This window comes from Malania oleifera, chromosome 8, assembly GCF_029873635.1.
Source record: "Malania oleifera isolate guangnan ecotype guangnan chromosome 8, ASM2987363v1, whole genome shotgun sequence".
Classification (NCBI taxonomy): Eukaryota; Viridiplantae; Streptophyta; class Magnoliopsida; order Santalales; family Ximeniaceae; genus Malania; species Malania oleifera.
Genome location: NC_080424.1, coordinates 34,404,161 through 34,536,964, shown reverse-complemented (window position 1 = coordinate 34,536,964; position 132,804 = coordinate 34,404,161). Strand labels below are relative to the sequence as shown.

Below are 132,804 nucleotides of genomic sequence, written 5' to 3'. Positions count from 1 at the left end.
ACCCAATGTCGCAAAACTCACATCTCATTTTTGGTGGGGGTTAGACCCTATTGGAACTTTACTTATATCAAAATGACACGATCACGCTAAGATCTCCGTGGGTGGTACTTGGATCGTCGGATTGACTGAATATCAACAGAAAATTAAAAAATTCTGAAAAGAGTGTCTTACCCAGGAATTGTGCTACTCCTCTCGAAAGAAAAAACATGACAAATCCGCTCTCTATAATGTCAGTGGCGGAGTTAGGATCCTACAGGCCCTTCTGTTTCCGTGCGGCTCGAATATCCCGTCGAGAAATGAGGGAAAAGAGAGATGTAGACGGAGCGGCGACAGAGATCCGCAACTCCAAATAGAAAGGAGAGTCCGCCAATTGTTTCGGGAAGCTGAAAGCTTCCTGAAGATTTTTTTTTAAACTTTTTCCTCTCCTTTTTTTTTCCTTTACTTACTTAACTTAACTACTATACTTATATTATAAATATAATCCATTTTTACTTTACTTAAGTAATTCAATTAATAATATTTAACTATTAATTACTATAAATAATGTTAATTTAATTTAATTTTTTTCTATTTCCTTATGTTTTTTAATACATTAATTTAATATGTTTAACTAGTTAATTGATTAATAAATTTTTAATTTGTTAATTTTTTTGTTATTTTTTTTTTTTTCCTGGGTTTATTACCAGACTTCGTCATGAACACGCTTGATGGGATCGTTGACGGGGACCATGTCTCATCGACAATATTACCAAGAGGCTATTTTCATCTCCATTTTTTCAACGAGGAAAATCGTTTGTCGACGAACATCCGATCCCTTCGTGGCCGTGTCGATGAAGGACGTGGCTAGTCGATGAGTTGCAGGTGTAAAGCTAAACCGTGATTTTTCCTAAAGGAATCACAGCACAGACCTCTCTCTCTCTCTCCTACTCCCCTCTCTCCTCTCTCTCTCTCCGTCTCGCTCCTCTCGCTATCTATCTCTGGTCGCTCCTTTTCGCCCTCCCATCCGGGTCTCTAGATTTTGACTGGCTCGCGGTGCCAGTTCAAACGATCTGAGCAGCCACGACACGCCTAGGAAAGGTCGCTGCAAGGCGCTGTAGGGATCGTTGGTGGGATTAACGTCGACCTCCCCTGCAAATTCCAGGAGTAAGACTTTTTATTTGTGGTAGTGTGGCTTTCCCTACCAGTTGTAGAACATGGTATGTACTTAAAAAACTGAACGTGTTTTTTCAGTGATGGATGTTGGTTTTTCAGGGTGTTGAACGAAGAACCCCAACAGTGTAGGCTGGTATTTTTAGGGCTTTCATAATCAGTTAAGGGGATAAACTAAAACAGTAATTTTTTATTGATAATTATTATATTTAAAGCAAGTTTGTGTTCAGAAAAGCATGTATTATATACAGCGTATTTGGTACAAGTTATTTGGGAAAATACTGCTGTTACCATCACGAATATATATTTTATAAGTAGAAAATGTTGAGTAAAATGTGATTTTAGAGCAAAATTCATGATTTTAATTCCGTATTGTGTGTATATATTTACTTTACCCTATGTATTATGTTAAGCCAATTTTGCAAAAACATGTTTTCAGTTTATGTTTTAGGATAACATGATAATACAGTAAACGATGATTTCAAATAATATAGTAAGACAATACATTTATCAAATAGTATGTATATTGTTGTCGGCTCAAGAACATGATGATAGATGCACAAGGCTGAGTTATGCATGTTATTGGCCGCAAAGGCCGCCGTTATAATGTATTGCGGCCACAAGGCCGTAATTTTTATGTTATTTACAACGCATTCAGAAAAATGCTATCATCATTTATGTTAACAGTATATTATCATGTACTATTATTATCACACCTAGATGATAGGTTGCATATTAGTTTACAGAGTAACGGTACCGTAGTTTAATACATTAAAGTTCAGTTTCGACTGGTGCATAACTAGCCCCCTACTTTGTGAGAGGGTTGGGAATGGATAGTTTTGGATTATGGCTTTCAGTGTAGAGTTGCTGACGTCCACACGCGTCTTGACAGTCTGTGGCAGCCAATCGTACGTTAGACATTTGTGACTCTCGGCAATGGGCGGGGAGATGAACAGAAAACGAGAAAAAGGATAGGAGAGGGAAGGGAGAGGAGGGAAACAAAGGGGGAGGAGGAGGAGGAAGCAAGTGCAAATGGGGAGAGAGGAGGAGGAGGAGGGGGGGGGAGAGGGGAAAAGGGGAAGAGAGGGGTGAAGGGAAGGGGAAGGGAGGAAAGGGGTAAGGGGAGGAGAAAGGGAGGAGGAATGGAGGAGGGGAAGGGAGATGGGGAGGGGGGGGAGGGAGGAAAAAGGGAGGGAGTAGGATGGGGGAGAGGGGGAGGGGGTGGGGGGAGGGGAAGAGAAGGGAGGTGGTCAAGAGGGGGAGGTGATGGGGGGAAGAGGTAAGGAGAGCGTCCGGAGGGGGAGGGGGGGAAGGGGAAGCCATGAGGGGGGTGGTAAAAAGGGGTTGGGTCAAGAAGTTGGGGTGAAAAACCCGTAATGGGGGGGGGGGGGGGGGTGATATATGACAGATCACTAGGCTATAAATTCCGGGTTAATTTTAGGAACCTCCTATTTAAGTAGATACATTTAATGAACATTGAATACTATGTTTCAGTAACTGATGTATGTATATTATTCAGTTTAATATCATCACGTTTTTCAGCATGTACATGTACTGTATATTTATTAGTGCATGCAATATTACTGTTTATCCAACACAATTGTATTTAGTTTGATTTTCCCTTACTAAGGTGTCTCACCTGAACTTAACCATTTCAGGGACCGGAAAACAGTGACTGAGCCCCGTGCGTTGGAGGCATTTGTACTCCCGGCTAGGAGGTGTGATCTTTTGAACTAGGTTTGTTACGTTTGCTGCAAATCCTGAATTTTTATTTTTTTGGTTGTTTTATGATTGGTATGCCTTTAGCAGTACATTGTGAAAATTGAGGCACCTCTGGTAATATCGTGTTAGATGGTTGGGTGGGATGAATTTATGTTTATTGGGCTCTTAGGTTTCCGGTGTGTATGGCAGGTGAAGGTGTGTCCCACCGGTGTCACCCACAGGTTCGGTGACCTTGTTATGTTTAGTAAATGATAACTTAATTATGGGTTGATTATTTTTGTAAATTAAGTAAATCGTGTACGTTTGGTAGAATCTACCTAGTATGCTAGGTTTGAAAATTCTAGAATGCAGCGGTACAATACCAGAGTATAGATACGTGAAGTTGAGGTTTGGTTTGTGTCTAATGCAGGACTTCCTACGTGTGGTTTATGTGTCTTTTCCTCTGTGACGATTTTAGGAAAGTCATGTGTAAACTATTGTCGGGTTGGGTGATCGAGGTTGTAGATTGAACCTTGGATTAAGATTCAGGGGTGATGAATTAGTACAGATATAATAGCTAGTTAGATGAGATGTTATGTAGTAGGTCCTAAGTTAAGTGTAATTGTCTTTTCAGATGGACCCTGGAGGTAGTAGCACCCCATGCTAGTGTATGAGATTGCTGGCACCTGAGGCGCTACTAGTGGTGATTCAGAGCAATACTGCTACAGTGGCTCACAGCCAGGGTCTGAAATTGCAAGGACTCCAGAAGCAGGGTGGTCCGTCGCGGCCCGATATTTTCATTAAAAGTTTCTTAAGATGAATCCTCCTACTTTCACATGGGAACTGTATCCTTGCAGTCGTTTGAAATAGGTGTAGGAGATTGAAAATTATTTGCAGTGCTATAGTGTACGAGGGAGCAAGGGTGTTTGTTCCTACATATTAACTAAATGGAGAGGCCGAAAGATTGGACGACAGTGAAACCCTGAGCAGCAGAGGAATTTGCCTATAGCATGCTGGAGTGTATTATAAAAGAGAATTTTCCGATAGATATTTTCCAGTCTTGTTTAGAGAAGTCAAGATAGAGGAGTTCCAGAATTTGAAGCAAGGACCGCTGACAGTGTAACAGTATGCGATGAGGTTTATTGAATTGTCTCGCTTCGCCCCGTACATTATTCCAGATGAGACGAAGAAGGAAAGACAGTTTGAAAAGGGTCTGAGGAGAGAATTATATAAGCAAGTGTCGATACTAAATTTGCAAGATTTTGCTGAGTTGGTAGACAGGATGACCTATGGCCGAAGTCAGGAATGGTTGTAGGCTGAGGAGTAAGATAGGAGGAAAGAAATCCACGCCTTCTAGTTCCCAGCACGTAGTTTTAGTCGTGGTTCAGGAACAATGTGGCTACACGGGAATCGAACAAGGCAGATCAGGAAATCGTGTGTTTCTTTACAGTATCATTCATTCCTAGTTTGTCAAAATTGTAGGAAGAGACACCTGGGGGAGTGTCGTATCGGGTATGACATCTGCTATCGATGTGAGGAGCCAGGACATATGATGAGGGATTGTTATATACATAATTGGAGCTGCGCCCTCCGCCACCTGTTTGGGGAGCTAGCAGTCGCCATTGGAGGCCAGCAGTACAGCAGAGTTTTTTGGCTTTGAGACGTCGGCGTGTATAACTGAACAGTCGGCGACGTGTGACAAGTATGGTTGTCATGTGCTCCTCCTTTCTATTTATTGTTATGAATTCAGGGATCATACCCTTCTCGTCCTGGCATGTCTAAAATATGTAATTGAATTTGTGGGTGCAAAACCAGTTATTAGACACTGAATTGTTAGTGACTACACCGACCGGGTTAGCAGTGAGGTGTAATAGGGTGCTCCGAGGCTATCTAGTTGATATTCAGGGGAAAATTTTGTCTGTTGATTTGATAGTGCTAGACATGCACGATTTTGATGTCATATTCGGCATGGATTGGCTAGCAGCTAACTTTGCCAGTATAGATTGTCTTGTGGAACGAGAGGTGATATTTCAGGAACCCTCCGGAATACCATAATTTAGGTTTCTCGTGTGAGTGCAATCCCTACCTCAGTTAGTTTTAGCCATTCAGGGAATGGTTACACACCACATACGTTGTTGCAAATGGAGAGGAGGGAAATGGCGTATGCTAGACATGAGGTTATCAACTTCAACATTGAAAGGGGGTTGTGAAGTATTCAAACTTCACCCGAGACACACCAATAAGGGTCGAAAATATTCAACTAGTTGACATAAGGGATACGAAGGGTACAAGGTTGGGAATGGCAAAATCGACACTACCCTGTTCTCACATTTTAGTTGCGTTGGTCTAGAAAATTGGGGTACAGTGGCTATATATTGGACTCTTGTTCATGGTACAAAGAGCATTATGCTACATATACGATGACTTCATCCCTCCTCCTGACAATATTCGGACAATCCAGTGAGTGCCAATTTATACGTCACCGAACGTTGCTAGGTAAATGTTCGCCTCAAAGTTTGGGACTGCAGTAACAAATGGATGTATGAAGGACGGTGGAGGATACAATTCGTTTTGCCACAAAATGATCACACATAACCGCCAATTTGGGTCTAAGGTTCTTAGAGGTAATGGACCATGCTGGACTACAGAATAACTTCAAAATATTAGCGTAATTCAGGTGTATTGTACTTGGAAATTTATGAGTTACCAGTAAGCTTTTTAGCTTTGAAAAATAGTGTGTTTGTACCGAGTGCTATTCCACAGTTCTATTTCGTTAATTATTTATTGCATGCTCATTTATAATTATAATTTGATAAAATTTTGGACACAAAAAATATAAATCCCTTTTTTGTTTAATAGGCTTTTATTATTCATTGCGCAGCATCCGAAAAAAAAAAAAGCATTAAGTATACTGCATATAAATAGCTTGGGTCACTAAGATCCCACTGGTCCTTTGGTCACTAAATCCCATGTCATGTTCTCCTTTTTCGGGGCTGCTGTGTGGGTGGTCATTCTTTGCTGTGATTGATGTTGCCTTCTGCAACGTCAAGCGTGCACTTTACCCATCATTTTACCCTTCAGATTGTTGGGGGATTTGTTCCTCCATCCGCATCAAACCTACCCCAGGCCATCACCGAAAATCAAATGGGATACTGATGAAGCTCGGGAATTGGTAGTAGTGCTGTTGTTCATGATCAATTGGGTGTTGGTTGGCTTTGTGTGACTGCAGAGCCTCCGACTGTGGTATGGGTGGTACTGTGGATCCTGTAACTGATGCTGATAACGCTACCACCCCCCACCTCCCCCCCCCATATGGCATATTGGAAGAAGAAGCCGCTGCGTGCTCAGATGGAGTTTGTGTTGGGTGAAACTTCATGTTGAACCGCTCCCCAGATTACCATTGCATCCTTGGGGATGTTGGGTGGGTATGAGACTTGGATAAGTGTCAGTCATGAAATTATAAGTAAATAGCTAAAGGCTCTCCCAAGGGGAGCTCAGCAGGTCATCGTCGACGATGCAAAATAGTTCATCGTGAGTATCCTCTTAAGCAATGCATCCCAAGGACTTGTTCTCGTCGAAGAAAGATACGAAAGGTGATTTCAGGTCGGATTACGGCGACAAGGGTAATGATTTCGTTAAGGACGTCCCTTCTTTGATCTTTGTCGACGAGGGGTTGTGGCTCGTCAACGAGGCCACGTGGACAACACTCAATAAATAGGTCCAAATCATATTTCTGGCGAACAACACGCATGCAAACTCCCTCTTTCTCTAAAAATTCACCTCCCTCACCTTCTCTCTTCAATTCCGGATTCGATTCTCACCGGTTTGACAATCGAAAGTCACCATGTTACTCCTGGGAAGATTCTTTACAATATTGTCGAATCATAATTTTGATTTGGAGCATTTGGGCACCATCCCAAAATCAGGGTAAGGTGGGTTAATTTTAAGTTTAATAGTTATTGTGTCTTGCTGAACTGAAGACAGTACTAGATAATGGAATAGTACTAGGAGTTTATGTTGGGACATGTAATTTTTAAGGGTGTTTGAACTGGGACACACCATAGGCGTAGGTTGTGGGGGGGGGATTATTGAATCATCTCCGTAATCTAAACGAATCAATATTCAAGTATTTTTAGCGTAATTAATGGGTTTAGAATATGGAGAAAATGATATCTGAATATTTTACCTAACAAAATAAATTTATTTATATATAAATATCAATGAATTGTTTGTGGCATAATGAATATTTTGAAATGTTAAATTAGTTAACCGAATTACCCTATGAAATATGTAGGGAATTGATTTCTGATACACATGAAGAATGTGAAATATGTGAATGGTGGTTTTGAGAAGACACTGAAATTTTGTGAATGGGCTAGTATAATTATATAATGTGGTGAAATGAATCAGTAACTGGAGGAATATTATTGAACGGATACAATGTGTTAGACTACTGATTGTTAGAATATATAAATATTGTAATGTTAATTCTCAATATGAAAATTTGAAAATCTGATGTAAGAGAAATGTAATATTAATGGAATATTGCACTGTTAATTCTGCAATATGAATACTAAATTGTGAGAAATGAAATGTGGAATTCTGCACGAGGAATACATACATGTGATGGATGAAACGTCAATACCACATAATGATTATTAGTATGTGGCAGTGAAAACCCTAATGGATGGATATGGAAACCCTAATGATGGGTTATGATATTGAGCGCACGGTATCGTTGCTAGTGGAGCAGTGCAACCACACGGGCTTGTGGAGCGTGTGGCGTGACAGTAGGCTGAGTCGTATAATAGAGTTGTTGTGCCCTTGAGTCCAGATTAGGGCTTTGGCCGGCCAGTCGTACTACAGACATGAAATATGTGATGATATTTGACCTAACTGGATCGGCCAGCCGCGGTTAGGTCCAGCCTTCGGGCCCCACAACCCTATTCATGGGGGGAAGCATGACGTGGAGCGAAATTAGGGCAGCCATGAGTATAGAAACGGATATATCAGTATGGTGACACTCATGAGCTAGATATGGAAATAGAAATGAAATAAGAATAAAAACGAAAATGGAAATGGAGATGGAATGAGAATGGAAATGAAAATGAAAATGGAAATGAGAATGAAAATGAGAAATGAATAGCATGTGTTAATAAATAATTAAAGCGAGATAAAACACACTGCCTGAGGGCTTACTGAGTAATGTGAGTGCTCTGATAAGTATCAGTTGCAGCTGAATCCGAGTTAATCGGGTTAGGTTACAAAAGAAATCAGGGCAGAGGGAGGCTGCTTGTATGAGCAGGTAAGTTTCCCTATACTCAGGAACTTCGCTGGTAAATTTGGGTACAATGAATGGTTTTAAAATGAAAGTAAAAGCTTTTGAAAACTTATATTGTATATCTATATGATATTAAATGCGAAATGGTATATTTGCTTAGAAGATACTGATACTAATATGCTTACATGCTATGATATAATGAATTTCATATTGTCACACACTGTAGATAATTTATTTTGTCTTACTGAGATGTGTCTCACCCAACCATTTAAATATTACAAGGAACCAAGATAGACTTGGTGATAGAGCTCCAAGATAGTGGGGAGCAAATACCCTGAGTAGTCAGGGTGAGTATTTTGAGCTAGGGAGGTTTGATTCCCCTAGAGTTTCTGTGTATTATATATATATGAATGGTAGTACTTTGGTATGTGTATTCGTTGTGGTATGTATGTTATATGTTTGAAATGACTTCCGCTATTAGGGTTGTGAATGGATATGATTGTATTCCCGGTACCCCATTTGCGGGTCGGGTTATGTATTATGGTGTCAATGGTTGACGTGGCCGATATGTGGTTCATATAAATAAAAAAAATTGGTATGAAAAATCGGGGCATCACAGGGTGGGAGCTGCCCCTCAACTCGAACACGACCCCCTTCACGGCTCCAGCGAGGTCCACCATGACCTCTTCTATGCGATGCCTGTTCAGCAACTGCAACATCATCATCCAATTTGGGGCCCTCCGCGTTGGCACAGGGAGACCTATGAATTGACCGACAAGCTTCCTCAGCCCCAAACTGCATACATACCTCTGAAATCAGTCTAGTGGGACATGTTGAGACATACTCTAATAATTGGATGCTCCCCATCATGTGCTCCTACAGCAAAATATGTTTTGAAAGTACCAATAAGTTAACGATAAAGTTGGTGTTGTTTCCTTACATGTGTTCAGTAATTTTTTCACTCACCACTGTCATGTGTAAACTGGTGGTTCTGCTCATGTAGCGAATTGTGATGGACCGGTACTAGTCATTATATTCGTTTTTCGCCAGTGGAGGTGTATGCCTAGGAAGTGGAAGCTCCCTAAGTATGAAGACGAAATTATCTCGTCTGTGTTGCCACATCGAGACGGTACGCTCGTACTTATTTTGCCAGTTGATTTGAAAATTGCCGCGTTGGTCACAGTCATGTGGATTTGAATTATGGTCATCGGGGTCGTAACTTGTCTAAGCTGGACGAGGGATCTGCTGCCTTAGCCCAAACTGCCGCATTACATGGTCCGGCAAGTGCCACTCCATGATCTGAAAGCAAATCATAGGAGCATGAACAAGCCAAACTTGTACACCTATGAGGCATATAAGGGGTAGATTCGTGTAGACATCCCCAGTGTACGACATCCGTATAAACTGCTAACAATGAATTTATGTAAGAAAATTACTATGAATAGTAAACGTTCCGAATTCATATTGAATGATTCAAATGCAATCAATACGGTATTACCTGGTCCTCACACGTCATATCAATGTCATATCGATATGACAACAGATATGTTAAGGGACGTGTGCGGCATGAAATGAAGCTCGCCATCTGACTACAAGTGGGAATAGGCCATCGTCGACATCAGCAGGAAGATGTGGCAGGCCAACTCTAATTGGAGAAAGAAAGGGCATGCGCTCCCATGACTTGCAAGAGGAATAACACGCCTTCAACTAATTGCTCCTGCACACGACCAACCTGACACATCTCTCTATACAGCCATGCAAGGGCAACGCTACCCCAGCTATACGTCGACACCCTCTCCAAGTCACTCACGAGGAACGTCAGCGATGCATAGTATTACGACTTGTTCACAAACAACAAGCCGCACATTAGACGTAGTATGTATCTTGAGCGTACCACAATACAACCTCCTCAGATGCTTCATCAGCAAGATTAGGTAAGTTGTAACACACCAAACCCTTAAACCTGGGTCCGGCGCGTTATGCCTGATAAAATCCCTAATAATCCATAATCAACATATACGCAACGGAAAACATAAATATAATCTTCATACATATAATACTATAATATCAGAGTTTACTAATTCCTATCTATAATCCATAGTAATCATCCATCACCTGCATTTCCATAAATTTACATAACTCCCAAAACATTTCAGTATTTTCACAATCATTCCTTACTCAATAGCCTTAAAACATAAAGATATAAAACATAAATATTTACTTTCTCCAAAGTATTATCAGTATATACCCTTTCTTTTAATACTTCTCAAAAAGTCTAAAAACCCTCGAGCTCTTTAAGCCTGACCTCAAGGATGTCTTGAAAAAGAAATAATCATATTCGGGTGAGACACATCTCAGTAAGGGAAGAAACAATATATTAAAACAGTGTGTGACTAACATGAGTTTATATAACAACATATTAATAACATTTGCAAAACCCTTTCATAAACACTGAAATCATTCTCTAAATCTAATTAAACACATGCAAAGGTTTAACCCACGAGATTACCTAAGGATAGAGGTGATTACCCGCCCATACAAGTAGCACCCCTTTGCTTTGATACATTAGGCAACCCAAAGGTCACAGCTAAAGCATACTAGGGCACTCACCTTACTTAGTAAGCCCTTAAGTGATTAATATCGTACTCACACAGTTCAATAATAGCTTACCGACAAAGGCCATAAGGATAGATAAATCCACCCCCCCATACAAGTGGGTTCCCTTTGCCCTAGTACGTTATGCAGCTACTGTTACATCTAAAGCCACTAGTGCACTCGCCTTTCTCAGCAAGCCCTCAGGCGAAGGGTTTGCCTTGTCTAATTGTAACATGTTCTACATACATAATTACTTCTTATAACATAATACTTTATTCCTTTTTGTCATTACTCATTCATACACATTTATTCATGTTCATAACTTAAACATTGCATTTCATTTCACTTTAAGTGACTCTTTCCCATTTACATCGTTCACATTTGTCATTTCATTCCATGATCATTCTATTGTCATTTCATTGCATAATGTTTTCATTTCATTTCTTCGTACTATAGTTGGTCTTTAGCCATCATCAGTTAGTCCATATAAAAATGCGCTAGAATATGCTAACATGACTGTCTTTCAGTTGTCTTACATTTACATTATTGCATTTAACATATACAAACAACATAGTCCATAACATATTTTATTCTCAATATTTTACTTACTTAGCCTGCATCTTATACATTTAACATATATTTGCACAAAATCTCATGCCACACAATTTAACAATAAAAATTCATACATATTCCTGTAAAATAGGCCAACCCACGTTTAACATTTATATGCTGAAAATACATTTCATTTCTTACATAATTCCTCAGAAATTACTTTTCACTTTCATCAGTTCATTTCCACATATACATAGCTAAATAAGTGGTCCTAGGTTCAGAAATCATAGTTTTACATGATTAACATTTTAATAATTCACACGAAAACATACATATAATATAACATAAATTGTTAGCTTTAATTTCATAAATTCTGATTTAATATATAACTTCCCCTTACCTGATTTCTTGAACTACGCCAACAGGGATCTCGAAAAATACCTGCGGCGCTCACTCGAACCCTGAATCAAAAATCCTAATTCTATTAAATTAATCATAAATAAAATATTATTTTAATATTTTCTAAACCCTTAAATACCTAATAAACAGTCATACCCTCAAATATAACCAATTTGCCAAATTTTTCAAATCCCTCTCGCTTTGGAATGGGGCCTAGAAAATCCCAATTAAAAAATTACTTGCCCCAAAATGACGACGATCATGACTAGGACCCCGTGGTGGTACCTGATCGTCGATTTAACAGCAGATTTAATAAGAAATTGAGAAATTAGGGGAAAATTACTTTACCCCTGTAATGGTGTCTACGCTGCTCCCACGAAAAATTCACTTTAGTAGAAATGTTGGTGGCGGAGTTAAGAATCCAACGACACCTTCCGTTTCTCGATCGACGCTCGTTAGGCCGACAAAATTGAGGAGAGAGAGAGATGGAGACGATGAGGCGAGCGACTGAGAGAGTTGCAGAGATAAAGATTAAGAGAGAGACATGGAGAGGCTGACAGAATTCAATCCAAGTTAAGCTTCCTTTTTTCTTTTTTTTTTTTCTTACTTACTTTACATATAATATAATAATAATATATTATATATATATACACACACACACACATATACTTTAATCGTTATATATATATATCATGTTATTTATTTTAATACCTCATATTTAATAATACTTAATTAATTCATTAATTCATAATATTTTTTTAAATTACTTATTTATTTAATTTAATAATGTTTAATTAATTAAAATTTTTTTAATTTTTTTTTTTAGGTTATTACATTCCCATCCGTCCATGTCATAGACAAGGACGCGCCGTTTTATCCGCTCCTGCCAGTGGGGGGGGGGGGTTGCATCCAAGTAGGCTTTGACGCAACATCTCCCAATCTTGCTGTATCGTGCACATAACAGCGTCGCCATCAACGGGTAATCCTGTGATGATTGCGACATCCTTCAATGTTATCGTCGCTTCACCGCAAGGAAAATGAAATGTGTGCATCTCGAGCTTCCAACGCTCCAACAATGCACTAATTAAATGATGGTCTAAACGAATGTACCGAATCTGGTACAGTAGATAGAACTTTGCTCGTTGAATCCACAGAATGCTTCTAGGATGGACATGCCATATAGTCTCTAATGTGCGCACACACTAACGCCCTTTAAAGGCGTCAGAATGATCCTCCTCCCATGCCCTACAAGAAGGATGTATAGTCTCCAATGTCAATATAGATGAATTAAGTGGACCAAATTCCATCAATATGTGTTAAATATAGTGGGGAGTGTATAGAGATAACAAATATTTATCAGTTTGAGGGCAGTTGGAGGATGATATGAATATATATAAACAAAAGAAATTTACATTAAATTTCGTACGCATGACTGTGCCATGCAGAATCGCCCCCTCCCTTCTCTCTCCTCTCTCCCCTCTCCTGACAACCATTAATGACCCATCCCCTCACCCCCCCTTTTCTTTTTCCGGCATGCATACATCCCCCATCCCCTCTCTCTCCTCTCTCCTGTTTTCCCACTAACGCGGTTGACGCATGCGTCAGCCTTGTTCCCCACCCCCCATTTTTTTTTTTCTTTTCATTCCACTGACAAGAGTTGACGGCTACTAAATTTTTTTTTTTACTGATGACGATGGCGACAACTGACGATTATTTTTTTTAAACCCCAACCGATTTTTGGAAAGTCGGTTGGGTATATTTTTGTAAAATTTCCCAATTTTATCAATTTTTGTGTTTTTTGTTATTTTCTAAAAAATATTTTGATAAAAAACTTCAGAAAAACACAGTCCATCTCAAATAATGGGCCAAGGCCCAACTGTGAGAATGGGTTAAGAAAATGATGTCATCAAATTATCAAATTTATCAAAAACGAATTTATGTGAACGCAATGCCTCGCGCCACTGCATGCCCTTTGCTTTTCTGCTTGTTCTGGATGTTGGCCTTGTGGCAGTGGGAGGCTGTCCGTAAGAATGGCTTCAGTCCCTTTGTTCTCCACTTGTATGAGCAGCGGCACCATCCCAAAGACAGGCAGCCTTGTCGTCAGACGGCCCGCCGCATCTCTATCGCTTTTCTGTACGTTAACGCTGTTCCTCTGTTTCTGTTAGTCCTTTGTTTGTTCCTTATGAATGTCAAATGTGGAGAGACTGTAAAAACTGGCAGCTGGACTGATCCTTGGTAGTTGTTAAAATGGGCCCTTTTGCGTTTCCTTGGTAGTTGTTAGAATTTCACGGAAACGATAAGTGGTAATGATGGAAATGGTTTATCTGTTTCTAGTTTAGAAATCTCATGATGTTGTTGTCAATTTTGAAACTTAGGTCTTTTTTTTTTGTTTTAATAATCTTTGTCTGAGAATCAGGTGTTCATATTCTTATTGACTAGAACAAAATAGACCCTTTTGGGTTCTCAAAGGAACTTCTAAAATCACAATTTGAGTTTGTTAAATTTATCCTGGTTGAAGTTATTCTAAACTAAAGCCAAATCAGAGGAGAGAAATTATTAGGTGGAGCTCTCCCTCCATGTCATTGATTTGCAGTGTACCTCAATGATCACCTGAATATTGGGTAGCTGTCGTTAAACCAAGTCAAATACTTTATGAAATGGGCGGAGTAACAGAAAATATAGCCAGAAAAGTTATTTTAATAGCGGCGTCCAAAATGCCTATACGAACTCAATTAATTATTTTGGGGTAGGGATGTGGAAGCAAAGAGAAAGAAAATAGGTATTTGGGATGGGTTTCCTTTTTGGCTGGCCAGTTCACATTCATAGAGCCTACAATCTTAAAGGCAGTTTCAAGCTGTTATGAGGAAGTTGCAAGTTAGGATAGTGTAAGTCAAGGACATTGTCTTTTGACTCGTTTCTATGCCCTTAATACTTAAACTCGTACTGTTGAATTGAAATTTACCATGTCAATATTTGAAAATAGCATGACTATGATCATCACTAGTTTCAAGACAAGTGAGAACAAGTTTCTAGTCTTTGCAATTCTATAGGTCTTAAAAATTGTACTATACTAGATTGAAATTGACTTTGTCAAAAACTACCATAAATTAAACTTTGTATGGGATTATGGAACCCATAAACGGGGATTGACTTGCTATGATCTATGTGTAACCTCCCCATTATGCCATGGATAAATGATGTGGCGGGAGCCTTCCACCTAATAATTCTCATCAGGAGGAAGTGTTGATCGTGCTATCCAAAAAGTAAGATCAGTCAATTGATAAATCCGACAATTGTTTTTGATTATATAAATTAATTGGCAAGGCAAGATTCTTACATAAACACAGCTACTCCTTTGACTTTAATGCATAAAGGTATGAATCCTACAACTTTAGCTGATTAGTGACATATTGCTTCTTGTAATCTGATATACAAGGTGCTTCTTTTGGTAGGAACTAAAAATATTATTGTGGAATGATATTCCTAGGAATCTTCCTTGGAATATTTTTGTTTGCTTTATATTGTACAATTCTCAGAAATGTACACAAGATACCTATGTTAGTGTTTGGTTCAACAAAGAATCATGATAGGCATTTCAATTATTACTATTATACCCTTAACCTGTGTATAAACAATATATAATGAATAACTGCATTTCCAAATACCAAATTAAATCTTCTCTTACAAATTTCAACCATCATAAACAAAAAAGTTCAACACATAACAATCCAATTAACCGAAATAATAGGGATCATATGGTCTCAAAAATCTTGACCATTATAAAATAATATTATTTTTAATTTTTAATTTTAATTTTATTTTTTATTAGATAGTAATGTTTTATTATACATTGTAGTAGTTTTATATTATAGGGGACATTAATGTTCAATCAGCCAAAATAGTGGTGCTAATGGGATTCCATGAAACTTATCCATTGGATCATTGGGATAAGATTCTTGTGTTTTGTGGGAATCCTTCATTCCAAGATGTCCCAAGTCGAGCTTGTTTAGGGCATTATGCTTGCGTGTGACCACTTGTCATGTGTACATGAGATGCGTAACCATTATGTAAATAGTAATACATGCTTATTCATTGAGTGTGTCAATGCCTTTGTGTAAAGTGGGAGTATGACTCCTCAGCCAGTTTTATGTTTCTCAAAGTTAGAGTTGGGATAACATAGAAGCTTGTTAGGGGAGGGTGAGTGTTCATTAGTCATAGTAAAACTACTAGCATTTGTAAATGTATTTAGCCTACTTGCCTGCCTTGCTAAACACGCAATGCCTATGGAAGTGTTTGTAATGAATTGCATTGCTTTACAATTTATTGCATGATTTTCACTTGCTTACATGATTGCTTACTACTTCCGCTTACTTTGCACTCGATGGTCGTGAATGTGTTCTTGTGGTATACTTTTTGTTGACTAGTTTCGCAAGAGCGCTTTAGCTAGTGCCATATGACCCTTCCCAAGGTGTGAAGTGTTTTATTGGTGATAGTTGGTCTTAGAGCTTGGTTAATTGCTCCACGACTTTATTGCCTTTGTATTATGGGATTGTGCGAAGCATTGGAAAGAGATTATGCCAACCTATGCCGAGAGAATTAAGGTGTCAAGTTGAGACATCCAATAATGTGGCCGTGGAGATGGTAAAATTGCTGAACATGTTGATGTGTTGGAGGGATCACAAAAATATCAACAAGGTTCTATTGTGGAAATGTCAGAGTACCTCCATGCCATGGTAGAAGCTTTACAAATCTGGATAGGGAATCTTAATGCCAAGATGAACTTGATGGTTCATGCTGTTGGGAATTCTAAATCGATTGGGGTAGAGTATGGAAGAACAAGTTTGTTAGTACCTTGGGCGTATGGGATTGCCTGTGATGTTGTGGAGTTGGAGAACTTCTTATTTAACATGGGGCAATCCTTTTGTGTGACAAGGACCGACTCAAAGTAAGTGAAAGTATCCATGGCAACTATGTCCTTGAATAATGATGCTAAGCTGTGGTGGCATACTAAATACGATGGATATCGAATGGACGGTGTGTAATTGATAGTTGGGTTGACTTGAAGAGAGAGCACAAGGTCCAATTCTTTCTTGAAAATGTTGAGCACGATGCACGACACAACTATAAGATTGTAAACACACTAGTACATGTCAGGTAGTATGTGAAACAGTCTCTACTTTGATGTTGGACATCCATGCAATGTTAGAAAAAGATACATTGTTCTATTTCTTGACGGGTTGAAACCATGGACAAGGGTAGAACTTCATCAACAATGAGTTTAAGAGTTGTCTACTACACAGGTTGCTGCGGGATGCTTGACTGACCATGTTGGAGAGAATTCCGCAGTATCCGAGGCAAGTGGCATGTTGGGTGGAAACAGTTGGAAAATCTTTCAAGAAAGACAAACCTAAAAGTAAGGGAGTCAACAAAAAGGTATCAATTTCAAAGGAAGCTTCATCGTTTTCGGTTTTTCAACACATCCAGTGGTAAGGTTAAGTTAGCATGCTTCTTATGTCTTGGCCTTCACAGAGTTGCTAATGCCCTTATAAGTCGTTGGTCAATGTCTTGCAAGCTTCCATTGCCGAGGAGGCATATGGAGATGATGAGGAAACTTCAAGGATGGGTGCAATGTGGTTAGTCAATGCATTGGACAGGTAAACAAAGAACTATTAGTCACCCAAATGAAAGGTTTAACATTTTTGGATTTGCAGATCAATGGGAAGAGCACTTATGCTATGGTGGATGCCAGAGCTACCCATAACTCTGTCTCATAGGCGGAAGTGTGTAGGAAATGTGAATTTAACAGTTGTGCGATGGATGATTTCAAAGTGATACTTGGAATGGAATTCTTGAGGGAGATTAAGGCGATATTGATGCTGTTTGTTGCTCCCCTTTGTTTAATGGGAGAATACCCTTGCATAGCCACTGCGAAGAAAGCATACGACGAGAAGTTCCTCTCAGTTATGCAACTCAAGAAGGGTTTGAGAAGGAGTGAGTAGACATATCTTGCCTCAGTGGTGGTAATTGATGAAGTAAGTCAAAAGTGGGTGCCTATTGCCATCCAAGGTATATTGGATGAATACACAGTTGTAATGTTGGACAAGTTAGCTCACAACTTGCCTCCATGACGAGGTTTGGAGCATAAGATTAAGTTGTTACCCGGGGTGAATCCTTTTGGTAAAAGGCCATCTCAGATGACTCCTCCAGAGTTAGTAGAGTTGAGGAACCAACTTGATAAGTTATTGGAAGGGGGCTATATACGTACTTCCAAAACATCATTTGCAGCACCAGTGTTGTTTTAGAGGAAACATGATGGTAGCATGCAAATGTGTGTGGACTATCGTGCGTTCAACAAGGTGACTGTACATAAATATTCCATTCCACTGATTGTTGATTTGTTTGATTAGTTAAGTTATGCCAAGGACTTCAGCAAACTTGACTTGCAGTCAAGCTACTATTAAGTGAGGAAAGCAGATGGTGATGAGCCAAAGAGTGCTTGTGTGACATAGCACAAGGCGTATAAGTTCTTGGTGATGCACTGCAGGTTGAAAAATTCATCAGGGACATTTTGCATATTGATGAACCAGGTGTTTCATGGATATATCGACAAGTTTGTTGTATACTTAGATGACATTGTTGTCCATAGTTCTATTTTGAGGAGCATGAAGCGCATTGACGAAAGGTGGAATATGAAGAGCATCTACCAAGTGTGGTTGATATGATAAAGGAAAATAACCTTTATGTGGAGAGAGAGAAGTACGCTTTCGTTTAGAGCATCAAACTCATTTGTATGTGGTTGAACAAGGTTGTATTTGGATGGATATGGAGAAGGTGAGAGCTATTCAAAATTGGAAGATCTTGGCGATAGTGAAGGACTTGTGTTCCTTTCTTGGAATTGCCTACTATTATCGCAAGTTCGTAGGGGGATACTTGAGGAAAATTGCCCTGTTGATAGAATTACTGAAGAAGGGTTATAGGTGGAATTGGATAGAGGAGTGCCAGGGTGCCTTTGACACCTTGAAGGAAGCCATGATGTGAGATACAATACTTGCTCTTTTGGACATCATGAAATCGTTTGAGGTACATATAGATGCATTAGACTATACCCTTGGTGGAGTCTTGTTACGGTTTGGGATCTTGTTGGATACGATAACTGTAAGATTAGTGAAGCAGCGAAAGTACACAACTCAAGAGAAGGATATGCTAGCGTTATGTTATCTTCGTGTGTGATGACATTACCTACTTGGGTTGAAGTTTCTGGTGAAAGCAGATCACTTGGTTTTCAATCACTTCTTTACAGCCTAATTCATCACCCAAGTAGGCTTGTTGGCAAGATTTTTTGACGAAGTTTGATTTCTCATTTGAGCACAAGGTCGAGCAAATGAACCAAGTCGTAGATGCCTTAAGCAGGAAGGCCGAGCTTGTGTCCTTATAGTTGGTAACACTCTTGACAGTAAGTAAAGTTATCATGATTACGCGGGAACACATTAAGGAGAACCTTGTCAAAGATCTAGTTGCCCAAGAACTCATGAAGTTTATAGTGACCCGAACCTATAAATAATTTTACAGCGGAAGCAAATAAAAACCTCGAATATTATATATACTAGAGTACTAATCACTTTATTACATCAATATTTCCAATATTAAAACATCCTCAAAAATTCCAAAACATTAAAAATATAACGAATTTAATATTTAATCTAAACAACTCTTTCTAATCCCACCCACACTTTCGCTGCACCACTCTGATTTGGGCACTATTCAATCCTATTTGTAATATGGAATAATGATTTGGGCCAGACGACGCTCAGTAAGTATATGCTAGATTATTATCATTGTGTGGCAAAAATGAGTTTTACGGTAAATAACATTTAATACTGTAGTTCATGTTTACATATATAACAATCTATCTTTCGGTGACCACATTTGGTACATATCCAAGCACTCACTGAAATTGAGCACTTATCCAGTACCCTACCCTGTACGATAGGCCTACTCTGTAAGTCCCCCCAATTCAGCAAGCCCTCGGACTAAAGTCCCGAGGATTGGGGCATTACTTATTGCCGTACCCCTTTGCCTTGATATCACTAAACATATCTCTTAGATACACAATAAAATACAACATCATATAATCTTACCATATCTAACATGCAGCGTAACTAAATACAAATTAGCTCATGCCACACGATTTTCGTGCTAAAAGTATGTATTTTTAACACAATATAATAATGCTGTAAATTATCCCAAGATAAATAAACTTGGAAACATTTTAATAAAAAGCTGAAACAATCAAGCCCATTTACCTTTCAATCATCTCTTCTTTGAAATTTTCTATGAAAAATGAATTAAGAATTTTCCTATTTATAGAGAATTGAAGGAAATGGCATTTTCGTAATTTCATATCTTTCTTAAGGATTAAGAAAAGAAATAAAATAAATAATTAAATAATTAAATAAAAGAGAGATAGAGGGAGAGAGATATAAAGACGAAAAGTGGGGTGGGCTGCCCATCTCAATCAAAATTAATTTCAGATTGAGATTGTTGAATCTCAATCTTTTATATATATATATATATATATATATATATAATATAATATTATATTATATTATATATTATTATGATATCTTATATAATTATATATGCATATCCTTATTAGTAGATATATATATATTATTATATTATATATTTCAATTCATTAATTAATTATTAATATATTTAATTAATTAATTAATAATTTAATTTAAAATTTTTTTTAAGGATTATTACACTAATCATGCATATATATATATGCATATATTTTGGGGTCGTTACAAAGTTGGAGGGCAAAGTATGCCCGTTTTGGTTAGAAGATAGATTCCTAATGACACATGGTAACCAAATCTTTGTACCTCGAGTTGGAGACTTGAGGAAGACATTGCTGAGAGAGTTTCATGACACCATGTGGGCAACTATCCAGGATGGCATCACCCTTCGACATTGTTGAAACAGAGGTATTACGGGGCCACACATGTGGTGAGTTGGTTGAGTGTACCCGAACTTGTCTCACCTGCCAGCAAGACAAGGTGGAGTAAAATAAGATCGCAGGGTTGTTGGAACCTCTTCAAGTACCAATGAGACCATGGGAGAGTGTCTCACTTGACTTCATCACCAACTCGTCTAGAGTTGGAGATGTAGGGTATATGCTTGTGGTTATAGATAGGTTTTTGAAGTATAGTACTTTTTTACCCGCACTAAGGTACCATGTGGCAAAGGAAACAACATAACTATTTTTTCAAGCATATCATGAAGTATTGTGGTGTTCACCAAGACATTGTCACTCTCGAGACTCGAGATTCACTAGGAACTTTTGGGCAGAACCTTTTAGAATCCTTGGTTCATAGCTTAACAACTCTTTGAGCTGCCACCCGTAGATAGATGGATAGATGAAGAGATTCAATGGGCTATTCGAGGAATACTTGTACCATTCCGTCATCGCCAACTAGAAGAATTAGGTGCAGCTACTTGATGTGGCTGGATTTTGTTTCAACTCGCAAAATAGCTCAACAACCAACAAGAGTCCTTTTGAGCTTGTTACAACTTAGCAACTATTGTTATCTCACATAATGGACGAGCTATACAGAGGAAAGAGCCTGAGAGCATACATCTTCACCAAAGAATGGAGATAGAATATGGATATTGCCTGAGCTTACCTGGAGAAAGCTTCTGAACGGATGAAAAAGTGGGCAGATCAAGGGAGAAGGCTGTCACACTTTAACATGGTTGACTTGGTGCTTGTTAAGTTCCATCTAGAATAGATCAAGACACTATGGGGTCAAGATAGGAGACTACATCAAAAATATGAAGGACCAGCCCCCATCTTGGCTAAAATGGGGAAGGAATTTTACAAGGTTGGTTCTCTAACTTGGATGAAGGTGCATCCAACATTCCACGTCAGCTGGCTCAAGCCATTTGATGCTGACATTGAAGATCCAAGTAGAGGTCAGTTAACCTAAGCACTACTGAGGATAGCACAACCTATTAGAAGAGAAGTTGAAGTCATCCTTGTAGGCAGAGAGTTCACATCATCAAGGAAGAAGCGGCATGAGTTCTTAGTGAAATAGAAAGGCCTTGGAGATGGGATGCCATGGACATCCCACTCCCAGAAACATTGAAAGATGCTATGAATCAACACCTCTAAATGTATTTTTGAGTGCTTACTGGATGTATTAAAAGGGTGGTAGATAATTTAGTTTGTTTGGGTCAGACTACTTCTATTAAAGAAGGATTACAGAAATTGTGCTTCTTTCTCCAAAGTCAAGAGCTTTTTAAGGCTATCATATGGGACACATTACTCCTAGATGTGCAATAAAAGTTGATTGAGGAAAACTTATTATAGGGTTGAATGGAAATTTATTAATTGGGATTTAATTTTCACTAATGGTTGACTGGGTTATGGTTTGTTTTAGAATCCCCTTGGTTACTGTTAATATAAATGGTTCACTTGACAGGTACTTTAAACAAGGAGGGGGTCAAGACAAGTTGATCCAATCTTCTCTTATTTCTTTGTGTTGGTTATGGAATATTGAGCTTGGAGGTGGGGACTTTTAGGGATATGAGAGAGATTCCTTTCGCTTCAGATGCAAAGGGTGAAATATTACTCATTTGTGCTTTGCTGATAATTTCTTGCTCTTTTCTGGATGTAATGTTGAATCTGTCGCTGTTGTTAAAGAGGGGCTTCTAGAATTTATGCAAAGTCTGGCCTATCTGCTAATGGGCATAGAAGTCATCTTTTTTGGTGGAGTAGATGACCCTACTAAAACTGCTAATCTAAATCAGCTTGGATTTGTTGAGAGGAATCTACCTTTTAGATATCTTGGGGTGCCTTTAATTCTACTCGACTGACTAGCATTGATTGCCAACCTCTAATTGATAAAATTATTTCAAGGATTGGTTCTTGAACTTCTAGAACTTTATCCTCTGATCGCAAGTTCTAATTGGTGCTTTCTGTTTTGTACAGTATGCTTGTCTTCTGACTAGTATTTCCATTTCATCTTGAAAGGTTATCAAGGCTGTGGAGCAGAAGTGTAGGACTTTTTTGGGGGCAGGTTTGGAAATGAATGCGAAGATTGGTCTTGTTGCTTGGGATTGTATATGTTGTGGGAAAAAGGAGGGAGGCCTGTGTATTAAGAGGAAGAAGGAGTCGAACATGGCAGCAGTACTTGAGCAACTTTGAGCTTTGTTTATCAAAATCATTCCTTGTGTGGAGTTTCTGGATGCATTCTGTTTTGATCAAAGACAGGAGTATATGGAACCTTCAATCTCTCAATGAACGCAGCAGATGTTGGAAGAAACTATTTAAGTTGAGAGATGTGGTTGGACATCATATCAAACATATAATTAGGAATGTGAGCAGTACCTTTTTTTTGTTATGACAGTTGGCTTCTATTTGGCCCTGTTGTTGATGGATATGGTTAGGATATTGTTGGGGATTCTGGTAGAATTAATCATGCTAAGGTTGCAGGGTTTATATGCATTGTTTGGTGGAAGCAGTTAATCAAGATTTAATAGAATTCTGGTTAGTCATTGAGAATTTTCTATTCAAAAATCTTGATGGTTCTGATAAGGTGGTGTGGTGTCTTGATAAGAAGAGGGAGTTTACAACAGAGGTGCATCGGAATTGTAAGTTAGCCTTTGCCTGAGGGGAAGTGGGTCATCTGTGTTGGAGAAGGATGCAGATGCCTTGGCATTAAGACATTAAATGGAGGTGTTATCAAATTCATGTGTTCTGTATTCAAACAAGCTATGCGAATGTTCATCACTTGTTTTTTGGTTGACTCTTGTGAGTTCATGGCTGAAGCTTGGAAAATGTTTTGGTTGTAGGTTTATTGCTGAAGGCTGTTCTTGCTGCCACTGTTTATTACATGTATATGGAAGGAACGGACTGGAAGGATCTTTAGGCAAAGTGATGATAATGCCAAGCAATAGGGGTCTGGGGATTTAAATAAAAGGGAATGTTCAGTTCAGGTTTTCAGCTATAGAGGGCTCAATAAGAGGACTAGAAGTCAGATATGGTGGACCAGTAGACTCTTGAAGTGTATTTCAAATGTTCAGGTTTGGTTTAGGGATTCTTTAGGTTCCATTTCTTCTAAGTCTTTCTTTACTTTTCTTTTGAGATCTGCAACCCCTAGTCTTTTTCCTTTGTATCATGTCGTTTGGAAGGCAAATGTTCTTTTTAAGGTATGGGCTTTCATTTGGACCCTAACTCTTAACAGGATTAATAAAAATGACTTGTTAATCTTTTAAGGCCCTCACTCTAGATGTGTGTATGTTGTGCCACGAGTCAATGAGACTAATCCACATCTTTTTTCTTCATTTCTGGGTGGCAATACTGCTTTGGAATGCTATTTTCTCCTGTTGTCAGGCAGGGATGACTCTGCAAAGTACATATGAATTCTTGTTAGTTAGATTTTGAGGTTTTGGGAAAAGTAGAAGGGAAGGGCTTTATGAATTTGTCCAGTGTATTGTATCTTTTGGATGCTGTGGCTTGAGAGGAACACGAGGATCTTCAAGGCTCAGACAACTCACCTTCTTTACTGTGAGATAGAGATAATTTTATTGCTTCTTTCTGGGCACATCCATTTGGGATTTTTGGGGGGATATTTTTGTCTAATCTTCAAAGGAATTGGAGGGCGGACTTATCGTATTTAGATGAATTGTGGGACATGTCTTATCATCCATCTACTATACTTTGTGCAATTTTTAATGGTTTTTTTTTTTTGGTTTTCTTGAAACAAATTTTCAAATGATTTTTTGTTCTTTTAAGTTGTAGTTGTTTATGTTCCGTGGATCATTTTTCTAGTTACAGTGTAGGTGTTGTTTTCTGCTTGCTTGGTGACTTAATCTTACTAGGAATGTTTATATATGGTTTAAGTTGGTTTGTTTTATATATTTTCCTTTTACCACCCCCCCCCACAAAAAAAAAGGGAAAAGAAAAATACTCTGTGGGTTTAATCATGGTTTGAACAGAAGTAAATGGGCTACTGGAGTTGATATGATGCAACTCTTGAGAAACTGAGCATGCTTTGCCACTGCATCGATTGTAGGTAGATGCTTTGAAATCAAATGCTTTAATGTATGGGGTTTCAAGCTAATAATTCCATTGGAAAAGGATTTTGATGAACTTGTAACTAGTGCAGGTGGTAAATGATACCTTATGTAACCATGATTACATCTTCTGTCAACCTTTTTACCAATTGGAGAGGAGCTCAAGTATTTTTTGTGACTCCTGACAATTTCACAATTACATTGATGGTAGGAGTATCAGATTGTCTAACTCTTCTGTTGAGCAGGTTCTTGGGAAAGAGGGGCATTGGTTTGTGTTTGCACTGTTTTAGCTGAAAAGAAATTCATTTTTCTATGTCAACAATATGTTGTTTATGATTTGATGGTTCCATCAGGTAATCACTTCATTAATACAAATACTATCCATTAAATGAGGAAAAATCTAAATACGTTATTTCACTGCATATCTCAAACAGCAGAATTGCAAGTTTCCATGGAAAATAATTTGAGTTGCTGTGGAACTTGATCTGTTAAATTGGTGGAATGGCAAACTGTGGTCAGAAAACTGCAAATAGGGGCAAGATTTTCTGAGGAAAAGCATTTGTAAAAGAGGAGTCTTTTATGCACCAGTCGTTTTAATCCTTTAGTGCCTTGAAGGAAATGACATTTGTTTCAGCTTAATGTGGCTGAAGTTTTTGATGATCTGAATTTTTTTTTCTTGAGACTTGGTCATTTTTTTGCCAATAATGACAAGCACACTTGTTTATATTGCTACTTTTCTGTTTTTCATCTCAGTTTTTGCAAAAACTAAAAACTAGATTTTGTGTTTCACTTGTTGTGGCAATTTGTTGTGATGACACTTAAATGCTCAGAATTGACTTTTGTGGATTAAATTATTCATTTTATTCAAAATTTTTAGTGAAAACAAAAATAAAATGATTGCTTAATTTAAAATACACAAAATAAAAATATCCATAAAATTTTTTAGAAGTTTGAAAAAGTAAAAGTCATCAAAAAGTTGTTTTTACCATTTTTCAATTGTCATGTACAATAAGATTGTCCTTGGATCACTCAAAAAATGAGTTTAAAAATATAATAACCAAATAAAATAATTATAATTAATTTTTATTTTTGTTGTTTTCTAATTTTTATTTTCTTTTGAATATTTATTATTTTAATCATATTTTTAATTGTTATTTTATTTAAGGACAAAAATGAGCATGAGTTAAATTAGGCTTTTAATTTGTTTTAGGTTTGGAAATATTGACCCACCAAGTTGCAGTTTTAGTTTCTGTTTTCTGATTTTCTGATTATTGTTTCCATAATTTTTTGATTGTGATATCAAATGGTCCTTAATAAAATGCTTTATGATATTTTCTATAAGTAAGAGTATGTGTGTTTCAAGTAAGGATTACAAGGGGGCCACCCAAGTATACTGTACACAAGGTGAAAATCTAATTACAACCTGCCAGTGGCCAAAGAAATAGGGTTTTTCAAAAGTATCAAAGTTGGTACAAAGAGTTCCATTCAACCAAAAAATATAAAACATAAAAGAAATGCCCTTGCAATCTTTCTCGAAATAATCTGAAACACAGACATAAAAGCTGGTTTGCAAAGTTACTCTAAGTAACACTAATGTTTCCATAAAGGAGCCTTGTCCATGATGGACTCATGTTAGACACTGACAATACTCTTTAACATTCATTAGACAACTCAGTTTCTTTCTAGCCACTTCATGCGTATTTAATTTCCAAAAAAATGTTTGTTACCATGGATGTTACATTCTTTGAATTACATCCCTATTTAATGCCTTATCTTCAAAGGGTGGGGTGGGGGGGACCAAAACAAAGATTCGGCTGTGTTTCATGATTTTTCCCAAATTGAAGACTTGCAAAATGATCCTTCCCCAACTTTGATTATTCAACTTGAAAACCCCAGCTTTATTACACCGGGAGAAAGTGAGTCAAGTTTTTTAGATATTGAACACTAACACTTAATGTGCGCATTGCTATAATGATGTCCATACTCGTGTGTAATAGGATAGAAATATGGTTGGGTCATTAGCATTTATATATTTCTTTAGAATTGATAATTTCTAACTTTGTTTACTCACCATGCGTTGGAGTGAGGGATTTTCTGAAAAGTGGGTATAATTGTACGTTCCACATTGACAATATAAATGTGGGTGTGTAGCGTGGGAAGTACTACATCACTCATAAACAAACACACACTCTCTCTTCTGACCAAAGATTCTTACTTCAACCCTAGGTTCAAAACTCAATTTCATATCCTGGATTTTACATTTCAATTTCAAATAAGATGTTAAAGCTTAATACATTGTTGGCCCACAACCTAACAACTTAAGTTTTTAGGTAAAGTGGTAATCTAACATGGTATCAGAGCTCGTTACCAAGAGGTCCTAGTTCTAGTCTTGTTGCCCGCATATATTGTGTGGTGTTTAAAAAATTATTGTATTCCCTGTAATGGGTGTTATCTATCTTGTGTTTGTCTCTCCACGTGTTGTCTGGCTGCAGTGCAGGGAGTGTTAAAGCTTGATACATTGTTGGCCCACAACGTAACAACTTAATCTTTTAGGTAAAGTGGTAATCTAACATAAGATATGGGTTCAAAAGTACATTTTTCAAGAAGTTTCAATGTTAATTTTGATTTAAAAAAATGATGGAAATTAATAGCAAAGCAATGGACTGTTTTTATGAAATGTTAGATACTATTAATAAACATAGTTGTTAAGGTATGATATACATCATTGTTCCACAACCTAACAGCTTCAGCTTTTAGGTGAAGTGGCCATCTAACGTGGTATCAGAGCTGTTTACTAGCAGGTCCTAGGATTTACTTTTGTTGCCCGTGTCTATTATGTGGCATTTAAAAGATTCTTGATTCCCTATAATGGGTGTTTTCTATAATGTGTTTATCTCTCCACAAGCTGTTGAGCTGCACATGCAGGGGAGTATTAAGGTTTGATATATATCATTGGCCCACAACCTAACAACTTAAGCGTTTAGGTAAAGTGGAAACTCTCAAGTGGTTATCTAACATAGGTGAGAAGTAAGGTGTACTCCCAAGAGAAGGGGGGGGGGGGGGGGGGGGGGGGGGGGGGGTGAATTGGGTTTTTAAAATTTTCTTTGCAAACTCTTTAAGTATAACCCTTCTTCAATTTAGGTTGATTATAATCACACTCTCCAATCAACAACTTAATTCTCTTATCAACCACTTTATTTATATTAACCAACAAAAGATGATGTTGCTTATACAACTTTTAGTGCTTCAATGAATAACAATTCTAGATCAGATTTATATATCAAGAACAATATTAATTTCAGAAAATTTTCTTTAAGTGTCCTTGTAATTTTATTTCAATAGGATGATTTATTAAACTCAGTTTCAACACTTTAGTATTTGAATCCAATACTTCAATACATATCCAAGTTTTAGAATCAATATATTTTCTCAGCTATGAACAATGACAACTTTGGCAAAATTCCTTTCAGCTATGATATTGAAAATTAGAACTCAATTTTGCTTTTGAATATGTCAATCCAATCAACAAGGTAAGCTTGATTTCACAATATGAAACAAAATAGAAATTTCAGCAAGCTTCCAAAATTCAGACTTTGATTTCAAATAAGTTACTTGAATTTAAGTATGTTAATGAGTTTTGATATTTATCAACATACTTCATTTAATCAAGGTTTCCACAATTCCCAATAACTATTTATTTTATAGCAATTAAGTAAACATCCACGCAATTCATATATGCAGAAAATTAAAGAGAGTAGGGAAGAGAAAAACATCGAGATTTTATGAGGTTCGGCTATACCCGCTTACGTCCTCGCCTTAGGCAAACCACCCAAGGATTTCACTATACTGCTCCCTTAACAGGTCGGAACAAACTGTTTACACACTCCTTCAAGGAGGATGGAGCCCTCCTCTCCAAGTGATACCCCACGCTCGGTAGTCCAATGATTCAACAATCCTGAACCATCAAAAACAACAAAAAGAACAAGAAGAACAAGAATAATTCTTGTGTACAAAAGCACTCTCAGCAAGAACAGATTAGTACAAGTTAAAACCAATATACTTCAATCAAAATCAATATAGAAAGATGAAGCTCAAGAAATTTATCACCGGGGTTCTTTCTTGGATTTAATGACTCAATAAAACGTGCAAAGAATCGTGAGCTTTTCTCAGCAAAATCATAGCAAGTTGATCAGCAAGAGTATTAGCATAATAGCTTTGAGAAGTAGAGAGTATATAGCTTGATTGCTGCTTGTTGGTTGTTGTTTAATTCTTGAAATCAACATGTATTTATAGAGTTAAAAGGTAATTTTTTCGCGTTGCCCAAGTTGCTTGGAGTATTTCCCAAGTTTTCTCAAAGTTTGGAGCCCAAGAAATCAAATTTGGAAAGTTTCCAACACTGTTTTAAAAGTTAGTCGACTGAACTATCGGGGTCAGTCGCTTGATCTTTTAATTCAGTGTATTTTTGAAACACAGTACAGGGTCAGTCGCCAAATCCTGAGAGGTCAGTCGCCTGACTCGGTTCTGTCTGCTTTCTTAAAAAGCTCATAAAATGTCAATTGCCTGACTTGCTGTCAGCTTCAATCATCGTTCAGTATTTTGGGTATAACTTTCACTATAAAACTCCAAATAAGATAATCTTGGTATCAAAAGAACGTTAAGAAAAAATCCTACAACTTTCATGTTGATCATTTTTGAAGATAGGGAACTATTGATAGAGAAAATTGCACATCAATGCAGATATAGAAAAAAAAAATTGAATTTGGAGAATCTTGTTTTGGTGCTTTTCATTCCAAAAATAATTTGAACCCTTTTGAGATAACTTTTAACCTTATAAAAATATTTTTCAAGTATTTTAAAAGATATCTAGGTCCAAGTAATTAACCTAAGAGCTTCATGCATCCATATTGAAATCGTTTGAAGTACTTACATGAGACTTCTTAAAAGACTAACTTTTTAAGCGCTAAGTCTTCATGTATTTGCTTTGCTCTTAGTATCTTCACGTATTTGCTTTGACTTGACTTTAAGCTTCAATAGTATTTAGCTTCATAAGATCTTGTAGCATTAAGTTCGAGCTTTTAAAAGACTTTGTCAAGCACTTTTTCTTGAACACTTGAGTCCTGAATCATCACTTAACCTAATATGTTAAGTTCCTTTGCTTTGTTATCATCAAAACAAGATTCTAAGCCTTGTGAGGCCAACAATAGGTAATGCAAAATTTAGAAATAAAATAGTAGAATAAGAATATCCTCATTTGATCTTGTAGATTGGAATATGATGAGTAGATCTAATAAGGAGGGGAGCTTGGGTCTAGCTAATTTGGTATCTAAGTGGGGAAGTGGTGTTGGCATTTTCCATTATAACCTAACTTTGTATGTAAGGTAATTCGAAGTAACTTTGGGCTCCAACAAGATGGGTGAGATATGAAAGTTGGAACTAATATTACCTAAGGTTGGAAATTTGTTTCATAGATTTGTCATTTTTTCTCCCTTAGGTTTATTATGAGGTTGGTAAATGTTTTAAAAGGCATTATTAAGGCTCAAGATGAGGCCTTGAGGCATTGCCTAAAAATACCAAACGCTTAAAAGACAAATACATCGAGGCTTATTCATTTCTACCTTGTGCATTTTAAGTCAAATTGTTTTATACCCTAGAAAAATTTTATGATATGTATGCGAAAAAGGATGAAGGAATTCTCTAATTGAGCACTAAAACTCTTGAACTTAAACCATTCCAAGACAATTGAAAGTTGCATTTTGGATCATGAACACAACTTGAACTTTTTCATGTTATGATTAGATCTTGGCTTGCCTTGAATGATTTAGGTTTGTGTGCTTAGAGTGACCAAAAAATGATTTCCATATCATTTTTTATTTTTTTCAGAAAAATTATTTGCATTTCTGTAAATTTTTTTATTTTCTTTCTTTTTCTGAATGTATATGTTATTTATTTATTTATAAAAAATAAAACTCTCAAAGGCTTACACCTTGATGCTTTGGTGCATATGCCCTGCATGATTGGGTTAAAATGCCTCACATATGCCTTTGCTTTTTAAAACATTGAGGTTGGTAGCAGGGATTGGATTGGAGAGGCTCCTTTGGCTTGACTATATCCTTCTTTTTTGATTATCAACCTTCGAGATCCTCCGATTTATTTCCTTTTCTTGTTGGAGGGTGGATAGTATTGAGATTTTCACTGTATGAGAAACCTGGACGAGAGGGAGACAAATGATCTCACCCTTTTGTTGAAGGAACTAACTCTTTTCTTCGGAGAGAGAGAAGAATTTGGTTCTTTGATTCCTTTGGCTATTTTCTTCCAATTCTTTGTTTTGTAAATTGATTCATGTTTGTAATGCTAGTCCTTTTTTCTGACATTCTTTTATTCGGAAAGCAGAAGTTTTTAAAAAATAAAAGCATTTGTTTGGGATGTGATTTTTAATAAAATCAATACTAATGACTTGTAGCTTCAGAAACAAAGATCAATAAAAGCTTCGTTGCTTAGTATTTGTCCTTTGGTTCAGGAATGGGAGTACTTGCTCTCATTTGTTTTTAACCGTCCTTTTGCATGGATTATTCGAAAGAACTTGTTTGGATTTCTGGTGAGAATTGAGTATGACCTTCATCTTTGGATGCATTCCATGATGTTATTTTTAGAGGTTTTGGTAGCGGAAGGAGTGGAAAGCTTTGTGGAGATGTATTGTTCTTGCAATTGGTTGATGTATTTGGTGGGGGAAGGAATGTTGGATTTTTAAGGGTAGTTATAATAATTTGGTTTGGATCAAAGTGGGTTTTCTTTATCACTTTTGTGTTCTGCAAATGGAGTTTTTAGAATGTTTCTTGAGAATATATTTCTTTGCCACATCAGAGTTGTATTGTAAATTTTTTTCTTCTATTTTCTTTTGTTTTATTCATTGACTTATTGGAGGATGCCTTATTCTGCATGTGGGCTTTCTTTTCTTTAGATGTAAAATTTTCTTCTTTCTAATATATTCATTTGTTTATCTTTATAAAAAATAGGATAAGTTAGTTAAATGTTAGTTATCATGTAAATATAAGTAATTTAGAGATAAAAGGTTTGATAAAATGTTGTAGCCTAGGTTCAATTTTGCATAAAATTTCAAAAATCTTAAAGCCATCATTCACATATTTTTGTAATGGTTTTTGTTTTCAATTAAAGAGATTTATTCAGACCAAATTTTCAATCTGAGTTTTGAATCTCAAATTTCAATTTTAGAAAAATTTTGTACCAGTCAAATTTTGCAACAAATTTCATTGATATTTCAAGATTTTGATAAATTTGAGATGATTTGTAGAAATTTCAATGAAATTTTGTCAGATGGAGATTGTCTACCATTTGAATTTTGGTGGAAAGCAGAAATTTCAATGGAGATTTGATAATTTTATTGAAATTTAAAACTGTTGGTTTTAGAGCCAATCCATAGGAACATATTGGATAGCCTTGAAACAGGTAGGTTCCGGCATCTTTGACAGAAGAGTGGATAACTTTGGTTTGAAGATTTTAACACATGCCTCAGTTCGTCTAACTTTTTTGGTTATTTGGCGGTATTTTCATGCTGGTTTGTTCCGTTTTTCTTATTTTTGAAAATCTGGGGTGGGCAGCTTAGGTCTCAGATCTTAAAAGTTTTTCTTTGGTATAATCCAACTCAGAAACATGTGTTTAGAGGTTAAATGGAACTACTTATTTGGCCTGGTCAAGGTCTTGCTTGTTGTGAACTCAAGCAAGTAGCTTCTGGAGTTGCCGCATAGGAGCAAGTAAGAAGTCAGCGGAGTAGGATCCTAGTTATGGTCAGTCAGTTTCAGAAAAATCTTTGAATAATGGCTTTGTTGAGTAGTTTGATTGGACTAAGCATTGGTATGGGTTTTCTACTGCTTGATGCCAAAAAATTTGGACTGGTGTGATTTGGACTTAATTTGCAGGCTGATGATGTTGTGGCTATGAACTCAGGAAAATGATATGGGAGATTCATGAAAAAGAAATGAGAGTTTCTCAGTATTATGAGAGTTGTGTTCTTTATGGCAAGAACTCTATTATTATTTGGACTTCCAGCCCAAGTGTGCTGATGATGCTGCAACATTCCAAAAGATAGATAAAGAGCATGATTTTTCTGTGAGGCTTAATCTAGAGTATGACCTGATAAATGTTCAGGTTCTTGACTGCACTCTTTCTCTCTATATGGCAGGCATATGCCTATGTCCATCAAGAGGGGAGTCAGAGAAGAGCCATTACATTCTACACAAGACCATTCTGCATTTGTTGTTACTTCTTAACAGGATACAAACTTAGGAGAAGCCAACACTTCCTAGCAGAGGGTCTTATGAGGACCAGATGAAGTGTGACTATTGTGGGAAGATTAAACATACAAAAAGAGTTCTGTTTGGAAGTTCATGGTCATCCTCCCAGGCGACATGGTTGCTGTAGTAGTAATGTGTGGGTCATATGCCCATCTTTCTGAGACTTCAGAGGCTCTCTCACGTTCCCAAAATGGAGGAGTCTGTTACTTTCTCAGGTGGAGGTGCAAACTCTTAGGCATCTAATGGCAAGACTCAATGTTTCTTCTATTAGTAATTCTTCTTCCTATGCATGGATCACTGATTTAGGAGCTGTTGATCATATGACTGGTTGTTCTATTCTCATCTATATAATTTTCTTCCGTGTCCAATTTCTCGGCTAACCTATAGTGTTGGTTGCATCACCAACTTTGAATTGCTCTTTCCTACCCATTGTGTTTTCAAGTACTGGGGACAAGGAAAACAATTGACAGTGGTAGGGCACGTGGTTGTGTACATGGTGTTGGCTATAGTTTATTTTGGTTCAGACATGTTATCAAATGGAGAAGTTCTTCAAGTTTCCAGTCAGTTTGCTTTAGAACTCACTAGCGGCATAGGTGATTGGGGCATCCTTTTTGTTAGCGCGAGACAAATTGTTTCTGCTTTATGTAGACAATGTTGCCCCATAATTTTGTTTGTGATGCTGGTAAGCTTAATATAAGTGTTTCCCACTTGTTCATTTTGATCTAGGGGGGCCTTCATGTGTTACCTTGATTTCTGGAAATCATTGTTTGTTACTTTAGTTGGCTGCGATTCTTGCGTCACTTGGGTTTATTTGCCTCACTGTAAAACTGAAGGTTTGCTTGTGAAAGCCTTCCTGAGTGGTTGCTATGCAGTTTGATGCAAAGATAAAAATTCTTCAAAGTGATGATGGGGGTGAATACATTGATGGAGCGTTTAGAGCGCTTCTGGGTTGATTCTTTAATCTGGGTTTAAATTGAAGGAGCAGATTTTATATGTTCTTTCAGATACTGCTAATATCATGGTACACTGATTTATAAACAGTTTCAACCTCCCAATTTCCTACTTTTGTGTCCTTGGAAGTCTCAGAGACCTGCACATAGGTTTGAGTCCTGAAAATGATAGAAGAATATTGGGACAACTCCTAAGCATTCCCTGCAAGGATCCAACATTATTAGGTAGTGGCCTTTGTGCCTATGTGGAAGCAGAGGTATTGAATTTTCTTAACTTCCATCTACCTGTGAATGAATTTGAACAGGCCCAATATTTGATCAAGGGAGAAAATGTGCTTCAAATCCTTGCTTGGATATTCTTTATGGGATGTGCTATAAGTCTATTACATACATTTCTCTTGGAGGAGTTGAAGCAGTATGCTAGTTCTTGGACTACAATGGAGACCATGACGCTGTGTAGTACTACTACCACTCACAATCACATGAGAAAATGCAATGCTTCGATCACTGCTGTTATCTCTCTCAATATCTTCTAAACTCTCTCAACACCAAGAAATGTTATTATCATGTCACATTACCACCACTACTTTCCTTGCCTTGCAATAACACAACCAGCTTCATTACGCCACAATCTTGTAGCACCATCTTCCCTACCATCACTGTCCTTGCCACCACCGAAAACCTAGATGGCTAGATCGACATCTACCTGATCACTGTTTAATCCCAAGCTTCTTGTTCGATTATTCTCTGCAACCTCCACATGTGCCACTACCACAGCTGTTGTGGCTACCTAGTCTTTGTTCTTCCACACAACCATGTTCTCATGCCACTATTATTTCCATTTCCTCTGCAGCCCTGAAACTGCCATCATGGGTGCGAGCCCTGCCCATTTCATGCAAACCAATGCTGTCATCAGTGCCTCAAACTTATAAATTCAGCGTAATCATGTCAATGGAATCTAATTTAACTGAATGCAAATTCCTGGGACCTTCCTCGCATCTTAAAACTACTTTGGACAGTTTAAACTTGCTTGTGAAAGTCAACTGTATGACTACATTGCATCCTAAGCAAGCCAAGAGGTCATAATCATTTTCATTTGTCTGGAAGGAACTTCAATGCTCCCATGTTTTCCCCTTTTCTGGATAGATATGTCCTTAACTTTGCTTTTGTGTCTATTTTCTATTCATATTTCTTTATTTAAGTATTCTTTTATATCATTTTTTCGGTACCCTTCTAAGTTATGTGGTATCTTTCTAATTTATGCTTTTGAGTTTGGTAAACTGAAGATTTGACTTGCTGAATGCATAACATTATGCAAAATTGGAGTTGTTTTTTTTCTTTCTTGGTCTTATTTTGGAACTTCAACTTTTGACTTTAAGGCTTCAGCTTATGTTCAGAAGATATGCAATTTAAATCCACGGCGATCTTTGTCATCATTTGCAAAGAATACTACTGCCAAAGTATCACGTACACAAATGAAAATGGAAGCTGGTATAGATGATGAGGCCTGTGAATTAGTCAATGGAGTGGAGCTTTCCATAGGGGATGGTGTCAATAGCATTAATGCTTCTCTCTTCAAAGCCGTGAAAAACAACAATGGAACTGGGGTACTGCTCTTGTCTGATGTCTTTGGATTTGAAGATTCGTCCACAAGAGACTTTGCATATCGTGTGGCCTGCAATGGTTACAAGTATGTTATATTTCTTGATGCTTCTATGTTTGTAATGACAACCTCTACTCTTGCATTTCTTGTGTGTAAGGCCCAGCACAGGTCACACGCTTGGGAACTCATGTGTGTCAATGCCCTTGTTACATATTCTTTGTGTTTCTTAGTGATGCTGTTAAGAGTCCTGAAGTTTTGTTTCTTAAAGTTCTGATGATGTTATCTTATTTTCAATTGAACAATTTGCAGTGTTCTTGTACCTGACCTCTTTCGTGGGGATCCATGGTCAAAGAAACAGCCAAAGGCTATGTTTGAGCAATGGTTAGCCAGACAAGACCCCAAGAGGGTTGCGGAAGACATTGCTTCCTCAACAAAATGGATGCTAGATGAATTTGTAGCAGCTGGAATCTCAAAGAAGCTTGGCATCATTGGGTTTTGCTTTGGAGGTGGCCGAGTGATGGATGTTTTAGCTCAAGATCAAGGTGCTTATTTTGGTGTTGGAGTCTCCTTCTATGGCACAAGGATGGACCTGTCTGTAGCTGCTCGCGTAAAAGTACCCATGTTGTTCATTTCAGGCGACAAGGATCCACTTTGTCCAATTAGTGTCCTAGAAGATATTGAGAGGAGGACTGGTCAGGGGTGCAAGGTGGTGATTTTTGAGGGGAGAGGTCATGGGTTTGCCCACAGGCCGGAATCTGCTGAAGAAGACAGAGATGCAGAACAGGCATTCTCAGTCATGAGAAACTGGCTAAATGATGGTTTGGTTGTAAAAAACTAAGTGGTTATTAGTCATTTTTTATTTTTGTTTTTTGGAATGTTTTTTTTTTTTTTAAATTTTTTTGGGAGAGTTGAACAGGGAGGAGAAAGACCAAATAGGCTGTGTTAAACATTGATCCCAGGCTTTCTCACTTCTCATTGTGTACATCGTCGCCTGCTTGGCACATTTGAAATTTTGTACATATGTTGTGATTCTTGTGATGGTTAATGTTATTCCCAGGCCTTCTCAGTTACTTCTATCGTGTAATCATTTACCAGCATGGGAAATTTATGAGAGGGAGTGGGAGAGTATAGTGCATTAGAAATTTTGCCTGCTGATACAATTTTAGTTACACTTACTGCGTTCTGCTGTTATGCGTGACAGGAATTCAATACAATTTTATTTCGTGTTTGGAAGTGAATTTTCAGATTCGAATTTGTGGATTTGGAAGAAATTCAATACAATTTTGCACTATATTTTGTCCAAATTCAAATGAATTCAAATCAAACCTCCAAAAACTGTACTCCTAGACGAAAGGTTAGAATAATGTAAAATAATATAAGGGCTGGAAGAATGGGGGACAAGGACGCAATAAGCAATGCTGGAGCTCAAAGAGTCATGATCAAGACAATCAACTACTGTTTGACATATTGTGCTGATGAGTTCTTGAAGATGGAATGCATGAGATGCAGACTATGAAAATTACTGTTTTGGAACTCATTCTGTTCAATTAAAATGGGATCCTAAATTTTTTACTTGGGTCCGTTTTTATCATTCTAAATTTATAAGAAATGATTCATGCATTTATATGAACTAGTTGGCGTACATAAACGTGAAATAATTGGTTAATGAACTAGTATACAATTTAAAAGTCATGAAGTAATTGGTCTGTTGGGCAATTTTTAGCTCTAATTTATGTGAATATATAATTTTATCGTTTGAACATATAGTTTGAAGGTTTATACCTAAAAATTCAAAAGTGGATGCAATGAATTGCAAAGGTGATAGATTAGTCAATCCATCAAAACCATAGATTGTGGACAATAATATGAATAATTTTGAATATATCTTTGTATTTGTAATGAACTAAAATGTCCAATTAAAATTGTGATACAGCTCTCCCCTCCCTCTCTCTCTCTCTCTCTCTCTCTCTCTCTCTCTCTCTCTCTCTCTCTCTCTCTCTCTCTCTCTCCAATAGTCAATGGATGCTCAAACCAGGTGACAAGTGGATTTTAAAGAGCTCACCATATTGTTTGTGTGTTCAGTTTATATTTTATGGAACCTGTTGGAATATTTTCTAAAATATTAGATTTTATAGGTTTTCAAAGTCCTCCATTTATGAATTTTCTAAAACATTCATGAGAAATATTTATTGTTATGTGGATTTTTCCCACATTAGAGAAAGTGGAAAAGGAAATCTCATTAATAAATGATAAGGTGGAATAATTTCTTAAAGTTGGTTAGCACTTACACTTAGCACTTGTATTGTTGCGAGATTGGGACCGTTGATCATGATCGGATGGTGAAAAACTAATCTTATATTTTTCTAAGATCAAGTGGTGTGACCACGCACCTGGTCGACGGTACCATCGACTTAACATGAATTCCTAAGAGTCTCGACTAGGGGCGCTACCAGGCTCGACCAACAGATGCAACCTTTTGGAAAAGGCATAATTCTGTCTATAAATAGACAAAATTAACTCCACAAAATATATAGAAAATTCATCATTCTCTCCTTCTCTTTCTTACAAAAAGCTTCCACAAATTATATTTTTTTCAAATCTGAATTCTATTTTCTGTAGATATAGAATTCCAGAAAATTTGTTCAGATTATTTTAAGGGTGTTTGTGATCAGTTTTCGTTTGTGTACAATGCAAACTGATATCAGAATATATTCTAACTTTCATTGTATCCTAAAAATGTATTTGTTAACTCAATATATATGATCTAGTAGAGACAAATGACGTTTTAAGGAAAATAACATTGTAACGTATCTTGAAGCAATTTTTTATTCTGCTGCATTTTCTCCTATTTAATTCCTACAGAACCTTCAAACACATTAGAGAAGATGATGTTGGCATCAACTTTAAATTACATTAATATACCTAACATAATGGGTGACGAATATTTTCTTGTAAATAACAAGTCTCCAGTGATGTGAATTGGATTGTGAAGTTAGCTTAATTTCCTACTTCACTCTAATTGGTAGAAATTGATTCATACGGTAGCTTAGGAAATTATTTTGCTACCCAATTGATGCATTTTATAGTATGAATTTCAGACCTTATATTTAGATTTAAATGAATTTAAATAAAGCTAAATACAATTTTATATTATATATATATTTTTTAAAAATTCAAACAAATTTAAATTTAATGTCCCTTCCAAATATATATATATATAACAACAACAACAAGCCTAGTCCCACTAGGTGGGGTCGAGTACATGAATCCTTTCAATTCACTCGATCAAAATCGTTTTACTTTATTAGATTAAGCACTATTAAATCATTTCTCACTATCCCTACCCCTTTCAAGTTAGACATAATAACTTACTTTTTCTTACATGTGCTCTACTAGACCTGCGTTTCAAATGCCCAAACTATCTAAGTCATCATTTCCTTATCTTGTTTTTAACTGATGTTATGCCTAAATTATTACCTATATGTTCATTTCTTATTTTATCTTTTAATGTTAAACCACTTATCTATCTTAATATTCGCATCTTAATAATTTTTTTTTATTTTTTTTATACATGTTATCTTTTAGTTGCCCAACGTTCTAAACAATAAAGCATAACTAACTTTATAGTCGTCTTATAAAACTTTCATTTTAATTTTAAGGGTATTTTATGATTACACAACACACCTTAGTGTATGTCATTTGCCGATGATATCGGGTTGATTGGTGATAGTAAGAGTGAAGTGGAATTTAAGTTATAACTTTGAAAAGTCACATTAGAATCTAAAAGGTTTAAAATAAGTAGAAATAAAATAAAATATATGAAATATAAATTTAATAATATAAGAAGTACCAATATAATCTTTGTCAATCACAAGTTTGGGTCATACCTGTATCAATATTGAATGTGATTCGAATATTGTAGTTAATTAGATAAGAGTCAGGAAGTGCTCCTTGTGGTATTTGTAGGATTTTTGGGAGTAGCTTATTGGTTTATTGGAGGGAGTAGATTTTTCAATAAATCATTGGTATAGAGAAGGGAACAAAGTGACAGATGCCTTGGCTCGACAAGGTGTTATGAGGAGGAATAGTTTGTTTACAAATAGTAGTCAACTCCCTAGAGTTAGCAATGATTTGTATAAATTGGAGAAGATGGGTACGACTTATATAAGGTATGTTTAGCCGATTTTCTTTTGGTTTTAGCTTATACTTTATGTTGTTTATCTTTTGTTTTGTTTTGTTGCGTGAGGTTTGTTTTGTAGGTCTTGTTTTGTTTTGTTTTGTTTGAACTTGTAATCCGATTTTTGGCTGGATGTTGGTGTTATTCTTTGGGAGGTTTTTAACGTGTTGTCTTTTGTTATCTCCCATTGATTTTCTTGTAACCACGGTATTCTTCCGCCAAAAGTGAGGGGTTATCAATAAATAAATGGAGGTGCCGCCCTTCTTTTTTTAAAAAAAAAAAAAACAAACCCATGGGCAGTGACCGGATTCTCTCGAGAGTCGAGATACTCTTTTTCGGGAAGCTTAGCACTCCCTATACGTAGATAATGATGAATGTGGCTAGCAATTCCAATGGAAAGGTAAAGCTATGTCAGCTATTGCATAAAACTATTGAAGATTATGCACATCTCGGAGCATATGATAAATAAATAAAGCCTAGCATTCTCTATTTACCAAATCAAAACTCAAGCCCATAGGTTCCTAGATTCATTTCCTTGTGTGATTTGTTGAATTAGGCCAAATAGAATTGAATTTTAAGAAGAAAATTATATTTCTGCGTTTAATTTGTGGAATCAAAGGGTGGGTGAAATTGTATTTTGACCAGAATACAATTCTTACAAATGATAGAATAGTGATTTTAGTCTAGATAGATTGGAATCAATCTTCATTCTATAAAATTAGACTCATTTTTATAATAAAAAAAATTAAAAACAATAACAAATAGTCGTAATACTAATTATTATTACTATTTTAATAAAAATAATAACTAATAATAATTACAATATTAATATTATTATAAAAATTAGGATAAACAACACTCACCTCTCATAATGTTTGGTAAAAAATAGAGACCTTCCCCAAGGTTTCAAAAATTCCATTAATCTCTACTAAGATTTCAAAAATGTCACAAACCTCCCATGAGATTTCGCGAAAAGATGCAAACCTCCCCTTAAAAGAGATGTCTTTTTGCGAAATATAACGGGAGGTTTATATCTTTGGCAAATCTTAGGGGAGATCACTTAAATTCTTAAAATCTCAGGAGATGTCCCTAAAATTTTTGAAATCTCAAGAAATGATAGTGTCATTTTACCAAACCTTATGGGAGGTCAATTTCTTTTGTCCTAAAAATAATAATAACAACAAAAACAATATTAATAATAAAAAAGCCAAAATAATAGTTATTATTATTTTAAGGATAATAATAATTATAAAAATAATAAAAAGTAACTAAACTCATGTGCCACACACTGTAAATAATTTATTCCATCTTACTGAGAGTTGTCTCACCCAAATATCTAAATATTTTAGGAAATTGTGATAGACGAGTAGATAGAGCTCTGAGATAGATGAGAGTTGGTACCCTAATAGACAGGGTGAGTGTTAAGAGTTAGGGATGTATGATTTCTTTAGAGTATTTTATTGATTTTGGGAATGTGTTTAGATAAGTATATACATATATGGATGGTTAGAACTCTGGTTATTTGTATTATGGATGATTTGTATATATAGACTTCCACTGTTAGGTTTGTGTATATGAAATTTAACGTTTATCTGTAACCCACTTCGAGTTGGGTTGTGTAGAAGTGGTATCGGAGTTGTGACGTGGCTGACGATTGAAAATTTATTATTTATAGGAAAAAATGGTATGAAAATCGAGGCATCACAGTCAAGGCCATGTCTGCTGGGTGATGTCACTTAGCGACGTGGCCTATCTTAGTTGTCTGCACTATGTTTTCTACAAACGGATGGATCACTGCCACATTAGCGATCCTTGTTTTTGGATTGGTCCAGTGGCAGAGTGCCACGTATTTGGGGTGACATGATAGGTGATGTCATCACCTTGCCACGTGCCAACTTTAAAAAGGAAGAGGTCAAAGTAGGACATGTGTCAACTTTCTAGTGGTGACACGTGGCACTATCTAGGTTACATCTGCTGGGTGACATTACCTAAAGACGCGACGTGATTTGAGCTATCCATTGTGTGTTTTCTTTGGATGGCTAGATTGCTACTATGTGATCAATCCTCACCCTATTATAGGGGCCAATCCTGTCTTGCCACGTGGTAGGTGAGGTCATCATGATGTCATTTTACATCGTGTCCATACAATTTTTTTTTGAAATCAGGTTGCTCTCCGATCGCCACATGTAACTTCTAGATGGGTGACATATGACAAGCCAGAGCATTTTCCCGCCTCCCCTCTTTTGAATTGGGTTAAGGGTCAACCCGATTTGACCTGGGTCAACTCGGTTGACCCTATTGACCTGGTCAAACCAATTGAATCAGTTTAACTTTGTTCAGTTCACCTAAACCGCTTCCCTAGTTTTTCCTTTAATTAAAATAATTTTTAAATCATTAAAATCCAAAAAAAAAAAAATGAAGAAAAGTTGCTTAAAATCACAAAAAATAAAAAAATAAAAAGAGAAAAATTCCTTGAGTATTTTTGACTTAAGGGACAAAATAAATGGAAAAAATACAAATAAATAAATAATTGGACGAAATTCCCTAAAAATATCGAAAAAATTGCAGAAAAATCTTAGAAAATTCTAGAAATTTCAAATATTTTTTAATTAAAAATTTGGGAATGATTTTGAGATCATTTCTACTTGAATTTAATGCATTTGGATGACCATTTTGCATGTTTAATATTCATATGCTGTATGTTTTGTGTGTGTGTGTGTGTGTGCGACCCGATGATAAAACAAAGGGTAAAGAGGTGTTTCAAACCTCACCTATATCAATTATAAGGGAGAGTTATCCAATAAAACCTCCTTTGGAGGTTTTATTAGACATTCATAAATCGCACTTGATTTTGTATTCTCCATAATTGCAATCCATGTTTTTCATTGAGGATATTTTCCAACTATATATTGATATTCAACATGTGCCACCATAGGTTAGAAGTTGAGCCTTTAAAATTGTTTAAAGTACAAAAAATAAAAAATAAAAATTTAGAAACAAATTTGGTAGGAAAATGATACTTTATCCTGATTTAAAAGTGTAACCCTGTGCATTAGTTTGACATTGAAAAGGAATTTGATGATTAAAATTCTAGGGAATGTTTAGAAGCTCATATAATTTTCACTCAAATGAGTTACAAAGCTATGATGAGAGTTTTGAAGTGCCTTTTATACATTTGATCTGACAGGCAAATGATTACACATTCTAGTTTGAGATGTCCCAGCGGGTATGGTCCTTGATGAGAATGAGTCACTATTGCAAGTTCTATGTTTAAAGATGAGGCTAACCATTGGTGGATATCTATTTATCATACACCCAGTTGATTGTTTTCAAAAGAAAGTAGTACTCAGAGATCCAAATGGAGTGATGGTTTCCTTCTAACCAACAAGCTCTTATATTTTACATCTTGAGAGCTTGTGAAATAATTTAGGCACATGTCTGGGGTTGTGACAGCAATGAAAGAAATACACGAGTTAACGAATTCCAAATATGAAAATTGAAGTTGTTAAGTCTTGGTGCTGAAGTAAGGTGTATTAGGAGAGGATGTATAATCCATTGATTTATATTAGTTATTAGTTTTAATAGAGTTGTTTAAAAGATTAACTCAAAACTTGTTAGGTTAACGATGAATGTTACTTGGGGCAGTATTTAACAAATTTCGAGAATGAAATTTTTGTGAGGGGAGAATGTAATAACCCAGAAAATGGAATACTCAGCCGATCGGAGAACGGAAAATGCCCCTAGGTTCCATTCTCCATCACCGACATTTTAACCGGAGTGAATTTGTCATAGGAGCATCGTAGGCACCACTCCTGGGATAAGGTAACCCCCTCTCTCTCTCTCTCTCTCTCTCTCTCTCTCTCTCTCTCTCTCTCTCTCTCTCTCTCCTCAATTTCTCTTTAAATTTCCAATCAAATTGACGATCAGACACCACCACAGGATCCTAAGTTCGATCCTCGTCACGTTAGTCGGAGTCGATTTTTTATTTGGGGGTCCTAGGCACCACTCTAAGGTTAAGGTGAGGAGCACAAATTATGTCAATTATTTTAGAAATTCAACCGGTTAAATTATAATATGGGATTATTAAATTGGAGTATTTGATTATAGCAGACTTTTAGGGAATATTTTTGGAATTAAGTTAAATTTTAGGGATTTGATTAAATTAGATTTCTAGGAATATTTTGGAATTAGATTAACTGTGGGGATTTAATCCTATTGGTATTTTTAATATGTTAGAAATTAAATTAAAATATGGGAAGCGGATCAAACTCACGTTTTTAGAATTTAAATAGTTAATGGTAGCGTGTGAGCCTAGGAAATGTCAAGAATAATTGTAATTCTAGGGTTGAGTTAATTGAATTGGGAAAAATATGAATTTCAAGGTTTTGAATTTTGAACGTCGTGAGCGTGGGATCGGGTATTTTAGCAGGCCTCTCAGTAAGCTAAGTAAGGAGAATAAATTATAACATTTATTTTTGGAAATTACTGGTTGAATAAATATGGGGAAAAAAGAATAAGATATTTTTCCTGTGATTATTATGATACAAATATCAAATTAAATTATGTGGCATATGATTTATACTGGAAATATAGTTGAAGCTGGGTTATGTGATTTGCACTGAGAATACTGAAACTATGATATGTATATACTGAAATGTTTTATGCAGAAATAAAGATAAAGGAAAACCCAGTTATGTTTATATACTGAATTATGATGATATGAGATTTGAAATAATGAAAATGATGAATTGTGACATATCATTGTGTATTTTACTGGAAAGGGTTGGAATATGATATGTATGTATAGAAATGTTTTCTATGATAAACGAGAAAATAAGAAATATTGATATGTTTTATTGAGAAATGTTGAAATACGTGAAATAAGATATATACTATTATGAGAATGAAATGTGTACCAAAATGATGAGAATGAAACAGAAAATGATGAGAATTTTACTGATGTGATGAGATGAACGAATATACTGAAATGAGAATACTGAAATGTGAATACTGAAATGCGAATACTGAACTGTGAAAATGAGTTCCTACTGATGCCGATGAAGATGTAAGAACCCAAAATATGAAAAATGGGTTTAAATATTAAAAGAGGGGCAAAATTGGAAATTGCCCGAGTCAAAGGGCTATAAAAGGAAATTCTCATTTCTTCCAAGCTAAGCAAACTTAGATTTTTATCTCTCTCTCTCTCTCTCTCTCTCTCTCTCTCTCTCTCTCTCTCTAAACCTCTCCCTACTCCTTCTCTCTAGAATTTTTTGCCAATCGTTGATGGAATCGGAAAACGGAAGCTACCACGAGGATCGTGGAAGGATTCTCTACAACTTCTACGGATCAGAATCTCGTTTTGGAGATTTTTGGGTTTCGGCGTAAAATTAAGGTAAGACTCGGTTTTCAATTCTGATCCGGTAGATTTGTAGGTAACTATCTTATGAACATATTCTGTACTGTGATTTTTAGGTTTTGGAACTCGGTTCGCTGTTTAGGGACCTTGGAGTTCGGGATTTGCTTACGGGGTTAAGGTAAGGGGAACTATGTTTATATTGGTTATTTTTGTAATCGGACTTGGTGGAATTGTGGTCCACGGTCCTGTGTGTGTTTTGATTACTCATTTAGGGGGATCTAAGAGGGAAAACTATGGGTTTTTCATTATTATAGTTTTGGGAAAAAGGGGGCGACGGGCTGAATCCCGGGTTTTGTTGAAAATCAAGTATATGTATGATTTATACTGTGATATTGGGATGGTCATGCCTTGACTTTGTTTAAACTGTTTTTTTTTGGAAAACCATGATTTAGATTACCAAATGAGTGTGGTTTGTTTGGTTATATGAGCATGCATGTGTGTGTGATATGTTGAAATGCTAGTAGGAATGCGGTTCCGAAATTGTCCCAGGTACTGAGAGTGTCCGACTCTATATCCGAGGGCGTGTTATCACCTGCCATGTAGGCAAGAGTGTCCGGCTCTATATCCGAGGGCGTGAGCCTATTCCGGCAGATCAGGCCGAAGCGTGTGGATCCATTAGTTTAGCATCGGTACGATGCCATGGGAGTCGGGGACTAGCCATGTGCCGGTGGCGCCGTATTCGCAGGTTGGCTACAGGCCAACGCCGTATGTCGCGGGCCAGCTTCTGGCCGAAGAGTGTGACGACACTGAGGATTACTGATCATGTGTATGTATTGTGACGGGGCTGCGTATAAATGGTCGTTGTATGTGTGCGTGTATGCACTGTGTAAATTAGTACTGGAATGCATTTAACTGCGTGTATGTTGTATCATGATAACACTCAAATGCCACACACTGATATAACCTGTGTTCTTCCTTACTGAGAGGTGTCTCACCCCTACTGTACGTACATTTTTACAGGTCCTTCGGGTAACCAGAACTAGCGTCCTGGTGTAGGGAGCGTAGTGACTAGTGTACTGTGTTAGTGCTTGGGTAAGTACTAGGACTGTAGTTTTGTTAGGTTGCCATTTTGAGTTGTATTTGGGCACCCAGTTTGTACGTTTTGTTAGAGCCATGTTCTGCTTTTGTATAGACTCTAGTATGGTACTGCATATGTTGATATAGAATGACTTTTTCCGCTGCGTATATGATTATGATTGGATGTGTTTAGGGTGCCTGGGAACCCCACGGGGTTGGACCCTCATTCTTTGTACTATATCTGTGATGATTTATATGATACAAGGACAGGTTAGGTTACATTCTCACCCCTGAGTCCCATTTCGGGGTTTGAGGCGTGACAACTTGGTATCAGAGCTAACCAGGTTACTAGATCTTGTAGACTTGGTTAGGCTTAGTTGTGAGTACATACCTGAGTATAGGAGTGGATATGGGTAGATTTGGTTGAGGGTTGTTCGGTTGCTAGACCGAAAATTGTTGATAGTATTCCGTGTTTTTCCTGGGATGACGATTCCAGTAAAAGCAGGGCAGATTATTGATGACTTTCATGTCGGTATGATAGGACAGACCTAGACCTGGCAGGAAGTAGTTAACACGATTAGTGTAGATCATTGTGTTAACTGTATGTGTTATAGGGATACTGATAGATTCCTATTGTGTTGCAGAATGGGGCCTAAGGATAATAACCTGGGAAGTGGCTCCAAGGAGACTGTGAGTGATGAGTCTCCTTCTGTGCCTTGGGGTTTGACGAGGCAGGTATTGCGGGAGATCGGGCGAAGTGTGAGGAGACGCGAGCGCTCTCCTACTGCTACGGGGTGCACCATTGAGAAGTTCACATGCATGCATCCTCTGACGTTCTCTGGAGGACCTAATCCGACGACAGTAGAGGACTGGATGGAAAAGACTGAGAGGATCTTGGAGGTCTTACACTGCACGGATAGGCAGTGAGTTCTTTATGTTACCTTCCAGCTGTGTGGGGAAGGGGGTCGATGGTGGACTGCAGTGAATTTTTTGGAGAAGTAGAGAGCTAGTCTTGAGAAGATGACATGGATCCGATTCAAGGAGGTGTTCTTTGACAGATACTTCCCGGATTCCGTACGAGATGCGAAGGCAGATGAGTTTTTTGCGCTGACTTAGGGGAGTTTGACGGTGCAGGGGTATGCGATTCGATACATTGAGCTGTCCCGCTTTGCACCATGTATGATCTCGACCGAGTATGAGAAGACTCGGAGGTTCGAGAAGGGTTTGAGGAAGGATATCCATAGACTAGTGGGTATGCTTCAGATCTGCGAGTTCTCGGTGTTGGTGGATAAAGCCACGGTGATCGAGATAGGTATCCAAGAGGACGAGGTGGATCAAGAATCGAGGAAGAGGACGGTACATTTTGGTTCTCAGACAGGATCTCGTTAGGGATCATGGAAGAAGAAGAGCAAGGGCTTGGGTTACCACGAGAATACCGAGCACCAGAACTCTCAGATGAGCCAGACGGGTGGTCATTGTACCAGATGTCACAGGTGGCACAAGGGAGAGTGCCGGTCATTTGGGGGTAGTTGCTATAACTGTGGCCAACCAGGCCACATGTCTCATGATTGTCGAGCACCGAGGCAAGATGTGCCTGCAGTTAGTGGGGACCGAGGGAGTAATCAGATACCTCGGGGAACCGCTCAGAAAAATACAGTTCCGGCTAAAGTATACTCTCTTACTCCGGCGGACGCTGAGCATGCAGGTAACGTGGTGACAGGTACCTTATTATTGCTTTCGAATAAAGCTTCTGTTCTGTTTGATTCAAGTGCAACCCATTCTTTTGTATCTGTAAATTTTGTGGGACGGTGTGGGATTGAGACTGGAGATATGAATGAGGTATTAGCTGTTACTACGCCATCTGAGAGTGTATCTTTCTGTAGGAAGATGTTGATAGACTGCCCAGTGGAAATTTAGGGAAAGTTGTTACTGGTGAATCTTGTGGTATACGACATGTTAGGGTTCGACGTCATTCTGGGGATGGACTGGTTATTCTCCAGTTATACCGTGATCGACTGTTGTAGAAAGGTGGTAGTTTTCAGACCTCCTGGGGAGCAGGAGTACGAGTTCGTGGGATCGTGTATGTGTTCAGCTCCACAGATTCTGTCGGCACTACAGGCGAGGAGGCTACTCTTGGATGGATGTCAGGGGTACTTAGCTTGTGTGGAGGAACCGCCGCGGGATGAGTTGAGACTCGAGGATATTTGGGTAGTTAGCGAATTCCCGGATGTGTTTCCAGATAATTTACCCGGTTTACGTCCGGATCGTAAGGTGGAGTTTGCAATAAAGTTGCTCCTTGGTAAGGCGCCGATCTCTAAAGCTCCATACCAGATGGCTCCAGCAGAACTTCGGGAGTTGAAGGAGCAGCTGCAGGAATTATAGGACTGGGGATTCATTCGACCTAGTGTTTCGCCCTGGGGAGCTCCCGTACTGTTTGTGAAGAAGAAGGACAGGTTGATGTGGATGTGCATAGATTACCGTGAGATTAACAAGGTAACTGTGAAGAATCGTTATACTTTACCTCGTATAGATTATCTCTTTGACTAGTTGTAGGGGACACAGGTCTTTTTGAAGATCGATTTGCGGTCAGGATATCATCAGGTGAGGGTTAGAGCAGAGGATGTAGCGAAGACGGCTTTCTGAACCAGATATGGCCACTACGATTTTTTAGTTATGCCTTTTGGGTTGACGAATGCTTCGGCGGTGTTCATGGATCTAATGAACAGGGTTTTCCATGAGTACCTAGATCGGTTCATGGTGGTATTCATTGATGACATTCTGGTATACTCGAGGAGTACAGAAGAACACGTGGAACATTTGAGATTAGTGTTACAGATTCTGCGAGAGAAGAAGTTGTATGCTAAGTTGAAGAAATGTGAATTCTGGTTGAGTCAGATTGCGTTCTTAGGCCATGTGGTTACTAGGGATGGAATATCAGTTGATCTTAGCAAGATTGAAGCTGTGGTCGATTGGGTAAGGCCGAAGAATGTGCAGGAGGTTCAGAGTTTTCTAGGACTGGCGGGATACTATCTTTGGTTCGTAGAGGGTTTCTCTAAACTGTCTGGACCTCTGACTCGATTGACCAGGAAGGGAGTCCAGTTTGAGTGGACCAATGATTGCGAGCAGTGCTTTCAAGAGTTGAAGCACTGGCTGGTTACTGCTCCAGTGTTGACCATTCCTTCGGGGGATGGTGGATTTGTGATTTATAGCGATGCGTCTCTGAAGGGCTTAGGATGTGTGCTTATGCAGTAGGGTAAGGTTGTGACGTATGCTTCTCAGCAACTGAAGGAGTATGAGAAGAATTACCCTACGCATGGTCTGGAGTTGGCTGCTGTTGTGTATGCACTGAAGATCTGGCGACACTATTTGTACGGGGTGCAGTGTGAGATCTTCACTGACCATAAGAGCCTCAGGTATTTCTTCACGCAGAAGGAGTTGAATATGAGGCAGAGGCGGTGGCTAGAGTTGATCAAGGACTATAATTGCACGATCAGTTATCACCCATGGAAGGCAAATGTGGTGGTAGATGCGTTGAGTCGGAAGTTAGGACCTACAGCTGTATCTGCAGTTGTAACTCAGTGTCACATCAGACGGGATTTGGAGAGCTCAAGTATAGAGTTGGTGGTTGGTGATCATCAAGCTTATTTTGCTGGTTTGGTGGTCCAACTGACCTTATTTGAGTGTATAAAAGCTGCACAGGCTGGTGATGCAGAGTTGGCAGAGGCTATGGAAAAGGTACAGCAGGGATTGGCTACAGAGTTTAACATCTCTGAAGGAGGTGTGTTAAGGTTTGGGACCAGACTGTGTGTTCCGAACGATGATGAGATTAGAAGGATGATTCTAGAGGAGGCGCATCGTTCTATGTATACAGTACATCCTGGTAGTACAAGGATGTATCGGGACTTGCGTAAGACCTTCTGGTGGTCTGGTATGAAGAGGCAGATTGCTCAATTCGTGGAGCAGTGTCTGACGTGTCAGTAGGTGAAAGCTGAATATCAGAGGCCGGCAGGGCCGTTGCAGCCTTTGCCTATTCCGGTGTGGAAATGGGAGCATATTTCCATGGATTTTGTGACTGGTTTGCCACCAGCGCTTCACGGGCAGAATGCTATTTGGGTGATTGTGGATAGATTGACGAAATTTGCTCATTTCATACCGATGAAAGTTAGCTATCCTTTGAGTAGGCTAGCAGATTTGTATGTGCATGAGATTGTGAGAATGCACGGGATACCGGTGTCCATAGTATCAGATCGGGACTCGAGGTTTACTTCCAGATTCTGGATAAGCTTACAAGAGGCATTGGGGAAGAAGCTTACTTTCAGTACAGCGTTCCACCCCCAGACTGATGGACAGTCGGAGAGGACAATACAAATATTGGAAGATATGGTGCGAGCTTGTGTGTTAGACTTCAGTGGTAGTTGGATACAGTTAATGCCACTTGTGGAGTTTGCTTATAACAACAACTTCCAATCTAGTATCGAGATGGCACCGTTGAGGCTTTGTATGGTCGGAGGTGTCGATCTCCTTTGTGTTGGGATGAGGTTGGTGAACGTCAGGTGTTAGGACCTGAACTTGTGCAGTAGGCGTTTGAGAAGGTGGGTTTGATCCGAAAGAGGATTAAATTGGCTCAGAGTCGGCAGAAGAGTTATGCAGATGTTTGCCGCCGTGAGTTAAAGTTTGAAATGGGATGTAAGGTATTTCTGCGTATTGCCCCGATGAAAGGAGTGATGAGATTCGGCAGGAAGGGTAAGCTGAGCCCGAGGTATATCGGACCATTCGAGGTGCTTGAGTGAGTGGGTCCGGTAGCCTACAAAGTTGCATTACCTCCAGCACTTTCGAGGGTCCATGATGTGTTTCACGTCTCCATATTGAGGAGGTATGTGTTGGATCCTTCACATGTGATTAGTTATGATGAGTTGGAAATTGGGGATACTTTAGCGTATGAGGAGATACCTGTTCAGGTTTTGGACCGTAAAGTTCAGAAGCTTCGTACCAGAGAGATACCGTTAGTGAAGGTATTGTGGCGAAACCACGAGGTTGAGGAAGCTTCTTGGGAACTGGAAATGGAAATACGCCGGAAGTATCCACAGTTATTTTGAGCACTTGTACATGATCCTACTGTGGGTTGGGATAGGTGGTTAGATGTCGGGAGTGTGAGTATTATGAACTCCTGAGACTGTTGTATATGTAACCATGGTATTCCTCCGCCATAAGTGAGGGTATGTATGTGTATGTGTAAGATGGGACTGCGCTATGGTGATCGCCAGTTCGCTCTTAAGTTGTGTCTATGTATTTGATTGTATATATGAATCTGGGAATAAGAGATGGCAAATTTCGAGGACGAAATTTTTGTAAGGAGGGGAGATTGTAAAAACCCGAAATATGAAAAATGGGTTTAAATATTAAGAGAGGGGCAAAATTGGAAATTGCCCGGGTCAAAGGGCTATAAAATGAAATTCTTTTTTCTTCCAAGCTAAGCAAACTTAGATTTTTATCTCTCTCTCTCTCTCTAAACCTCTCCCTACTCCTTCTCTCTAGAATTCTTCACCGATCGTTGATGGAATCGGAAAACGGAAGCTACCACAAGGATCGTGGAAGGATTCTCTACAACTTCTACGGATCAGAATCTCGTTTCGAAGATTTTCGGGTTTCGACATAAAATTGAGGTAAGGCTCGTTTTTCAATTCTGATCCGGTAGATTTTTAGGTAACTGTATTGTGAACATATTCTGTACTGTGATTTGTTGGTTTTGGAAATTGGTTCACTGTTTAGGGACCTTGGAGTTCGGGATTTGCTTACGGGGTTAAGGTAAGGGGAACTATGTTTATATTGGTTATTTTTGAAATTGGACTTGGTGGAGCTGTGGTCCACGGTCCTGTGTGTGTTTTGGTTACTCATTTGGAGGGATCTAATGGGAAAAACTATGAGTTTTTCATTATTACAATTTTGGAAAAAAGGGGGCGACGGGCTAAATCCCGGGTTTTGTTGAAAACCGAGTATATGTGTGATTTATACTGTGATATTGGGATGACCGTGCCTTGACTTTGTTTAAAATGTATTTGTTTGGAAAACCATGATTTAGATTACCAAATGAGTGTGGTTTGTTTGGTTATATGAGCATGCATGTGTGTGTGATATGTTGAAATGCTAGTAGGAATGCGGTTCCGAAATTGTCCCAGGTACTGAGAGTGTCCGACTCCATATCCGAGGGCATGTTATCACCTGCCATGTAGGAAAGAGTGTCTGGCTCTATATTCGAGGGCGTGAGCCTATTCCGGCAGATCAGGCCGAAGGGTGTGGATCCATTAGTTTAGCACCGGTACGATGCCATGGGAGTCGGGGACTAGCCATATGCCGATGGCGCCGTGTTTGCAGGTTCGCTGGGCCAACGCTGTATGTCGCGGGCCAGCTTCTGGCCGAAGAGTGTGACGACACTGAGGATTACTGATCATGTGTATGTATTGTGACGGGGCTACATATAAATGGTCGCCGTATGTGTGCATGTATGCACTGTGTAAATTAATACTGGAATGCATTTAACTGCGTGTATGTTGTATCATGATAACACTCAAATGCCACACACTGATATAACATGTGTTCTTCCTTACTGAGAGGTGTCTCACCCCTACTGTACGTACATTTTTACATGTCTTTCGGGTAACTGGAACTAGCGTCCTAGTGTAGGGAGCGTAGTGGTTGGTGTACTGCGTTAGCGCTTAGGTACGTACTAGGACTGTATTTTTGTTCGGTTGCTATTTTGAGTTGTATTTGGGCACCCAGTTTGTGCGTTTTGTTAAAGCCATGATCTGCTCTTGTATATACTCTGGTATGATACTGCATATGTTGATATAGAATGACTTTTTCTGCTGCGTATATGATTATGATTGGATGTGTTTAGGGTGCCTGGGAACCCCATGGGGTCGGACCCTCATCCTTTGTACTATATCTGTGATGATTTGTATGATACAGGGACATGTTAGGTTACATTCTCACCCCTGGGTCCCATTTCGAGGTTCGGGCGTGATAAGGGAGGTATGCTCAGTATGAAAATTGCGTATGTGTAGTTCCTACTAATGCCGATGGAGAGGTATGCTCAGTATGAAAATTGAGTATGTAGTTCCTACTGATACCAATGGGGAGGTATGCTCAGTATGGAAATTGTGTATGTATAGTTCCTACTGATGCCGATGGGGAGGTATGCTCAGTATGGAAATTGTGTTTGTGTAGTTCCTATTGATGCCGATGGGGAGGTATGCTTAGTATGGAAATTGTGTGTGTGTAGTTCCTATTGATGCCAATAAGGAGGAATGCTTAGTATGGAAATTGTGTGGGTGATGTTCCTACTTATGTTGTTGGAGGAGGTATTCTCAGTATGGAAACCATATTGTGAAGTTTCTACTGATGCCATTGGGGAGGAATGCTCAATATGGAAAGTAAGTATGTGTTGAGAGTTAAAATTAGGTGATCTTTTGTATTATGTAAAGTACATATATGTGGATTTTCGTATACATGGATATTTATTGAGCTAGAACATGTTCTTGAGAATGAAATCTATTGAAAATGCATTTGAGAAATGAAAGCTTATGAAAGCTATAGAGTATGAATATGAGAAATGAAAGAGTGTGAGTTTAATAACATAAATAACCAAGGCGAAGTAAAACTCTTCGCCTGAGGGCTTATTGAATAAGGTGAGTGCCATGATAAGTATTAGCTGTAGCTACACTCGAGTTAATTGGGCAAGGTTACAAACGATATCAGAGCAAAGGGGCGCTACCAGTATGAGTGTGTAATCTCCCCTATCCTCAAGGTGGGTTGCATGTGTATGAATTTGAGAAATGGAATAAAACCTTATAAAATATTATGTTTTATATCTATATGATAATGAGTACATATCTGTATATTTTTTTAAAAGATATAATCATTGAAATGAGTGTATTGTGATATAACTAAACTCATTTGCCACACATTGTAAATAATTTATTTCGTCTTACTGAGAGGTGCCTCACCCAAATATCTAAACATTTTAGGAAATCGTGACAGACGAGTAGATAGAGCTCCGAGATAGAAGGGAGCTGATACCCTGATAGACAGGGTGAGTGTTAAGAGTTAGGAATGTATGATTTCCCTAGAGTATTTTGTTGATTTTGGGAATGTGTTTAGATATGTATATACATATATGGATGGTTAGAACTCTGGTTATTTGTATTCTGGATGATTTGTATATATTGACTTCCGCTGTTAGGTTTGTGTATATGAAATTTAACGTTTATCCGAAACCCACTTCGGGTCAGGTTGTGTAGAAGTGGTATTGGAGTTGTGACGTGGCATACGATTGAATATTTATTATTTATGTGAAAAAATTGGTACGAAAATCGGGGCATCACAATCAAGGCCATGTCTGTTGGGTGATGTCACTTAGCAATGTGGCCTATCTTAGTTGTCTACACTGTGGTTTCTACAAACGGATGGATCATTGCCACATTAGCGATCCTCGTTTTTGGATCGGTCAAGTGGCAGAGTGCCACATATTTGGGGTGACATGGCAGGTGATGACATCACCCTGTCACGTGCCAACTTTAAAAAGGAAGAGGTCAAAGTGGGACATGTGTCAGCATTCTAGTGGTGACACATGGCACTATTTTGGTCACATCTGCAGGGTGACATCACATAAAGACGTGGCGTGATCTGGGCTATCCATTGTGTGTTTTCTTTTGACAGCCAGATTGCTACTATGTGATCAATCCTCACCCTATTATAGGGGTCAATCCTGTCTTGCCACGTGGTAGGTGATGTCATCATGATGTCATTTTGCCTCATGTCCATACAATTTTTTTTGAAATCAGGCTACTCTCTGATCGCCACGTGTCACTCCTGGATGGGTGACATATGACAAGCCGGAGCATTTTCCCGCGTCCCCTCTTTTGAACTAGGTCAAGGGTCAACCCGATTTGACCATTGAACCAAGTTAGTCAAATCGGGTTGACCCTAATGATCTGGTCAAACCAGTTGAATCAGTTTACTTGGTTCAGTTCGCCTAAACCGCTTCCCTAATTTTTCCTTTAATTAAAATAAATTTTAAATCATTAAAAATCCAAAAAAAAAAGTTGCTTAAAATCACAAAAAATTAAAAAAAAAAAGTAAAAAAATAAAAAGAGAAAAATTCCTTGAGTATTTTTGACTTAAGGGACAAAACAAATGGAAAAAATACAAAATAAATAAATAAATTGGATGAAATTCCCTAAATATATCGAAAAAATTGCAGAAAAATCTTAGAAAATTCCAAAATTTTCTAATATTTTTTATTGAAAATTTGGGAATATTTTTTAGATCATTTCTACTTGAATTTAATGCATTTGAATGACCATTTTGCATGTTTAATATTCATATGCAGTATGTTTTGTGTGTGTGCGACCCGATGATAAAATAAAGGGTAAAGAGGTGTTTCAAACCTCACATATATCAATTATAAGGGAGAGTTATCTAATAAAATCTCATTCTTTGGAGGTCTTATTAGACATTCATAAATCGCACTTGATTTTGTATTCTCTTTTGAAATTTCAATGTTCATTAGATTGTGTAGGAGTTAATTAAAGGATCATTTAATTCAATTTGAGCTAACTCATAGTTAATTAGGTACCGATTTTTTATTGTTGTTATCACTATTTTATTCTTTTTAAAATAATAATAAAAAAAAATTTTACCTTTTTTTTTTTTTATCATCATTGTTCTTGTTTTTACTGCAACATCTCGGAGAAGGGTCAGGAATAGCAAGAGGTGATAATAGTACTGATGGTTCGATGGAGTCACCACTAACTTGTTATTTTTTTAGGTGTGGTTAGTTAACCTAATTGCTACTCGTTCATTGGTCTCAAAACTAATCTTAAGGTCAATGAACTAGTAATCTCAGTCTACTCTTAACTAGAATTGGGATCAAGAAACCAGTAATTCAAGTGGAAGGTATTTGCATCTCCGACGCACCCGTTCATACCCATTCTATGAATAATAATTACCTCAATAATAACCATTATCATGAAAATAAGAATAAAAAAAATAATCATACAAAAACAACAAAAAATATTAGTACTAATGGTTATTGTTATTATTATAAAAACAATAACAACTAATAGTAATTACAACAACAATTATAACAACTAAAATGATAATATTTATTACTATCAAAATACTAATAATAATATTTATTATTATTAAAATAATAACAACAACAAGAAAAATAATAAAAAATAAAATTTATAATTATTATTTTAAGGGAAATAATTATTGTAAAAACAATAAAAATAATAATAACAACTGATGATAAGTACAATAGAAATAACATTTATTACTATATAAAAGAACAATAATAATAAAAAGGAAAAAATTATTATTTTTATTATTATGTTAAGGATAATAATTAGTATAAAAAAAATTAAAGATAAAAATTAAAAAATAATATTAACACTAATAAAAAAATACTATTATAAAATAAAAAATAATAGTACATAATAAAATAATTATTTTTTAGGGATTTTTATAAAAAAAAAATGAGTACTTTTTTATTCCGTTATAAAGAGTATGAAAATTACCAATGTTGGAAAGAAATTGAAACTAGATTCTTAAAGTCATTTCATGTTACTAATCAAATGCAGTGTTTGCATTTCAAAAGTAATTCCATGCCTACCTTGATTACATCGCTTCCTCAATTCCTTTCTTACTTTGATTTCATTCCGCAACCCAAACAGTGGGTTAAATAATCTAAACTTATATATATATTTTTAAAATAAGATAAAGCTAGGGTTGTAAATGAGTTAGCTAGCTTGCAAGTTACTTGCACTTGACTCGTTAACTCGATTTGACTCTATTTGACTTCAATCTACTCGAGTATTCGACAATGCTAGTTAGAGTTTAATAGTACTACTTGCGAGTCTGATCAAATATTTTATCTTAATCATTTTTATATTGTTTATATGATATATTCTTATAAAAAATCAAGTTTAATTGAATTAAGCTCAATAAAAATCAAAGTTAAGTCAACTTTGAGTTCAGTAATTATAAGATAGATTGAGTTTGAATTAAGTTTTGAATTTAATTTTTTTAAAATATAATTTGAGTATTTCACCATGCCAACTTAATTTCATTTTGATGCACTCGCTGATAGAGCAACTGTGTTCCATAATGCATGTTAGTAGTGTTACTAAACACAAATGTTATATTTAGAGTTATTTTATACAACTATTATTTTTAACCATTAACAATATATTGGACTTTAAAGCTTGATTGAGGGTTTAAAAGCTTGATTGAGGTTTTAACCTAGAGCATCTCTTCCTTAGTTTCTTTTCTGCAATATTAGTAGATGCTAATGCAATGTAAAATAGGTTTTCTTTTATTCCATTGGTGGTGTATTGGGCTTTTTGAGTCCCTTCTCACCCCTTTATGATTGTAGAATCAACAACCTCGGAAATCAAACTCCAATGCTCTAGTCATTAGAATGCTACTACGAACATGTCAACAATTTTTAATGAGATATGTCCCGGAAGTCGGGTTGGCCGAATGTCCTACTAATGCACAGAAGTCGTGTCCGCATCTGGACTTTACCCTGATCAGCGAGACTTGGGGGCGGAGGACATTGATCCGTAGGTTTGGTGCCGCATCAGGGGGTTCAAAGGGCTCGTTGGTGGCTAGAGTTCCTATGTAAATCAAAGAAAAAAAAAAATAAAATAAAATAAAATTTTCACCACATACAAAAAGTTTACTCTTAACACTAGTAAAATCACATAATTAACACTGTTTGGATGGAATTCTCTTTGCATTATTCATAATGGAGATGGGCATTAGTTAGGTCCATCTGGACCTTGTTGGCCCATTTCTAAGAGATCAACACTTTCGTTTCCTCCATTCTCTAATGTGGAATAACTTCCGATGTCATGCCTGCCTCTGTGCTCTCCATCTTAGGGATATGCTGAATCTCAAACTTCTAGAAATCGAAATAAAATTTCTTGGCATCTATGTATATATAGTACCCTTCATCATAGGCTGTCAGGCTTTAAAGTTTCTTAAGACCTAGTTAATGAATGAATTTATGGTAGATGTTTGCACTTTTTAATGAATGCTTTGACCCTTTACTAACAAATTGATGAAAATGATTGTAATGGGTTAGTAATATTGCAGTCAGGCGACATGGTGGAAGTGTGCATTTTATAAATATTAATATTTATATATTTATTAAATTGTTAGTATGAGTTCATATGGGTACATATTGTTTGCGGCTCTTATAGTTTGTTTTTGTAAGCAAAGAAGGAAGAGGGAAAAGCATAAAAGGGTAGCACAGCAGAGCTCATCGACGAAGGCCCTGTGTTCGTCGACGAGTGGATAGCAACGCATCGCATCGTCGACGAAGGTACTGTGATCGTCGACGAGAAAGTATCGAGAGCAGGAAAATTTCAAAGTTATGGACTCGTCGACGAAAGCCTATTCACGTTGACGAATTGTCTTCTGTGGATTGTCGACAAAGCTTTGTACTCGTCGACGAATGGTGCCTGGGCTGCGAGCAGTTTTTCTAAATTTTGAATTTTTGAACGTTAGGTGGCTGGGTAAATGGAGGGAAACCTCCGAGGAACTTCTATATATGTTATTTTGGGCATATATTGAAGAGAGAGTGCTCATTTTGAGAAGTGTGTTGTGTACATTGTGATTTCCATAGTGAAATTTGTGTGTCATTATTTCCGTGGATGTAGGCTTTGCCGAACCACGTAAATCTTTGTGTTGTTTTTGTTATGGTTGTGTGTTATTTACTTGTTGTTATTTATTCCACTGTGCATTTTCGTTATTTGATCCATATCACAACAAATTGGCATAAAAGCGATTGTTATTATGGCATCAGGATCATCTTCTACAAGATTTGACTTTGTCAAATTTGATGGAACCGGAAACTTCGGTTTATGGCAGAGGAGAGTGAAGGACATTCTTGTGCAACAAGGAATGACTAAGATTTTGCTTGATACTCAACTAGAAGGAATGGATAAGGCAACATGGGTAGATTTGAAATCAAAGACAGCGTCTATAATATGCTTGTGTTTGGCCGACGGAATTCTCTATCAGGTGATGGAGGAAGATTCTCCGGCGGCTATCTGGCGAAAGTTAGAAATTCAGTACATGTCTAAATCTCTCAATAACAAACTTTTTCTTAAGCAGCATTTATATTGGCTTAAGATGGTTGAAGGATCAAGTCTTGATCAACATATTAATGCTTTTAACCAAATCATAAGTAATTTGATGAGGGTTAATGTGAAGTTTGATGAGGATGATAGGGCTTTGAAGCTGTTAAATTCTTTGCCCTCGAATCATACTTACGAAAATCTTGTAACCACTCTTACATAGGGAAAAGAAACTCTTGATTTGGAAGAGCTAACAAGTGCCTTGAAGATATGTAATGAAGGAAAATGACTTATGGTAAAGGATAGTAATGAGCGAAGCAAAGGAAAGTTTAAGAATGGTTCTAGTTAGAAATCATCCCGAAATCATTCTAAGAAGAAGAAGGAAATCTAGTGTTATAAATGCGGTAAAAAGAGGCATGTGAAATCGGAGTGTCTGAATTAGAAGAAGGGAAATGCTGAAAAGCATGAGGGGATTTCAAAATCTTTGAATGTTGTTCAAGAAGAAGATTTAGCAGATGGTGATGTTCTATCAGTTTCAGCGAGGTTGGATAATCTAACGAACTCTTGGATACTTGACTCGACATGTTCTTATCACATGACTCCGAACAAGGAGTGGTTCAGCACTTATAGGTTAGTGAATTCTAGATCAGCTCTTATGGGTAATGATGCTTTTTGCAAGATCGTTGGCATAGGAAATGTAAAGATAAAGATGTTTGATGGTGCTGTAAGAACATTGTGTAATGTAAGACATATACCTGAGTTGAGAAAGAGTTTAATATCTCTTGGAACTTTGGTTTGCAATGGCTTCAATTACAAGTCCAAAGGTGGAGTCTTGACGGTATGGAAAAGAAATCTGACTATAATGAAAGAGCAGAAACTGGATGAGAATATTTACACGTTGTAGGGAACGGAAGGTGGAGTTGCAGTCGTGGATGCTGAATCAGATAAGACCGTCTTGTGGCATATGGGGGAACATGACATAAAGGAACTACATAAGAGGAAACTCTTGAAGGGCTTGAAATCATGTCAGTTGGAATTTTGCAGGATATGTGTTCTTGGAAAACAGAATATGGCAAAGTTTAGACCAACTATTCACAAGACAAAGGGTATTCTTGACTATGTACATTCAGAAGTTTGGGGCCCAGTTAGAGTTGCATCAAAAGGTGGACATGTGCATTATTTGAGTTTCATTGATGATTACTCACAGAAGGTTTGAGTTTACTTTATGCGTCACAAATCAAGTACGTATGCCAAGTTTAAGATTTGGAAGGCTGAATTAGAGAACTAGACGGGGAGAAGAATCAAATGTTTAAGGTCGGATAATGGGACTGACTACGGTGATTCTCAGTTTATGGAGTTTTGTGTGGAGCAGGGCATCAAGAGACATTTTATAGTTTGCCGAACACTTTAACAAAATGGTGTGGCAGAACGGATGAACCAGACTCTTGCTGATAGGGCTCGGGGTCTTAGATTGAATGCAGGACTACCGAAGAACTTTTGGGTCGAGGCAGTTAGTATGACTTGTTTTTTGGTAAATAGATCACCAAGAGCGTCACTAGAGGGTAAAGTGGCGGAAGAGGTATGGATGGGAAATGCAGTAGACTATTCTGAATTGAAAGTATTCGGGTGTCCAGCCTATGCCTACGTGTCTAGTGAGGAGAGGTCTAAGCTTGACTCAAAGTCTCTTCGTTGCATCTTTTTGGGGTATCCAATAGGTGTAAAAAGGTAGAAACTATGGGACCTAGTGGCAAACAAGGTGGCTATCAGTAGGGATGTAGTCTTTGATGAGAAGGCTATGGTGAAGCGTACTTAAGAATGTGATGAACAAAAACAAGAGCCAGAAAGTTGGGGCAGTGATGAACATATTGGGCAGGTGGAGTTGGAAGCTCAGGGTAGCGAAAATGATCATGGTCCCGTGGTTGTAGAGAGCTCTAGCTTGGAAAGCTAGCAAGTCAACTATATTCCGTTAAGAAAATCCAGACGCACTATTCGGCCTCCGCCATGGTATAGGTTTGAAGAGTTAGTGTTGTCGCGGCGTCCCGGGAGCGCGTGTGCCCCGGGCGGCGAAATTAGAAATCATTTTAATATTTTCATGGAAAAACATGGAATGTCGGAGTCGCCACTAACCTTTAATGCGGTTAGAACACATGATTACTACCCCGTTAGGGGTAGAGTCGGTCTACATTACCAGAGTTGGGGTCGGGAGTTCGGTTACGCGAGGGGAAGGTACGAGCACCCCCTACGCGCCCGTTCTTACGAACGGTACCTAATTAATTTGAAATTATCCCTAAGTTAATCTAATAATTCTTTAAACTACTCCTTTTATGAATTAATAAACACACATGAAAAATGAATAAATAAATAAATATATACATATATTCCCTCAGAGCTTAAGGTACGTGAAGTCCGAAGGCTCATACCCCCGCAATAAAATCATAGGGATAATAATTAAGAAAATACACTCCCAAAATTTTGAAATTATATATAAAATTTTTATAGGAAAATACTAGTATGGGAGGTTTTAATATATATTAATAAGATAATAAACCAAGAAATTAAATTACCATAATACATGTAATAATAATAGGGATACATATATGATATATATACTATATAATAATAAATTGTTTATAACACCTAATAACTTATCCTAATAATAAACCAACCTAATAGATAGTAATAATACACGCATAATAAGGATAATAACAATGTAACTCATATCGTGATAATACTAAACTTAGAATACTAATAACAATGATACTATATCTTACGTAATAATAATAACCATAATACTAATAATGACAATAATACACTACCATATAATAATATATTAACATCCTATAAATACAATAATAACAACCTAGAAATAATCAAAACCTTAAAGTTAATATTCAATATATACACCTATGGAAACAACTAATACCTATGGAAACAATTTGAACCCTCAAATAAATGTACAAAATGCAATAATAAATATGGAAGCAACTAATGTAATTATGGAAGCAAATCTACCCTAAAACTAATGTGCAAAAGGTAAAATAGCAAATATGGAAATAACTGACATTATGGGAACAAATCGACCTAAAAATTAACATGTTAATAAACAATAATATATATTTAAAACAATTAATGAAATTAAGGCAACAAATCAATCCTAAATAATGTATAATAATAATCGAAAACCCTATAACCGTATAATTGCCCTAATATACAATATCACTATTACAATAATGATTGCCCAAAATATACAATATCAATATGACAAAGATGAAAACCATAAAATAACTATATAATGAGATCAACTAAATATTAACATGATAATTACAACAATAATAAACAAGAATATCACAGGAATACATAATAGGCAATAATATTACGTAGATATATATACATGCAAATTAGATATACAATTTGAATATTATGGAACTACAATAATAACATGAAAATATGTAAGCTCATATGCAATAGAATGTGCATGAATATGCAAATAATAATATAAGACAATCACAAATATACAAACTATACAAAAATGTGCATTCAAAATAATTTAAATATACAAACAAACATATAAGGCAATAACAATAATATATATGCACATTAGATAATAACTAATAAATGACAACAATAATAATAGTACTCCACTAATATAATAATAATAATAAGAACATACCAACAATATACATAATAATAATACTAATAATAATAAGTCAACAATATAATAATATTACTAATAATAATACAAACAAAGTAATATTAAACAAAATAATACTAATACAAGTAGAATCAATATAATAATGTTAATACAATTAATATAATGGCAATAATAATATTCAAGCAATTTACTAATAATGATATATAAATAATAATAATAATAATAATATTACTAATAACAATATACAAGTAATAATAACAATATGATCACCATATAAAAAAAAAAAGAACCTTTAATAACAATTTTAATATATATAACAAGTATAAAATAAAGAAAAATTTAAACATTAAAATATAAAGTGTGTGTGTGCATGTGAAAGTATGTGTATGTGCGCTCACTGTGTGTGCGTGTACAGGAAAACTTACAGTGGGGGGGTACCGCAGGACTGAGACGATGCCGGAGACGACGGTGTGGCGGAGGGCGACGGCGAACGGCGAGGTTGATGAGCGATGGTAACGTTTGTCGGAGACTGTGGGGCTGTTGTGGTACTCGGCGGTTGGCCAGGTGCTGGGAGAAATCTGGAGGAATGGGGGCTGTCTGCGGGTCTCTGCTGCTGCCCACCGGAGATGGCTGCTGCGGTGGAGTTGCAGAGGGGCTGCGGCTGTGCTGGCCGTGGAGCTTTGCTGCGGAGGGGTAGTGCCGGCAACAACGATGGCGGCTGGTGTTGGAAGTGTTCGGCGGTTGGTTGTGCTGCACTGTTAAAAGGCCGTGAGGGCTGGAGGTTTCCGGAGACGAAGAAGGTGCTGCAGGTGGCTTCTCACGGCTGAGCGTGAAGGAGGGTTATGAGGAGAGAAAAGAAGATGGTGAAGAGGGAGCTGGGCTGGTGGTCGGAGACCCAGGGCTTAGGCGATGAAAACGAAGCATGAAAAGAAAATTTTTTATTTGTTTTTTCCTTGGCTGTGCTGCCGCCTCCTGTTTGCAGCGCCTCTCTTGGCTTTTTATAAAACAAAACTCCCAAAACCCTAGCTTATCAATAATAATAATAATAAGGTAATAAAAATAGTAATAATAAAAATAAATAATATAAATGATAATAATAGTAAAGTATCAACACTAATAATATATAAGATAATAGTATTAATAATAGTAATAGTAATAATAGCATAATAATAATAGTAATAGTAATAATAATAATAATAATAAAAATAATAATAAAAATACTAAAAATGATAACAAAATAATAATAACAAAAATAAATAATAATAATGATAATAATAATAGTAAACAAAATAATAATAAAACAATAATAATACTAATAATAATAAGATAAAAATACTAATAATAATAATAATAATCAAGAAAAATAAGAATAATCAAAATAATAGTAAAGAAATAATAATAAAAATAATACCATAATAATAAAATAATATCTAAAATAATGATAATGATCATAATAAAAATAATAATATCAATAATAATAATAAAAAATACTAATAATAATGATAACAATAAAAATAATAATAATAATAAAATAATAATAATAATAGTAATAACAAAGATAAATAAATAAAATAATAATAATAATAATAGTAATAATAAAGGTAAAAATACTAATAATAATAATAATTAAAAATAATGTCAATAATAATGAAAATAATAAATAATAATAATAATAATAAACAATATAAATAGAAATAAAAATAAAAGTAATAATAATAATACTAATGAAAAATAATAATAATAATAATAATAATAATAATAATAATAATAATAGTAATAAAAATACTAATAATAATGATAATAAAAATAATAATGAAAATAATAAATAATAATAATAATAAAATAGACGTAAAAAATAAAAATAAAAGTAATATTAATAATACTAATGAAAAATAATAATAATAATAAAGAAAATAATAATAATAATAATAATAATAATAATAATAATAATAATAATAATAATAATAATAATAAGAATAAATAAAATAATAATAATAATAATAATAATAATAATAGTAATACATATATTGGGTCTGGGTAAAAATGGGGTGTCTACAAGTGTCTTATACTTTTTTTACTAGTTGCAACAATCCAATTACATTTCAAGAGGCAGTGCATGGCTAAGAGAAAGATAGATGGATGAGAGCAATGATTGAGGAAATGGAGTCACTACGTAAAAATCGAACTTGGGAATTGGTGGAGTTTCCAGATGGAAAAAGGCTAATATGATGCAAATGGGTTTATAGGAAGAAGCAGGCAATATCAGAAAAGGAAGGCAAGAAATTCAAGGCACGGTTGGTGGCAAAAGGATACTCACAGAAGAAGGGGATAGATTATAATGAGATCTTTTCTCCAATGGTCCGACATACTTCTGTCAGAATTGTGTTGGGATTAGTAACTCATTATGATCTTCATTTGGAACAAATGGATGTGACGACGGCGTTTCTTCATAGTGACTTGGAGGAACAAATCTACATAATTCAGTCAAAAGCATTCATTAAACCGAGAAAAGAAAATTTTGTTTGTAGGTTGAAAAAATCTCTTTATGTGCTAAAACAGTCTCCAAGGCAATGGTATAAACGGTTTGATTCCTATATGATCAAAATTGGCTACAAAATGTGTGAGTATGACTGCTACGTATATGTGAACAAATTTGATGATGACTCACTTATTTTTTTGTTATTGTATGTCGATGATATGTTAATAGTTGCAAGAGATTTAACTGAAGTGAATCAGATAAAGGACCTATTGTATAAAGAATTTGACATGAAGGATCTTGGTTCAACCAAGGAAATACTTGGGATGGAAATTTGCCGAGACAAGACTACAGGGAGATTATGGCTATCTCAGGGTAGTTATGTGCATAAGGTGTTGGAGAGGTTTAGCATGGCTGATGTAAGACCGGTGAGTACACCTCTAACGAATCATTTTAAGTTGTCTACTGCAGATTGCCCAAGTTCGGAAGAGGAAATTCGGGACATGTCAAAGGTCCCCTATGCTAGTGATGTGGGGAGTTTGATGTATGCCATGGTGTGTACAAGGTCAGATTTGGCTTATGCGGCGAGCGTGATAAGTAAGTTTCTTTCTAATCCAGAAGGCAACATTGGGAAGTCGTCAAATGGATACTTAGATACTTACGGGGTACATCGGGATATGGCATCATGTTCGGCAAGCAACAAGGTTGTCCTTCAGTTATGGGGTTTCTTGATGTTGATTATGCTGGAAATATGGATAACGAAAGGTCTACAATGGGATATGTGTTTGCCCTTGTAGGAGGATCGATATGTTGGAGATCCATGGTATAATCTCTGGTAGCATTGTTCACGACTGAGGTGGAATATATGGAAGGTGTCGAAACTGAAAAGGAAGCCTTATGACTTACCGGTTTAGTTAGAGAGCTGAGATTACAGCAAGATGGAGTGGTGTTGCATTGTGATAGTCAGAATGTCATTTACTTGGCAAAGAATCAGGTATATCATGCTAGAACCAAGTACATTGATGTGAGGTTTCACAAGGTTCAGGAATTGATTGCTTCAGGTGAACTTGTGTTGGCGAAAGTTCACACATTTGAAAATGCAGCGGATATTCTGGCGAAATCAATTACTTCAGAGAAGTTCAAGCATTGCTTGGACTTACTCCATGTCTCCAAGTGATAGAAGGGAGACATACCCAACTAGGCGTTTTCAAGTTCAAGATGGAGTAGTTCATGTTTTTTAGGATTCTCCTAAGGGGCGTATAACCGCCAAGGTGGAGATTATTGTTTGTGGCACTTATACTTTGTTTTTGTAAGAAAAGAAGGAAAAGGGAAAAACATGAAGGGGCAGCACAGCAGAGCTCGTCGACGAATGCCCTGTGTTCGTCGACGAGTGGACAGCGACACGTCGTCAACGAAGGTACTGTGTTCATCAATGAGAAAGTACCGAGAGCAGGAAAATTTCAGAGTTTTTGACTCGTCGACGAAAGTTTGTTCTCGTCGACGAATTGTCTTTTGTGGATCGTCGATGAAGCTTTGTACTCGTCAACGAACGATGCCTAGGTTGCGAGAGTTTTTCTAAATTTTGAATTTTTGAAATTGGGTGGTTAGGTAAACAGAGAGAAACCTCCGATGAACTTCTATATATGTTATTCTGGGCATATATTAAAGAGAGAGTGATCATTTTGAGAAGTGTATTGTGTACATTGTGATTTACATAGTGAAATTTGTGTGTCATTGCTTCCGTGAATGTAGACTTTACCGAACTACGTAAATCTTTGTTTTGTTCTTGTTTTGGTTGTGTGTTATTTACTTGCTGTTATTTATTCTGTTGTGCATCTTTGTTGTTCGATCCATATCACAACAGTACATTTTCATAGTGTGGACAAATCTTAAAGAAAATAACATTACACATAGATTATAATGATGGGTGTGTATGGATATGTATATGTATATGTAAGTGTGCGCATTTATGTATATGTACATGTTTGTGTGCATATGTATTTGTCAATATATAATCTGTGTAGATTTGCTGATACATGGTTTGCTCAATTTTAGCTAAATTGATAAATATGAATTTTAACATTTTTATAATATTTTATGTTATGATACAATGATGCGCTAATGGTTATGTAATATGATGTGATGATACTTAATGGAATGATATAATAGAGGCGAAAAACTTGAAAACTAGATAACGAACAATGTATTTTTGAAATTCTATTTATAGTAATTTGAAAATAATTGGGCTACAAGGATTGTTGATTGTTTCAGACTCATGATTTGATGAGGGTTGTTGATTGTTTCACCCTTTAGCTAAGGAGTAATTGTGAAACACTAATTGATTTGGCCACCAAGCGTAAGGGGGTTTGCCAATTAGAGTGAAAATATAATCAAGATGGGGAATCTAAAGGATTTCTCGATGATTGATGATGATTGGTATGTAAGATTTTGTTAGATTACCACTTTACCTAAAAGTTTAAACTGTTAGGTTGTGAGTCAACAATGTATATCAAACTTTTAACACTCCCCGCACGTGCAGTCAGATAGCACGTGGAAAGATAAACAAATGACAAATAATGGCATAGAATAAAGGCAGGCGACAAGATTAGAACCCAAGACCTCCTGGTAATCAGAGTTCTGATACAATGTTAGATTACCACTTTATTTAAAAGTTTAAACTGTTAGATTGTGAGTCAACAATGTATATCAAGCTTTTAACATATTCTACCATCATTGATTAGTTTACAATTAGATTTAACTTGGAGGGACTTGTCCTATAGGATAAGAATGTATACTCAAGGGGTGGACTTCTTTAATGGGACTTTCATTGTTTTAGAGGCTACAGACAATAAAAGAAAAATAAAATGAATCTAGTAATATGAAATGTAAATTACAAAGTAAACTTGAAATATCAACCCTCGTTTGTGTAATTGTATAATTACTTGTGTTTGTCTTTTGATTATGTTTTATTTTAGAGCAAAGATGTAGTTACACTAATATTATGTGAAATTAGCTTCTTCTTTTTTCTTTTTTCTTTTTTCGGTTTGGGTGTTCTACTGTTAAAAATGTGTTTATACAAATATTTAATTTATATATAGCCATTCAATTATATTAAAAACCCTTATGATGTGTATTTTGTAGTACATATATATATATATATATATACCATACACGAGATATACGTATTACCTATGTTAATTGTAATACATGGGTTGAAATGTTTGTAGACATGAGCATGCCTTTGGATTTGAGTGAATTTGAATAAATTGTAATACAATTTTACCTTACATTTTATTCAAATCAAATACAAATTCAATAATAGAAGAGGTGAGTGTCTCCTATTATTTATTTTTAAATGCCCTTAATCTCGCCAAATTACGATGGATCACACTCTCCTAGTTTTTCTTCTTCTTTTCTTTCTTTCTTTTTTTTTTTTTTGAAGCATAAAGCATAAGTTTCATTAGATTTGTTATGTGGTCTTTTGACAATTTAATTTTTTAGTGTGTGGGGCTGTTGGTTAGATTGGATGGACTTGTTTGTGTCCCAATACAGTCACTAAGTTTATGCAAGCTGGTTGGCAGGGCCGACTCTTCATTAAGACCACTGAGGTGCTTGCTTAGGGTCTCAAAAATTTTGAGGCCCTCAATTTTTTTTTAATATAATAATGTTAACATTAGTTATGGAATTCACAATGTTTGGTGGATGGAGTATGGTGGATGGAGTGCACATACAGTGCAAGTAAAATTATTTAATGTACTTAGAAAATTTAATTTTAAATAAAAATAAAATTAAATAAAATATTAAGGGTCCCTGATTAAATCATTTACCTAGGGCCCATATTATGAAGAGCCGCTCTTGGTGGTTTGGATGTCCTCAAAGAAAGAAAGAGAGGGAAGGCTGAAGGTTATGCAAGCTGGTTGGATTTCCTCAAAGAAAGAGAGAGGGAAGGAAAGCAGTTGGCATGAGATGGCCTCCCAAAAGTGGGAGTGCTAAGGTCAGTTGATGTGGAAAGGAAGCTTTCGGATATCAGGCGTTGATGCAATGGTTGGATTCCTGTCACCAATAGACTTTGTTGAGGCTTTTTGCATGTATATTTTTTGAGGCTTCAGATATGACCTTCGTTGAATCTACTACTCAACTCAACACTGTTCTGTTATCTACTTCCACTGTAAAATCTATAAATTATATTTACCTCTACACTTGCAGCGGCATAGAGCGTTGTACGTTTTTGTCAGACAATTTTTCATAAAAGGGACTTTCAGTTTATTTTATAAAATCATAATCAAGAAAGAATAAAGAAAATAATTCGAGATATAACCTGTGCCATTTGCGTCGGGACAACTAAACTTTGAAACAAGTACGCCTTCTTTCCTTGTATTTACGTTGAGCAAGTCTTAAAAATGCAGAAATTACTTGATCTTCTCTCCCTTTATACAAAATTTTATCTTTAGTATAGTGATGAAAATTTTACCAAACTTGATTGAGTGATGAGAAGGAGCAAAATCCTTTCATATAGTGCTATAAGTAACTCAATCCATCAAAGAGTTATAAATGCATACATATGGCCTTTTCTTTCAATGTGAATGTACCTTAATTAAATGTGATACATTCCTTAATAATACATAAAATAAGATGATTCATAACTTTAAGCAATGTATCTTCATTTTTTCAATGTATGTTGAAAAAAATTTTCATTAACCATTAAGAATACATCACCTTGGTCATGCACTTGTATTTATGAATTAGAACATACTTAATTCTTAATTAATTATTTTTTGTAGACACAAATTCCTCTCTCACATGCACGCACAGACATACATATATATATATATATATATATATATATATATATATATATATATATATATATAATGCCAATAATTTTACTTTACAAGCAATCTTTGCAATGGTAATATGCATTATAGTCATTAAAAAAAATGGTACACAAATCAAAAGACATTTTTGGTTCTCCTTAATGAACATTTTTTTCCCAAATTTCTTAGTCATTGCCTTTATTATGGTTCTTTCAGTTTTCTATTTAAGATGGTGTAGTGATAAAGCATGAAATGCTATGTGGCTAAGCAATGTAACCCCACATAAGTTCAGAAAGCCAATGAAAATGTTTCTATTGTTTCTTTAAACAATGAAAAAACCACAAGAACTTATGTTTTCATTCATTTCCAAAACATGGTGTGCTAGTTGTTTTATTTTTTTTCAAGAAATTGCTCACAGCCCACGTGTTTTATTTTCTGCTGATCACCCTACAAGATGATCACTACTGCCCAATGTGCTCCTCCCTTAGCAAATCTCTGCCCATTTGCGGCTGGTCCCTTCGTTGTCCAAATATGGAGGATGACAATCTTGGGGGGTCCTAGTCGGTGGAATTATCTGGTTGGTGTTGAGCTCCAGTTTGCCGACTCTTCTCTTCTTCACCTCTTTCAAATTCAAGTAGGGTTCTCTCCAATAATGATCTGCGAAATGAGGCCTTTTCCCAGTCTGCCTTGCCTATGGTAGAGGCAGAGGAAGATGGGCGTTTGGGACAAGTAACTGCAAATAAGTAGGATATTTCCCCTAATATTATTTCTTTTACTTTTTTGGCTAGGTTTTCCTAATGCCAATTTAATCCAAATAACATTTTAGAACATGGATGGACTCGCAGTGGATCATGTTATTGGATTTCAAGAAACAGAGAAATTGAGAAATATATATATATATATATATATATATATATATATATAAATAAAAAAACCAAACAGGTTTTCAATTTTTGTATGTAGTTTTAATGGGAACCAAACAGGTGGATGATTTTATTTTTTATTTTTTGTTTCTAGTTATTTATTTATTTAATTTTATGTTTCTAGTTTTAGTTTTCAGAATTTTCACAGTAAAAACACATGCCCCAAGTCTTCTTTCCCAATTTTAAATCTCAAATCAACCCTCCACCTTTCAGTTTCACGTTAATTTTATTTAAATTTTTTGTCCAGACTGCAGACAGTTTAGCACGATCCCACATGAACAAAGAGTCCAGACTCCAATAAAAGCAATTATTCCTTTTTTTTTTTTTTGGGGCTCCCTCCTTTCTTTCCTATTAAGCTTCAATTGGTAATAGAATTACAAAGCAAAATGCAGTAGAACTCATGACAAATTCGAAGTACATCAAGCTGAATGTGTAAGCATCCAAAACAATTTTGGTACCCAACGGACAAAAGCCATCGCAGGGGCAGAAGGACAACAATATCCACTTGCGGAAAAAACCCCCACTGAAGCAAGGGTTATTTGAATTTCTTCAAATTTCAGTCCTGCCATCATGAAAGCCAAAAGGAGCACCTTAATGAAATCAGCTTAAATGCATCTAGACTTTTGATATCAACCAAAAACACAATAATTAAACAAAATATGGAGTTCCAATAATATATCGACCGTGTGCACTCGCTCTCGCGCATGCAATCCAAAATCCCCCAGCTGTGCAATCACTTCCCCATAGTTACAAGCTTGGAGCACAGTGATTGGATGAGAGAAGTGTAAACCGAAATGAGTAAAGCCATAATATGAAATTGGGTGGCAATGATTAAAAGACTCACAAGAAACCAAAGAAAATAAGAACGATACCCTTATTAGGAAACAGCTCATGGAGAACCAGAAACCTCAAAAACAGAAGTGTTGTACTGAAATTAAAGTGAAAATATAAGGAAATCCACTTACCCCATGTGTGGAGAGGTCTTGGATTTGGATAAAATGTAATATAAAATCGTATAGAAATATGTCCAAATCCATCCAAATTCAAATTCAAGATTCGAAATCTATGCTTCCAAACGCAGCATTAATGGGATAAAAAAATGGGACACTCACAAGTTTAATTTTCATTCAATCCCCATCTTCTCACAGATGACCGAAAGATACATATCATCTCATTTAAAATTTTTTCAAAACGAAATTTTACCACATTAACCAATAAGTGATGCAGGAGATGTAGAAACTTCAGAGGCATGCTTTTATCATCAAATGTCCCAACAGTAGAAAAGGATAAATGTATTTTTATCTTCTGAAAAATTATAAATTGAAAACGTGACGGAAACATTCTCTATATGAATCCTAAACTACACAAGCTATAAGAATCCTAAAAATTTTCCATGGAGACAAGTTTCTTAAGCACATCAACCAAGGCTCCTTGGAGTTCTCTTAAGGTCTGCCATCCAGTTTGGGGGGGGGGGGGGGGGGGATCACATGAGATACTTCCCAAAAGAGAGATGCTGAGGCCTCAGAGCCCATTACTTTAACTGGAGTCCGTATAATCTTTGGAGGTTAAAGCTGGTATATTTACCCGTAGTCATTTACTACAGTTAAAAATGAAAATGCTTGAAATCAATTTTACAAATGCAGAACTCTCAGGGGTCTTATTAAGAACATGAAAAAGCATCTTTTTTCTTTTTGGGTCCCATTCGCAAGCCTGGGGCCAGGGGCTGCACAAGGGGAGTTAGTCCCCATCCCAATACCTCCTTACCAACCTCCCAAGATTCAAACATAAAATAAACAAAAAAAAAACAAAAAAAGAAAAAAAAAAAAAAAAAAAAAAAAAAAAACAAAAAAAAAAAAAAAAAAAAAAATCAAAAATAAAACAAACAAAAAAAAAAATAAAAAAAAAAAAAAAAAAAAAAAAAAAAAAAAGAAAAAAAAAAAGAAAAAAAAAAAAAAAAAAAAAGAGAAAAAAAAAAAAAAAAAAAAAGAAAGAAAAAAGAAAAAAAAAAAAAAAGAGAAAAAAGAAAAGAAAACAACCCCAGTTTTTAGTTAATGGGATGATGTTGTCGTTGTTCCTGTTTTTTCCCTAATTAGCCATGACTAATTCGTTAGGAGGGGCCAAGAAAGAGCTTTTCCTTCGAGGGAATGTGATGCGTTTTAGAAGTGGCAAGTCTATATTCTCATAATTACAAGCATGCTTTGAGTAGGGTGCACAAAAATTACCACAAAAATTGAAAAACTAGACCACAAACCACCACCGTCTTACATTTCCTTATGGTTTTTCAGTTTGGGTGTTCAGTACGGTTTTCCAATTTAAAAAAACCGATTTTCGGTCTCAATTTCAATTATGTAGGAAAATCAAACGCAAGAAACCAAGAAAGCCGAATTAATATTTTATTTACAAAAATTACCAATTTATATTTATAACTCTTAAAAATTATTAATTTTACAATCCTCAATTTTTTTTTTTTTTTTTTGGTTTTTTTATTAAATGCATTTACGATATATAGCACACATGTTAACTAAGGTAGAAGAGATGAAGGATTTTATGCATGAGGGGTGAGGTGCTTTTGTCCCAACGAGGGGCAAGGTTCTCAAGGGGATGATGCCTTGGAGATGGGTATCTTAGGCGGTGGCTTCACCTCAAAAATCCTCATCTTCGATCGTAAGAAAGAAAAACTTTAGAAAGCTCGCTGCTGAGATCCAAAAAAGCACACTATGCTCGCCGGATCTCGATGCCTCCTTGTCCAACCCTATCACCGCCGCACCGTTGGCTCGTTGATGAGTCGCATCACATACGGCCCATAATGGCACCAGGCGGCCCTTCCATCTGCCGCTGTGTCAATCATTGAAGTATGCTGAAACAGTGATGACGGTGTTCTTCTACCACCGTCACCCAGAAACGAGTTTCAGGCAATCTCCTTCCTCTTGGTAGCACCATGGGAAGAAATCTCGTTCTCCGAGTGATCTCCTTCATCATTCTGCCATACCACCACACAGCTGTAGTGGTGGCCAAGGTCGATTCTCACATCCTTTCCCTGAGATTTGACGCCATTGATTGAGTTTTGGCAGAACTTTCAAAGAACTTGAAAACAGAGCAGAGAATTTGAGTGGGTTTTGAAATCTTTGCGGAGTGATTTAGGAATTGCAGTATCGATCTGACTTGGTTTGGGTGGAAATTGGGGGGGGGGAGGGGAGGAGAGTATATATGGGTTTTTCGAGGGAATGCAGAAACTTCCACAGGTGTTTAGAATTTAGATCATTTTCTAAGGTTCTTTTGACAATGGCTTGATGGCCACATCCTGGCATGTACTTTGGGGGAGCCTTCTCCACTTATAAAAGCAGGCCTCCTCTCCCTACTTCCTCACATCAGCTGGGCTGCAGTACAATGAACTTACTGCTTGGCCCTCTCTAATAAAGGCTCATTCAACAATTTGATATGGGCCTTGAATAGTATTATTATTGTGGTGAGATTCAGTTTCGTTAAAAACCAAAAACCTAACCAAAGAATCATTATTTTTTAAAACTGAACCATCGGTTTACAGTTTGGAAACGGTTTTCAATTATGAGAACCGATATGTTTGGGTTCAGTGTTTGGTTTTGGGTAAAACCAAACCAAAAAAATCCGAGTACACCCCTAGCTCTGAGGCTTGGTGCATTGCATCGCCTTGTCGACAAAGATCAGGTTTGCCTAGAATCTTTGGAGTCTCTTTTGCTAATTTCTTTCATGGGTTTTGAAAGGATAGAAGAGCAAAGAAGATTAATGCAGTTCATGTAGTGATAATTGTTGAGTTTTCAATTGCATCAAGACTTGCATGCAACTGGTAAGCATTAATAAATGCACTTTCTTATTATAATAACTTTGAAATTACACAGCATGCTATATTGCTACGTGCTTGTACAAAGCACCATTAGGAAACCTAAAGGTAAAAGGGGACTAGGGCTTGGTAATGTGGTACCTAAAATCATCTTTTAATTGGAAAGTGGCTAAGGAGGTTCCTTTTAGAGGTTCATTCCTTATGGCACCAGCATATTATAAGTATGGGATTGATCAAAATGGGATAGATACTAAAAAAGAAGCAGCAATGTTTCCCATGCAAGTCCTTGGAAATTTGTTTCCTAGGTCGTCTGTCTATTCTTTCCTCTTTTCCATTTACTTGTTTAAGGTGAGTAACGGTAGTAGAATTTGTTTTTCGAAGGATATTTTGGTTGGTAGGGAGGCTTTGTTGGAGCTCTTGGTACCCCACATCTTCAGAGTATCTACTTTTATCACCAATTTCAAACCTTTTCTTTGCAAAGAGGGGCTCTCTTTTGTAGGACTTACATTTCTTCATTAGTCCATGAAATAAAGTTTGATAAGCTTACTCCCTTGGGGGTGTTGTATTCTTCATGTCTACTACAAGGGGTGATGCTCAGCTTTGGATTAGGGATTCTTCTGGGTCTTTCTCTTTTAAGTCTTTCTTTACCCACCTTCTACAACCTTCAATTCCTAGCCCTTTCCCTTTGAATAAAGTTGCTTGGCACGCAAAGGTTCCTTCTACGATTTGGGCTTCCCTTTGAGCTTGAGCTCCCAGGATTAAGACAAATGACTTGCTACATATAAAGAGACCTCATAAGTGGCCCTCAACCCAGATGTTCGTGTGCTGTGCCAGGAGTCAGATAAGACTAATGGTAATCTTTCTCTCCATTGCTATATGGCGAGATGCCTTTATAATCCATTTTTTTTCCCTATTCCGGAAAAAAATGGGCAGTCCCCCTCAAGATGTGTACAATTTTTTGTTGGTGAGCTTTTGAGGATTCGGGAGGAGTAGATGAGGGAGCTTTAAGGCCTAGCATTGCATTTTGGACTCTGCTAAAAGGAATGCAAGAAATTTCAAGAGTCATAAATGGTAAAATTTCAGGGTCTTGGGAGGAGTAGAAGAGGGAGGGCTTTATGGACTACCACTGTATGCCATTTTTTGGAGTCTATGTTGAAAGGAATCAAAGAATTTTCAAGGATCAAAGGACTTTGATGATTTTACTTTGGTAGAAAGTTATTTTTTCTTGCTTCTTTCTGGGCTCTTTCTTTTGGGATTTTTCAGCGGTTATCACCATTTAATCTTCAAAGGGACTGGAAGGTATCGTTATTGTATATTTGTTTGCAGAGGATGCTTTATCCTCCATCTCTTGTACCTTTTGGACTTCAATGGAATTTTTGTTATCTAAAAAGAACTACATGATATGCTATATCTATAACTAATTAATTAATTTTATCCTTCACAAAATCATCTATTTGTATTTGCTGTTATATTGGGATAGGTGGCAGCCATTTGGTATTCCATTCGCTCAAAGAGTAGTTAGACAAAAACATATCTTGTAATTTAAGGATGTTCAATAATTATTTTTTCTTCTATATTTAAATTTTACTTTTCAAAACTTATACACCCAACTGAGATATGTTTTCTTCAATTATGCAATACAACTGTTGTTATGGCATGTGCACTCCGGAGCTTCAACAAATAGCAATCAAAGTTATTAGCCAAACCACATTTGCTTCATTCAGCATGAAAATGAGGAATAGGCTGAAATGCATAAGGTTACAAAAGCTTATTTTTGTGCATAATAACACAAGACTTAAGTTGAGGCAAACAATGAGAAGTCAACATGACGCAGAAAATGTTTTAATCCCATTAACTTGGACTACATCTTTGAAGAAGATGATCCTTTTGAGTCCACAACTAGAAGAGAGACAAACAATATTACTTTGTGGTTAGGATAATTTGAATAGCTTAGATGAAGAAGTTGGTGGTACTATTGAAGCACATGATCACCCACCAATAAATGTGCATGCATGGTCTTAAATTTCCACGAAATTGTCGAAATTTCTGTCGAAATTTCCGATTTCCGTCCCCCTTGAAATCGAAATGGCAATCGATTTCCATCTTGCATAATTTCCGTCGAAATCTCAATGAATCATCCGAAATTTATCGAAACCTCAAAATTTTAGCGAAATTTGTCGAAATTTTAACTACACAATGAAATTTCGTCAAAATTCAAACGAGAGATTCAAGAGTGAAGTGAAATTTCTCTTTTAATTTATTTTATTGAAACAAAAGGTTACCACAAGTGCTTTTGAAATTATATGAAAAAATAAACTTATAGTAATCTTTTATTTAACCATTCATGTCTAAATTATCAATATTTGTATAATAAATAATATTTAAATGAATTATGAATTTCATTTGCATTAACTGAATCTGTTTAATGTACATTATCTTACAAACATGTTTGATACAAATACTATTTTAAAAGTTTTCCACCCTATACAAAATATAGATGTATTTAATTTGTAATATATTAGTCTTAAAACTTAAATTATTATATTTGTTAACCATTTCTAAAGTTTCACAAAGAATTCCATGTTTTACTACTAGTTTCCGTTATTTTTTCAAATCGAAATCAAAATCAAAATTGACATCGAAATCGAAATTTCCGTACTTTTGGAGCTTCGAAATTTGAGTCGAAATCGAAATTTAAGACCTTGTGTGCATGATTCAAGTTCAAGTCCTAACTCTTGAAAATGTACAGAGTGGTGATCATGTGCTTCCATAGTACCACCAACTTCTTCATCTAAGCTATTCAAATTATCCTAACCACAAAGTAATATTGTTTGAAGAAGATGATCCTTTTGAGTCCACAACTAGAAGAGAGACAAACAATATTACTTTGTGGTTAGGATAATTTGAATAGCTTAGATGAAGAAGTTGGTGGTACTATGGAAGCACATGATCACCCACCAATAAATGTGCATGATTCAAGTTCAAGTCCTAACTCTTGAAAATGTACAGAGTGGTGACAATTAGGGTTTGAACCTACAAAGCAAGGATAATTATACTGCTGGGGAAGGAGTGGTAGTGGGATAGGGGGGTTGGTGGCCGTGGTGCGATGTATAATTTCAGTCCAAGGGCATATCAAAGGCTATGGGTATGACATAGGAACATCATTGTTAGGGGACACATATCATTTGATCATTATGGATTACAAAATGTGCCACAAATTTATGATTTCGGCATTCCTCCTTGGCATCAATCTTCACAACCTAGGAGAAGTGCTGCTTGTGGTGACCATAATGGGAATTGTGGAGTAGTGGCATCTTACAAGCTGCCACTGAGATTGCGACTCTTTTGAAGATTCATATGTTGTGATTCATTGTCTTAGACTTTGGATTACATGATTCATCATAGTCATGGATCTCATGATAGCAGGATCCACTACTTGAGAAATATTATGATCCACGTCTTGCATTTCCTTACCCTGGTGGGTCCAGTGACACTTCACTATTCAATGCTGGCCCTAGTCCCAACTCATTAGTTTGGATATGATCCAAGATACAATCAAAGAGGAAGATTATGCACCTCCCTTATCAGTCGGAGGTGGGGAGATGATTCTCGGGCTGAAACCCAAAGTGACACTAGAGGTGGAGAATCTGGAGACTATGAAGAGCCTTGAAGTCATTTCATATGGTGGTGACTCGTTATATGGCATTCGTTGCTCTTGCTCAAGTATGACTAACAATGTAATGAATTTCATATAGAATCATTTTTTGTATTTAATTTATTGGCTGCCAATTTCAGTTATATTTCTAAACCTTTTGGAAGTTTTTTTTTTACCACAAACAGCGCACAAAAATTAATATATAAATCATGTTTCCTGTTAAAGAGTGTTTGTAGGTTGAACAAAAGTAGCTTAAATTCATAAAAATCATGTTTTACAAGATTCCATGATTATTCTTGAATTTGTGCATGGTTGTGCGTGTAAAAATCAGGTAATGACTGCTCGTGTCCTGCAATACCTGCACGTGTTATGCAACTTTACCAGCAACCACTATTTAAAACCATAGCCCATTTAGCTGATGCAGCTTAAATGAATCTATAGTTAAATACGTTGACCTTTTTTTTTTTAAAGAAAAGAAGTTCATTAACATGGATGGGAGATAAAGACCTAAAAACAAACAAAAGCTAAATAAGATTCTAGATACCTTCCACACCAACCTAGGCATGACCAAGAGATTGAAGAGAGGTCAAGGTTGAAGCGCTACTCGCACACATGACGGAAAATTGGATCTTAGGGTGTGTTTGATAAAATTAAGCATCAAATACAGAATGCTTAATACAGTTCTGAATTCTTGAACCAAATTCAGAGTTTGTCTGAACCCCTAAATAGTGATAATTTTAGTTGTTTAACCACTGAATAAAAAATATAAAATACAAAAAATTATTTAAAACATTAAAATATATCTTGAGAAAATTGAAAACTATTCAAAACAAAAGAAAAAAATTTCTTGCAATTTTTGCAAGAACAGTTTTCATCTCATAAATTGGTAAAAAATGTTTATAGAAAAATAATAATAAATTTACATAAAAATATACATGTTCCAAAGAATTTGAGCATCATAAAGACACAAAAATGCATTCAACTAGAAATCAAGCCATCCACCCTGCCCTCCCCCACAGTGGTTTCACATTGGACAGAGGATTCGTCAATGATTTATCAAAAACATATATACTATAGATCAGGCGGGAAAAAATCATTGAAGAAAATAACCCCCAAATACATCAAGCATCACCCTTTCAACTACAATTCTGGGGAAAATATAGTGATTGCAAAGAAGAATTAGATCTGAAAAAGAGAAGGAGATTTCAGTTCCTGCAAATCAAAAACCACAGTGCTTGATATCTGTTGCAGATTTGCTGAGAATAAACTCATAATTTTGAAATAGAAAATCATAAATCTCCTGATGTTTGCCACTGATCTGGAAAACATCGTCACATACTTGGAAATGCAAGAGAAAGAGAGAGAGGAACACTAGCGTGAAGTCTCTCAGAATGGCATTAAGTAACATGTTTATTACTGACTGAATAAGAGGCATTCAAAGCCCATTCAGATATCCCACCAAACAGGTCTGGTCTCTTAATTGAAAACCCATTATGTGAACCAGCTGTATTTAAACCTATTCAGCGCAAACAAATGCCCCCTTAGTATCTCCTTAGTTTTGATAGAAACAATGGAGGAATATTAGGTGTGGGAATCCATAAAAGGTGAGTAGAAAGATTGTTTTGCCAAAGTGAAACTAGCTAATAAATATTGACAAAATGTTCAACAGTATCTCAAGAAAGGAAGCCCCATATCACTCAATGTGAGGTCATGAAGTAGAGATTGAAGGAGAAGTGCTTTCCTTCCTCCTATAGGGGTAAGTTATTAGGGAATCTCTTGAACCTTAGACAACCAATTATAAGGACCATTTAGAAGAGTTTATTCTTCATCATATTGTGGAGGATACATGTCACACAGTTACTAGGTTTGTCAATAGTTCTAAAATTGGAAATTAGAAGAGAATTTCAGCTGTATTCTTCTAAGGGAAGCCTAATTAAATGCCTACATTTACATTGTCTAGACCTATGTCATAGTCAATCCCCTTCTAAGGAAAGCACCAATCTATTGCTCATCCTATCACATCTTTCACTGATCTAGTAGTTCTTCAATTCCATGCCATTGTTGTCATACTAGAAGCAAAAGCCATAAGCTTGTGACGCTTGTCCATGTCAAATCAACAAGCTTTAGCTTTAGGGTGTAAGCCATGTAATACAGATGAGAGCGAGGATTAGGAAGCAAATGCACCTGAGGACTTTGGAGATGATTGCAACAAGATAGTTGATGGCTTAAAAATTGATGATACTGATGTTGGCCTTACGAGATAGGTTTTGTCCACTACTTTGGATAATGATGAGTGCAACAAGACCATCATCTTCCACACTTCCATTTAATGTGGTGATAGGTCTTGTAAGTTAGTTGCTGATAGGGCTAATAGTATGAAAATGTTGTGTTTGAAGCTACTTTGGCCAATTCGTTGAATTTTAAAGTGAAGTGAGACCTCCAGTCATTCAATATGGATTATAGTGTCATGATACACATTAGAGATAAATGCCATCCAAAAATTCCTTTACAAACTCCATATCCATCATTAGGAAACTAGGGCCTCATGAATATTTTCTTGATTTGCCTAAACATATGAACAGTGGTCCTTTTTTTGAAGTGGAAGGCCTCATACCATACCGAGGCATGTTTAAGCCACTTAACTTCTCTTCTCATGCACATTCTACAGTCCCTTATGCACCACTCATTTCTCAGGTTACAGCCAAGTCTATTGAGAACCTGAATGGCTTTAGATGCTATAAGGCTCATTGAGGTGCTATTTGAGAGAGTGCATTAACTCTCCAAAGAATAGTTCCTTTCAGCCAAAGAAGTATTGATGGAGGACAGTTGTCCCCCTCAGGCCACCTGCCCAGGACACAAATTTTAGACTTAGGAAGCTATGATTCATGTGTTAAATTCAAAAGCTTTGTTTTTATAGTAGTCTTTAGTTATTTAGGGGTTAGAAGTGTAATTATGTGTTTTTGATTAACTGGAGGGTGTATAAGTATGGTAGTTGTGTTACGAAAAAATCACTTTTTACAATTTGAGATTAATCCAATTATCATTCTCGTGTCTTTCTCCCCTCTCTCCAAGTACAATCCCTTTTCTTGTTCTTTCTCTTTCTTTTCCTTTTCTCCTCTTCTCCTTCCCTCTCTTCTCTCTTTCTTCTCCCCCATCTTCTGTGGTGCACAACTTCCTCTCTTTTTTTCTTTTTTCTTTTTTTTCAAAAATCCTGGAATTTTTTAAATATATCTAAAGTGGAGGACAAACACACACAAAAATAACAAACATGACATCGCAGACACCCTAAGAATAAGAACAACGCAAAAATAACTGCAAGCTAGTCTCTCACTCTAAAAAAAAAAAAAAAAAAGGAAAAAAAAAAAGGTATGGAGACGGTGCTTTAATTGGCTTCAATCCTATGAAGCAAATTAAGGTTTATAGTCCACATGAAGGCCTTAATTCCACAACAGATTTTGGTCTTCCAAATAAAAGAAATGCAATTGAAAAGGAAAAGCACTAGGAACATAGGTAAAATAAGTGAAAATGGCTCACAAGGAAAATTCCCAAAAGAATCTAAAACCCAACTACTCTAACCCCCCCTCCCCCAAGGTCGCCTCTTGCACAAAGCCATGCTCCTAGAAGGGAAAAGAAATCAGTCATTATGGACACTAGACAATCAAAGAGGTCAAACCTAATGATCCTCCCCAAAAACAAACTCTCTACTCATTGCCAATCCCATATCCCACATAGGAAATGTAGATAAATTTTGAGAGAGAAATTTCTAAGGCTTGCAAAAGGAATGCCAAGATTTTTCAAGGTTCATTTTCATTTTCTTTTCTCTTAGTGGGAGGAAAAAAAACAAAAAAAAAAAAGAAAGAAAAGGGAGCAACCTGATGCACAAATCTATCGCATATGTGGGGTCTGGGAAAGGGGTACACCACAATGAGTTTATAGTACGCAACCTTACCTTGCATTTTTTCAAGAAGTTGTTTCCATGTCTTGAACCAGTGACATCCTCGTCAAACTGAGAAAAATACTTGATTTTTTTTTTTTTTTTGCATATACAATCACTCTCAAGAGAGGGTAGTTTTTTATTTTTTATTTTTATTTTTTGATGTTGTTGAATACTTGTGCACTAGGAGCACTCAACGGGCATGTTTCACTAATTTCCATTGTGAGTGGAAATCACCTTTAGAATCATGTCTTCTTTTTCCCTTTTTGTTTTCTTTTTGTTTTGCTTTATTTGTCTTGTTCTCTTAAAAATTGAAGATGATATAATGCATAGAGTTAAATCAGGTCGGGTAAAATGGAGAAATGCTTCAAGTGTGCTATGTGATCGTAGGATACCCTTAAAATTGAAAGGGAAGTTTTATAGGACAGCTATAAGACCAGCTATGCTATATGGATCGGAATGTTGGGCGACGAAGAAACAGAATATCCAAAAAGTAAAAGTTGCCGAGATGAGAATGCTTAGATGGATGAGTGGTATAACATTGAAAGATAGATTAAAGAATGAACATATTCGTGGTAAGTTAGGTGTAGCTCCTATAGAAGATAAGATAAGGGAGGGATGACTTAGATGGTACGGACACTTGTAACGTAGGCCTTATAGTGCACCTGTGAGGAAGAGTGACTTAGTTATTGTGGGGGACAGTAGAAGGGGTAGAGGTAGACCTAAAATAACTTGGGAGGAGATAGTGAGTAAGGATTTAATATCCTTGAATCTATCAAAAGAAATGGTCCATGATCGCATAAATTGGCAAAAAAGGTTTCATATAGCCGACCCCACTTAGTGGGACTAAGGCTTGGTTTTGTTGTTGTTGTAAGAGGGTAGATCGTTTATCATGCAAGGATTGTAAAGTTATTCTAGGTGAAAGCCTAACCACACAACATAGAGTCTTAATGTTAGATATATGTATTAAAAAATGGAAGAAAAAGGATAAAATAAACCAATGTAGGAGAACTAGATGGTGAAACCTAAAAGGAGAAAATATAATAAAATTTAAAGATAAAATGATCAAAGATGGGGATTGGATCTTAGAGGATGAGATAAATACAAATACTCTTTGGAATAGATTAGCTAGCTTTATTAAAAAGATAGTAGAAGAGATTTTAGGTGAACCAAGGGGAAGATTCTCAAATAGCAAAGAGAGTTGGTGGTAGGATAAAGATGTACAAAAAATCATAAGACAAAAAGAATTTGGTATAAAATGTGGTAATAATGTAGAAACAGAGATAACTTTGAAAAACATAAGGAGGCAAAAAAAGATGCAAAAAGGGCCGTTGGTGAAGCTAAATATAGATCATTTAATAGTTTGTATGATAGATTAGGTACAAAAGATGGGAAAGAGATATATTTAAACTTGCTAAAGCTAGAGAAAGGAAGAGCAAGGGCTTAAGAAATGTAAAATGTATAAAAAGAAAGGATGATATTGTCTTGGTTAAGGACGAAGATATTAAAGAAAGATGGCGAAGTTACTTTAATAAGTTCTTTAATGAAAACCAAATAGAAGGCTTAAACTTAGAATTGTCAAATGAGGAAAAGACTAAAAATATAAGATTTATTCGCAAAATTAGAGATAACGAAGTTAAGTTTGCACTAAAAAAATGAAAAATGGGAAAGCTATAGGACCTAATAACATCTCAATTGAAATTTGGAAATGCTTGAGTGATAACGGAATTATATGGTTAACTAATTTATTTAATATAATTAAAAAAACTAAGAAAATGCCAAATAAATGGAGGAAAAACACTTTAATACCTATATACAAAAATAAAGGAGATATTCGAAATTGCAATAACTATCGTGGAATTAAACTTATGAGTCATATGATGAAACTATGGGAAAGGGTAGTTGAACAAAGATTAAGGTTAGAAACGAAGATCTCAAAAAATCAATTTGGTTTTATGCCTGGGAGATCTATCACAGAAGCTATTTATCTTTTAAGAAGATTAATGGAAAAGTTTAGGGAAAAGAAGAGGGACTTGCATATGATATTTATTGACCTTGAGAAAACATATGATAGGATACCTAGGGAAGTTCTATGGTGGGTTTTAGAAAAAAAGGGTGTATGTTGTAGGTATATAGATGTCATTAAAAATATGTACGATGGAGTAATGACTAGTGTAAGGACTATAGATGGAGAAACTAGAGAATTTCCAATTACCATAGGTGTAAATTAAGGATTTGCTTTGAGTCCTTATCTTTTTACTTTAGTGATGGATCTTTTTGCTTTAGTGATGGACCAATTGACTAAGAATATTCAAAAGGAGGTTCCATGGTGTATGTTGTTTGCAGATGATATTGCATTAATTGACGAAACTAGGGATGGAGTAGAGATTGAGTTAGAATTATGGAGAGAAGCTTTGGAATCTAGAGGCTTTAGGATAAGTAGAAATAAAACAGAATATATGAAATGTAATTTTAGTAATGTAGGAGGAATATTGGAGACAAAGTTAAACTTGATGATGAAGAAATAAATAGCACTTATAGATTTCGATACCTTGGATCTATTATGCAAGTTGAAGGAGAAATTGAAGAAGATGTAGTGCATAGAGTTAAAGCAGGTTGGGTAAAATGGAGAAGTGCTTCAAGTGTGCTATGTGATTGTAGAATACCCTTAAAATTGAAAGGGAAGTTTTATAGAACAGCTATAAGACCAGCTATGCTATATGGATCGGAATGTTGGGCGATGAAAAAACATAATATCCAAAAAGTAAAGTTGCCGAGATGAGAATGCTTAGATGGATGAGTGGTATAACATTAAAAGATAAATTAAGGAATGAACATATTCGTGGTAAGTTAAGGTGTAGCTCCTATAGAAGATAAGATAAGGGAGGAACGACTCAGATGGTATGGACACCTGCAACATAGGCCTTATAGTGCACCTGTGAGGAAGAGTGACTTAATTATTATGGGGGACAGTAAAAGAGGTAGGGGTAGACCTAAAATAACTTGGGAGGAGATAGTGAGTAAAGATTTAATATCCTTGAATCTATCAAAAGAAATGGTTCATAATTGCATAAATTGGCGGAAAAAGATTCATATAGCCGACCCCACTTAGTGGGACTAAGACTTGGTTTTGTTGTTGTTGTTGTTGTTGTTGTCTTGTTCTCTTAATGTGCTATCCCCTATGTGTATATCAATAAATTGCACAAGGGCGATATTTCATTTCTTTTATGGAAATTAATTCTTTTAAATAATAGCATAGGATCCCACCACTACATTTTCCTAATATGTATTCGTCCTAAATTCACTACACAAAATCTCCTGCTCTCCCTCCCTCTCTTTCCATCCATCCTTCCATGCTCAGACATTGAAAAGTCATTACTAAAAGTCAATAAATATTTGTATTGAAGGGCTCACACAAATGTTATTAACTCCTGCTCTGGCATCATCAAATATATTAATACAGTTCATATTTACCACCCATGCAAAAAAAAATGGCAAGAATTTTTAAAGTCACTAGGTGCAAATATATTGTAAGTAGGAATAAGACATATGAAATGCAATTTCAGTAATGTAAGGAATAGCAACAGTGAGAAGATTAAACTTAATAAGCTGAAGGTGAAACTGAATAAGATGTAGTACATAGAAATAAAACAAGTTGGGTAAAATTCATAGAAATAAAACAAGTTGGGTAAAATGGAGGAGTGCGTCAGGTGTGTTGAGTGATCATAGAATACCCTTAAAATTAAAAGCACGTTGGTTAAAATGGAGGAGTGCGTCAAGTGTGTTGTGTGATCATAGAATACTCTTAAAATTAAAAGCAAAATTTTATAAAACAGCTATAAGACCAGCTATGTTTATGGTTCAGAATGTTGGGCAACAAAAAAAGATGTACAAAAAATCAATGTTTTAAAAGGCGTAGGCGTAAGGCGAGGCATTCTAACCCTCAAAAGGCGAGGCGTAAGCCTCAAGGCGTTGGGGCGTAAGCCTTTTGAGAATTTGTTTTTTAAGATAAAAATTTGTTAAATAAATTATATATATTTAAAATAAAGTAAAAATTAAGAAAATCACAAATACAATGTAAAAACTAGATGTACTTCGCAAAATACTTGTTGGCCATTCAAAAATTGTTAACTTGAATACATGACATAAATCATGACAAGAGAAAGCTATACCATTACAAAGTTCAAACTATTTTCATGACTTAATATACAAGTCTCGTTATTTTGGAAAGGTTGAGGTTCAAGAGTTTTAGAAATAAATTCATATTATGATATTCCCTTTGCACAAACATGTAGTTAAAATTTTCTAACCAATTCTAACTCGAGAATCACACACCCAAAATGCGTACACCTCAACTAAAAAGGCGCAAAAGGCGTGCATTTTGCAAAAAAGCTAAGCCTCAGCATGTAATACGTTAGCCTTTTTGGAATTTGGTATTTTAGATTGAGCCTCAAGGCGTTTTAAGCATGCCTTGCCTTGAGGCGAGCCTCGATTGAGCCTTTTAAAACACTGCAAAAAATAAAAGTTGTTGAGATACAAATGTTAAGGTGGATGAGTGGTTTAGCATTAAAAGATAAAGAAATGAGCATATACGCAATAATTTAGGCATAGAATCGTTTGAAAACAAGATGAGGGAGGGAGGACTTAGATGGTTTGGGCATTTGAAACGCAGGCCTAGTAGAGCATCTGTGAGGAAGGGTGAATTAGTTATTGTTTCTAACATGAAAAGGAATAGGGGTAGGCCTAAACTAACTTGGAATGAGGTAGTAAGGAAGGATTTAACAACCCTTAATCTAAAATAGAAAAACACTCTTGATTTGGTGAATTGGCGAAAAAGGATTAATGTAGCCGACCCCACATAGTGGGACTTAAGGCTTGTTGTTGTTTACTAGGTGCAATTCGAATGGTTTTCAAAATGTATTGTATTTCACATTTTTCATAATATACATTTTTTTGTACCCATCCAAAATTGCTCATTGTGAAAGTTACCCCTTAATTTTCTCCCTCTTGACCCAATGAATTTTGAAACAACCATAATATTTCCAACTGCATCATTGCACCTATAACTAAACAACTCCATCTCCATGCAAACTCAAACACTACTGCAACAAACAGGTATAAGCTCTATTGAATCAATTGTGAACCTTTCTAATTATGCTTTTAATAAAAAACCACAACGATTTAACAAGTTATCATACAACTATGTGAAACATCGTCTGTCACCTCTAAAATCCCTAGTCCTAAAAATTTCTTTCTATGTAAGTGACGAGACACGTTAGAGCACTGTCCACATTTAACAACCCTTTAGGATCCCATGAATTGCACAAACATTTGTCCAACACATCAAATTTAAGACCTTACTAGATATAATTGGTGAATTGCCCAAGCACATCAACATATACCATCCCCCCCGGCCCGTGTGTACAGCATTGAATCTAAACTTAAATGCAGCCTCACCATGCCTAATTTTTTTAAAAAAATAATAATAAAAGAAGTTGTATTAAAAAAGCAAAAGAGACTATAGCCAAAAAGAGGACAAGAAATCTTCAAGAAAATAAAAAAGGAAATATTTTACAAACTAGACAAGAAAGAAAGCCCCTCTTCAAACCCTTCCCATCATAATTCACTGAACACTGCAAATTTGCTAATTTCCACCAACCCTTTTTTTCACCTTTCCTTTACCCTCGTCCAGACGAACTTTGTTACCTCCAGGACCAGATTGCCACAAGCCCATCTTGTCCAACAACTGTTGAGCTTCTAATTTCTAAGTCCCTCACATTCATCTCCGCCAGAGAAAGAATCAAAATCCCATTCTTACACTGCCGCTCTTTACCCACTCTTTACCCATTATGTTATCCCCCACAACATCAATTTGACCCTGAATATCCTCCACACCTTTCCTGGACTTTAGTCAAGTCCTCCCCCCACAACCAAGGTTGGTAGAATCAGGATTCTAAGTGGGATTGTTGGAGGGGTCTGCCGCGTGTGACCTGGAGGTCACGGGTTCGAGGCATGGAAACAGCCTCTTGCAAAAATGCAAGGTAAGCTGCATACTATAGATCCATTGTGGGTCAGCCCCTTCCCCGGACCCCGCATACGCAGGAGCTTTGGGCACCGGGCTGCCCTTTTTTATATGTGGAACTTTGTGACAAGTATTTAGACTAAAAACTTGGTTAGTAACTTAGTAAGTATACGGTAAAAAAATACAATAAAAAGTTCAAACAATAAAAAGAAGAAAAATAAGAAGAGCAAGAAAAGGAGAAGAAGGATAAAAAAGGTGCTCACCTTTGAGTCTGTTCAAGAAGCAAAAAATTTGTTTCAAACGATACCTCTGCAGCTCTGCTGGGCCAGCTGGCTTGGCTCTTTTCTTGACTGCAGCTGATCAAACAAGAACTCTGTGTTGAAGAGGACTGATGTGTTCTTGTCGAACACCAAAGAAGGAAGAGGACTGAGGATTGAGTTTTTGTCGAACCCCAGGAACTCTGGTTGTTGAACGCCAAAGAACTGTTAATCAAACAGTAGGACTGCTAGCTGCTGCTGATCAAACATCAGTCACCAGATGGAGGGCTCTCTGGTTGTCAAACAGGAGAGAAATTCAGGTGCAGGGTTGCTGAATTTTCAATGAGTAGAGGACTGAGGTGTCGAACTCCAAGGAAATCAGGTGCAGATTCTGCTGAATCTGTTCGCTGATGGAAGGCTGGGAGCCATTTTGCCCTAGTTTTAGAAGACTTTGGACCAAACATAAACCTTTTGGGGCCTTTGGGCAAATAAACCACATCATTGAAGCCCCAAAGGGGAAAAAAAATCCCAATCTAGGTAACAGAGTAGGATCTGCATGATTCTACAATTCTGATTCTACAATTCTACCGATTCTTTTACGATTTTACCACGATTCTACTTGATTCCAATTTTTGTTGCGACTTGGATCGTTTCGGTGAATCTGAAATCTGAAACGTAGAATTGTACGACCCTGCAATCCAGATCGTAATTTTAATAAGCATGCCCCCAACACCACCCAAAAGGAGAGGAAAAAAAAAAAGACCATAATTGGCTGAACTGCTGCTATCATGAGCTTGAATCTGCCCTTCAGAATGCACCTCATCATTAACCCTAATCTGCAAAGAGGATGTACTCAGCTTCTTCTTCTCCAGCTGTGAAAAATTCCTCCTGGGGCTGCAAGAATGTGCGCTTCCAAAGTGGATCTTCAACCCATGCATCGCACCCTCATTATCCTTACTATGCCTGCTCTTACGGCCCAACATTATCATAGGTAAATTAAAAGTTTACATCTGATTTAGACGCGCATTACATTCTAAAACATTTCGGGTTTAGTCCTTCCAAACACCTCAATGGCCCTTGGCCAAAATAGCTTCCATCTTGTATTTACTCTCCTTTAATCCCTGGACATTGGCAGACATTGGCCAAAGAACTGTTAATCAAACAGTAGGACTGCTAGCTGCTGCTGATTAAACATCAGTCACCAGATGGAGGGCTCTCTGGTTATCGAACAGGAGAGAAATTCAGGTGCAGGGTTGCTGAATTTTCAATGAGTAGAGGACTGAGGTGTCAAACTCCAAGGAAATCAGGTGCAGATTCTGCTGAATCTGTTCGCTGATGGAAGGCTGGGAGCCATTTTGCCCTAGTTTTAGAAGACTTTGGACCAAACATAAACCTTTTGGGGCCTTTGGGTGAATAAACTACATTATTGAAGCCCAAAAAGGGGGAAAAAATCCCAATCCAGGTAACAGAGTAGGATCAGCATGACTCTACGATTCTGATTCTACAATTCTACCGATTCTTTTACGATTTTACCACGATTCTACTTGATTCCAATTTTTGTTGAGACTTGGATCGTTTCGGTGAATCTGAAATCTGAAACGTAGAATTGTACAACCCTACAATCCAGATCGCGATTTTAATAACCATGCCCCCAACACCACCCAAAAGGAGAGGGATAAAAAGAAGACCATAATTGGCTGAACTGCTGCTATCATGAGCTTGAATCTGCCCTTCAGAATGCACCTCATCATTAACCCTAATCTGCAAAGAGGATGTACTCAGCTTCTTCTTCTCCAGCTGTGAAAAATTCCTCCTGGGGCTGCAAGAATGTGCGCTTCCAAAGTGGATCTTCAACCCATGCATCACACCCTCATTATCCTTACTATGCCAGCTCTTACGGCCCAACATTATCATAGGTAAATTAAAAGTTTACGCCTGATTTAGACGCGCGTTACATTCTAAAACATTTCGGGTTTAGTCCTTCCAAACACCTCAATGGCCCTTGGCCAAAATAGCTTCCATCTTGTATTTACTCTCCTTTAATCCCTGGACATTGGCCTCAAAACTTTCTAACTGGATGACTCTTCAGCACGCTTCAAATCAAAATTTTCAGAACTAGAGTTAGCCATTTTACTCAGTATATGACTGAAGGACACAAAACTAACACAACTGTGAAGGATCCAGGCCCGGACTGACCCATCACCAATCTTGACCTACCTACCTTATGCAGAACCCTAACTGCCTTTTCTATCCATCAATTGTGTCCCTTGGCAAACCCTCATTGTTTCTTACCGTCCACTGAAGGTACACACTTCATTGCTTCACCAAACTTGGAGCAAAGATGTTCAGAACTTGACAACTTCCTTCCATGACTGATTCTCTCTGCAATGCAGAATCAGTGCCCTTCACCATATGATAAGCTTCTTTGTTTAATATTTTCACCATCAATCAAAGTTCTTCTGTGAAATACCTCCCATCCATCGCCACAGTACCCGCTTGTTTGAAAAACTTAGCCTTCTTCATCAACCTAGTCACCATCCAATAACCAACCCTCCCAAACCAAGAATTACAAGTAAATCTCCCCAAACACCCAAACACTAAGGACAAGCATTCTCCAATCCATTTTGCTTTCACCAAAATACAACATGGTAAGCAGTAGCCATGGCCAAGCAATAATGAAAAGGGAATGAGAGCTTCAAAAGAGGAGAGACAGAGAGAGAGTGCATCATGTTGCCTTCATATAGAATTATTTTATGCACAAAAAAAAAAAAAAAGAATAAGAAGACCTAGTCATTCTTCCTAGTTCTTACCAAAAGCTATGGAGTTTTAAGAGCACAACATAATTGTTAAATGTCGTGTTCATTTATTTTATCGGGACAAGAAGATACAATAGTTTCCTCATTTTCAAGAGGGGTTTTGGATACGATAATCCCTCTTCTATACCAAAAAAAAAATTATAAGAAAGGAAGTTGGGCATTAATTGATTGACAAAACCACATCTAGGACAGAAACATGACAAGTGTCCCCTTAAACACAAGTTTGATGTCTTGAGGAACCAAAACTAGGACCTCCAAGTTGATTATTCATCCTACAGCTTGCCTTACTGTTTGGTTAATAAACAGAGAACACACAAAAGAAGACTAAGTCCTTGAGGAAAAAGCAAAACAAAAGATTAAAAAACAAATCATTTGTTGAGAAAGCTCATATTTAAAACTCCTCTATCATAATTTGCAAAGCTCTTCAAATTGTTCAATTTTCTCCACTAATTCTTCTTCAGAGCAGCTTTGAGGAAAAAATCAATTTCAATCCCATCGTGTCCACTAAATCGAATGCATCACCAGCATTGCCCACACCTTGTTCCTTGACATAAATTAGAGACTCCCACTCAAACTACAGGTAGGTAGCAAACAATCTCCTATTTAAATCCATACTCTCTTAGGGCCTATTTTACTAGCTATTTGTAAACAAAAATTTCCGTAATCTAATAAGCACCGTCTCCTTCCCCACTAACAGCTGTATCACCTTTATTTAAAACTTGTACACCCTCCAAGTCAAGTTTTGGTATCTTAGACACATGGGAAATGCCATCTAAAAGAAGAGTCCAGATTATAACTGTACGGAAGACATAAATTGTCTTACAACAATCCATCATCATGGCCAAAACACTATTATACTCACTCTCCTAGTCTAACACATCACCTTAGTTTAAACCTTCAATACCTTCACCTACCTATTGTTTTTTCACCACTCTCGGTAACTAACTGAATCTCCATTCTCCTCGACTAAAAAGCTCCCGTCAACATTCCTTTTTGAGACATTTGTTTTTGTTTTTGTTTTTATTTTACTTCTGTTTTATGTTTTATTTTTGGGCTTTTGTTGTGCGAGACTCAGTCTTACAATCTTGCTTTTCAAAAACACTTGCAGCACAATACCAAAATGAATCATCCTTCTCCAAGATTTCTCCATCCCTTAACAATCCTATTTTGGGACAATACCTGATGAATACCAACATCCGCCTCCTGATATGACATGACCCTTGGATAGATGAATATGATGGCTCACTCACCCTTGCATGTTGTTGATTGCTTTCTGCCCCTTGAGATCTTGGACCATCCTGAACTAAATTGTGACCCGGCTATAGTCTATTGTCATTTGCTGGACTTCAAGTTGCTTCTAGTAGTCTTTAGTCTTCACCAATATGCACCATTCAATCTTTATTTTTATGGCAAAAGAAATTCATTAGATAGAATAAGAATGTACAATCAGGAGAAGAGACATCTCCTTAACAAAGTCTGGGAAACCCCAGGGAAAACAAAATAGGAAAACCAAAAAGCATAAAAAACAGCCCAAGGAAATCAGCACAACCTAAGAAGTCAACAGAGAATGCCAAACCCGCTGAATATCTGAGAAGCATATCCCCTTGAAATTACCATTACCCACGCACCACAGAGAAGCCAAAAAATTAATCTTCTCCCACACAAAAGAAAATGCTATTCTTCGCTGAAAATATATGTGAGTTTCGTTCCTTCCACAAACCCCAAAATACTGCAAATAAAGCACTAATCCACACTGTTCCTGGATAAACCCAACTTTCTCCAAAATAAGTAAATAACTTGTCCCAAACCTTCCATGCAGAATTAAATGCAAGAAAAGATTTGCACCATTCAGTCTTTCATCCTTCAATCATTTGTTTAAGCCACTGGAACCAGTCTCAAATCTTGATTTGGGCTGTCCCTGCCAACAACTTGCGCTGTCCAACTCTCAAATTTGACCAGCTGGAGACTCAAACTTAGTACTTGGGCCATCCCTTATTTTAGCCCATATCTAGTAGTTAATTTACAGGTTCGAAATAAGCCTTGAGAAGAACACTTGGCCTGCCCCTTTCTAGCAACAACTAGCTGCACTGGAATATAATTGAAATTACGGCAGACCGAATTTAGCTTGTCTTGGCCCCATACTAGATACTACCCAATAGACAACTCAAATCCACATCCTTATTTTTTTTTAATGTCAAAAACAAAATGATTGTTTGGCCTTTCCGAAGAATAACAATCCCAATCCACTTATCACATAAGCCTGATCCTTTTTCACATTGCTTACCTGTTCTAAATTCACTACTTTCACTTGTTTAACATACATAATGTGTTTTAAAAGGCGAAGACGTAAGGCGAGGCGTTTTACCTTCCGTGAGGCAAGGCATTGAAGCATAAGCCTTTTGGGACTGTATTTTTTAAAATAATTAATATATAAATAATTATATATATAGTATTAAAATGAGAAAAATGTTAGAATAATGGAGAAAATCTTTTATGTATTTACTATTTCCAAACAAAATCTTTTTTTTGCCCCTTGAATCAGCTTCAGACATTTCAGCAGGTGCAGCAAGATTTAATTTAAACAATTAAAATATGAAACAAAAACCTGAGAGACGAATAAAGAACTCAGACACGTGAGACTTCGAAAGAGAAAGAGCAGATGCTGAGAGAGAGAGAGAGGCTTCGAGAGAGAGCAGAGGCTTCATCGGCTTTGTCGAGCTTCGTCCAGGCTTCGAAAGAGAGAGCAGAGGGTTCGCCGAGCTTCGTCGAGTTTTCGAAAGAGAGAGCAGAGGCTTCATCCAGGCTTCGAAGAGAGAGCGAAGGTTTCGTCAGGCTTCAGCGAAAGAAGTTGCTGGTTTTTAATTATTGTTTTTGGTTTTTGTTTTCATAATTTTTGCTGTCATAATTTTTGACAATGATACCAAAAGGCTATTAAAGTTCAAACACTTCAGTAGGCTCAAAAGAAGACAGAGGAAGCTCAAAATTTTTTCCTCTTCTTGATTGTATTTTTGGATGGCTAAGTCTCCTTCCAAGGTCAAGGCTTTCATTTAGTTGATAGTCCTATTCAACACAAACAATCTGCTGCAGAGGGGCCTCACGAGGCTTTACACTCAGCTGTTTGTATCATGTGCCTTGGTAAACTGATATTTATTCTCATCCCTTCTTGCCCTGCTCAGCAGCTTAGAATTTGTGGAATAGGTTGTTTGGGCTCTTTGGTGAGAAAGAGGGTGTCCAGAGTTGTTGGAGACTTTCTTGCTATACTTCAGAGGTTTTTCTAAGGATGTGAAGAGTAGAAAAGGAGAGCTTTGGACCCTGTGGCTTGAGTTATGCCAGAATTTCAAGGCTCAAACAACTTCTTTCCATTTGCTGTGACTTGGGGGACACAGTTGTCTTCCTTGTTTCTTTATTCGGGTACATTCTTTTAGGTTTAGGGGATTTCCTTGTCCAAACTTCAAAGGGAAGGGATTAAACCCTTATCTATTCTCAGGGATAGAGTTACTTTTTGGCTTCCTTTTGGGCTCATTCTTCGGGCTTTTTCCAAGGAATATCATAACTTGATATTCAGCAGTACTGGGAAGGGGCTCTCATGTATTGCGTCTGCTTTTTCTTTTTTGGTTCTTGTTTTTATGCGGATTACTTATCTTCCACCTCATGTATTACTATTGTTATTATTTTTTTATACAATGGACAGCTGTGGCATACCACCGCATAACTCCCCCCAACCCGCCAGGAAGAATCCTCGCAAAGGGGACTTGAACCCTAGACCTCCCCATAGGGACCAGGACACGAACCACCAGGCCAAAGCCCAGGTTCAAAGGGATTATGCTTTCCTTTCTCCTAGTGAACTTCTTTTTCTATCAACAAAAAAAACCCAAAAAAAACTTTCAAAGGGATTGGAAGGCAGTATTATCGTAGTTGTTTCAGTTGATTCCTGGAGGATGTCTTGTCCTCCATATATTGTGTTTTTGTTTCGTTTTATATAATGGAATCTTATTTTATCATCCAAAAAAGGAAGCTACCAGATTGTGACATTGTGATATTTTTGCCTTGTCTTGGGTCATATTATCGAAAAGGAATGCCTGTGTTTCTTTAATAGGTGCTCACTAAGTTTGCTGCTGCTGGCTTTGAGACAGAATTGGGTTTCTTGAGTATCTTTGGGCTTTTTCCTCTGGTTGTTTCTAAGGGACAAATTTTTCAGAATTTCAAAGGGAATAGCTGGTGTTAACAACTTGATGTTTTTTCTTCTATCTTTTTTTTCTTTTAAACTTTTTCTTTGCTATTTAGGAGGATGCTTTTTACTTTATCCTCAACTTTGTACTGCTTTCCCCATGTGTGTGCACGTGTATGCGTGTATCCCCTCTAAGTTCTAAGTTTAATGTTAATTTCTCAGGCCTAGTTAACACTGGTAAAATGTCCTACTCAAATTTTGTCCTAGCATCCAATAGGCCAGAGATTACAGCAGAGATACCACAAGATAACTTTCAAATGAAATGACCATGGCATATAAGATTTATAGAGCACTTCAACACTAATGGATTCTGTTACAAAAAATCAAAATGATGAAACTTATGTTAATAAGAACTATGGATCATACCTGAGCAGGAGACCCTGAAATCTTAGGTGATGTCATCTTTGAAGGAAATCCATCAAACCTTTGAGAACACTCAGTATATGCAGATCCAATACCCAATCCAGCACCAAAAGCTACAGAAGCCCAACGTGTCACAGGACTCCCTAAAATGACAAATTAAGCTAAATTACTTTTTTGAGACAAAACACACACACACACACCCCACACAAAAGCAGAGCTTCATAAAAATGAGGGCTGAAATGAAGGTGGACACAGAAATCAAAGACCAATGCCGAAAAGTCCATGTTGAACTTATTTGAGTAGTCATAAAAAAGCTACTTACAAAATTTCAGCAAGATCATGGAGAGTGTCCAAGAATTTAGATGGGTGGAAGGGTGCCCTTTTTTCTTTTACTCTAATTCAAGCTTGTCTTTCTAGTATTCTGTTTTATTTTAGTTTCTATTTTTAAAATTCCAATGAGAGTTGCTAGTAAGATCGAGAGAATTATGAGAGATTTTCTTTGGTCAGGGGTTATTTTACTATTTTAAAATTGTCTTCTACAATAAGATTTTTCTTGTAACATGAATTTTGAAATATAATAATTATGTAAAATAATTATAATAATTTTTATTCTTATTAGAGTAATTTTAATTTGCATTATTTTTTTATTTCTATTATTTTAATAATATTTTTTATTGTTATTTGATTCAAGGAGAAAAATGAGCATTTGTTGTATCAAGTTTTTAAATTTTTTTTTTAGAACTATTAACCATAAAAGTTGCTAGTTTTCATTTTTACTTTTTGTTTCTGGTTCTTAATTTTCATTTCTAGTTTTTGTTTTCTTAATTTTTGACAGTGATACCAGACAGCCCCCAGTTTATTATCCTTCATGGCTCAATAAGTTCTTCAAGGCTCAACAGCAAATGTTTTCTGCACCTGGTGTGTTGATATGCCAGTTTTGAAAAGCCAATCATTTCAACAATGCCTTGCATTTCCCTCATTTGGAGCACTTATAACTTGCTCAACAAGAAAATCTTCAAATAAAAAATGGGAATATTTTAATTTTCAGGAAATTTTGGAAAATGCTTTATGTGAAAATGAAAAAAAATGAAAGTTCATGTTCAAATATAATTTCTTCTGAATGGAATCCTAGAAAACTGCTTTTAGTTTTCTCACAATTTGGAAAGAGTATTCCATGAAACACTAAAAAATGAAGTTCATGTTGAAATATAATGGGTTTGTTTGGTAAAAAGAAAATTTAGAATTTTTGTGAAAATTTTGAAAAAAAAAACGTTAAAATGGAAAGGTAGAACCGTAGAAGTTCCTGTTTAAATATAATTTTTTTTCAAATTGGAAAACTAGAAAACTGATTTAATTTTCAAAGTTTATACTGGTTGCTTTCAGTTGTAGTGAACACCAATTTTCCGATTTTTAAATAATATTTTAGTAAATACTTTTCAAATTTTCATACAGTTTTAAGGGGATATCAACTGACACGAGTGTGAATTTGGGCCACTGAAGGTGACTTAATGATGCAAATATATTCAGTTCTTGAAGTTGTGGACCAACAGGTTTTTCCCAATTTTGAGCCCATTTTCACAAAGGTTATATGCATGTCAGCTATGGAATTAAAGTTGAACAACTGCTCTTTTCAGTGGATCAAATTACACAATGATTGGAGTTGTGTGCTAGAAGTTACGGTTGTTTGAATTTAGTGTGCAGTCCACCAGTTTAAGCTTCTGCGTGTCTATTTTGTATTCCCTATGTAAGAAAACCTGCTAAGCTCTTCTTTCGAGTCTTTATTTTGTCGAAGTCAATTATATTTAGCTAGAAAACGTGTAGTGGTATTTTCGTAAGCTTGGAGGGTACTCCAAGTCTATAAAAGCATCTGAGGGCATGTATTAGCAAATTAAAGAGTGATTTTGAAAGAAAATTGGAGACCTTGGTCTTTCTCTTGTTTCTCTTCAGTCCTGCATCTCCTTTATGAGTGGTCAATGGTTACTTCTAAATTCTATATCTTTGAAGTGATGAGTTATCTGTATCTTTAGAGTGGTGCATTTTCTTGCTTTCATGTCTCTTTGGCAGATTCCAATGAGTGTGTATTATCTACTGTGTGTGTGGCTTGCTAGTTCCTCATTTCTAGCAACCCAGCATGATAGAGATATTCGTGATCTTGAAAAGGATGAGACGAGAAATCAAATCTAGGTGCTCCAGAGCGGGTTGAATGTTATGAGAATCGTGGTGGTGATGAAAATGGTTCCAACAATGGTAACGGTGATGTCAATCATTTCCATCATGTTCCAGATTATGTCTCAAGTGATGACTCTTCTTCTAATCACCATAGAAGAAACAATCAAAAGTTTTCTAGAAATTCAAAGATGAAAGTGGATATTCCAGAATTTAAAGAAAGAATGCAACTTGATGATTTCATTGATTGGCTTCAAACTGTTGAAAGGGTCTTTGGTTTTAAAGAGTACTCTGATGAAGGCAAAGTGAAGTTAGTTGCAGTAAAACTCGAAAAAATATGCTTCTTTATGGTGGGAGAATCTCAAGAAGCAAAGACTTCATAAGGAAGAAGCAAGATAAAGTCATGGGAGAAAATGAAAGGGAGATAAAAGGTTAGTTGCTGTAAAACTCAAAAAATATGCTTCTTTATGATGGGAGAATATCAAGAAGCAAAGACCTCATGAAGGAAGAAGCAAGATCAAGTCATGGGAGAAAATGAAAGGGCGCTAATGAGGAGATTCTTGCCAGAACATTATAGGCAAGAAAACTTTTAAAAATTTCATAATCTGAGGCAAAAAGATCCATCTGTAGAGGAGCACATGATGGAATATGAGCAGCTAATGTTGAAGTGTGATATAGTTGAACCTGAAAAACAAACAATAGCTCGCTATTTGAGTGGGTTGAAAGAGGAGATCAGTGAAATGGTTAGTTTATAGCCTTATTGGAGTTTTAACAGTGTGAGAGAACTTGTGCTGAAAGTAGAAAAACAACAAACTAGAGTCAAAGTGGTTTCAAACATGGATAAGGGAGAACTCTTCAAATCAGGGGAGTGCATCCATGCTGAAGCCTAATATGTAACCAAGTCCTCTTCTTCTACGGCAACAGAAAGGGGTACTATTGGGGCTTGCCCCATGTTGGCTAGTTTATCAAATGCTAGCTCAACAAAATGTTTTAATTGTCAAGGGTATGGACATATTGCTTTTGGTTTTCAAATCACAAAATTTTCTCTACCATAGAGGAAGATATAGAAGATAGGGACGGCCCACCAATTTGCTCAGATAAAGAAGAAGAATTAACTTCTGCTGATCAAGGAGATTTTCTTGTCATCTAAAGGAGTTCAAGCGCTGCCCATGAAGAAGATGAAGACTAGGTTTGCTACAACATTTCTCACACCAGATGTAGCTCTAATGGGAAGGTTTGTGATGTTATTATTGATAGTGGAGGTTGTGCTAATGTTTTGTCCATAGAAATGGTAGACAAGTTGCAGCTTGAAACAATGCACATCCTCATCCTTACTAATTTGAGGTGGTTGGATAGAGGCTACAAACAAAAAGTAAACAGAAGGTGTCTTGTTTCATTTTCAATTAGTAGCAAGTACAATGATCAGATTTGGTGTCATGAACCTTGGATGCATGTCATTTATTGCTTGGCTGTCTATGGCAATATTATAGGAGAGTTTATCATGATGATTACAAAAATACTTATTCTTTTGTAAAAGATGGTGTGAAGATTGTCTAGGGACCTTCTAAACCTAAAGATCATTTCCAAACCTTTTAAAGGAGTGGAAATTAATTTCATCACTTGCTCTGAACTAGAATTTTTTTTGGGTAATTTAGAGATGGCATGTACTTGTGTTGTTTTTGAAGAAAATGCAGCAGCAAGTGAGTTGCCACCAAAAGTTCAACCTTTAGTTGATGAGTTTAATGATGTTTTTCCTGAATATATATCTCCAAGGCTTCCTCCAATGTGAGAAACTCAGCGTTGCATTGATTCCTTCCTAGTTCTATGCTTCCCAACAAGGTAGCCTACAGAATGAGTCCAAAGGAGCATAAAGACTTGCAAGGGCAAGTTTATGAGCTTATGACAAAAGGTTTGGTAAGAGAGTAAAAGTCCATCAATTGTACCAGCTCTTCTTGTTACCAAAGAGGATGGATCATGGCGAATGTGCATAGATAGCAGGACAGTGAACAAATTTCTATTGGTTATTGCTTTCCTATTCCTCACCTCAATGATTTATTAGATCAACTACACAGTGCTGCCACTTTTTTCAAAGATTGATCTCAGAAGTGGTTATTATCAAAATAGAATGAGATAGGGAGATGAATGGAAGACAACTTTTAATACAAGGGAAGCTCTTTATGAATGAATGGTTATGCCATTTGGCCTCTATAACGCTCCTAGTACTTTCATGTGATTGATGAATGATCTATTTAAACCATTTATTGACAGTTTTGTTGTTGCTTATTTTGATCACATTCTTGTGTACAACAAATGTGAGAAGGAGCATCTTGATCACTTGGGAGTTGTGTTTCAAACCTTAAGAGAGGAGGCAATTTTAGGTGGACAAATGAAGTTGAGGATTTTTTAACTCATTAAGCAGAAGGTGACCAATGCACCTTTTCTTTCTCTAGCTAATTTTAATCAAGTCTTTGAAGTTGAATGTCATACTCCCAATATGGGAATTGGTACAATCCTTAGCCAAAGAGGTAAATCTATTGCTTTTTGTAGTGAAAAGTTTAGTTATTCTCAGAGAAAATATTTTGTTTATGAGAAGGAATTTTTTATGCCATTGTTCATGCTTTAGACTGGCGGGGTCGATATTTGCGTCCTAAGCCATTTGTGCTTTATTCTAATATGATTAGCTAGTTGGTGAGGTAATGGCTTACCAAGGCAATTATCAGTAGAGTTGGTCATGAAGCATTAAAATTTCTTCATAGCGAGCAGAAACTTATTAGGCGTTATGCACCATAGATTGAATCTTCAAACTTTTAGCCTTTTTATTAAGCATAAATTTGGAGTTCAAAATGTTGTTGCCAATGCTTTGAGTCATAGGCATTTCTCCCTACTACTATGCATGTCAAAGTTACGGATTTTGACATGTTCAAAGATTTTTGCAAGCTAGATGGTGATTTCAACAAAATATGGGTAGAAGGTCCAAATGGGCTGTTCAAGAATTTTCTAGCGTTGGATGGTTGTCTTTTCAAGGAGATTCATATGTGCACACCATAAGGTTCTTTAAGAGAGGCTATTATAATTGAACTTCATAGTAGAGGTCTTGCTAGACATTTTGGCAGAGATAAGATCAAAATGACTATTGGCCGAAGATGGAAAGATACGTCACTAGGTTTATTCCATATTGTAAAATATGCCAAATAGCCAAAACTCATAGTCAATACACAGAATTATACAGTCCGTTGCTAGTAGCTAAAGCTTCATGGGAAGATGTTAGTAGGGATGTTGTCCTTGGATTGCCTAGGAGCTTGTGAAGAAAAAGATTTTGTCATGGTGATGGTTAATTGTTTCTCAAAAATGGCACATTTTGTTCCATGTAGAAGGACTCTAGATGCTAGTAATGTTGCTGATATATGCTTTAGAGAAATTGTCAAACATCGTGTTATTCCAAAAACAATCACTTCAACTCAGGATTCCAAGAGTCATTTTTGACGCTAAATCTTAAAATTCACCCTCAATTCAGCACCACTTGTCATCCCCAAACTAATGGTCAAATAGAGGATGTAAACAGGAGTTTGGGAAATCTTTTGAGAAGTTTGGTTACAAAGAATATTAAGGATTCGGGATCATGTTTTTGCCACAATCTGAATTTTCCTACAATCAATCAACTAGATGAAGTAGCAGTTGTAGCCCTTTCCAAGCTGAGAATCAATTGAGTCCATTGAATTTGTTCCTCTTTTAACTACTAATAATTTTAGTGGAGAAGCATAAGAAAGGGCTAAGAAAATTCAGAAGCTGCGTGAACAGATTCTTGAGAAGATTGAGAAGCAAGATGAAAAGTATCGTGGTCAAGCCAACAAACATCGAATATTTTCTGAATTAAAAAAAGGTAATTTAATAAAGGTTCACCTTGGAAAGGGGAGATCCCCTCATGGAAAATTGGAAAGCTCAAGCAAAGGGTTGATGGTCCATTCAAATTTCTCAAGCAGATTAGTGAGCATACATAATTGAACTTCCAGTTGACTATGATGTTTAAGAAATTTTCACTAATGTTGCCAATTTATCTCTTTATCATGGTGATGATAGCACGTGAATTGAGAATTGAGAACGAGTCTTCTCCAACCAAGGAAGGATGACATGAGAGAGTGCTTAATGAGTTTAGGTGAATTTAGGCTTTTGGAAGGTGACTTAACAATGATGCAAACAATTCAGTTCTTGAAGTTGTGTACCAACAAGTTTTGGCCCAATTTTGAACCGATTTTTGTAAAGGTTCTAGAGCTTAAAAACATGCAACTTAGTTATGGAATTAAAGATGAAGAAGTGCTCGTTTCAATGGATTAAATTACACATTATATGTGTCTATTTGTATTCCCTGTGCAAAGCGTGTTATGCTCTTTTTTTAAGTTTTTATTTTGTCAAAGTCAATTATATTTAGCTAGAAAGCATGAAGTAGCATTTTCCTAAGCTTGGAGAGTTGTTCCAAGTCCATAAAAGCATCTGAGGGCATGTGTTAGCATATTAGAGAGTGATTTTGAATAAGAATTGGCGAGTTTGCCCTCTCTGTTGTTTCTCTTCAGTTATGTGTCTACTTTGCAAACAGTGAATGTTATCTTTTAAACTCTTTATCTCTAAGGTGATGATTTATTTGTTATCTTTTGAGTGGTGAATTTTCTTGCTTATGTATCTGTTTGGTGGATTCTATTGAGTGGTGAGTAAAGCAACTTGTTTTGTGTGTGTTGTCTACTAGTTCCTTATTTCTAGCAACCCGGCCTCAACATTAAATAAATTTATTTAATTAATATTTTTTTCATATTTTATTCACTTTTTATTTTAAATTTTTAACGATTGTTATCCACCATAAATAAAAACAGCGGAGCATGCACTTTGATGCGTTGGCTTTGGATGCTTTAAGGAGGTTGGCTTTTTGGAAGTTCAATGACAATGGAGGAATCTTTTGCTTTGATATTTCATAGTATTTATTTGAGTTTCTTTTTTCTGGTTTTTTTTTCCATAATTTTTATGGGAGATGCCTTCTTCTCCCTTTTTGTAAATTTTTCTCTCATTAATGGAATCTCTTCTTTTGCTATCCAAAAAAAAAAAAAGAAGAAAATAGTGAAGCACGTGCGTCATGCGTGCCCACAGCTAGAATTTTTTTTTTTCAAGTTCATTTTTCAAATCTAAAGTTTATTCCACCACCCGTCATAACCACTCGCCAATGCAACCACCACCACCACCGGCCAACGCCCACCTCATGCCACTACCTCAACCACCACCACCACCACCACCATCAACCCTTGCCACCATTGCCAACTGTGACCATCATCACCACCCACCATTAACACCACCATTGCCACTGGAAGCTTGATATATACTTTTGGCCCATAGCCTAACAAGTTAAGCTTTAGGTGAAAAGGCTACTTAACATGGTAGTAAGAGTCATGATTGCTAAGAGGTTCTAGTCTTCTTGCACATGTTTATTGTTTGGTTCTTAAAAATTATCTTAGTCCTTGTAATGGGTGTTATTTATTCTTTGTTTCTCTCCGCAATGCAATCAGGCTGCACAAGCGGCAGAGTGCTACTGCTTAATATACATTGTTGGCCACAACTTAATTGCCTAATGCTTTAGGTGAAGTATTCGCTTACAGTCACCATCACAACTGCTACTACCACCACCGCTCATTACTACCATCATCACTCATTGCCGTTGCTGTTGCCACCACTACTGCTGAAGCCACCATCTGCCCTTTTCACCACCACAGCCACACTGCTTCTACCATCACCCCCACCACAAGTGTCGCCACTGCCATCATGGCATCACCTACTTCAACCACCACCACCACCACCACCACACCACTTACGCAACTCCTATAATTGCCACCATTGCTACCACCATCACCAAAAAAATCAATTTCTATCACCTGCATCACCACTTCTCACAAGTGCGGTAACTTTTGCCACCAGCCGCCACCATCACCACCACTACCATTGTACCAACTCAACAACACTAAACCGCCACCGCCACCGCCACCGCCATCACAACTGTAGCCACCACCAACACTTGCTCCGCCAGTGATACCACACACCTATCACCACCATAAACCACCATCCTTGCCACCAGCTGTTGCTGCCTCCAGTACACAATACCCACATATTTTTTATTCTGTAATTTGAACCTGTTTTCAAAGTTTTTTTCTTCAAAATTTTCTATAGAAAAGGAAAAATTAGCAATAAACATGAAAACTGGAAAAAGAATATGACAAATGTTTACCAGAACTAAAGAGACTTGTAAGCTTTATCGACTAAGTAAATTCTCTTATTTTGTTCAGCTTGTCTACATTTGTTTGCTAATTCTACATCAATGCTTCTATGCTATTGACTATGGGAAGAGGATGCAGTTTTCAACCTGCATCATTTTACATCAATGTTCCTAAAATGCCCTTTTCTAATGAGTTTAAATTTTTTTCAAAAAAGGTTATAAAGGTTAATTAGTAAAACTTATATCCTTCAAAAAAGTACTCACAACTCCCTATTTTATTTTCTCTAAATTTAGGGTTGTGGAGCTTGTGTGCCTGCGGCTAGTTTATTTATATAAGGCCACAGCAGAATCGCTTACATTTTGAGTAGTTTCCTAATTTTCAAAACGAATTTACCAAAAAAATTCCTGCCACAACTCAAGCTAACTAAGAAACTTCTGAAATAATCTCCCAACATATTGAATGCACAGTAAATTTCCATCGAACGAGTTTTGCATAGATCCAAAAAAACACAGAGACGCATTTAAAAGACATTAAATTATCATTTCAAGTAAGGAATCACAACTTCAAACATCCCACATCTCAGATACATCCAAGCAATTGATCCATTTCCGAACAATTGAAACGTTATGCTCCGTTTGTTAGCCGAGAATATGTTGATGGAGAGTAGATAAAAGATTAGCCAATCAAAAGAGTAAAATGCGTTAGTTCGATTTCCTCAACTTCCAAGAGGAACGAGAGCAAACAAACAGAATGAGAGAATAAGAAAGAGGGACTGACTGAAGAAAAAGAGGCCCCCAAAAGCTCCGGCGAAGGAAGAATAAACGAATCGACGGACCGTCAGATCGAGACAGGCGTCCCATTTCGCATTGAGGTCGTACTGCTGGGGAATTTCGTTGCTTTCAGCCATTGATCAACCTCTTTTCTCTTCCTCTTGCTCCTCTTATTCTGTGATCTCCGAGTCCCTTTCTCTCTCTGTGCTTTTGATGTTCGTTTCTAGCAGGGACGATTTTGTTCGTATTTTGGGGCAGCCTGGCTTCCGGACGACTAGGGCTAGGAATGATGGTAGAAGAATCGCCAAACCCGACCCATCAACTTCGATCTGATCCGTCCGCCAAAAACGGTTCCCAGCACTTCTTGTAGCGGCGTTACGGGTGGCATAATGAGTCGGATTTGAACGGATCTTAAACGGGGTTAAATGGAATAAAAGTCTAAATCCACCACCAAGTAATCTATTTTAAAAATAATTTATTTATTTAAACTTTTTTTAAACATTTCATATAAAATAACATAATTTTTTAAAAAGAAATTCACTCCTTTATTTTATTTATTACTATCTAAACTCCAGAAATTGGAGTGTCAAGTCTTAGCCGAGGCAAATCAAGCACATATCGAGACCACCAAATGGTCCAAATCGGCAAATCTGAAACAAGCCAGAGCAACAAATCAAAATACTTATGATTCCAAGCCAATCAGAGATCAATGACTAGGAACTTACATGAGGAGGTTAAGAAGAGTTAAGAGACTGAGAGAGAATAGATGGATGATGGTCGATCAGTGAGAATCTGGGAGAGTTGAGAGACAGAGAAAGATGGATGATGGTCGATCACTCTTCGTCATCGTCTTCGCCTTCGAAGTATTCATCTTCGTCTTTGCCTTTGAAATTTTCGTCTTCATCTTCATCTTTGTCTTCTTCTTCTCCTTCACCTTTAGGAAACACGAAATCGGAATCAGGGATTCAGGCCAATCACACGTTGCACGCCGCACCCTGCACCAGCACTAAACACTGGAAGTTTGGATTCTTTGGAATAGTCGAATAGTGTCACGGTGATTGGCGTTGGCAAACAGGGTAAGGGTTTGGTCGTTTAGGGGAATAGGGAAATGGGGATTTTGAAGGGACTTGCAGAATAGCCTTAAGATCCGGTTGTAGTGTATACGGATAACAAAAATAATAATCAGATCATGCAATCCCTAATTACGTGATTAAGATTATACCTACAAGATTTATCTGGTTTGATCCCGAATCTGCAAGTATGAAAATGAGCTTTTTAAAACGACCATGAATCTTCTACTGTATTCCTTGAACACGCCTTACTCTTGAGAAAGTGGGCTCGTAAGTGGCTATTAGGGTTTTCTCCTCTCATGAAAACGTCTGCCTCTATGAGAGTTTGCTTGTCTCTCCTAGATGCTGAATGGAGCGTGTGTATATATAGGCTACAGCAGGGACCTCTTGGCAAATATGACTAGGGTTTCCCACGTAATTAAAAAATTCATAATTCGACCCGAATCCATCCTTAATTACATTAATTATAATTCATACTACTAAAGAATTATAATTGCACTCCCTATCATATTCAAAATTAAATTTCGAGCTCCTATTATTAAATGTTTATTTATCTCCCCATGTAAAGATTACATATACCCATTTATTAAATTAAATTACTGACAATTTAATTAATTGACATATTAATTCCCTGAGACCTTCCACTTAACTTATTTGATGTGCCGGATTCAAAATCCACCAGGGTTTGACACAATCAAAACTTATAAGCTTCCTCAATGGGGTATCATTAATCCTGATACCAGGACGTGGATTCCATCAATAATTAATGTTCACCATACACATAATTTTATCACCCAACTCACTGAGTATTTGACTCATAAAGAATCTCACTCTTCTATGAATCAAAGTAATAAACACTATATGTACGTATCTAATAATCATATCAGGATTAAAAGCATAAGCACTCATAATAATCATGAGATATTAATTGTTTTATATAATTAGTATAAAAACAATTACCCCAAGACGGTCTTGTTCAATACACACAAAGTGTACTAGCACAAGGGGTTAGAATTGTACCATTCCTAATAGTCAAGACAGACCTATTAAAACCTTGTGCTACAATCCTACCAATGGTGTGTCTAATTTCATTTAAGACTGTGAACAATAAGCTTATATTCTATAAGAACTGATGATCTAATCTTTTGTGTATAAGTCGTACTCTACACACTAGATCACCTACTATATAGAATAAAAGATACACATGCATAATCATTAAATAAATAATGGCAGGCAAACATTGCTCACAAAGATTCTCATTAAAATGGAAAAACTGAAGTTATTAATAAATATTAAAATCAATTACATAAAGCATGTCTTTTAGTATAAATCTCTAACAATCTCCTACTTAGACTCAAAGCCATGCTGCCATACATCTCACTCCCACTCCCTCTACATGACTATCAAAAGTCCTAATTGGTAAGCTTTTTGTAAACGAGTCTGCCAGGTTGCTTGCTAATGCAATCTTGGTCACCATTACATCACCTCTCTACACGATATCTTGTATCAGGTGATACTTGCGCACGATGTGTTTTGTCCTCTTGTGGCTCCTGGGTTCCTTTAAGTTAGCAACCGCCCTGCTATTATCACAGTAAAGTGTAATAGGTGATTGAACCGAAGGCACCACTCCTAGATCCAATATAAAGTTCCAAAGCCAAAAACCTCCTTGGCTGCCACATATTCGGCCTCCATAGTGGAATCAACAACACATGATTGTTTGATACTCCTCCAACTAATGGCTCCACCTCATAGGATAAACACATTTCCTATAATAACCCGGAAAAAGAATTAAAAAAAAATTAATTAATGAGTTAAAATTATTAATCAATTAATTAGTTAAACATTATTAAATTATTGTATTAAATAAACAAATAAAGGAAATAGAAAAAAAAAGAATTAGATTTAATTAAAATTATTTATTAGTAATTAATTAATTAAATATATTATTAAATTGAATTAATTTAGTTAAATAAAATGGTGGTTATATATTTGAATATATAAGGATATGTGATTTATATATATATATATATATATATATAGAGAGAGAGAGAGAGAGAGAGAGAGAGAGAGAGAATATAATATAATATTGTTAACATATATAATAAAGTAAAAGAAAGAGAAAGAAAAAAAAAAGGGAAAAAAGAAGAAGAAATGAAACATCTTTAGGAAGCTTCAGCTTCCTGCGCATCACCTTCTCTCTCACGCTCTCCTACTCTCCGTTCCCGCCTCTTCATCTCCTCTCCCTCTCCCCTCATTTTTCGACGAATATTTGACCGATTGAGAAACAGAAGGTGTCGTTGGATTCCTAAATCTGCCACCGACATTTCTACTGGAGTGGATTTGTCGTGAGAGCGGCGTAGGCATTATTCTTGGGGTAAGGCAATTTTCTCCTAATTTCTTAATTTTTTGTTAAATCTGTTGTTAAATCGACGATCAGGCGCCACCATAAGGTCCTAGTCGTGATCGTCGTCATTTTGACATAAGTAAAGTTCCAATTGGGGTTTTCTAGACCCCACTCTAAAGCGAGAGTGAGATTTGAGAAATTTGGTAATTTGACTATATTTAAGGGTGTAATTATTTATTTAGAATTTATAACCCTAGGAAATATTAAAATAATATTTTATTTAGGGTTAATTTAATGGAATTAAAATTTTTAATTTCAGGATCCGGGTGAGCGCCACAGGCATCATTTTGGGATCCCTATTGGCGTGGTTCAAGAAACCAAGTAAGAGGAAAAATATATATTAAATCAGATTTTTATGAATTTAATGAAAAATAAATTATGCTATATGTACGAGTATATGTTTTCGTATGAGTTTAAAATGCCAACCATTGAAATTATGTTTTTTCAAGTTTAAGGTTGTTTATTAGATATGTATATGCAAAAATGAACTGATGAAAGTGGAAAAATATTTTCAGGGTAATTATTTAAGGAATGAAAGATATTTTCGGTATATAAACGTTAAATGTTGGTTGACTTATTTTATAGGCAATATATGAATTTTATTGCTAGACTGTGTGGCATGAGATTCTGTGCTTATATGTTAAATGTATGAGATGTAGGTTAAGTAAATAATGCATTGTGAATAAAACATGATACAGACTATGTTGCTTGTGTGTGTTAATGCAGCCATGTAAATAGCTAAAAAATGTTGGGTAAACAACTGAAAGATGTTGGGTAAAACAGCTGAAAACTAGGTAAAACAACTAAAAGATGTTGGGTAAAATAGCAGAAAGATGTTGGGTATGAAATGAAATGAAATGAAAAGGGAAATGAATGAAATGGAAATGAAATGTGAAATGTGAACAATGTAAAATGAGAAAGAGTCACTTAAAGTGAAATGAAATGTGATATTTAAAGTTATGAATATGAACAGATGTGTATGAATGAATAATGACAGAAAGAATAATGTATTATGGTATTAGCAATATTTATGCTAGTAGAACATGCTACGTTTGGGCGAGGCAAACTCTTCGCCCGAGGGCTTGCTGAGAAATGCGAGTACCCTGATTGTATTAGGTGTAGCAGTAGGCTGCATAACGTGTTAGGGCAGAGGGAAACTACTTGTATGGGCGGGTAGATTTCTTTATTCTTGGGAGCCTCTGCCGGTAAACCTTTGTTTGAATTGTGTGAGTACGAGATCAATTTAATACTTGAGGGCTTACTGAGTAAGGTGAGTGCCTTGATATGCTTCAGTAGTGACCTTCGGTGGTGACCTTCGAGTTGCTGGATTTATCAGAGCAGAGGGGTGCTACTTATATGGGCGGGTAATCACCCCTATCCTTGGGTAATATCATGGGTTAAATCTTTTGCATGTGATTGAGTAGGTTCAAAGAATGATTTCTGAAATTATGTTAATGATTTTCAAATGTTAAATATTCTATTGTTATATAGACTCATGTTGGCCACACACTGTTTTAATATATGGTTTCTTCTCTTACTGAGATGTGTCTCGTCCGAATATGAATTTATCTTTTTTAGGATTTTTTCGAGATCGAGTTTAGAGAGCTCGAGGTGTTATAACATTTTTTGGGAAATATAAAGAGAAAGGGTATATTTTTATAATAGTTTGGGGATGTAAATATTTTATGTTTTATGTCTTTACGTTTTAAGTCTATTGAGAAATGATGGATTGTGAAAATACTAAAATGTTTTGGGAGTTATGTAGATTTATGGAAATGCAGGTGATGGATGATGTATTATAGATTATAGTTAGAATTAGTAAACTCTAGTATTATGTTATATGAAGATTATATTTATGTTTTCTGCTACATATATATATATATATTGATTTATGGATTAGCAGGGTTTTATCAGGTATAACGCATCGGACCCGGGTTTAAGGGTTCGGGGCGTTACATTTCCCGAGGTTGATTTTCTGGAATCTTTATTTTACTGAAAATCTGAGTCCGTGTACCCAATGGGTACTAGACTAATTGTTTGATAAACCAACATATAATCTCTAATCCTTTTCAGGTACTTAATTATATGTTTTACTGCAGTCCAATGTTCCCGCCTTGGGTTAGACCGATATTTGCTAACCATGTCTACTGCAAAACAAATGTCAGGTCTAGTGCAAAGCATAGCACACATGAGGCTTCCTATTGCTGATACATAAGGAACTGCCTTCATGTTCTCTATCTCAATCGATGTTTTAGGACACTGATCCTTGGATATAGAGATTCCATGTCTAAAAGGGAGTCACCCTTTCTTGGAGTCATGTATGCTAAAATGGGCAAGAATCAAATTGACATAAGTTACTTGTGATAAGGCCAACATCCTTTTCTTGCAGTCTCACAAAAACTTGATCCCAAGGATGTGATCTGCTTCTCCTAAGTCCTTCATGTCGAACTATCTGGAAAACCATACCTTAACCAAAGATAATACCCCATGTTAATTTAGGTGTAATCACAATAGGGGGGTGAATTGGGTATTTTAAAAATCTTTCAGATTATTTACCACTTAATTCCTATTTCCAAATTTAATAAATTGATTGTAGGGGTTTAAGACTGATTTAAATTATTATACCAATGAATTCTTTCCACCAAATTAATTATCAAGTGCGTGTGGAGTTAATCAACATACACATGCAAGATAGATATTGAAATGCGTTGCGGAAAATAAAAAAAAAATGTAAAGGAAGAGAGAAGGCAAACACTAATTTTACGAGGTTCAGCCAACCTGACCTACTTCCTCCCTTTGAGCAACCCACTCAAGGATTCCACTATATCCCTGCTCCTTTAACCGGGAAGGAGCTTCCTTTACATCCGCTGCTTATAAGAGGCACAACTTCCTCCCACCCGGTTCACAACTCGAACTGTGATTACAATATATAATGTCAAATCTGCAAAAACAACTCAAGATTCGCTTCTAACAAAGCTAGTGAGTACAATTGAAACCTAACACATATTCATATGATAAAACTTGAAGCTCAGTATGTATGTAATGATACAATCGTTGTATGAATGATATGCTTCAACCAATTTCCCTTTTATCAAATCTCCCAAGTCTAATATAAGTAAAATCTTTGGAGAAATTAGGGTTCTAGTTCAACTTACTTGATGCATGAATATCAAATGTGATCTTATCAAAAGATTTGTCTTGAATATTATGACGATAAAAAACAATAAGTTTTCTTCCAAATATTCAACCGTAATATAATCTTTGTAATATGCAAATATATATGATATGATTTCCAAAGATCAAAACCTAATATAATTTTTTCAGAACATATCCCTCAATAATATATATAGTTATGAACACTAAGGATATTTAATTAAGTAGTTTTGTAATATCGAAAATATCAAGTCTTTAAATGAAAACTTATTTGAATAAAAAATATTTAACCAATGGCTAAAACTTTTCTCAAGTAGTGATCTTATCAAAACGATTTAATATATGCACACTCAAGATCAACCTCTCAACAAATATTCAATAATGGATTTTGAGATGAAAAGCTCTTTGAAAAATAAATATCAACAAGCAAATCAGTTTAGATGAAAAACTCTATGAGAATAAATATTAACGAGTAGATAGATTTACCAAACCTCAATACCAAAATGAAAGCACAATGATTGCTAGATTGCCTTTTGAAAATTAAGATAGACTTAGCTCAGATTCGACATATAAACTTTGAAATCCCAAGCAAAAGTTTCAGCAGTGTGTTCAAACTTGTGCTAATCTTACAATATGCTCAATCGTATGCCAAGGGTTTGTTCTCTCTTCACTTCCTTTTTTTTTTCATCATCGGACACTAGGGTTTAGATGTTGATTATATAGGTAACCTTGCCCTTAGAATGAATCTTAACCATTGGATCAAAAAATAACTCGTTTGTTCTCTCATTAAAAATCAAAATTTTTAATCTTCCCATACGTTCATACGACTGAGGGTTAAGGCCCAGACGACTGAAGTTCCTTAGAACTTTGAAAAATTAACCTGGAGACAAGGTCAAACGACTAAAGTTGGGGTTCAGTCTTCTGAAGTGTCGGGTTCAGTCTTCTGAAGTGTCGGGTTCAGACGATTGAAGTCTGAGTTCAGTCTTCTGATGTGCTTCTATCAGGTTTTGTGTTTCACTATTAATTCTTCAGACAACTAAACTTAAGCTTCGGTCTTATGAAGAAATTCTTTAGATGACTAAGCTTAATTTCGGTCTTCTGAAGTTAAATCTTAGACGACTGAATGTGGAGTTCGGTCTTCTGAACTATTCATTTTCTTCATTTTTCCTTGTTAGTTTCAAAAATCTACTTTGCTCTCTTTCTTCGCCCTTTTTATCAAATATTTTCTGGGGTTTCAAAAATATCTCTAAGTCCATAAATATCTCCTAATGATGTTCATGAGATACATGAGTCTTAAGGTTAGTTTAGGGTATATTTTGAGCGTCAAATTAAATCATATGAGATATGTGAATACATTAGTTCTAAATACCTATTCCCATGACGATCATGAACTTGTCGCTTGCATCTTCATTCTTCAACTCTTTTAGTTCCGTGGATTGTGCCAAGACGTATATTCTTTAATCTCCATGGCTTCCATGACTTGCTAGCCTTCCGTGTATGCTAAATATTGTTCCTGTTCACAATCTCAATGCACAGATCAAATACCAAGTGATTTGTCATTATCAAAATTGGATTGGACTCATAGAGTCAACACCCCAACATCGTTTTCGATGAGTAAGATATCATCCACATATAGGGCCAAGAATACCACTAGGTTTCCATCATGTTTTTTGTATACACATGACTCATTCGGGTATTGATCAAAATCATAAGATTTAATGGCTTGATCAAAATGGATGTTCCAAGACCTAGATGTCAGCTTAAGTCCATAAATGGACTTCTTAAGCTTGCACAACTTATGTTGTTGGCCTACTGCTGCGAAGCCATCAGGTTGCACCATATAGGTACACTTATCAAGACTTCCATTAAGGAAAGCTATCTTGACATCCATTTGCCAAATTTCATAATCAAAATGTGTTGCAATGAATAAGAGAATTCAGATATAATTTAGCATGACTACTGGAGAGAAAGTTTCCTCATAGTCGATTCCCTCTTTCTGAGTCAACTCTTTCGCAATAAGCCTAGCCTTGAAGGTTTCCACCCTCCAGTCTACTCCTCTCTTCTTCTTATAGATCCACTAGCATCCGATGGGTTTTATCCCTTCGGGTGGCTCTACAAGATCCCAAACTTGATTAGAGCACATGGACTCCATCTCTGATTTCATAGCCTTCTGCCAAAATTCTGCATCTTTATCTTAAAGTGCTTCACAGTAGTTACCGAGTTCGGTATCCAGTTCATCAGGGATCCTATCATAAGACTCTCCTAAGAACATATACCGATCAGGCTAGTGTACAACCCTCCCACTACGACGAGCCACGTTTTGTTGTGTTGATCCTGATCCTTGTGCACCATTATTCTACCCTAGTTGTACAACCAACGTATTGATGGTAGCTGCACATAATGGGTCAGACTCAGCTCGAGTTATAACATTCTTCCTATTACAACGAGGCAATGAGATGTTAATAACATTGTCTTGTGGTGGTTTTTCTTACACTATCGGTGTTGGCCCAGGTGTGCGTCTAGAGGGGGTGAATAGACGTCTTTAGCAGATATATAACTTTTTCTACACTCACAAAATTATCTTGACAAGATACAAGTGTATTATATCACAATATATATTCAAAGTACATAATAGCAAGCAAACAATGTAAATGAGGAAGGGTGAGAAGACCTTAACATGGTGATATTAACATGTTTCGGTACCAAGCCTACATCCACGCCTTGAGACCAACTCAAGGATTCCCCAAAACCACTAATCAATCCTCCTTCAATATGGAGAAGCTTTTACAATCCAGCTACTCACCAAAAGCTACAATAAGATGCTCACCAAGAGTCACCTTACAAATGCTTACAAAGAACCCCTCGATACAACAAATCAAAACAATTAGATACAACTTCAAAGTGATCCTTCTTGAGCTGATAATACAAGTCAAACTTCCCACTACTCTCTTTGTAAATGATGTGTAAGACAAAAGTAAAGAGTAAAAGAGTACGAGCAAAGATGAAAACCTAGAAATGAATGCTCAATCAATATGCTTAACAACCAAGTGCTCAACTAACTTCAAATGAATGCACAAAACCCATATTAAAGGGCAAAGGGATGAGCAACTCGCTGGAGAGCCATTGGGCATTAATGGAGAAAAGATAAGCCCAAAACTAGTTGTTACTGTGCATTAAATACTATTTGCAACCTGACACTCGTCGGCGATTCCATGGCCTCGTCGACGAGTCTTACACATGCATCCGTCGATGAAACCCCTGTGTTCATCGACGAGTCTTCTCTACTAAATTTAGATAGGTCTCGGCTTTTCTTTGTTGATGATTCCCTTGTACACGTCGACGAGCAACCCCTGTACATTCGTTGCTGAATCCCCTATATTCATCGACGAGTCCACTCTGAGATTTTAGGTGGTCTTAGGATCTTATCATTGATGATTCCCCTATGTACGTCGACGAGTTCCCTTTATGTGTTCATCGACAAATCCCCTATATTCATTGACGAGTCCCTTTGTTTTAATTATATAAGGACCTAAATGGATGTGGACAAATCCAAAGATGGTTTTTGTTCAAGTTAAAGTCCAGTCTTGTCTAGAATCATTTTTTTTCCAATTACAAGATGCCTTGGTTTGATAAAATACGTTTGAAAGCCATTTTGACATCTTATGCAGTTAAGTGACTCGATATGCATGTGTAAACTCATAATTCATGTTCTAACCTATTATGAACTATATGCATATGAAATTTGATCGTCTTTTGCAAGATACTCTTGACCACACCATATTCACAAGAGTTGTAACATACATCCTACCTATCACACACACAACCCAACAAAGATACAATAATGTAGAGTTATATATATACGCTTTGTTTGGGTGGTTGAGCCCCGGATGTGCCATGTGTGAAACTTTGTTGATGGTCATTTGGTTTTTGCTTGTTCGATATATGTCTGACCCTTATGCTTGCCTTGGAATAGTCCTGTATATTTGAACTGAGCTTTGAGGAAAAATGTTGGCAAACTTAAGAACCACTAATGGGTTGTTGTCATCAAAACAAGTTGGGATGAGAACCCTTAGCCACTAGGGCTAACATTCTCCCCCTTTTTGATGATGACAATCCATTGGTGTTTTTTTTTAGAAATAATTTTTTAAAAATGTTCCCCCTCAAGATATGCATACATGTTTAAAAGATTGTAACAGTTCCTTCCCTTTAATGTATGCACTCTATGACCCTTTTATCATATTTTATTTTTTGGAAAAATCAAGAGAAATATTAGCAGCATGCCATCTATAAATAAAGCATTTTTCCATATATTCAAACTTGAAATAATTCAATATTTCAACAATATTTCATTCAATGCAACCAGTTCAGTGTATCACTATATTCCATTCGCCCCAAACAGTTCAGTATGATCAATCCATTCAACACAAGCAGTTCAGTATGATTAGTCCAGAAATTTCATACGAGCAAATTAAATTAAGTAATAGCTATTAAGGATCAACCAACGGTTAGTGTTCCATGGTTTTTCAACACATTATTAGGTCAAGATAATCAAGACATCAAAATGATGCAATATAAGCATCATCAGATCAATAACTACTTTACAGTTAAGCACAATGGATCTCACAAAAGCTTGTGCTTCTTTACAAATTTCATTTTCCAAAATCAGTTACAAAAAATATTTTGCATCACAATTTCTTCAAAAAGCATGATTTCTTCTCCCCCTTTGCCATGATTAAAAAGAATACGGGGTTGCTACTATAGAGACCCAGAGAATTATAGCAAATAAATAGTAAAAGAAACAAAGAGGGGTATAAAGGGAATTTTTAAAAATGGAGAGAAATAGGGCTTCGTCGACGAACACAGGGTTTTCCTCGACGAATGTCCCATGGATTTCGGCGATGAGATACACATGTCTCGTCGACGAGAGATTACCGAGAGAGTTTTTGAACTTTTAGGTTCGTTGACAAAATAGATCCCTTGTCGATGAAGTGCCTTCATGGGTTCGTCGACAAACCACTTGAATTTGTTGATGAATGTCGGGCTATAAAGGGTGGAAACCCTCATTTTTCAGTGTCGTTCTCTCTATTTTTCACACTCTCTCTCTCTCTCTAGACCCATGACCCTCTCACCTTCTGTCTTCGTTCTTGGCTTCGATTCTCGCTGGATTGACGATCGGGAGGTACAACGTTACTCCTGGGAAGACTCTCTACAACATAGGCAGAGTGGATTTTTAGTTTGGAGTTCTGGGGTATCATCCCAAAATCAGGGTAAGTAAGAGATTTAAGGGTATTATGAGTTGTTTGAAGTATTTGGAATGTAGGTAGTATTATACTAAAATTGTTGTGGGAAATGAGTTGATTAATTTGGTAAAATATGAGTTTTAGGCTTTTGAGTTGGGAACGCCAAGGAACATCAAATTGGGTAGTGTTGTGAGCATCTCGGTAAGCCAAGTAAGGGGAATAAATTATAACAGGTATTTTTGTGAAATACTGGGTGAATTATATGTGAAATGAATTATTGAATTTTTCCTTGAAATTATTATGATATGTTTAATAAATGAAATTTGCATGGCATATGATTATATGAAAATGATGAAATGTTAATTGTGATTTTTGGACAATAAGGAAATGGGATAAAGGATGTACAAAAATGATTTCTATGAAAACAGTGAAAGTACGAAATACTGATATTTGTGTATATAGAGAAATGTTGAAAATTTTGAAATATGGAAAGGGTTTTGTGAAATGAGGGAAATATGAAATATTGAAATGTGCATACTGGAAATGATGAACATGTGATATGTAATATATATATATATATATATATATATATATGTATGCATATTGTTATGAAATGAAACTAGTATTGAAATATTGAGAATTTATCGGCAGACAAATGTGAATTTATTGGGAATATTGAAATAGGAATATTGATTGGTAAATACTGAATTGTGAATGGTAATTGTGAATATTGGGAATGTGAACATTGCAACTAACAACTACAATGAATATTGAATTTGGAAATGCTGATATAAGAATAGTGGAAAAGAAAACCCTGATGGAATGGATATGTAAACCCTAGCGATGGGTTATGATATCGAGCACGGCACCGATGCTAGCAGATGGAAAGTGCAACCACACGAACTCGTAAAGCATGTGGCGAGGTAGTACGAATGGACTAGAGAAGGGTTGTATATTGCCCTTGGATTCCGGACCAGGGTATAAGGCAGGCCATTTGTTACTACAGACAAGTATATGGTATTATTTGATCTAACTGGGTCGGCCAACCACGGTTAAATCCAACCTTCAGGCCGCACAACCCTGACCATGGGGGGAAGTATGGCATGGGGAAAAATCCTCAGGGTGGCCATGAGTTACAGACATGGTAGTGTGGGTTACTAAGGATACACGTGTGCTAGATATGGAAATGGAAATGGAAATGGAAATGGAAAATGGAAAAGAAATGGAAATGGGAAATGGAAAAGGAAATGGAAAAGGAAATGGAAATGAAATGAAAATGGGAAATGAAATTTCATGAGAAAATAAATAATTAAAGTAAAGTAAGACACACCGACTGAGGGCTTACTGAGTAAGGTGAGTGCTCTGATACGTATCAGTTGTAGCTGAACCCGGGTTAATCGGGCTAGGTTGTAAACGATTTCAAGGCAGAGGGAAGCTGCTTGTATGGGCGGGTAAGTTTCCCTATTCTCAGGAACTTCGTGGGTGAACTTGGATTATGAATGAATGATTTTGGAAATGAAAGTAAAAGCTTATGAAAGCTTGTGTTGTTTATCTATATGATTATGATTATGGAAATGACATATTCTCTCAGAAGATACTATCATTGATATGTTATATGCTATGAAACAATGAATCTCATATTGCCACACACTGTAAATAATTTATTCCGTCTTACTGAGATGTGTCTCACCCAATCATTTATATATTTCAGGAAATTGAGATCGAGCTGGTGATAGAGCTCCCAAATATAGTGGAACTGGTACCCTAATATACAGGGTGAGTGTGTAAACTAGGGATGGATGATTCCCTTAGAGTTTTGGTTATTTTAGGATGTATGTTGATGTATAAACTTCTGGTTAGTTGAGACTCTGGTATGTGTATTCACTGTGATGTGTGTATATATATATATATTTTGTGACTTCCACTGATAGGAATACTGGTATGACCGTTTTATTCGATACACACCTTGGGTCAGGTCATGTTTAAATGGTATTAGGGTGGTGACGTGGCCGATATTTTATGTATACTAATATGTGGAAAAAAATGGAAAGAAAATCGGGCCGTCACAGTTTGGTATCAGAGCCTAGGTTTGTTGGGTTCTGCAGACTTTGGTAAATAGTGGAATACAATACTAGAGTATAGGAATTGATATTGATGAGATATAAGACAGTCATTATTAGAGGATGAGATTAGAATTTAGGGTTCTGTCTTGCGACCTGTAAACAGAGGTTCCATGGTTGTTTCTGTGTTTTTCCTGGGGCGACGATTCTAAGAAAACCATGGATACTATAGCTGAGTCTTATTTTGGGTGGTAAGACAGAATTCTAAATGGGAACTGAGAATAATAGAATAGATGATTTTAGAAGGATGTTTTATAAGTTATAGTCTGCTAAATATATTGATTGTGTGATAATGATAGAATTCTGAGATTGGCTGTTTCCTTTTCAAGATAGACCCTGGAAATAGTGACACGAATGTTGGGGGTGATGGAGCAAGACCTTCTAGTATAGGGACACAGATATTCCGATGTAGTATTGCGCAATGTCACTCAACAGGTAATGACTGAGATGGCTAGGAGTTTGGGGGAGTGAAACTGCACGATCGAACAGTTTACGAGTATGAGACCCCTATCCTTTGCTAGAGGAGCAGACCCGGTAGTGGCTGAGAATTGGGTTTAGGATGTGGAGGATATGTTAGTAGTGCTCCCATGTACTGATGAACAGAAGGTGTTATTTGCAACATTCAAGCTAATCAGGGAAGCAAAACGCTGGTGGAGATCAGCGAGGTTGATTGAGGACCAAAGACCGGATCCTGCGCTGGTGGCGTGGGGTCGGTTCAAGGAATTTTTTTTCGAGAGATATTTTCCTACTATTGTTCGAAGTGTGAAGGCAGTAGAGTTTTTGCACCTGACTTAGGGGCAGATGACGGTGCAACAGTACGTAGCCCAGTTTATTGAGATGACACGGTTTGCCCCACATTTGGCACCAGATGAGAAGAAGAAGACAAGAAAGTATGAGGAAGGCCTCAGACAGAACATATTTGAGCAGGTCATAGGTTTTCGGGCCCAGAAATTTGCTGAGGTTGTAGATAGAGCTGTCGTGATTAAAGGTGGCCTTGAGAGAGGCACCGCAGTGCAGGATCAGGGAAAGAGGCCTGCATCTTCAGATGTTTAGGTAGGGTCCAGTCGAGGGCCATGGAGAAGGCAGGACAATAGAGGAGGACGAGACCGAGGGGAGGATATTGAGTGGGACAGGGTAGACAGATACCCCTTCTTTGCCGTACATGTTATAGGAGGCACTTGGGAGAATGTCGGCTCAGGGAGAAGGTTTGTTATCGGTGTTATCAACCGAGACATATGGCGAGGGATTGTTGTGCACCGCTAGTGATAGTGCCTGCTCCGAGACCGTACAGAAGAGGTCATCGGGCACCTCATGGTGGTCAGCAAAGGACACCGCCCCAGTATGAGTTTCTGCGTTGACAACCGGAGATGTGGAGGCAGCCGAAGATGTTGTGACAGGTACCATTTCAATTCCGTTATTTAAAGCTACTGCATTGTTTGATTCAGGGGCGACCCATTCCTTCATCACCAAAGAATTCATAAAATTGTGTGTGTTTAAAACTCAATGGTTAGGGGTTAGTTTATTAGTAGCTACGCTGATAGGGACTGTGGGGACATATGAAAAAGTACTTAGCAATTGTCTAGTGTGTATTCAAGGGAGGATTTTAATGACTGATCTAGTTGTTTTGGATATGCATGGATTCGAGGTGATATTAGGGATGAACTGGCTAGCCACTCACTATGCCAGTATAGATTGTCATCAGAATGAGGTTGTGTTCAGACATCTAGGGGGACAGGAGTACAGGTTTTTGGGGTCTTGTGAGTGTACCCCACCACAGTTGTTATCTACCATTCAGGCGAGGCGGTTGCTGCTTGAGGGTTGTCAGGGTTTTGTGGCTTGTGCAAAACATACATCATAAAGGGAGGTGAGATTAGTGGATATCCCGATACTAAGGGATTTTCCTGATGTTTTTCCTGAGGATTTGCTGGGACTACCTCCTAATCATGAGGTTGAGTTTTCTATTAATCAAGTACCGTGGAGAGCGCCAATTTCAAAAGCACCGTACAGAATGGCACCAACAGAATTAAAGGAATTGAAGGACTAGTTGCAAGAATTGTTAGACAGGGGATTTATTCGGCCCAGTGTGTCGCCCTGATTTTATTTGTGAAAAAGAAAGATAGGTTGATGAGAATGTGCATCGACTACCGTGAAATTAATAACGCGACTGTCAAGAATAAATACTCTCTTCCCCGCATCGACGATTTGTTTAATCAGTTACAGGGGACACATGTTTTCTCAAAGATAGCTTTACGGTTTGGTATCATCAAGTAAAATTCAGATTAGGGGATGTTTCTAAGATGACATTTAGGACTCGGTATGGCCACTACAAATTTTTGGTTATGCCGTTTGGGTTGACAAATGCTCTTGTGGTGTTTATAGATTTGATGAATAGGGTATTTCACCAGTATTCAGATTAGTTCATGATGGTATTTATCAACGATATACTGGTGTATTCAAAGTGCCCAGAGGAGCACAAGGAATATCTAAGGATAGTACTTCAGATACTGAGGGAAAGGAAACTATTTACAAAATTTAAGAAGTGCGAATTCTGGCTAAAGCAGGTTACCTTCCTTGGACATATGATCTCTAGGGGTGATATCTCAATAGACCCGAGTAAGATTGAGACGGTATTAGATTGGGTACGACCAAAGAATGTGCAAGAAATTAGAAGTTTTCTGGGATTGGCTGGATACTATTTCAGATTTGTTGAGGGTTTCTCTAAATTGTCGGGTTCGTTGACGAGGTTGACCAGGAAAGGGGTAAAATTTGAATGGTTAGATGAATACGAGCAGAGCTTCTAGGAGCTGAAGTAGCGACTCATCACTGTACCGAGGTTGACGATTCCTTTAGTTGAGGAGGGTTTCATGATCTATAGTGATGCATCGCATAAAGGGCTTAACTATGTTCTGATGCAGCAGGGGAGAGTTATAGCATATGTCTTACGTCAGTTGAAAGATTATGAGAAGAATTACCCTACCCACGATCTGGAGCTGTCGACGGTAGTGTACGCACTAAAGATTTGGCGACATTATCTTTATGGGGGTAGGTGTGAAATTTTTATTGACCATAAGAGTTTGACATACTTTTTCACGCAGAAAGAGTTGAACATGAGGCAGAGGAGATGGTTAGAGCTGATAAAAGATTACGACTACACCATCAGTTACCACCCGGGAAAAGCTGATGTGGCGGTTGATGCCTTAAGCCGAAAATCTATGGGTGCATTAATATCTTCAGTGAGGATCCAACATTCGATTCAGATGGATCTAGAAAGAATGGGAATAGAACTCGTAGAGGGTGACCATCAGGTTTTTATTGTCAATATGGTGTTGCAACCGACTCTACAGGAAAGAATTAAAGCGGCACAGAGGAGTGATGTAGAACGAGTAGAGCTGATAGAGAAAGTACAGGATGGTCTGGAGGAAGATTTTACTATCTCAGATGATGGGGCCTTGAGGTTCTGTACCAAAGTTATGTGTACCTGCTAATCCTAAAATTAAGAAAGTGATTTTGGAGGAAGCGTACCGATCCTTGTATACGATACATCCTAGTAGCACTAAAATGTACAGGGATCTTCAAGATTCATTTTGGTGGAATGGAATAAAAAGAGAAATTACCGAGTTTGTAGCACGGTGTTTGACATGCTAGCAGGTGAAAACTGAGCATCAGAGACCGGCGGGGTTATTACAGCTGCTGTATATTCCTGAGTGGAAGTGGGAGTATATGGCAATGGATTTTGTCATTGGATTACTACCAGCACTTCACGAACAGGATGCTATTTGGGTAGTGGTGGATCGACTTACGAATACTGCCCATTTCCTGCTTATCAAAGTTAACTACTCCTTAAATAGATTGGTAGAGTTATATATTCAGAAGGTAGTGAGAATACATGGCGTGCCTGTGTCCATAGTTTCAGATTGAGACCCATGATTCATATCCCATTTTTGGAGGAGTTTGCAAGAGGTCATGGGTTCTCAGTTGTCATTCAGCACTGCATTTCATCCTCAAACAGATGGAAAGATGGAGAGGATGATACAGATATTGGAGGATATACTATGTGCATGCGTGCTGGACTTTGGAGGTAGTTGGTTACAGTTTATACCGTTAGTAGAGTTTGCGTATAATAACAGTTATCAGGCTAGCATAGGGATGACACCATTTGAGGCATTGTATGGTAGGAAATGCCGATCCCCATTGTACTAGGATGAGATTGGGGAGAGACAGATATTGGGGCCAGAGTTGATACAACTAGACTCAGGAAAAAGTTAGACTTATTAGAGATAGAATCAGTGCAGCGCAGAGTCGACATAAGAGTTACACTGATACTCACCAGCGAGAGTTGAAGTTTGACATCGGGGATCATGTGTTCTTAAAAGTGGCACTGTTTAAAGGTGTTATGAGATCTGGGGGGAAGGGTAAACTAAGCCCTACGTATATTGAGCCATTTGAGATTCTAGGGAGAGTGGGTCCAGTTGCTTATAAGTTGGCTTTGACACCTGCTTCGTTTAGAATTCATGATGTATTTCACATTTCGATGTTGAGGAAATATATCCCGGACCCCTCCCATGTGATCAGATATGAGGCACTGGAGCTCAGTGATGCTTTGTCTTATGAAGAAGCTCCAGTGCAGATTTTGCACTGGAAAGAACAGGAGTTACGTACAAAAAGTATACCGTTGGTAAAAGTTTTGTGGCGCAACCATGTAGTAGAGGAGGCTTCTTGGGAGTTAGAGGAGCATATGCGCCAGAGGTATCCGCACCTGTTTGGCAAAAATCAGGGTTAAGGTATGTAATTTAATTTGTATAATGTAGGTTAGGTAGTGTTTAGATTTTAATGGTTTTGGTGAGAATTTTATTTCAATGGTTGTAATCTCCCAAGACCCCTTTGTAACCATGGTATTCCTCCGCCATAAGTGAGGGTAAGTAATAAAATAAGTAACCGATTTTCCTTCAGTGGATAGTATATATTATAGATAGTAAATTTTGAGGATGAATTTTTATAAGGGGGGAAGAATGTAGAGACCTGGAGAATTATAGCAAATAAATGGTAAAAGAAATGAAGAGGGGTATAAAGGGAATTTTTAAGAAGGGAGAGAAATAGGGCTTCATTGAAGAACACAGGGTTTTTGTCAACGAATGTCCCATGGATTTCGGTGACAAGACACACGTGTCTCAATGACGAGAGATTACCGAGAGAGTTTTTGGACTTTCAGGTTCGTCGACGAAATAGATCCCTTGTCATCGAAGTGCCTTTATGGGTTCCTCGACGAATCACTTGAATTAGTCGATGAATGTCGGGGTGGAAACCCTCATTTTTCAGCGCTGTTCTCTCTCTTTTTCACTCTCTCTCTCTAGACCCACGACCATCTCACCTTCTCTTTTCATTCCTGGCTTTGATTCTCACTGGATCGACAATCGGGAGGTACCACGTTACTCCTGGGAAGATTCTCTACAACATAGGAAGAGTGGATTTCTAGTTTGGAGTTCTAGGGTATCATCCCAAAATCAGGGTAAGTAAGAGATTTAAGGGTATTATGAGTTATTTGGAGTATTTGGGATGTAGGTAGTATTTTACTGAAATTGTTGTGGGAAAAGAGTTGATAAATTTGGTAAAATATGATGTTTCGGCTTTTGAGTTGGTAACGCCGAGGAGCGTCAAATTGGGTGTTGTTGTGAGCATCTCGGTAAGCCAGGTAATGGAAATAAATTATAGCAGGTATTTTTGTGAAATACTGAGTGAATTATATGTGAAATGAATTATTGTATTTTTCCCTGAAATTATTATGATATGATTAATAAATGAAATTTGTGTGGCATATGATTATATGAAAATGATGAAATGTTAATTGTGATTTTTGGATAATAATGAAATGGGATAAAAGGATGTATAGAAATGATTTCTATGAAAACAGTGAAAGTACGAAATACTGATATTCATGTATATAGAGAAATGTGGAAAAATATGAAATATGGTAAGGGTTTTGTGAAATGAACAGGTATATGGTATTATTTGATTTGACCGGATCGGCCAATCGCGGTTAGATCCAGCCTTGAAAAATCCTCAGGGCATCCATGAGTTACAGACATGGCAGTTTGGGTTACCGAGGATACTCATGTGCTAGATATGGAAATGGAAATGGAAAATGGAAAAGAAATGGAAATGGGAAATGGAAAAGGAAATGGAAATGGAAATGGAAATGAAATGAAAAGAGGAAATGAAATTGTGTGAGTAAATAAATAATTAAAGCAAAGTAAGACACATCGCCTGAGGGCCTACTGAGTAAGGTGAGTGCTATGATAAGTATCAGTTGTAGCTGAACTCGGGTTAATCGAGCTAGGTTGCAAACGATTTCACAGCAGAGGGAAGCTGCTTGTATGGGCGGGTAAGTTTCCTTATTCTCAAGAACTTTGTGGGTAAACTTGAGTTATGAATGAATGATTTTGGAAATGGATATAAAAGCTTATGAAAGCTTGTGTTGTATATCTATATGATTATGATTATGGAAATGATATATTTTCTCAGAAGATACTATCACTGATATGTTATATGCTATGAAACAATGAATCTCATATTGCCACACGCTGTAAATAATTTATTTTGTCTTACTGAGATGTGTCTGACTGATATACATGGTGAGTGTGTAAACTAGGGATGGATAATTCTGCTAGAGTTCTGGTTATTTTGGGATGTATGTTGATGTATAAACTTTTAGTTAGTTGACACTCTGGTATGTGTATTCACTGTGATATATATATATATTTTGACTTCCGCTGATAGGAATACTGGTTATCCGTTTTATTCGGTACTTATGTATACTAATATGTTGAAAATCGGGGCGCACAGCTATGGTTGATGATCCAATTTTTTAAGGATGGCGGTGAGTTGAGCTTCGATGGAAACAAAATGGGCACGATTTCTTTGGTCCATTTGTGCAAAGGCCAACTGAATTCCATTTAGGTGCTTTAGGACGGGATCAACTAAAGGTTCCTTGACTGCCTTATCCTCTTCCATGGTGGCTTGCACCTCGTCCACCGGTGCCCTACCTAGTTCATTGGCTTTCACCCAGGTATTGGTGTCCTCATTCTTCTCAAAATGCATCCGACGAAGGGTAGCCTCAGTGTAAATATCTTCCAGAGAGGGTCCAATACTAGGCATGCCAGTGCGGATAAGACCAAAGTGATCAAATAATGTAGTGAGCAAGCAGCTGTACGGAAGACACCCCCTTTGTCTTTTCAAGTTTTCCTCTATATGATTAATAGTAACTGTTGGCAAGTAAATCCCCCTTCCATTCCATAAACAATACATGTAAAAAATGTCACCTAGAGTCACCCAGTCTCGCTCGCCTGTTCGCAGTGAGAAGTTATATGTGATTATGTGATGCAGGATGCGAAATTCAATAGTAAGGTCTTTAGATTTTGGTCTTGCAATTGCAGGAATATGGGGGTCACCAGTGATTAACTTCAAGGCCTTGTTTGAATCAAACCAATCATACCGCGAAGGCCATGATGCCTTGGGAAGGCATTGAACCGGATAGAATTGGCAACCTAAAACTTTAGAAAAGGTGTGGTCTGATAACCGAATTATGATCCCCCTAACAATAGAGTAGGCCGCACAACCACGAGAGGACAAAAAAAAATTTGCATAAAATTCATGGACTAACTCCTCATAGATGAGCTCTCCCACATCGAACAAAACTACCCACCCTACAATTTTGATCTTGGCTAACATAGTGGGGAAGTTATCCTAAAGGAAAGGGGAAGGAACAAGCTTACCATGAACAATGTGCCGCTTGGAGATGTCATTGTTGTGGAGGAACTCGGCTTCTGAAGAGATGAAGTGATACGGAGCTTCGGCGAAGGCTCTCTAAGCTTGTTTAGAGGGTGGATTTCTTGAAGAACCCTTGCTGGTTTCGGGAGGATGGGAAGAACTGATAGCCTGCTTCTTTGATCATGGTGCCATGAGAGTGGAGCGCAGGGCTTTGAGGGAAGTGGAGGAGATGACGAAGATGGAGAGTGGTGTGCAGATGATCGAAGGAAAGAGAAGAGTCACGAGAACCTAGGGTTAGGGCAAAAAAAAGAATCAATCTGGTACGCTGGGATTTTAAGTTGCCCTGTCAGAATTAGTCGACAAGTATTGTGATATTGTTAACGAGGTGGTATTTACTGATCGTCTACGAATTCCCTGTGTCTGTCAATGATTGCAGTTAAAAACTGTTGCATTATGACTTTAGGAGTTTTGAGCCATTGAAAATCAACTTGATTTTCTTTAGAGAGATTTTCACTCATCCTTTGAAAAACAAAGAGCAAGTTTGCTCTCTTCTACTCCTTTATTAGGAAGGCCCCTCCTTTTTGAAATTAATGTTAAAGTTTCTCCCATATGGGAGATTATCTCTTAGAGAGACCCTTTTTGCTTGTGAATCTAGGACCATATTCATGGCATAGTAAGGATCACATGCCTAATTCATGCCTGATTTTATTAAATCTTTCTTCATTTAGAGGTTTTGTCAAAATATCAGTTAATTGATTTTCAGTATTCACGTATACTAATTCAACGTCCCCTTTTTGCATGTGATCTTGAATAAAATGGTGTCAGATCTCAATTTGTTTTGTCCTAGAGTGCAGGCACAGGTTTTTCGAAATATTGATCGTACTAGTGTTGTCACATTGAATTGGTGTACCCTGAATCAAAATTCCAAAATCCTCGAGTTGTTGCTTCATATGTAAAGCTTGAGAACAAAAACTACCTGCTGCTATATAATCAACCTTGGTGGTTAAGAGAGCAACTGAGATTTGCTTCTTGCAAAACCACAAGACAATAGAGTATCCTAGAAAGTGGCACGTACCACTAGTGCTTTTCCTATCAGTTTTGCATCCCCTATAGTCAGCATCTGAATAGCAGGTGAGGTCAAAAGGAGCATTCTTGAGGCAAAAGAGCCCTAAGTCATGTGTTCTTGCTAGGCACTTAAAAATTCTCTTGACGACATTAAGATGTGACTCTTTGGGACATGATTAGAATCTAGCACATAAGCAAACACTGAATATAATGTTAGGTCTGCTAGATGTGAGGTACAACAGACTACCAATCATCCCTCTATATAGTTTTTGGTCAACATTCTTCCCTTTTTCATCACTATCAAGTTTTGTTGTTATGCACATAGGAGTTGCTTTCAATTTTCCCATTTCAAGCCCAAATTTCTTAAGCATGTCCTGACATATTTAGCTTTATTTATGAAAATTCCATTCTTCATTTGTTTTATTTGCAACCCAAGGAAGAAAGTTAATTCGTCCATCATACTCATCTCAAATGTTTATTGCATAGTTTGGGCAAATTCTTTACACATGTTTTCATTCGTAGCACCAAAAATGATATCATCAACATAAATTTGTCTAACTAGCATATCATTTTCCTTATGTTTTGAGAACAAGGTAGTATCAAATTGTCCTCTTCAGAAGCCATCTTCCAAGAGAAACTTACTTAGTCATTCATACCATGCTCTTGGTGCTTGCTTAAGTCCATAAAGAGCTTTTGAGAGTTTAAATACATATTCAGGGTGTGTATGACTCTCAAAACTTGGGGATTGTTTAACATAGACTTCCTCATTTATATATCCATTTAAAAAGGTACTCTTTACATCCATTTGAAATAATTTGAAGTCTTTATAACAAGCGAAGGCTAGTAACATCTGAATGGCTTCTATTCTTGCAACATGGGCATAAGTTTCATCGTAGTCAATACCCTCTTGTTGGTTATACCCTTGAGTAACTAGTCTTGCTTTGTTCCTCACAATGTTTTCATCTTCGTCCTTCTTATTACTAAATTCCCATTTTGTGCCTATTATTGATGTGTTCTTTCGCTTAGGAACCAATTCCCATACTTTGTTTCTTTTAAATTGGTCAAGTTCCTCTTACATGGCAATGATCCAATTTTCATCATTTTCCGCTTCCTCAAAATTCTTGGGTTCAATTAGGGATACGAAAGATATGTGATTGCATCCACTTCTTAAGTGTGACCTAGTATTGATTCTTTCAGATGGATTTCCTATGATAAGATCCATTGGATGGTTTCTAACAAATTTCCAAGCTTTGGGAATATCCTGCTTTACGTCTTTAGGTTTTACTGCTTCTTCCTAAGATTGTGGCTCTTGATGATTAGTTTTGATTTCTTGGGAACCTTCATCTTGTTCATTATTTATCTTAAGTCACTAAAGTTCCTTTTCGATTCTAATAGAGGTTACTTGATCATCTTCTTCTATGTCAATAGTAGCTCTGGGTGTATATGAGTTAGATTCATAAAAAACAACATGTGTTGACTCTTGAATGGTTTGGGTTCTTTTATTGAACAATCTATAGGCTTTACTATTCATTGCATACCCCAGAAAAATTCCTTCATCGGATTTTGAGTCAAATTTTTCCAAGTGGTGTCTAACGTATAAAATAAAACATTTGCATCCAAAGACCTTAAAGTATGAGATGTTTGGTTTTCTACCCTTCCATTTGCCTATTTTGGATCTGATAATGACACGATTACTAACATAGCAAGCTGTACTAATGGCTTCAGTCCAAAAATATTTTGGAAGTTTAGTTCATTAAGCATCATCCTAGCCATTTCCTGGAGCGTTCGATTCTTTTTTTCAACTGCTTCATTTTGCTGTGGAGCTTTAGGTGCGGAGAAGTTGTGTGAGAAGCCATTTTCATTACAAAAGTCTTCTAATTCTTTGGTCATAAATTCTCTTCCCCTATCACTTCTAATGTGAACAATTGACAATCCTTTTCATTTTGAATTTTTCCACAAAAGTGAATGAAGGCATTGCGAGTATCACTTTTATTTGCAAGAAAGATTACCCACGAAAATCCAGAGAAGTCATCAACTATCCCAAAAACATACAATTTTCCACTTATGCTTGCAATATCATTTGGTCCAAATAGATCAAGATGTATCAATTCTAATGGTCTTGTTGTGGATATCATTTTCTTGGTTTTGAAAGAGCTTGTTTTCCATATTGACCTGCATCACATACTTTTTCTTTGACATAATTGTCTTTTGGCAAGTCATTCACTAGATCCTTAGACGATAACTTATGCAATAAGTCCATGCTTATAACGACCCTAAGAATAATGGTATTTAAATAATAAGAGGCAGGGAAATGGAAATAGTAACAGAAGGAGGCAGCGTTCATCCACGACGTTGCACTTTGGGACGTAATGACCCAAGAAAATTTATCAAGTCTTCGTCGACGAGTACAGGGGATTCGTCGACGAGGGTACAAGAAGGCCTCGTTGATGAAGACAAGTTTCGTCAACGAGAAGATACCGAGAGACTGTGTTCAAGTTCTGAATTTTGTCGACGAGATGATGGTGTTTGTCGACGAACCTTCTTCTTGGCCTCGTTGATGAGGTGATGTGGCTCGTTGATGAAGCTCGCAGTATAAATAGTGTTAAACGAAGGTTTTTACGCAGAAAATTAACCAACACTCTCTCTCTTTTCTCTCCTACGGTTCCTCCTCCTTCTTTCTTCGATTTCGGCCTCGTCGACTGCCAGATCGATGATCTGAGGCCACCACGACACTCCTAGGGAAGTTCTCCCTAAGTCTGCCGGAGCAGATTGTTGGTGGGACGAAGTTGGATTTCATCCTAGATTTCGGGTAAGGTCTTTTGTTGAAATTTGACTTTCCAGCAGTTGTAGCAAATGTTATAGACGTAGAAATAGTAATATTTTGTTCTGTAATATATGGTTTTCAAGGTGTTGAGTGGAGAAACCTACGGGTGTAAGACCCATCATAGTAGGGGATTTTAGTAGGAATCAGGTAAGGGAAATATGTTATGCTAGGCAATTCTAGTATGTTTTTAGTATAAATTATACGCTATTACTAGATTATTATTCACAGCAGAAATTTATATAGTTTATCAAGTATGTTTAATATGTTTTAAATTACTATGTGGCTTGGGAATATAGATATAGTATAGAAACATGTTTTACAGTATTTTTCAGAGTTATATTATACAGAATATACAGACAATGAATATGTTTTACAACATTTTCAGAATACCATGATTATATAGTTTTACAGTACCATGACATACAGATTTACAGTTAATCTCAGAAACACAGTTGATATAGATACAATTTACTACAACGTTATGATTAATACAGTTATTACAGAATCATGGTAAAACAGATAGTTGTGTATAGAGATGTATTATATAGTATCAGACCCTGATAGACCATTACAGATACAGTTTAGAGAGCACGGTAGCGTTGTTATATACAACATAGAGTGCAACCACCTATTTAGACAATACGTGATAGATAAGTCGATCGTGCCCACGTGTGGACAGGCTCCCCATTAGATATGGGTTGAGGAGGCCCGATTGGACTGACGGAGTATAGTGGTTTATCTTGGTAGGCCAGCTAGTGATTGATTCCGCCTTCGGGCCGCACAACCCTGTCATGAGGGGTTAAATCATGACATACAGTTATCCATCTAGGGAAGTTTTCAGTTATTATTATGCATGTATAGTTTCATAGAAACAGGGAATATACATATATATATATATATATATATATATATATTAAAAGTATTATGTATATAAACCTAAAATACAAATATGTTAAGCAACATGGAAGAAGGTGGTGGTTTATATTACTTGTACTGCATTTACAGATTCAGTTATACATAATTATATAGAAACATATTTTCATAGTATTGTAACTCATTTGCCACACACTAGCAATAACATATTTCGTCTTACTGAGTGTCATCTCATCCTATTAAATTAATATTTTTTAGGTGATTCAGCCAGGCGAACAGATCAGGCTCGCAGGTAGTGGGGTTTCAGTACTACCCTGTCAGTAGAGTGAGTATTTTTGGGAGTATTTTTGTAAAGCCATAGCCCAGTTGAGGGTATCTTGGGAAACAGTCATATATGTATAGTTTGGGAACATTGTAGCTCTGTGGTATTGTACATATTTATATATGGTGGTGGTTGTGTGATTTTAGCTTCTTGCTGCTTAGGTGGATGACTAATTTTATATAGGAAGGTATTAGAGAAATGGAATTTCACAATAATTATTAAAAAAAAACTCAGTTAATTTAGCAAGTCGTTACAATGCTAGCATGACCTAGCCTCCTATGCCATAACCAACTATTTTCATTTGTTGCAGCCAAACATCTAACATCACAAGTTTTGATATCATCAAACTCATTTGTGTAGATGTAAGATTCACACTTACCCACAAGTATAGTATTTCCATTCAAATCATTTATCATGCATTAGGTAGAATGAAATATAATGTTTAGTC

General features: G+C 36.8%; 2 protein-coding genes and 1 long non-coding RNA gene across 5 annotated transcripts; 1 reads left to right on the top strand and 2 right to left on the bottom strand.

Moving 5' to 3' along the window:
* Positions 1-12,265: 12,265 nt before the first annotated feature.
* LOC131161360 (uncharacterized) lies at positions 12,266-63,995 on the bottom strand. The gene is made up of 4 exons (XR_009138404.1): positions 63,458-63,995; positions 28,560-28,715; positions 12,788-12,922; positions 12,266-12,662 (listed from the first exon to the last, which is right to left on the bottom strand). It is a non-coding gene; the product is annotated as an uncharacterized LOC131161360 (long non-coding RNA).
* Positions 13,603-36,692, top strand: LOC131161358 (uncharacterized). 3 transcript variants are annotated; one of them, XM_058117076.1, is made up of 3 exons: positions 13,603-13,810; positions 35,406-35,709; positions 35,932-36,692. In XM_058117076.1, the coding sequence occupies exons 1-3, from the start codon at positions 13,708-13,710 to the stop codon at positions 36,458-36,460; spliced, it is 936 nt and encodes a 311-aa protein (XP_057973059.1). In that variant the 5' UTR covers positions 13,603-13,707; the 3' UTR covers positions 36,461-36,692. The 3 variants fall into 3 exon arrangements, with proteins under 3 accessions (XP_057973059.1, XP_057973061.1, XP_057973060.1); XM_058117078.1 differs by having other exon boundaries at positions 13,673-13,810; positions 35,417-35,709; XM_058117077.1 differs by having other exon boundaries at positions 13,673-13,810; positions 35,399-35,709.
* A 7,548-nt stretch (positions 63,996-71,543) lies between the features above and the next one.
* Positions 71,544-105,927, bottom strand: LOC131161357 (MICOS complex subunit MIC10-like). Its single transcript, XM_058117075.1, has 3 exons — positions 105,529-105,927; positions 96,341-96,480; positions 71,544-71,807 (listed from the first exon to the last, which is right to left on the bottom strand). The coding sequence occupies exons 1-3, from the start codon at positions 105,656-105,658 to the stop codon at positions 71,802-71,804; spliced, it is 276 nt and encodes a 91-aa protein (XP_057973058.1). The 5' UTR covers positions 105,659-105,927; the 3' UTR covers positions 71,544-71,801.
* Positions 105,928-132,804: the final 26,877 nt, after the last annotated feature.

Coding starts and splice junctions, on each gene's coding strand:
- LOC131161358 (XM_058117076.1), top strand. CDS start 13,708: ATGGCTTCAGTCCCTTTGTTCTCCACTTGTATGAGCAGCGGCACCATC. Junction 13,811..35,405: donor CGCATCTCTATCGCTTTTCT/GTACGTTAACGC, acceptor TTAAGGCTTCAG/CTTATGTTCAGAAGATATGC. Junction 35,710..35,931: donor GTGGCCTGCAATGGTTACAA/GTATGTTATATT, acceptor AACAATTTGCAG/TGTTCTTGTACCTGACCTCT.
- LOC131161357 (XM_058117075.1), bottom strand. CDS start 105,658: ATGGCTGAAAGCAACGAAATTCCCCAGCAGTACGACCTCAATGCGAAA. Junction 96,481..105,528: donor TGGGGGCCTCTTTTTCTTCA/GTCAGTCCCTCT, acceptor TTGTCATTTTAG/GGAGTCCTGTGACACGTTGG.